We start from the raw sequence: 144,179 nt of genomic DNA on the forward strand, positions 1-144,179 counted from the left end.
GAGGGTCAGGCTGCAGGCTGGGGCGGTGGTGGCGTCGGATGCTGAGCTGCTGAAGTAGGTCACACGCCCCGCTGACTCCCCTCCGCAGCTCCTCTCAACTGCACCACACAGAAGAAAAAAAAAAAAAAAAAAAAAAAAAGATGGATGCAAACGTAAATGGATAATTATGTAGTTAAGTACACTGATGCAAAGATAAACAGACACAGATAAATAAGCACCACTTGTCGACCTGGGTACAGATTTTGTCGAGTGCGTTAGAATGATGCGTACTTATTTGACCGACTGTACTCGTAAGTGTACTTCGTTTGATAATAGGCAATCCCGACACTCAGAGACACAGCACTCCCACAGACCGAGGAAGCACTAGCTCTTCATTGTAAAGCATATTCACAGCATTTACTTGGCCGTATTCTGGTAGGTTTAAGAGTTTTTCTAGCTTATCTTGCCTAGTAGATCTTCCCGTATATGTTACCGTACCCTGTACTGTCTTGTAATACTTGGGGGAATTATATGAATACTCAGAGTATACTAAGGCCTAGCCTGTAAAATAAACAGCTAGAGGTGTTCGAGAGCCTCCCGAGGGGGAGAGAACATGGCCTCTTAATGTTGATGATATCTGCTGTTAATACTGAGACACAACATTCCCCCAGTCAGAGCGAACCCTTGTTCTTTGTCTTCCCACATTCTCCTCTTAACGCCTTCGCTACTTTATATATATATAATTTCGACTGAGGAGAGATTTTGAATTTTAGATATAGCCTTGATTAATCTCCTCCTTTACAAGATACCTTCCCAAAGCTGAATGAAATGATTTGACGGTGACTTTATTAAAAAAAAGATCTTACTCACACACGCAACACTCGCCCAGTCCCAGTGAACACTTTCCCTTGACGGTGCCAGCGAACTTGGTGGCGCAGGTGAAGATAGGGAGGCAGGCACCTGTCTGTCCGCCTGTAGCGTTGCACGACTTGGGGTTCACCACAATCATGACTGTGGAGAGACGCAAGGTCAGGCAGGAGGGTAAGGCAGGGATGAGGAAGCAGTGTGGAAGGGTGAGGCAGGAGGGTTAGTAGGGACGAGGAAGAGGGTGAGGCAAGAATATAAAAGAGTGTAAGGGAGGTAGGGATGAGGAGGCAGGGAGGCAGGAATGAGGAAGAGTGAGGCAGGATGGTTAGGTATGGATAAGGAAGCAGTGAAACAGGGATTAGGAAGAGGATAGGGTAGGGATTAGGAATAAGATGAGGCAGAGATGTCAGGCAGGAGGTAAGACAGAAAGGTTAGGTAGAAATCAGGAAACGCTGAGGCAAGGATGAGGAAGAGAATGAGGCAGGAAGTGTGAGAGAATGGGTAAGACAGGAGGGTTAGGTAAGGGGATTAAGCGAGAGTGAGGCAGGGAGGTGAGGTAGGGGTATGTGTGTGTGTGTGTGTGTGTGTGTGTGTGTGTGTGTGTGTGTGTGTGTGTGTGTGTGTGGTGAATGGAAGAAGAGGCAGGTTGAGATCCAGGTGCAAGCGTACGTGAGGTGGGTTGGAACTGGTTGTCTAACCAAGCCAAAGACAAAAAAAATATAAATTGACAAGGAGGTGACGGGAACGTAACGTAATTAATATGCATGTTAAAGAAAGATACATCAAAAAGTTTCCAAAAGCCGAATAAAATCGTCCGTACAGCATCAGATTTTAACAGAAGTCGATCATGACAACTTTTTCTTGTTACCGCGGGAATCGTAGCTAATTAGAAAATGCCTTCATTATAATCTTTTCACTCTGGCTTGGCCTGAAATTGCCATCTTTCCACTGTGACTGCAGAGCTGTAGCAACAGATTAACACTATAATACGATTGAAGTCTCGCAGAATTGTTGTGGGAAAGATGTAGAACCATATATATATATATATATATATATATATATATATATATATATATATATATATATATATATATTTGTCACTGAGGTTTGTGAAATAAGCTGCAAGAGAACGAAAATCAAGGCCAAGTTAAGGTGAAAAGATTATCATTAAGAATTGTTTGGAAGGGATGGGCACAGCATTTTTTTTTTTCCACTCACCTACATGAAATAAGATGTAAAAGGACAATTATCTGGGCCAAGTTAAGGTAAAAAAGGAATAGACAAGGGTTGGAAACAGTGCCCATTAATATTGTGATTATTATGTTGACCTCAGTTCCCTGGTGGTCGGCGGTGGCGACCTTCATCCACTCACTTTATATAGTGCTGCCTACTCCCTGCTTCACCTTTATTGTTCTTTGTCTGTCCCTACCCTCTCGTATTATTTCTCCCATCCTCCCTTTTACGTTTTATTACTCTTTCTCAGTTAACCCCAGTTCACAGTTACTTACATTTCCCCTCGCGCTCCATCCATTTGCTTCTAACTCTGGGATGACCTACCACCAGTCCCACCACCATTACTACCACCATCACCACAAGGTTCATGGTAAATCCGGCAGTTTATACAGATATTGGTAGCTGCCAAGGTGGTGGTGGTAACTGGTAGTGGTGGTGGTTTTTGTGGTGGACTTGAGGTGGAGTCAGCTTTGTTGTGGTGGCTGGGGTGGTGATCCGTGATGATAGTTCTTATGGTAGACTCTGATAGGTCAGGGCCGTGATGGTGATTTTTGTGGTAGATTCGGTGTACTTCTGGTAGCTGTGGTAGACGCAACGCAGGTAACAGTGGTAGTGGTGGTGGTAGATAGGACTGAGTGTGTATATATATGGGTAGGGTGGGCGCCTAGGGTCTCAGCATACAGGTGTAATGTTGACATCCAAAACAACTTTCTTTTTTTTTTACCCTCTACCCTCACTGTATTGCCCTCGGCATTATAGTTTCTCTTATTTCGGATTTCTTATTCTCTCTCTCTCTCTCTCTCTCTCCCACAGACACACACACACACTGCTCTATCAATCCTTGGCACTTGCACTGTACTGGATCTTTCCTTTGCCTCATCCCTTTCTCCTGCCGTCTTTGCTTCTCTCCGCTGTCCCTGGTTCATCCTCTCACACTGCTTTTTTCCGTGTCTCTGCCTTCCCTTGACACCCATCCCCACGTATCCCCTGTCAAGCTCCCTGTTGTCTCCTTGGTCCTTTTCTTCTCTGCCATCTTCCTGCCATCTTGGTGTTATTCCCTATCCCCTGCCATGTTGACATTTTCCCTTCCGTCTTCTTATAATCCCCCCTTCCCATGTTATCACTTTAATTCCTGCTGTGTTAATATCCCATGCTACGTGCGAGTTTCCCCGGACCTGTCCTAACCATACCGTGCCACCATCTTACTCGTCTGTTTGTCTGTCTATATTTGTCTAGCTTTATGTCTGTCTGTCTATCTATATCCATATCTCAGTGTATAATATCTTATCTGTATCTATCTATATCATTATATGTGTATCCATGTCAGTCTGTTCATCGCTATCTACGAATCTTTCCAAGCTTACTGTATCCTGTCCCTTGTCTCTCGTCCCTGCCAGTATGTCGTTTATTCGAGTATACTTACAGTAGATCTTAATGAATGTGTTAATGTGAAAAAGTAATGGCGTAATTATAAAGTGTTTGGCATAGAGATTGACGTACAAAAGAGGAGAACGAAAGTATGATGTTATGGTGTGCTCATGCTATACAGTGTCCATGATGCAAATGATTTTCTGTTATTCCCGTATTAATAAGCACTGACCGATGAGTCAAATACAGTGTCCATGATGCAAATGATTTTCTGTTATTCCCGTATTAATAAGCACTGACCGATGAGTCAATGTGTAAATTCAATGATTCGCAGTTTATGGCAAATTTGAGAGTAGAAAGGAGAATGCTTATGTTCCGCTTTTTGTTAAAACGTATCCGGCAGATTTATGTCTGTGAGTATTTTTATTTGGTTACATAGTGATTGAAGAATTGGCACGAAAAATTAAAGGTATACAGGATTTTAAAATGTGCTAGACAGTTAAAGAGAGAGAGAGAGAGAGAGAGAGAGAGAGAGAGAGGGGAGGTATGTTATGCGCTGCTTTTGCCGAAACGTATCCTGCAGCATTCGGCGTTGTGGCGGAAAGGCACGTGTCAGCGCGGGGTGAATTAACATAATAATGTTGCAATTACCTGATGCATCATCATTTGGGGATGGAAACTAAAAACGGCAATAGCAATAGATAAACAACGAGAGAGAAGGGGGGTGGGGAGAGAAAGGAAGAGAGCGTGAGGGTGGAGAGAGACGAAGCTGGTATAGGGCCTGTTTTCCTTCAGCGGGCAGGAAGGGGGGAATGGCCTATCTCTAAGACAGTACCGTATCTGGCGAGCTTCCTAATTAGCTGGCACAATTAACAAACATTTTCTCCAGCATCGCTCATTAGCACCCTTCTCTTTTACATATTTTATGCATCTCCAGCACATTTCCGTTTACACTGACGGCAATTTTGTAAACAGGGGAACATAAGGTATAGCGACAGTGTATGGCGGGGCAGGCAGACGCTCGTGACTTATTTCATCCGTGAAAAAGCAGTGAAATTCGCTCCCTTGAAAAGAAATTTACACCGTACTAGATAGGTGTGGAAAATATATTGGTCACTGTCTGCATCTGAATCCACTTAGCATCATCACCTGCATAGCGGAAAGCCCGAGAAGCGCGTTATCGCCTGGTAAATATGACACCGCGGGATGGCAACACAGCCCTCTACTCCCCCTAGACAGTCTTGGCCCGCGTACGGTTTTGTTGTTTTGATTGTCAGGGTACGAATTCCAACAGATTCCAGGCTTTTTCAAGGGCCGTATTGGAGGATTCGAGTGAGTTTTAGTGTTGACGTTATAGAATGGAGTTGGTATTGCGATATTCTCTCCCGTAGCGCTAAGATCGTGTGATATAACAGTACGTGGTGGGAGAGTCGCCATGACACCGAGGCCAGACACCGAACTCCCACCCTTATGACGTCCTGTTGAAAAAGCGCCCTGAAAAAGTCAGTGATGTGTATCGACTGTGGTTTTGACGTCACGGGTTCACTTACGCACAAGAGTTTTAGTTCTTACCGATCCTCCCCGACACTCGCCCTTACCGACCATAGCCGCCGCCACCCCGGGGTTCAGTAACCTTTGCCGCAAATCATGACGCCGTGAGCTGAGCTGGTACAGAGAGGGAGCGGCAGGCAGTAGTACGCGGTCACCCACCATATCTTTCATGCATCATCCTACCGATGTACAAGATTAGCGAACTCTGTTATCGTTACGCAAGCACGGTAGTGATTGATTCCGCCAGGGCTTGCGTGACTATTTCCCCCCTCCCCCCAAAAAAAAGAAGAAGTCGCGATTCCCTTCCTTCCAAATTTTCCAAAGCTCGAACTTCTAGATCCCCTTACATTATTCTAAGAGCTTCTGAGATCTGGTGAAGGTGATCATGTCACGCCAGGACAAGCAAAATCACTCTCCCCCCTTTCCCACTTTCCTTTGCCCTACCCATCCCGCCCTCCCTATCACCCTCACTCTCACTCACTCCCCTCTCCCTCCTCCCTGTCTCTCCCTGCGCACATACGCACACACGTGACGGGATGGAGGGGCTAGTGGGAGATGCACGCGGCCCGCAGCATCCGTGTGACATTTGACGTGAAGATGAGCTCTCCACTGTCTCTTAACTGCCCAATTCTGGACAGAGTTTCATAAAGACGTGTTGCTAGCCGGCGCATCTCGGGCCGTGCCGCCGTTCAGATCTCACCTGTAGCCTTCCCTCCTCCCTCTTTCCCCTCCTACACCCAACCACCACTTCCCTACTACCTCTCACCACCTCCCACTCCAAGACCCATCCACCACCCCCTGTACCCCACTACCCCCTCCTAACCTTCCCTCCCTCGCCACCCCTCTTGTGCCTCCCATCCACCACCCCCTGTACCCCTTCCTACCTACACCTAACCTCCCCTACCCTGTCACCCCACTTGTGCCTCCTTCCCCCGTTCCCGTCCTACACCCACCCACCAGCCCCCCGACACCCTTGTAGATCCTCCCCTCCGAGCTCACAGCCAGCTATCGACTTTTCCCCAACCTCTCCTTTGTTATTTCTTAGTATAAGACCTTTTCATAACGCCTGTTTGGTATTAGTGTACACCTGTAATGCAATTACTATCGAATATGTTGATTCTGGATGCATGACTGCTTATTGCACGGTGCTGGGTGAGGGTTGTAGCGAGAAGATTTTATCACAGTAGTCGGCAACTATAGTCAAATCCATGGCCAGCCTTGAGCGGGAGTTGCCAGTTATTGCGAGAAGTTGATATTAAATGTAAGGGTATAAATGTTACTGGATGCATAATTGCTTCTGATGTATTAGCTGATAGCAATATGTTAATGAGTACAGTATGTACGTATCTCATAAGCGGATGTAAGTATAGTGGTGTGGGCGATTACATGTGCACATAGCCACGCCTAGATTGTTGCCAGTACTTCCCTTTCAAATAACTTCCGTATTAACTATTATGGTTACATGCCCTGAGCGGATAATAACTGTTAATGTTTATTCCCTGTAATCATGACCAGTATTATTGAGCAAAACAGTGGATGAATGGGAGCAGGGTAATTGTGAGCTGTGTGAGGAAGGGCAGCGTAAAATCAAGTGACATTACTGCTTGCAAGTTTCAGTTAGCCGTGTGACTGCACAGGATTTCTCCAGTAAAAACGTCAGGAGATAGGGTCAACCATGTTAGGAGAAAAAAATATATCTAACTGTGTAGGGTTTCCCTGCTGAATGAAATCGTCTGATTCAGTGAGAAATGTAATGTTTTATTATACCGATAGTGGAAAAGTTAAAAAGCGTGAATTTTAGAACGCCACCGGAAACCAACTTCATGGTAAATTTGCGACACTCACTAAACACTTCAGATGGAAGGTGCATCCTACAGTATAGTCGAATAAATTTGCTAGGCGGTAGTCAAAATATAATACTGACGAGAGGTCATTTTTCTTTAAAGTTTCGAAGATCCTGAGTACGAGAGATCGTTAAACTGAACAGGCCCGTAGCCAAACTTTTCGAAAGGGGGGGGGGGACAGTCCTTTTCTGCTGAATCTGGACTTCAAAAGCATCCGGCTGGCCAAAGTTCTGCTGCAGGCCTGCATTGGGGGTGTGGGTGTAGGCTGTGCATAGCGACATTAAGTAGCACAAAACTTCTGAACAACGGAGAATGACTTTTTGCACTTTATATATATATATATATATATATATATATATATATATACAGTAGATAGATAGATAGATAGATATATTATATATTTGAGACCGTGAGAAAGTGAACCTTTAGGCAGGTGGGGGGTCTTCCGACCCTCTCGACCTCCCCCTGGCCATGGGCTTGCTGAATGCAGTTGTATGGCAGCCGGAATAAGGTAATTAATTCGTTATTAGTGGAGGACTCTAGAGATTATCTTTAACCTGCGTATTATGTGCGGTGTGTGTGTGTGTGTGTGTGTGTGTGTGTGTGTGTGTGTGTGTGTGCAGTACAATATACTGTAGGTTAGACGTTCGTTTCGAAGAGACTAAATAATAGCTCGAAGTAGGCTGAGAATCTAACACTGTGGTGGTTGAGGGTTTGTGTGTCAGTGTGTCTTTTGTGTTTACCCTGGCAATTTACGCCAACTCTTCGGACTACAACCCATCCCATTGACAAGTCCTTCGCCCCCTAGGACATCCCCGGGCCTCTCCCCCACCGCTGCGTCATGCGGGCTGGTGTAAGAAGGAAATTGCAATGGAGAAAGCTGTTGGAGAGGACTGTATATGACTGGAATTTCTCAGCCACTGTCGCTCCGTGAAAGCAGACGTATACATAAAGGGTCTTAACCAATATTTACGAGAAGCTAGTCTCCATTGCTGTTAATTTTCTTTACAGGCCATTTCGTGTGGTCATATTTGTCTCGTAGTCACTCTGGTTTGATTGTGAAGTGTCTGGTTGTTGTATGAATGAAGATGAAATGATATGCCGACGGTGCTCATGCCTTAAAAACTATAGTTAATCTATTTTTACTTGATCAGTAAGTACTTAGTGGGTGTTTGTGCCCCTTCTCATTAGAACACATTGAGATATAGTCTGCTTCTGCGTTCTTCAGTGGGGCTTATACTATTTCATAATAATAATAATAATAATAATAATAAGTACGGCCTCTGAAGTTTGGTTAACCCTTTCCCTCTGAGGTACGAGTTTGTGATGCTGGCTTACGTCCGATTATTTATACTCCTCAGCAGCAGGAATAATAGCGCTCTGAATCTGAAGGGCGTCCTTTTTAGTTTATTCTTGCAGTTGACGGACGATTTTGACTGAACTTGCGAAAGGACTAGTGAACTGAAGGGGTTTGTTAAGGCTACATCTAACCTCTCCAGTTCGAAAACTCTATCCTAAGGCGAATAAAATCGTCTGTAGATGGCAAGAATTGAATGAATACATCCCGAGAGCATATTTCCGTTCTGTATGGTACTATTTAGCATTACATACTGAATTTTATTTTCCCAGAATGATCGTTCATCCATGTTTTCTTCTGTGTGTGTGTGTGTGTGTGTGTGTGTGTGTGTGTGTGTGTGTGTGTGTGTGACTTAGCATAACTTATTCTAACCTTGCCTAACCTCACAGATTAACCTAACTAACAAACTAACCAAACCTGATGATAAAAATACAAACCTAGACTTTTCTGGATAAGAATAATTAACACTACAGTACTTTGAGTTATGCTTTGGTCGAGTCAACCCCTCCAGCATGGCGACTTTATATATATATATATATATATATATATATATATATATATATATATATATATATATATATAATATATATATATAATATAATATATATAATATATATATATATAATATATATATGATATATATGTATATTATATATATAATATATATATATTATATATATATTATATTATATGTATATATATTATATGTATATATTATTATATATATATATATATATATATATATATATATATATATATATATCCAACAAAAAACGGTTTTGTTTAGCTAATAAGGGGCAGATCTCTTGCTCTTCCAGTTCGAAACGTTTCTTCCAGACAGAATGCAATAGACTAATAGTTTGGTGAAAGCAAGAATGAAGTACATGAGACCGAGTATGAGATGGAAGGATGTGGTGAAGAGGTGCATGTGAGTTGGATATGAGTTAGAGAGAGGGCAGTCTGATGATGGAGGGCGGGGTGGCATGAGATGACCCTTTGTGGCCATTACTTGCTCAATTAAGGCGTCTGAATATATTCAGATATAGATAGATAGATAATCGAAGTGCACGGAATAAAAACTTTTATATCTTCTTATCCTTTAGTTAGGAAACAGGTTTGGGATGATGATGAATGGTATATTTTAATGGTTACTTTATGAAGATGGGTAATACTTTATTTTCGCAAGTGCAATCGTATTACACGATTTTGTAACAGGAATCTTGCTCACCTAATGGACTACGTACAGTATGTATACAAACGTCTCAGTCCAATAGCAGACTTGTGCATTTCACGTTTGTCAATGTTAAGTGTTCTTTGTTACCGTACGTCTCAGGTTAACCCCACCGATGCCATATCTTCATGAATTCTGTCGTAATTATCATCACCCGATTATTTACAGATTTGTATTAAAAAGGTAATCACACACACACACACACACACAGTGTTGACGTTCTCTTCATTATATTTTCGTTACCTCAGATCAGGAGAGTCCTCGAAGTGGAGGGGTTAGCAATAGCCTTCATGAACTAATTCATTGCTAGTTATCATTCTGTTATTCAGTAAATTCGTCTGGTGGTTGTGGGGAAAAAGTAGTGACCAGAAAAGATTCATTTAATAGGATGAGACTTTTGAGTATTTCCAGTATTTTTGAGTCAGTATGAACACGACTGCAAGTGCTGAGTCGTCATATATACGATTGTTTGGTGATTCAGCGTATGGTAGAATCTGATAGTATTTCATATAATCTACGTACCGTGGTAAGGCCTGTTTAAAAAAAAAAAAAAAAGTAACGAAGAGTAGAGGCGCGATACTCTAACAATAGATACCCTTATATAAAGCTCGTTTTCTCTGACGCACGAATCTGTATTTGGATACATTTCTTTGATACATCGCCAGATGTGAAACTCATCATTTCCCCACAGCCTCACGTGTAAGAACCTGCTCACAACACAGAGTAAAGAGCTACGAAACAGTGTAGATTCAAGAAGAGGCTGAAAATTTGAGTGTCTAAGCGTGATGAAAACGGTCTCCCCTATAACCACTTGGCCAACATCCCGTCTTATGCTGCCCTGTCGGAAGAGTCCTCGGGAACCCTTTGTTTAGCGCGTTTTTCGCCACGGGAGCTGAGAGCACGTTGGCCGCCCGCTGGCTGGAGTGTGTTTATGTGGTGCTGTCTCCCACCGCCCACCACACCCTCTCCCCCGCGCCACTTCTGCGCAGGTCACACACACACACACACACATCCATCCCCAAGTCGTATGCACACACCCAGTTACACCTACACAGGCACGTTGGCCTTCAGTGCGTCTCATATCATGCCTCTTCCATGTGCTTTCTCTCTCTCCTCACCTTACTCAGTCTTCCCGCTTATGTATTAACCTTTCAGAAGATAGATTACACGGTGGCCCTCCCATTTCATGCCATGTGCATCTTATCACCCTATCGGTATATATATATATATATATATATATATATATACAGGTGTATATACAGTATAATGCAATAGAGGTGGTTAGTGGAAAGAGAAGGTTGGTCAAGGAAACTAAGTGGAACACTTCCTCTTGTTGCTGTTTGCACTTGTGTCACTGTATTTGCTGAAGGTTTGTGGCAAGAACCCCCGCCTCCTTTTGTTGTATATGTACTCTGTAATTTGTATTCCATTATTTGTCATTCCAGTGTTCTCTCCAGTTTGCACTACACCAACTGATTGTTATCCCCCATATCTGTGCATCTCAGCCCTTTCATTTTGTTACCTTACTGTATCCATCACCTCATTTTCCCTCCCACCGCCTCGCGTGGGCGTAGGAGGAGGCTTCTTTAGCATTTTGGTCTCCTCGTCCTTGTCAGTTCTGTCGCCATTAGTGATTTTTTTTCCCATTGATCTCTGTGCAGTTCTGAGTTCATTATCCACAGCCTCCTCCAGTTTCCAGTTTTCCGATCCATTTGTGAGTACTCTGGTGAAGAAGACGATGTATAGCTTAACAGACACCCAATACAGCTAAAGACATTCTTCCACACAATAGCAACCCCCCCCCTCTCTCTCTCTCTCTCTCATTACTGTGTTCTTTAAGAATTTTAAAATGTATTCAGCTTCTTAGCTGTCGCTCAGGCCTTCTTAGTATGTTTGAGAGCAAATATTAGTAGGGCCTACTGGTATGGGTATGAATTTTTACCTTCGGTACCCATTAAATCGTTTTCTGTGTCAGCTGGAGAGAAAATGAAGACGCTGTATGGATAACCTTAGAATAGTATAGTATGGCTAACCTTGGAATAGGATAGTTAATTTCAGCCTCTTGGTTAATTTATCCCCCTTGAGCCTAAAGACGTCATTTGTTTGTCGAGGGAAGAAAGCGCCCATTTCAGAGGATAAAAATACCAATTAGCTGGTACAAGTGGTACCTCATACAGTATGTTCTGCTCATGCGTTTTCTACTAATGCCACCCAGACAACATTAGGTCTATTGTGTATTGCATGTAATTTAGAATAGGTCAAATCCAGATAGGATATCAATAAACTCATTAGCTACAAGATGGATGTATATTCCTGATTCGGCTTGGGGCAATGGAGGTCTGCCATGTCAAGCACCACAAAAGCTGAAAGGCTGCTGTGAAGTGTTGATGAATGCAACAAGCACTGTATAGAGTACTATTTAGTAGTTCAGTAATCTCGTGAAAGATATCTAGGCAATGGAGAGTGCAACACATGGCTACTAAGCTGTTACCTGGGATGAGAGAAATACTGTATGAAGAGAGGCTGAGAATATTGAATCTACTATCATTGACTTACAGAAGATAATGTGGGGATATGAATCAAACATACAAAATCTTAAGTGAAAAGTATGGTATGGACTACTGCAAAGGGATGTTCTAGTTAAAGGTGGAAATTCAACGAGGCATCTCAAGAAAATCTATAAGACAAGATCAAGATTGAATGTAAGTAAATATTCATTCCCATGTAGAGTCACGGACATGTGAACAGTGGGGGAATTTGTGGGAAGGGTTTATAAATTTTGGGCAAATCAGGAACAAAAATTCAATATAGAGCACACAACGTCTACCACCAAGAAACATGCTGGGACACCGAGCTGGAGTCACAGGCTCAGTACAGAGCCTCCTCCAGTAACATGACTAGGAAACTGTAACAGTAGTAGTGTAATCTTGCTTTGTCTGACTGAGCAGACCCATCAACTGCAGACAAGCAATTGCTTTTTGCAGGGCCATTCTGTGCAGTGAACTGATGTTTCCTTGCAGTGGACAGCACCTTGCCACAATGTGGCATGGGGAAGAGTGTGAAGTTTAGTTCTGGGAAGGACGCCACATTTGCATCTCTCCACCCAGTTAACAGGGGCACCATAGTAAGCTCCAGATCACCCTGTTGTTTGGTTATATGGTTACCACCCAGCATTGTAAATGGTTTCCTGGATTACATCATTAGGCTTGTCACTCAGTGTAGAGACCACCTTAAGTAGTAGGCATTACGGTATAACTTTAGAAGTAACCAACGTAACCAATTTTCATTATATTACGTCCCTGGACTATTCTAAGACTTACCTTTTAAGCCTAGTTTGAGTTGGGGGAGCAAATTTTGTAGGGGTAGTCATATAGTGGCTTAGGTTAAGCTATCACTCAGTAGCAGATGAATGTCGCGCTAATGGCTGGTGCAGGCGTGTGCACTCGGTCTATGTCAGGCCTTAGGTTAGGTTAGGTTAGGTTAAGTTAGTTTAATGCAAAATAGTGTTTTTAATTACTTTTGATCTTGATTTTGGGGGATAAACCCTCTTTTGGAAATCACTCAAGATTTCAAAAGGGGGATTTTCCCCCCAAAATGAAGGTCAAAACTAATTAAAACACAGTATTTTGCACTGGAAAACATAAAAATAATATTAAAAGAAAACGTTGGTTACTTCTAAAAATTTACCGGCATTACCACAACAGATGAGTGGATGATGGTCATCATCTACCACATTCTAAAAAGTAAATGATACTAGCAAACTTTCCATCCTCTTTGCTTTTCTGGGATAGTAATATTTTCCCTGTCAACTCTGAAGGGCTGAAACTGATGCAGGTTTCAAGATCTTGCCTCAAGCGCTGACGGACATGATGGACTAAGTATTCTTGCGAGGAAGGTGTGAATAAAGAGTAACCAACAGTAATAAAGGATATTCATACACATATTTTATTCCATAACTTACAGGCTTTACAAGTACTCTAGTCATGTTTTGAAACTGCCATCTTCAAGTAAAAAAAAAATGAAGCTGTAATATTTCTCAAGTGACACTGACTGTCTAGCTTAAATTATGAGTGTACGGAACAGCCCTGCTTGCGCACTACACGACATGGATGTGATCGTCCCATTGCATGGAGAAATTCTGATGTAATGAACAGCACAGGAATAACCTCTGCCAATAACATTCTAAGCATTCTTATTATAGTACAGTAAACAGAATCAGTAATTACCTTACTGGACTGGAAAAAGCTCACAACTGCCACATTTTCTTGTAAATATGTATTATAAAGGTATCAAATATAAGCCTACTTATTCCACTTGGCTGTGTTCACGATTACCTCGTCATAAATACTGGTATGACATAGAACTGTAGAGTACAGCTGGAAGAAAATGGTGTTATCATTCACTATTAGAATGTTTAATTTTGTCTCATGATGTAGTGCAGTACTGTGCAGTACAGTCTGACCTATAATGAGTCTATGAATTTTACCCCATAGCTAAAGGAAACCTTGATGTAAGTGTTGCATGACCTGTGGTTGTCTGGACTCACCGGACTAAATGCTGCTTCTACCAAAACAGATCAATACCATCCCTGAAATTGTGTAATCATGAAATTGCAATCTAGCAATGAATAACAATCACTCAGAATGAAATGGAACTTCAGTACAATATTGTACAGTAATGTCACTTTGGTTGCAGGAGGGCTGGGTTATTGTACAGTGAATGTCAAATGAATTACGTAAGCAATTAATGATGAGGTTTGGGGATATCAATATAGATTTTGAAGCTGCCTTTTTATGAGTTTTCTTACAGCAAATACAAGTGAACTTTTAAAGCATGATATTGTTTGTGAAAAGAATCCTATGACTAATGGGTAAAGGATAAAAATGTGACTTAAGTATGCAAATAACTCTTGGATGTATAAAATATCAGTTCAAAGACAAAGACTACTAAATTAGTCAACTTTAAATCAAGCATGCATAGTTTCTACTGACATCTACTCCAAAACCAAACTCAGTAAGACAATAACACTGTAATGTACCTGTTACCTGTTGGTCCTATGGGGCGGGGGGGAGGTCCTTCTGAATAAATGAAAATGAATTCACCATCATACAGTAGTCTATTATTCTCAGGAGAAAACTACAAGTTAAATTAATTAGAATATTAAGTACAGTGTGGCAGTACATGGTAAGATAAACTCACTTACCACTCAACAGTCAGAATTTACCTAAATGTAAAAAATATATATTTTGTTGGGGAAATCTTGCTGACCTTGGGCACCAATAACGTCAGGTAACTCGTCAGAGTACCAATTACTTATCTGTTTAGGAACTCTGACTTTATAATCATGTTTAGTATTTCCGATGGAGATATGGCTTATGTATAGACTCTCAGTAACCAGTGCTTTGTCAACAAGAATGTGGGATAACACAAAACATAACCGTACAGTATATTCTAAATTTGCGGAGAAAAAAAAAAAAAAAAAAAATTGTCACAATGACAAGGTACCATACTGCTTTAATCCACTTGTACTGTATAACCTGGCATAGATGCTCCCACCATTCTTCCCTGGCTCGGGTCAGGGGCAGCAACTGGTAGCCTTGGGGCATACCATCATAAAAGCTGCATGGACCAGCTCTGGAGCTACAATTGGCATAGTATTTTTTTGCCTGCTGATTCATCAGCCTAGCAAGGTACTACATTTGGGTTTAGGCCACAGGACCAACAGGCAGGAGGAACAACCCATAAACTGCATGCCCTGTACCCTCCAGCACTGAAGGAGCATTCAGGCCAGTTGATCGCTATGGCCCCTCAATGAAACTCATTCTGCACACCATGCACTGCCAACAATATCTGAGATGGCAGTTACAAGGCCCCAAGCCATTAAAGATGCCCCAGGTTGTAAGGTCAAACACACAGACTTAGTACAGCAAACGATTTCTTGGACTATATGCAACCATTTGGCTTGTTAATCAATGCAGTCATCTGACAGAAGTACTATAGCAAGTAAGTAGATGGTGGGTACCCCTATCTACCCACCCCAAGTACTGTGTATATGAGTAATGGCACCTAGCCTAATATTGTACCAACTATCAGTTATATTTTCCTAACTACAATAATAACAGTGATGGTCAGTGACTTGTCTTGGGGGAAGCTGAATTCATGTTTTTAACAGTCAGTTCTAAAATATCTGTGCACCATGTATAAACATATCAAAGTTATTTTACCTATGCAATAACTGCCACCAGTATTACAGTAGATCTAACAATAATCAAAACATGCACAACAAAACTGATATTTCCTCATGGTGAAAATGTAGAAAGCTAGGAATCACAACAGCAACTGAAGTTACACAAATGATGGTTTTAGTACTGGAGCTTCTTTACATCTCTCTATAGTTCAGTTTGCACTATAACTGGTATAAGTCCTGAAACTAATGGTACTGTCAAAGAAATATATTAGATATGCATTTGTGAACCAGTCATCCTTACATTCAATAATTTCAGTTGTCATGGATGCAACAGACAATGTTATATTTCCACTACTGTACAGGACTATTTTAATAAAGCTCTAGGCAAAGTGTGCTGAATTCTGTCAGTTGTAATTCTGTGTCTCAAATATGTTACAACAGAATTAACAATATGAGTTTAAAAGATTTTTGCACTGAGCTTCATGTATTCCCTTTACTGTATTTTTACGAGAAGATTAAAGCTCCAAACTTCACTAAAATGACAGCCCAGAGTGGGACTCCTTTATATTCTTAAAATTATCAAACTGTCATGGAGTAGACCTTCAAAGGTTGATCCTCTGAGGCAATGATCTTAAACCCTTTCTTTGCAGTTGATGCACTTGGATATTTTTTTTCAAATTACAACAGAGGAAGTTGTTTATCTGAGCAAAATCCTACCTCTCAGAAACTTAAAAACTATCTCAAGCAAACCTTTTCCTTCTGTTGGTCTACTGGGGAATATATTAAGATCAACAATAGACTTTGTTCAACTCAGAGTAATCCTAACAGGAAGAAACTTAAATACTCTATGTCAAGTAACCTTTTCTCGTTATCTGTATACCAAGGAAGTTTAATGAGCAAACATGATATGATTCTGTTCAACTGAAAGAATCCTTGCTGTCAGAAACTATTTCAAGTTACCCTTTTTTCTGCTACTGGAAACCCTGGGAATTTGCTTTAGATTAACACTAGATAATTCTGTTAAGTCAAGAGGGATTGTGGGAAGCAAAGAACTAAAACAGATGAGACGATCACCCATACGTGTGGTGCGACCGGCTGTGACTAGAGGCGTGAGAGGGAAGACATGTGGCAACCATTATGACAACTGGTCTAGGCAGACTCTCCAACAAAAATAAACAGACATATTATCCTAAAGGGGACATCACACTGAACAAAGCTTCCATCAACCCTGGTACCAGGACACACGAACACTGCCATGTTATCTGATGGAATTTTAGATATTCTGTATTACCATACTAATCACCAGTATTCTCATCAACTCACTCTTTTTTCCACTCAATGATGGAGTGAGGTATGGCCCATGGAGCAAGATATGAGAAAAACATAGTCATAACTCTAATTTACAATCCAACACCAACGACAGTATACTTTCTAATTAGAGATGTTCACAAAACCTGTCCTACTCAAAGAGTATTCACCAAAACAGGCACTGTTCTAAGAAGGTTGTGACAAGTTCCAAGGTCAGGGAGAACTCGGGTCAATGTGATGCTGCCTTTGCCAAGATAAACTACAGAGACATGCAAAACTCTTCTGGAGGGCATCAATATGTACATCAACTTGACCAGGTGAGGAAGATGTCAGTTATACAAACATACATTGGTCATCACTTTACCCACACTGACACAAACTATGGCCAGGAACTCATCATTGCTACTACAGTGAAGGTCTGAGGTAAGTGCAACTGACCTAAAGGTAGTACAAGTCAATTCACTAATAACAAGACCTAGGGTGGGATTCTTTAACATATTTATGATCGACTCTGTTGTAACTTGAATCTGTTTTTGCAGAAAGAGCTAGAGGTATGGGAAGATTTTGCATTTTCATTATTTCTTCCTTCCTGGAAAGCAAAAGAACTCAAGATGTTTTTTCTCTCATAACTAATAGCTGACATTATCTCAGGACTCAAAGCTAAACCAAGTGCCAAAACTTGGCAATTATTTCCCAGCAGCTGCTGAAAACTGAAGAGAATAAAAGGAATTCTTAAGATGTGTAATAAGTTTGTAACAATGTAAGTCTCAGCTTGGATTTGACCATATTTACCCAGTACCTGTCAGTGAGTTTCTTTCCTAAGAGATGTGACTAATTACCAAGCTTGTAGATATTTTTCAGTCTTATGGTAGTCGCACTTCTCAGGGTCAATGATGGTGAACCACTGCAAAAACAAATTACAGTTATGGCACAGAATGGATCATAAGTCTGCTAGTGAATCTGGGCCCTGAAGTTGAAAGTACAGCACAGGTTGTCAGCTGACCGAATACTGTATGTGACACCAGCTGGCAAACGTAGTCTATTGACCAAATCAGATTATAATTATCTCATACACCAAACTGCAAGGAAACACAAGTGTCATTTTGGTATCAAACACATTAGGAACACATACTCAGCAGGTTAGAACACTGTCAAGATTTAGATTGATATAAGAAATGCTGACATGTGTCATGAAATACAATTCTTATTTACCCTAACTACTGGAAGCTTTTGTCCTGAGTTAAAACAATACATTTCTAAAAGTTGCTACCAACTCTTACCAACATAGGATGGTCTCTCCAGCTACTTAATCCATCACCATACAGAGTGCTCTGAACTTGTTACAGTACAGTACTTTGCCTTGAGGAAAATCAAGCACAGAGTACATACTTGTATTAAAATGATGAAAAAAAAGGGACCAAAACTGATGCTGTCCTTATTATACTGTATATGAATTTTACAAACTATGTACATGTACAATTTTTAATTTTCATAAAAATGGAAGTGGCTTATATTAATTAGAGAGTAAATGGATTGTTTGATATGCAGCTTTCTGTTTATTTTCTTGACAATCAATTATATACCCGGTACTATTCTCTGTGACGTGTGACAGAGCTGATATGCCTGGAGTGTACCTAATATATTCACCTTCTGATACCGTGCAGGTGCTATCAAGCATGAAACTATGGTAAAGGTTTTGCTTTACTCAATGAATAAGTTGGTACTGTACTGAGTGAGTTCTAGTTCATTTTTCTATATTTTGAAGGAACCATTTCTAACCACATACTTCCTTAACCTAAACACTGGCAGGTCTCAAGAATATAAACAACTCTGCATGCAAGATACTCGCTGAGTTGAGGTCACCACACTGAAGAAGCAAAGTATACCGGGCTGGCATTGCTGGTCACTCGACACAGTCCTGGGCTGGGCAGCTCGATCATGGCATTACCTTCCTCACCTTTGTCAGCCACCTCATCACTGCACTACCAGCCAGCATGTCTCTTCCACCCAGTTTCAGGACCTTCATTATTACCAGGTGAGTCCACAAAGCAGCATACATGAGCACATCTTTCCACATCACTCCAGAGTTTTGATGATTCACTGACCTGACAACACTGGCCACACACTGTTGGCTGGAGATGTGGTGGGGAGAGCAAGGAAGTAGGAGAGGAGACACTCGCACTTTACACAAGTCTCAGTGGATTGAAGACTGTAGAAACTTCTGTACACTATTTACATAATTGGGTGACACAGTTCACAATGGCCAGGGCCACCCAGGCTGGCGTATCATGTTCTTGTGACCTCACTTGTGCACTCACTACATGAGATCCATGCGACCATTTGTACCTAAAGCACTCCACTGATGTCTCTGTAAATGCACATATAAGTGACGCACTGCACAACTGTTTCTATGACCTCATTTATACACAGCATACATATATTTCTATGACCTCATTTTATTGTCGTGCCTCAGTGTTTATAGTGTTCATTCTTCAGGGAGATCAACGGTGTAGTTGGCTTGCCCCCCTTGCTAAGAGTTAGTGAGACACCTGTATTTACTGGGCAGCTCAGGCTCCATGGTGAAGGCAGAGGCAGGACTAGTGGCGATTGAAGACTTCTTCATAACCCTACAATAAAAAGTCAGCAGATATAATCCTATATTCAGAAAAAGATTTTAACTGGACTTTAAACACAAATCAGTAGTAGCAAGCCATAACAGCACCAATTGTAAAAGATTAGTGGTAATGTACCCAGCATTGGTGCATTACAACAGTACTGACCAATGCAAAAAACAGTAACTACCAGACAGTGATTATGGTCAACTAAAGAAAGCTAAATGCTACAGGTGAGAGAAAGCTGAAGACTTAAACAGTGGGCAAAGGGCCACAGACTCAACTCACAGGAAGCATAAGTGAGGGATAGAATTAGTAATGTTAGTGTTTCTATCTTATTTCTTGGTGTCATCCTCCGAATCCTCCTCATAGTCCTCCTCATACTCCAGGGGGCTGGTGGGAGGGCCTGGTGGAGGCTCAGGGGGTGGAAACGCATCCTTAGACCCTCCTCCTACAAGCCCTGGCCCCACACCCAGGGGCCGAATGATGTTCTTGCCCTGGGGTGGTGAGTCAGTGAGTTAGTAGATCATCCACAGTAAACATGCAGCGATTATTAGTGTCTATGAAACTGACATGGAAACCACAGCTCCATCTACCACTACTGTAAAAGAAGCATCCTTGTTCCATCTACCAGTGCACCTTCATGTATCAAAAGTATCTCGGCTAAATTTGTTCCCTCCTTTATCGTTCAAACTGCAAGGTTGCTTGCACTGCTGGAGCTGCCATAGCAAAATGCCAAGCACTGCCAGGAGACAGATGATAAGAATGCTGTTGATGATGATGATGATGATGATGATGATAATGATGATATTAATAACATATATGAAGAAAATGACAATGATATCATGACCATGATGATGACAATGACACTGACAATGTTAATATGTCAGATGATAGGTGTACTGTACAAATGTGCAGGTACTGGTGCAATCCACAATACACCACTACAGTAACTCACAGCTACAGGTGAAGAAGGCATCTTACACTAAGTTAGCAGTATGCAAGTACAATAAAAGTCCTTAAATCCGACTATCAATAATCTGAATAACCCATACTCCGAATGTTTCGAGGTGGTGCCAAAATCCCAATAGCGGCAGGGAGTGACAACAAGTGGGGAGGATGGCCATTTTCAATTTATACCTGTGCCCAGTCTGACTCTCTTCCGATAATTTCACTCGATTTTCGGACCAATAAGTGACTGCAACAAAGTAGCAATGGCTCCCACACCTACTTGTTGTGGTGGAAAGAAAACCGATAAACGAAAGCATGGGACACAATACGTGATAAATTCAAGGTCTGACCCCCCTCCAGCCAGCAGAACCCTCCTGCTTTCCCCCCCCTCCCCATTCTCCCTCCCTCCTACCCTACCGCACGAGTATTTTCCTTTCTGATCATTTTTTCACTGCAAAATATTTGGATTGGCAGATTTGTTTTTATACTGTTAGAAAGCTGAGGCTTTGTTGAATAAGATGAAAGCAAAACGAATGTGACATTGCATAAAGTAAAATGGTTGTGACAAGCACAATTTGAATGAGTGCATAAAAATGTTTATCCTATTTTTTTTTCTATGTGTTTTTTGGTCGTTTTCAAATTTTCACATGAAAGAAAATAATATCACCCAACTAGAAAGTGTTAATGATCATGTACATATTTCTAATGTTTTCCTGAGGTCCTTTCCAATAGTCCGAAAAAACTAATAGTTTGAAAGACCCTCAGTCTCCTGCCATTTGAATTACAGGACTTTTACTTTACCGTAGTACAGGCAGACCCTAAGATACAATACCCTTAGACGTGATACCCCGGCATAGAAATGGGAGTAGAAATACCACCCTGCCCTGCCAAACACTGACCAAACTCCAGCAATGATTTTTTTTTTTTTTTTTTTTTTAATGATTTTGAGGATAAATTTTGTTTAGGGTGATTTATAAACTGTTTTTAGACTTAGATTAATGTGTTTTAGTTATAGGTGGGATGAACATTGTCATTTTAGGGTACAGTTTACTAAGTTTTATTTTTCCAGATTTATTTTTGATGATTTTCAGATTTTACTTTTGGGTTTAGGTGAGCTATAAACTGCATTTAGGCTTAGTTTAACTTGTTTTAAGGCTATTTGGGGATTTAGGTCAGCTAGAAACTTGTTTTTGGAATCATTTGGATGGGTTTAGGACTTGGTTAGGAGAGAAACCCAAGGCTCAAAAACACATCCCTATACTTTACATGTACAGTATCTACCCCAAGATATGAGACCCCGCCTAGCGATGGGTTTTTACTTAACCAATTGCATCATTAAACTGAGGTATGCCTGTAAGTACAGTGTGTTGCATTAAAAGGGGAACAGTTAGTTGACTTACCAATTATAATCAGCGGGTGAGTGGCATAAGCTAGTGAGTTGCAAAGTTTAACTTGCTGTCAAACTAAGGTGCAGAATATGAAAGTGAAACGATGAAATTATGACACTCAATTGCAGAGTACCTTTTTTTTAACATAAAATGACAGAACCAAATGGTGGGAGCCTTCGAAAACTCTTCTATGCAAAGGAAGCTGAAATAATATGAAAATCCAAAGTCAAGATTAATTTTGAAAGTCTTGCTTACACTAATTTGTAAAGATACTGGAGGTCAGAGGCAAAAGAAAAATGTTCTGGAAAATTGTTCTTCACTTGACTAACTGTGTACACGATGGGCTGTGGATGCTTAAAGCTGAATAGAAAAGGATGAGAGTATATGAGGTGTTCCGAGCCAGAGGGGCGACTGTGCATTTTGCTTATTTGCTTTGACATCTAATTACCAAACTGTAATATATTTTAAACACGTCATGTTTACCACCATTTTAATAGTCTTGGCTAGCACTTTCAAGCTAAACAATAAAATGCATATAAGTATAATTTTACCACTGTATAATTAGCCATGTCAAAGTTTAACAACTAATTACCGAAAATAAGCAAAATGCACGGTCGCCCCTCTGCCTCGGAGTGCCTCATATAACCTGACAGGTGCTGTGTGCTTATTACCACAGGGAATGAATGGATGCACAGAGTTCAGAAGAGTAATAGCCAATGTAACAACTACAGCAGTGTGATTGTGCCAGGGAGTGAGACACTGAAAGGAGACAGTGGGAAAAAGTTTTTGTTTTAGTTGTTGTTTTTCAATCCCAGACTGTTTGGCTGAGCACACCCATCAACCACAAGCAACACCTGCCCCTGCAGGGCCATTCCATGCAGTGAACTTATATTCTCTTAGGGGTGACAGCACCTTGTTGTGAAGAGGTGCAGGGAAAAGTGTGGAGATTTGGTTATTGGGTGGATGCTACATTTGTGTCTTTCCCCCTGTTAACAAGGGCACCATAGTAAGCTCCATTTCACTCCATGATCTGGTTATATGATTACCACCCAGTGTTGCAAATGGTTTTGTGGGTTACAGGAAACCATCAGACTTGTCACTCAGAACAGAGCCACCTGAAGTGTAAAGAGTGATAAACAGTGACAGGAAGAAATGTGAGAAGCAGAAAGAGAGGAGGGAAGACACAGAAATAGGATGATAAAAGCAACATCAAGTGACTGAATGATGGTCACCACCACCTACCACCTGCAGGAAAAAGTGAACAGATGAAACATTTACAATTCCAACCTGTTAAGAAATTATATATATATGGTGAATCTCTTCACTAAGGAGAGCTGTACTCCTCAACAGGAAAATAAGGTCCCTGTACAGTCAGCACCTGTACAAGATTACCAACAAGACGGAGCTGTTTCAACACAAAAACATATGAAATGCTGAATTCACAAAAAGAGAGACAGAGGACTCAGGGAGATGACTGACTAAGCTGAGTACTATATTGTTGAATGTGAGGAGGAAGTCATGAGGCAGATAATGGTGAAAAGAAATATTGATGAACTGAGGGTCTGAGAGATTAAAAAGCAAGGTCTGTTTTGCTTCTAACACACTGATAAATCAGAAGTTTTGTACATGCCACTGTTTCACCTCATAACTGTTATAGTGACTGCTGGGAGAAGCAGGTGGAAAGTGAACAGTCATAGCTCTAGGAAGGTCTACAGTAGATGGGAGATGAGTGGTTTGACAAGACAAAGTGCACGGTCATGGGAATACACAAATGTGCTGCTCAGGAAAATGATGTGGTTGAGAAAGGAAGACTTGTAGAAGCTGGGTTCAGCTCAGATAACACACAATACCATGCATGTAAAAAAAAAAAAAAAAAATATTTAAATAAATAAATAATGCTAAGTATCCCAGGAACTGAATTCAGGCCAACCCAGCAACAAGTCAGGTTGGTTACAGGTTGGTAAAAGGCGGTTAAATGATGAGGCCAGGTTCAATTCCTGGGAGGGACAACAGATAAAACAGGGATAGTGATAACAGAGGTAAGGCAGAGTACAACAAAACAAGTCCAAAGCAAACAAAATAAATGTTGTACAGGCTCTGCAGGCTAAATTACACTCGATAAGAAAAACATGATCATGAGGTGACAAATAAAGGATCAGGACAGGTGACTGACCTGTGCAGGCCGCCACCCACAGCCAGGTAAAGGCAGACCATCAGCTCCGGTGGGGCAGGGAGCGTCCAGGCCGGGCACTCCCATCTCGCCCTTGGGCCCAGATTTACCCCGTCGCCCTCGTCGACCCTGGCACACCAGTACTCCGTATTAAATTCTCTGCATTATTATGGACAGCTTGACTGGTGTTTATAAACATAACATATATCTCAAGTGAATTACAGTACTCAGGAATACAAAGAAAAGCAAACAGCAAGACCAAATGGTCCTTTCAAGCCTGTCTGCTGTAATGAGGATTATGACTATGCCATCTACATATTCTGCAAGTTGAAGATTGGGATTGTAAAGTAGTATTTGTAAGACTGCATGGAAACACTTCTGGTACTACTACTCTCTGGACGATATTTCTGAGAAAACTTGTACAGTCACACCAAAAAGTATCCCGCAGGTAAGGCACAATGATATCTGAAATGATCATTTATAGCTCATGAATTCTCGGTATGATTTATTTGTAACCACATTGCTATACATATAATAACATTACGGACTAGAAAATATAAGAAACAAGCCTATTGCATCCTTGAGAGAGCAAGTTTATCAGTATGGGGAAAAAAAATCAATGTTCAGTTCCCAGTAGCCATTGTCCGTGTCTCAAATTGCTTTGCGTCGTGTGCACCGATACTTGTTGGTGTGAGTGTACATTATTACTATCAAACTACAGTATACAGTATATATACAAACATACATACATATATATATATATATATATATATATACACACATAATCCCTCCACTATCCAACGTAATAGAGCCAAAGGCACGTCCGGAAAGTGGTCCTGTCCGGATAGTGGGCACCAGCCTCCTGGACTGGTACTTATAGACCCTAACCCAGCCTAACTTTGAAAGCCACCTAAGTAACTCCCTACCGGACATGCATAGCACCTATTTAAACCTATTTAAGACCGACCCTATTCACACCAATAATGGACATAATGCATGAAATAAATGAAAAGGAACCAAAAAATTAGGAATTAGAAGTGACTGTACCTCAGCCAGGGTATTTACATCACATTTGTGGCTGTCTTTCTAAGGTTTTGGCAGTGGTGAAAATGCTCGATGCACGTACAGTAATCCAGTGTTGTGGTGCACTTAATTCTTTGCACTGTGAGTTATAATTGTTTAACACTGCACATTGTTCTTAACTGCATATACATATGGTATAAAACACCACTGACGAGGTGCTCTAAGTACCCTCATATGAAATATTGATCCCAGATCCAGTAATTATGTAACAGTTAAAGCTTACTGATTAAAAGAGTAACTTCACTGCAGTACATACACAGATACACATGAATGTTGCTCATACACAAAATAAGCATCCCCATGACCGTAAAAAATAAGTACTCACCCGCTCACCCTTCATTCCCTTCTCTCCTTTAGGACCCTGATGGAAGAAAGTGTAGACACACATTAGTCACTTCGGATATAACTCCTGTACAGAAGTCTCCAGATGCATGATATAACTTCATGTATGTTTGCCCAATTATCAGTGTAAAAAAAAAAAATAAATTAAAAAAAAAAATAAAAAAGAGGAGGAGACTGTTAATGAAAAACTGTACACTCCCTCCATATGAAGGTTACAGAGACATTTAACGGAAATTGTGGTGAAGCCACAAATCATCATGCTTCAGTGGGCAAGACAAAATGCCACCATGTTAGGTACTGGCAGAATCAAGAGGACTGGAACTATAAAGCACCATAATTGTTCAGTGAAAATAATCTTGGTAGTTTGTAAGAATATCTATAAGGTACAAAAGGATGCATCCTAAATGACAAACTATGGCTTCCATTGACCATAGCATAATCAAACTGATATACACAAATTCATTCTGTAAGTTCACCTGCAAAGTTAGCAGGTGCAAGGATGACTGTGGTCTGGAGATGAGTGAGGTGATTTAACTTGTTTTATCATTCCTAGTGGCTGAGGTGGCACAGTTACCAGTCAGTTCGCCCACAAGTCAATTTGCCCACAAGTCAATTTGCCCACAAGTCAATCTGACCATAGGAGTTGGCTCATCCACAACGAAGTCAGGTAATCCACAAGTTTTATGTTTGTTTATTCATGTACTAGATATATACACAATTTAAGTAAAGTTAACTACTAATAAACCCTATAAATTCATATAATACACAAAGTAGCTTGTTCTAGATATATACACAAAAGTTAAATAACTGTTGAGTGAATGACTGAAATGTTTATTGTTGTAATGGGATACAGAGTACATAATGAATACAACAAAAGGAGGTGGTGGGTCTTGCCACATATCCCTGTCAGGAAACACTATTATAAACAGTCTGTGGTGCAAGCTTTCAAAATCTGTTAAGATGACCTTTCGCCTCTCATGTAGCCTACTTGTCCCAAAGAGTGAATATTTGGGACCACAGTCCCCCCCTCCACCTTTTTACTGGATCCTTTGGAGCAGGGATACTCGTGACTAATAATAGCGTTATACTGTCAGTGGATGGAAATACCAGATCTCACAGCTGCCCAGTAATCAGCTCAAGATACACCAGTATCACCTTTCCTGTGCTGTCATCTCCCACACTTGTCTCTCTTACTTTGTTCATACTTCCTTTTAATTTATAAATACAATGACAAGGTAATACTGTATGTTATTGAGATATAAACAGGGTAACACACATACCCACTGAACCTACATAAAGCATACAGCTACATCTGTCTTTACAACATATGATGTCACAACTCACTCGCCCGCCAACACGTGTTGCTTCAGATTTGAGAATCCCGAGTTTGGGAACAGTATTTCACTTATTCTCTAGTCATGTGAGCAACTGGACGATCTGACACTTCAGACCCTGCCATTCAGGACTCACCACCATCTCATTACTTATCTTTACTTCAATAACCTAGAACGGAGTTGCCCCTGTACCCGATTTTCCTCTTGTATGACTTGTGGGTGAAGTGCAAAATGACTCCATTGTGTAGGCAAAATGACATGTGGGCAAAATGTCCAGACACCAATGGCACTTGACAGAAACCTGGCATGGTTAGATGAAGAAAGGTATCCCATACCTGTGTTCCTGTATGAAGGGTGTGCTGGGTGCTTCCTATTACTATTGGCAGAGAGCACTCTGTGATGTGTTGAATGTCAACGGTTCCTTTTTCCTCATTAAGAGAGAGATCCTATTGCACTTCCCTCTGCCCTTCCTACCTAACTACCCTTCCTATCTCTACCTTGGCAGTATGGTAATGGAACACACACACAAATTGTAGCCAATTTGTACATGCCACCCAGATCAAACACATGGGAAAGAGACAAATATGAGGACCTGGCAGAGAGTACAATTCAGAGTTTAAGATCATTACTACATAAAATGGAAGAGAAATCGGAAAGAATTATACTAACCGGAGATTTTAATACAAATATAAATTGGAATACTCTAGATATAACTAGCCAAGAAAGCTGTTGGGACCAAAAGCTCCTAGATCTCGTGCAAGAGTTTTTCCTAACGCAACATGTGAGGGAAACCACCAGAAAAAGACGACTCGATGTACCTTCAATGCTAGATCTAATATTTACTAGGCAAGAAAATGATATTGACAGTTTAATATATCACCCTCCACTCAGCAAAAGCGATCATGCAGTCCTAAATTACAACTTCAGGATAGCATATGACACAGTTACCAGCAATGAAAGTTACAAGAAGAGCCTAAAGGACAAGATTTAAATGCTGTATATAAAAAATTCTGTGAATTTTATGAAATAGGAGTCCAGAAGTACCGGTACATCCCACAGCAAAAGCAGCAGATAAGAAAATACAGAAATGGTTCAATACAGAATGTAAAAAATCAGAAGAAAGAAGAGATTTGTTGTGGAATAGATACAGAAGACACAATAGTGAAAGGGCGTATAATAATTACAAACAGGCAAGAAACGATTATACAAGAATAAGGAGGGAAGCCCAAAAACAGTTTGAGGAGGATATAATAAATAAAAGTAGTGATCAACCAAAGCTATTTTACAGCTACATCAGAAGCAAAACCAAAGTAAAATATATAATACAATCCATTATGGACGAGGGAATCACCTATACACAAGAGAAAGATATTTGTGAAGCGCTAAATAAGAATTTCCAATTAGTTTTTACAGAAGAAAAAAATTTTGAGAGGGACTATGTGGAACATGCATGTCCACACATACTACCAGACATACAAATATCAGAAAAAGTAATACAGGAGGAGTTAAGTAAATTAGACAGAGGAAAAGCAAGTGGTCCTGATGAAATTTCATGTTGAGTACTACGAGAATGTGCAAAGGAGTTAAGTAAACCACTATTTTTAATTTTCAAGAAATCCTTGAGTCAAGGCTGATATTTGGAAGAATGCAAATATTGTCCCCTTATTCAAGAAAGGAAATAGACAAAATCCACTCAACTACCGACCAGTATCACTGACCGGTGTTGTAAGCAAGGTATTAGAAAAGCTTATATGAAAAGCTTGGGTAAGTCATCTAGAAGAACACAGTATGATAACAGAAAGACAGTTTGGTTTCAGAAAAGGAAAATCATGTGTTACTAATCTGTTGAGCTACTATAACAGAGTAACAAACACAATACAGGAAAGAGAAGGATGGGTGGTCAGTATCTATTTAGATTTCAAGAAAGCATTTGACACAGTACCACACCAAAGACTTTTATGGAAACTGTACCATCAAGGAGGAATTCAAGGCAAACTGTTTTGTTGGATGCAAGATTTTCTCATAAAAAGAGAAATGAGAACAGTACTATGGGGAAACTACTCATCATGGAAAGAAGTGACTAGTGGAGTACCACATGGTTCGGTGCTGGCACCAATCGTTTTTAGTGTATATAAATATAAGCAGTAAGACTGGAAATGAAAGCTATCTGAATATGTTTGCAGATGATGCAAAAATACAAAGGCGAATTACTAACACAGACTCTTGTAAAGAGCTACAAGAAGAATTAAATAAACTTCATGAATGGAGTAATACATGGCAAATGGAATTCAATGTGGACAAGTGTCATGTAATCAAGTTTGGTAAAAGTGGAAAAAGACCTGATTGGGATTATATGTTAGGAAATAAAACCCTATACACATCAGAAAGAGAGAAGGACCTAGGTGTGATTATCAATAACAGACTATCTCCGGCTGACCACATCAGTGAGAAGGTACGGAACATGTATACACTGCTTGCAAATATGAGAATAGCATTGACATACATAAATGAAGACATGCTAAGAAGGATAATAACATCATTCATTAGACCAACCCTGGAGTATGCATCAGTAGTCTGGAGTCCTCATCTCAAAAAACACAGACAAGATTGAAAAAGTTCAAAGGGCCACTACAAGATGGATACCAAACTTAAGGGACCTAAGCTACAAAGAAAGACTAGATAAACTGAATCTACCAACACTACAGGAGAGAAGGAAAAGAGGTGACATGATAATGCTATATAAATGCATATCAGGGAAGGAGAAAATAGACATAAATGATTACTTAACATATGGGGAAGCATCAGCAAGAGGACACTGCAAAAAACTGCATAAGAAAAGAGGTGATAAAGACGTAAGGAAATTCACTTTCCCAAACAGAGCAATTGATCAATGGAATGCACTACCGAATGAAATAGTGTGTGCCAAAACAATTCACAAATTTAAGGATATGTACGATAAATATGGTTAAAACACGGGACAGTACGAGCTTGACTCATTCCTGTAAAGATACAATTAGGTAAGAACAATTAGGTACGAACACACACAGAGGTCGCTAACAGAGACAGAGCTCTTCCTGGATCATGGGGAAATAATCGCTGAATCAGCAACGAAAAGAAGAACAGTCTATTTGTGATTGTGGAAGTGAAAAAGTTACTACATGACAGTATTGTGATACCAACTCTAACGTACTGAAGTGAAGCTTGGACATTGTTGGAAGGACACAAGTCAAGAGTGAGAGCAGTGGAAATGAGTTATTTAAGAGGAGCCTGTGGAGTCACATGGAGAGACAGGCTGACGAATGAGGATATAAAGGAGCGTTGTGGTGTGGATGTGGATGTGATAGGAAGCGTTATGAGGAACACACTGAGGTGGTTTGGCCATGTGGAGAGGATGGAGGGTGAAAGACTGACGAAAAGAGTGTATGTGAGTGAGGTGGAGGGGGGAAGAGGGAGGGGGAGGCCGAGGATGAGATGGAGGGATGGGGTGGAGAGGTATATGAGAGAAGGGGGTGTGAGTTGGGAGCAGGACAGTGAAATGGCAGGGGACAGGGCAACTTGGAGGCGATTTGTTTGTGGCCACCCCAAACGGGATTGAGGCGTCTGGCAATAGATAGATAGTTAATGAGTGCGTAGTGGTGGTCCCGTCGGACAGTAGTTAAAAAAAAAAAAAAAAAAAAAAAAACGCGGTTTCGGTCATTAAAAAAAAAAGATACAGTGAAAATAGAAAATCTCCATGTGGTTGATTCATGGCGGAAAAGGACAGTGCATTGTTTACAATCGGCGAGAGAGAGTTTGAGGGTTTTTCTGAAAAGGATGTGGCAAATGGAAGTATTAAGTTGAACCAAACAAGAATAGCAAGTGTAAAGAAAACAGCAGAGAGGAATGTCCAGGAGATAAAAAAGGTATGGGCAGTAATTAAAGACTTACAGGAACGGACTAAACAGCAGGAAAACGAGGTCAAAAGTCTACGAAATAAACTGGAAAAAATTTGTACACGTAGTGACGAACAAGAAAGCGAAGTTACTGAATTAAAAGTGAGCACTGAATCAGCCTCAAATGAAATAAAACAGCTTAAGAGAGAGAATAAGAGGCTGCAAGAAGAAAGAGACAGAATGAAAAGGAAACTAGATGAGTATGAATCCAAATAAAAAATACAGGACGAGCACAGTAAAGAAATCAAGGAGCAACATAAGGGGTGGAAGAAAATTCAGGAAGAGGGAAATGCAAATTTGAAAGAGATTATAGAACAACAAAGCAAGGAAAAGGTGGAGAGGGAAGTGGTTAGGGTGCTGAGACGTAGAGAATCTTTAGTTAGGGATGTAGCAGATAAGAAAAAATTTTATATTTTCATCACTTCACACCACTTAACAATGTTCTTAATGTTTCACACTGAGAGTTATATAAAATGAATAATATGAAGCAACGATATATTGGAAGTTAACTTTGTAAGATATGTTTTCTAAACTTTAATGTGGAGTGTCTTACTCCTCATGCAGTAGACCTCAGAATCCCATTTTCCTAAAGTACTAACACTAGTTGGGCTGTTTGGAAGGCCAGATGAGGAAATATAGTTGATTTTCAAATGCTGTGGACATAATATAGAAATATTAAAGATGTCAAAACAATTGTAATTCTATTAGTATGGATATAACAGCTTACAAGAGGCAGCAGCTATAAATGTTTGCCTTTTATTCTTCTCTTCTCCTCAGTTACAATATTCATATTTATTGATTCCTTGTTACCTGCAGATGAAAAAGTATATTTAGTTTTAAGGGGATATGAAATTTTACCCTTTTCTTTAATACTAGGCAATAACAAAGGCCTAGATATGAGTTTACAAATCCTTACAAAGGAGAAGTATTTTTTTTTTTTTTCTCTCAAAAATTTTTTTTTTTTTTTTTATAAACTGTATGACTTCTTATTGCTTTTCTTTCCTTTACAGGTGGCTTTACATTGAGTGACAAGCCAAATGGTTTCCTGTAAGCCAAGAAACCATTTACAACGCTGGGTGGTAACCATATAACCAAACCATACGTGCTCCCTAGGTGTCAACAAGTGGATTGGTGGAGGGTTAGTGCCCCTCCCTGTAAAACAACTAACTCAAAGTCAAATGGCCACCCCTTACGGGATTATGGCGTCTGGCAGTAGATAGATAGTAGATAGTAGTAGTATGTCCTGCTATAATAAAAATGCTGATTAGGAAAATTTGAACTCAGTGATTTGTATATAAAACAGTCTTATATTACTGTTACCAATCATTTAAGCAATGAGTATACTTAGCCATGATAAGCTTAGCACTCTCCATGAACCTCCATCCCCTGGCAAATTTTCGAGGTTCTCTTTATGACTAATGTGTAGCTGTCTAACTTAGACCAAGTCTAGGATATACCTTACTGAAAAACTGACTACATGTAGTGTAATAACTGTTTGTCACTGAATAACAGTTGTCTCCATGCTTGCTGATGAACATTTAAAATGGCTGGCTAATGCTACCTTTCTGGCTTAAGCTGTTTTCCATGGAGAAAGCAGAAATGGAAATGTATGGCCTACTTGTTAGTGTTTTAACAGAAGTGGCGCTCTTAACAACAATGCCAGATATGAATTATTTATTTATGCCAATTTTTTTTCAGTCTTACATTGCTAAAGAATTGTTGTTACCACACTAGATTTAGACTCTGGAAATTATTTCCGATTGTCCCTGAACGATAGTTCTGAAATTTCAAGTACTGGTCGGTCCGTTTGGGGATTTCCTAATATCATAATTAACTCATTTCTACAGACATAATTGAAATGCTGAAGTATTTTGACATTAATGACTGTCTTCTACAGCATTAAATTTTCATATTCATTTCATAAAGATATAATGAAGTATTATACATTATCACTGGCCAAAAACTTCTGGAAACTCTGCTATCACTTCTTTGGGCAACTGTACATGAAACTGAAAGTAGCCTCTTCATTTAATTTTTGATGCTGTAAACTACAGAAGTCCAAGAAACAGAGTGGTCAAGTAACATTTGCAAATACATCTTCATACTGCATTAAATGTTGCTTTGCAGAAAAAATGTAAATTATATCGAAACCTCTAATGTCCAGAGCTTGTTTGTTTATTTGTTTGTTTGTGTGTGTGTGTGTGTGTAGTGAGGGGGGGAGGGGGAAGGATGCCCCTCAACTCTTGCTGGTGCCTTAAGCAGCTACCTATACTACCTATGTCTAGGACTGCGACTGACCAGAACTCATTGTGTGCCCAATGTGAGATGATATGAACACAAAAAATTTTGCAGTTACACATAAATTAAAATGAATATTAATGGATTTTCAATGCTGTGAAGAGTACATATGAGGGTGCTAAGGCTACAGTATGAAACATGGATGTGTTATATCTCCATGGTTGTTCAATCTGTATATGGATCGGGTTATAAAAGAGATACCAGGTAGGGCAGTGGATGTTGGAGTGGCCCTAATGAGAGAGGGCAGTGTTCAGAAACTCCTTGTACTGTTGTTTGCTGGTGATACTGTGTTGTTAAATGAAACAAAGGGGAGCTGCAAGGCTTGGTGGGTGAGTTTGGGAGAGTAAGAAACAGAATCTAAAGGTGAATGTAGGGAAGAGAAAAGTTATGATCTTCGACAGAAGTGAAGTCAGCGAATGTACAGTAAGGTTGGATGAGAAGGAAATGGAAAACGTGAATGCATTTAAGTACTTGGGTAGTGTGATGAGTAAGGATGGAAGTTTAGAGGGTGAAGTGCTTGACAGGGTACAACAAGGAAGAAAGGTTGCTGGTTCCTTGAAAGCAGTGATAAGAAATGGGAAGTTAGCATGGAAGTGAAAAAGTTACTGCATGACAGTATTGTGATACCAACTCTACTGTATGGAAGTGAAGCTTGGACCTTGTTGGAGGGACATGAGTCAAGAGTGAGGGCAGTGGAGTCACATGGAGAGACAGACTGACAAATGAGGAAGTGAAGTGTTGTGATGTGGATGTGATAGGAAGCATTAAGAGAAACACACTGAGGTGGTATGGCCATGTGGAGAGGATAGAGAGTGAGAGATTGATGAGGAGAGTGTATGTGTGTGAGGTGGAGGGGGGGATAGAGAGGGGAAGGCCATGGATGAGATGGAGGGATGGAGTGGAGAGGTATATGAGAGGGGGGGTGTGAGCTGGGAGCGGGGGAATGAAATGGTGAGGGACAGGACGACATAGAGGCGATTTGTTTGTGGCCACCCCTTACAGGATTAAGGCATCTGGCAATAGATACATAGATTAATGGGTGTCTGGGAAGGACACTCAATATGTGAAGAGAGGAGAAACATGTAACAGTATCCCACCAATAAATAGACCACACTGAAGATCCTGAAAGATTGAGATTCTTAACCATGAAGAGAAAATCAGAATGAAATAGAATCTTGGAAGCATCCCAATTGCACCACTGTGCACAGGCAATCAAATGTGTGGCATGAAGCCAAGAACACTCAACATATGTGAAGTGCCTCCAGAGAATGAAGAGTATCACAGTAACGTACTGAATTCATATATGGTTCTGTCAATTCCTACTCTTTTATCACCCTAGAATTCTCACAAACTACTGAGGCAATGAATTTTCCATGACTTAGCATAACAAAGTAGGAACACCTTTAATTTTGATTCTACTAGTAATTTGGATGATCTTCTCAGCTCATGGATGACACGATGGGTTATGTCATAACTATAACTCTATCAGAAGTTGCTGCATGGCTTAAAAAATCTGATTTGATGAAATGGTTACAAGGATCTAGTCTGGTGTAAAGGCTAAGTGGCATGAGACTGATCAAGACTAAACTTCTCATGTAGTGTATCTGAACTGTCATGCATTTTACTTAAACACTAGACTAAAGTTTAGTAAAGCTTAGTGAAATGGAGAAAATATTACACAGGCTTATACTTAAGTAAATTTCAGTACAATAGTTGTTTTTACCTGATACAGCATTAAATCATTTTGCTTAAATAAAATGAAAACTAAATATGAATTAACCCAGGCTTTGTATGAATTTAGAAGTACTTCATAATGAAAGCAAAAAAGATAATGTATAATTACCAACTGATAAATTTGTGTACATCAGACAAGTTATAATGAATTATTTATTTATTTTTTCTTTTAAAGACTGAGTGGATCAGTAATGACCTTCAGTAGATTTAACTGGCAATGCCTGCAATGTGTTGCTCAATGAGCTAAGGAAATAAAGAAGCTAATTCTAACTACAGTATTAAAGACAATACAGTAAATGATAATGGCTGACAAGCCTATGTCTAGGTGACAACTACATTTAGGTACATCTGTGTTTGTGGGTGCAACTTAATGTACAGTATATAGATTCTTACCTCATACTTCCTAATCCTTTTTCAACTGCTTTGTATACAAATACTGTGGAGTGCACTGTACAGCACAGTATATAATGCAACAGTTTGTCTTCTTTACAATTACACCCAAGTAAACTATTTGATGAGCCATACTTCTAGTTGACACTGGAGATTTTGAAATGTCTCTTCCTCAGTGGTTTATTCTTTCATCACACCTTAATAAGCCTCATGTATGTTACTGATGCGCACTGCATCAATCTTAACATATATGAAAAGCATACAAAAGAATGTAAGATGGACTATAAACTGCTAAGGAAGAGGCACTATGAAGTCTCTTATGCCAACAAGAACACAGCCATTAATCTAACCAGTTCCATTTAACGCCCAGCACCCACAGACACAGACTGTCCCCTCGATGAGTACTAATTGGTATGCAGTGAGTGGATAAGACTGTGGCGAAAGGCTGCGATGGCAGCACCACCCACCCACCTCCACCCCTGGGATCCCGTCGGTCCCCTAGAACACAAGACACACTCGGGTTAGGCTGCAGGAGGGGGACAGCAGTACAATAAGGACTTGCAGATGTAGGCATGGCTGAGTTAGGTGGGGGGGAGAGGGAGCTGGCACGTTTAACCCGTGGGTTGTGGCAAGGAGTTGTGCAGGCATCCCTAGTGGTGCGGCAAAAGGCAATTTTGGTCACTCTTACAAATTTCCATAAAATGTACATCTTTGGCTAGGAAATTGCATCGCGCAGCCACCCACAGATTTTCTTGTATTGAAATTGTCATAGTTTTGGACAAATAACTGTCACAAATTGCATATCTGGCAGCAACATGAAAACTATGATGAGAGAGAGAGAGAGTAATGTGTACTGGAACAGAAGAGACAGGCTCTAAACTTGCTTTTGCCACTCTCTCCACTCAGCAAGTAGGTTGCCAGCTTGCTCCACATGCTGCAATACGAGCTAAGGGCGCTACTTTTACATGCACTACTTACCACTCTACTTTTGTTCCATTACCTCCTATTAACCTTACATTTGATTTTATGTTTTTCTAAACAGTTTTGACCCACAACTGCCTTCCTTGGGTGATAATGTTGCAGAAAATGTATTAAGAAGTGCATACTCTTGGGTCACTGTTGCTAGTGCAACTTAGCAACTGGGCTCAAGGTAGGGGGTGGGAATGAGAGCTACCAGTTAACCTAATACCCTTCTAGAACCTTTCTGGTGCTTTGTTGAAAATCTCGCTCATAAGAGGTACGTCGCAGCTGTACGAGATACTCCCACATGAGGTATGTCGCAATCCATGGGTTAAACTGTGCCAATTTAGGATGTTGGGACAGGAGATCAGAGAGGCGAGGGAGGTGATGGTTGGAGAAGAGAAAGCAGAGGCTGAGAATGAAAAAAATGGAGTATGGGAGAGGTTGGTGATCAGTTGCTTGGGAGGGTGCTGGAGGTGCTGGAGCTGAGAAAATTTTTGTTGGTATGATTTTTACTTTATCATCATGTTACTTGGCAAAGCAGTAACATTCCAAGTCCCAAACAATCATTGACAAGTGAAAGACATACACAATGCATAATGATTGCTATATGATCATGTCCAGTCACTATTTCTGAAGATTACCATAGCCTTGGATTTAGCAGGGTTAAAGGGAAAATCTGTCTGTGCCCTTAGGGACAGGCAATGTATTTGAAATAATCATGTATACTGAAAAATTCTTCTTTTGCAAGGAAAGATTCTTCATCTGAACACTTTCTTTCCAGCACACTGCATTACAAAGAAGAGCTTTCACGTGTAGGATGGGACATTACACTATTAACCCCAATAATGCATTAATCTACCTTTACCTAAATAATTTCAAACTTGCTGCTGTTGGTGTGGTGTAGGTATATGACTAGAGTGTCACAATGGTATTTGTTAGTTGGTGTGTGCACACTGTCCTCCTGGTTTCCCACCCCAATCACGTCCACACCATTATGCACCCATTTTTGTTTATTTTTGTTGACATTTGGAATGTGTTGGGAAGTATTTTATGTTCCTATGATTATTTTGCTAATTCTGGTGTAATTCTAGTTGAAAAATGATCTCAGGAACCTTAGTGGTTCATTCTGGAGGTCACAGCAGTGCCAAATCCAGAGGATCCTAGGGCATATGTTCTCATAAAAAGGTGAAAAACATACAGCTCTGTGGGAAAATCATGCCATTTTGGATGAGTTTTCGGTACTTTAATTCATCAGAAATTATCACAGCTTAACACTTTCGCGGTCCAACCCCCTTGCAGCCAGCAGAACCCTCTCACTTTCCTCCCCTCCTGCTCTCCCTCCCTCCTTCCCTGCTGTGCACTTGAGTTTTTCCTTTTCCGATCATTTTTTTCACTCCAAAATATTTGGATTAATGGATTTGTCTTTATACCACTAGAAAGCTGAGACTTTGCAGAATAAGATGAAGGTAAAAAGAATACAATATTGCACAAGAACAAGTTGAAAGAGCGCAAAAAAATGTTTATACCAAATCCACATGCTGTAGTGTTTTCTATTCTGATAATTTTTTCACGCCAAAATATTTGAATTAGCGGATTTGTTCTTATACCATTAGAAAGCTGAGACTTTGTAGAATAAGATGAAAGAAAGTGATATTTCATAGAGTAAAATAGTTATGATGAGTATAATTTGAATGAATGCATAAGGATGTTTATACTACTGTACTTTTTTTCTAAGCAATGTTTTGTCACATTTTCGAATTTTCCCGTGAATGAAAATACAGTAGTATCATTACACTGGAAATTCAATCAGGCTAATATCAGACCAAATTTCAGGATGCTAGACACAATTACTCATTTATGGTGAATAATTCTTTGTTTGGATGCTGATCCACATCCAAAGAGAGGATTGAACATTTTCAGGTTGGACGCGGATCCACATCCAAAGACCGCGAAATTGTTAAATAAGTTGTTTTGATATTCTGCAGAAGGTGTCTGAACCTGGAAGGCACTTACTGAGCAAAGCAAGAACAAGCCCTCACCATAAGGTACAGAGGCTACCCAAACCTGTTTGTATTGTATCAGACTGAGTATAGATAAGTATCATTCCAGTTTGTATGCTTTTGTTCACACTCTCATAATGTTAAGCATCTAGGATGGAAGGATGCATCAGAGTGACATTTCATTGTACTCCAGCAACACTGCATCCCTGGTTGGATGAGGATGGAAGGGCTGGATAGGGTGAGGGAGAGGTTGGTGGTGCTAGTGAGGGTAGGTTTGAGAATTAGCGGGTGGAAACAATGATTGTATTATAATAAAGTGGGACAGATGATGGGAAGTCAGTCTGAACACATGATAAGATGGTGCATACATGTTACAGTTCGTTACTGTGATAAATTATACAAAAAACAACTGACATCGTCATGGTACGGATTATATACAGTACAGCCATCTCGCGTAAAGTGCGTGAATATGGGCAACACAGCCCATCACACGCATAAATTTGCACTTTGTGAAGCATAGGATCCAATGTCAGAATGGCTTTATGGGCAACACATCCTGAACAAAACAGACCAGAGACGAGTACAGACACGACAATGGCCTTGGGGAGGCGAGGGGAAGCTGCGCAGACATTGCCAACGTCACAGTGCACCATGATGTCAGCCCCTCCCTCGCCATGACGTTACAGCACTGGCACCTCCCTTGCCACCACTCACTCACACACCAGGCACACCCCACCACACATACTCACCAGCCCCACCCTTACCCATTGCACGCTACAAATTATGCTCGTGAGTTGCAAGAGAATACCACATTTGCCTCAATTTTTCATGCCCCCCGCACACTGCAAGTAGAAAACTATCTATTCTATCTATCTATTGCCAGACGCCTCAATCCCGTTTGGGGTGGCCACAAACAAATCGCCTCCAAGTCGCCCTGTCCCCCGCCATTTCACTCCCCTTCTCCCAACTCACACCCCCCTCTCTCATATACCTCTCCACCCCATCTCTCCATCTCATCCTCGGCCTCCCCCTCCCTCTTTCCCCCCTCCACCTCACTCACGTACACTCTCTTCGTCAGTCTTTCACCCTCCATCCTCTCCACATGGCCAAACCACCTCAGTGTGTTCCTCATAACGCTTCCTATCACATCCACATCAACACCACAACGCTCCTATATATCGTCATTCGTCAACCTGTCTCCCCATGTGACTCCACAGGCTCCTCTTAAATAACTCATTTCCACGGCTCTCATTCTTGATTTGTGTCCTTCCAACAACGTCCAAGCTTCACTTCCGTACGTTAGAGTTGGTATCACAATACTGTCATGTAGTAACTTTTTCACTTCCATGCTCACTTCCCTGTTTCTTATCACTGCTTTCAAAGAACCAGCAACCTTTCTACCCTGCTGTACCCTTTCAAGCACTTCACCCTCCAAACCTCCATCCTTACTCATCACACTACCCAAGTACTTAAACGTACTCACATTTTCCAATTCCTCACTATCCAACCTCGCTGTACATTCACTGACTTCACATCTCTCAAAGACCATCACTTTACTCTTCCCTACATTCACCTTTAGATTCCGTTTCTTACACACTCTCTCAAACTCATCCACCAAGCCTTGCAGCTCCCCTTCGTCTTCACTCAACAACACAGTATCATCTGCAAACAACAGTACAGGGAGTTTCCAAACACTATCCTCTCTCACCAGGGCCACTCCAACATCCACTACCCTACCTTGTACCTCTTTTATTACCCCATCCATGTACAGATTGAACAACCATGGAGACATGACACATCCCTGTTTCAACCCAACTTTCAAAGAGAAAAATTCACTTAGTTCACCATCCACACGCACTGCAGCCTTCGCACCATCGTACATACTCTTCACAGCATTCAACAACTTCCCATCTACTCCATATATTCTTAACACTTTCCACAATCCTAGTCTATCCACCCTGTCATATGCTTTCTCCAAATCCATGAAAGCCGCATACAACTTCTTTCCCTTCTCTAGAAACTTTTCCACTAAAGATCTGAGAATGAATATCTGATCTACACAACCTCTTCCCTTCCTAAAGCCTCCCTGTTCTTCTCCAACTAATTTCTCTGAACTTTCTCTAACTCTGTCAATAAGTATCCTACCATACACTTTTCCTATTAAACTAAGAAGACAAATGCCCCTATGATTACCACACACTTCTTTTTCCCCTTTTCCTTTGTACAAGGGAATAATTATACCTGACTTCCAATCCTCTGGGACTCTACCTTCCTCCCAGGCCAATCTGCACATCTTCCACATCCATTCTACTCTAAATAATTAATTGTTGTCAAACCCCCATCGCACATTAGGAAGGTGCATTTTAGGCAAGATGACTGTACATTAGATATTTCAAAGCTACTCATACTCAGAAAGATTCAGACTAACTCCATCATCTTTTACAGGACACACAATGTGCTGAACTAAAACATGGCATAAGTACTACTTTAAAATAAGCTCTACCTAAAAGTGAATATTATTGCAATACTTGATGAATTAAGGAAAAATAATATAAGTACATGAGCTAGCATTAACTACACTATTCAAAATGTTACAAAGCAATAAAATAAAGGCACAATACATTAACTAAAATTTAATGCATGCAACAATTTACTATACCGATTTTACGCTACTAAGGCCTACAAGCCTCGCCCACTCTCTGTGAAAACTGACGATTGGTTGATATCAAATGTTCGAGTGGCTACCCATGTATTCATACTAAAGCGTTCTCAATTTGTAATCAGGCCTGCACTTCTCTTCAGTAATGTTAATAATCATGAAAATAAACATAAAAATAATATGAAGGAATTAGCATTTCACAAAGGATGCTAAAAAAGTTAAATATGTACCATAAACTGTCGAAGTCAAGGATACAGTTTGTTTTCGAATGAAGCCTATTCACTATTTCTTTGTTTTGTATCAAACATAAATTTACTAAAAACAAATGACACCAAACATAGAGTAAAATAATCTGTGAAGTACAGTGTGTATAGTCTAGTTATATCCCAAATCATTATATAACCGATGAAAGTCAATATCATTATAGCCATCCCTGGGGAGGTAAAATGCTCAGGGGGACAATCACTCGGCAAAAAAATAAATGTACCACCAGCCAGCTGATGTCATCTTGCAGCTGTCAAGTGTCAAAACCTGATAAATTTCCTTAAATTCTTTTATTACCCAGTTACATACTGTATACTGCAGTACCAGTAAGCCTATATTGTAATTCAAAATGCATGGTAGCTTATAATTATGAAAGCCATAAAATTAATGGTTACATAAATGACAGGGTATGGAAGTACCAGCAGTGAGCATGTATGTACAGTACCGGGCTGCAGTGATACACCCCTGCTCATCATGGAGAGAGAGAGAGACAGACAGACTTGGGAGAGCAGCAGGGTGGTGAGTAGGGAGGGTAAGTTGCCTGTTTAATTTTGCGATACATTACTTACAAAGATACTTATAATATGAGCAGCAGAAAAATCTCCATTTGAAAACTGTCATCACTTTGGCTGTTCCTTCTACCTCCCCAAGGACTCCCTAATATATATATATGATTTTTATGAGGTCTACAATGATTAGGATATTGTCATACAAACTGTAGTTCACTGAATATTGTACCTTATGTTTTGCGTCATTTGTTTCTACCTACATTATGTTTGCTATAATTAATGGAATAGTGAACAGGCTTCATTCGAAAGTGAGCATGAATCCTTGACTTCGACCATTTGTGGCACCTATTTTACATTTTTAATATCCTCTCTAATGTGATAATACCTTAAAATAATTTGCATTGTTTTAATCCTAATAAATAACATTACTGTAGAGAAAATCTGGTCTGTTTTCTGTCAACTCATTTAATACAAATAAATGGGCAGCTGCACAAACATTCTATATGAACCAATCAGCTATTTTCAGACACAGAAAGTGGGCATGGCTTCTAGGTCTTAGTAGCATAAAGTCAGTATAACACATTAGATATACTGTATCTGCAATGCAATAATATGTGAAGTTACTGATGATTATATATGGATGTGTAGGTGAGATGTCTGTGAGCACATATGTGTGTGTTCGCTCATGCAAGTCCAGAACCTGAAAACTCTGTTTCATGCATGTCCTAACTTATCAGTATATTTATATGTGTACATGTACTAGTTCTAATGTTTACAGCAATTTATAAGTATATTTACTGTGCATTCATATATACAATGTATAAAGTTTAATATGTCAAATTCACATACTGTAATTTAAAATTCTAATTGGTTATAATAAATAGCACATTGCCATGGTAAAAAACTCCATCAGCATGTACTACAGTGTTGCATTCATTCATTCATCATCTAATCCTGTGTTGCCTCATGAGAAGCATAGGCACCCCAGTCTAGGCAAGTTGGTCCTGACATTTAAGATGAGTGACCAGCCTCACTCATCCCTGAGTGGCATTATATGAGCAATAAACATCAACCACCTCTTGGATATACTCATAAACCTGCACCAGTTCAATCTGATTGGAGCACCTTAATTACCACTAAACCACCAGGTACCATAATTTGGTTATATGGTTACCACCCAGTGTAGTAAATTATTTCCTGGTGAATGGTCCTAAAATAAACTTCAAAAGTGCATTAGTATTTGCTTCTTTCTACTTTACAAACAACAACACTCGGCTTTAATGACAAGAAAAGTACACATACCCACAGGCATGGACAAATGACTGAAAATTTTCAGATATACAAAAGTACTTTTTCAATAGATGAAATTTTCTCAACATCACTTCATAAACACCACAATGTTTCACAACACACACACACACAAAAGGTCTTATGCATCAATCAGATGAATAAAATACATCATACTCCCCAGCTTAACCAAATGATGTATGGGAACTGAACTTACAGGCAGGCCCGGGTCTCCCCTCTCGCCTTTCCTGCCGATCTCGCCTCGAGCTCCCTGTCAGGTGAAGTTAAAATAATGTTATGCACACAGTATATTACAGAATTCGATTGCCCAAATGTAATCTGTATGGCATGCACTGGCTGTGTGTAGGTTTTAAATGTGAAAGCATGTACCACTAGTATGTTAAAAAATTACAGTATGATACATGTATACTGTATATTATTCACATTAGTACACCAGTCAATTCAAAATACCATAATAAAGGACAAAAATATAAATTACTGGTTAGAGAAGGTTTCCCATATGAAAGGAGAGACTAAATTTTCATCCTTCTATGAGGCTCCAGTTCAACACAAAGGCTCCTGCTTAGTGGCATGACATGAGCTAAATATATATACAGCATTACTGAGTCCTCAAACTTGATAATATAACAGATCAAACACTCACCTTCATACCATCCAGACCCGGTGCTCCCTGGGGAAAAAAAAAATAACAAGCAACTTAATGGCTTTAATTCAGAAAGCTGCTATATATAACTGAGAGGAGTCAATGCCAAAGACTAGAAAATTCCAAAGCCTGAGTTTCACCAGTGGATTCCTTGGATTTTGCTGGTGTTTGCCATCCACACCACTCAATTACATATAAAAGTACAAAACAGAAAGTCAGATTCAAGGCTTCATGGAGTGTTGGACTAAAAAAAAAAAAATATATATAAAAAATGGGCATCTGAATGTTTCCTTTCAATGGTTAACCCATTTAATCCAAAGACATACTTCATATGGTACTCTTGCTACTATTCACATGTTTTTAGTCAACTTAGGAGAAGCTTTCTGAAGCAGAGGAATTAGAGATAGTCTTCCTTAGCCCCTACTATGTAAGAGATCCAAGCTGATTAAAATCATCATGTGGTGGCAAGAATAAAAAAATACCATTGGATTGAAGAAGCAAACAATCCAAGTCTATGTCTATATGCAAAATCAGGGAGGGATGGGGTGGAGAGGTATATGAGAGAGGGGGGTGTGAGTTGGGATCAGGGCAGTGAAATGGCGGGGGACAGGGCGACGTGGAGGCGATTTGTTTGTGGCCACCCCGAACGGGATTGAGGAGTCTGGGAATAGATAGACAGATAGATGATACAGATGTAATACAATATGAGCCTATGTTTCCAGAATGACTTGATGTCATTCATAACAATAGACTGGTACACAAGTTCACTCTATGCATCTTTATAGTAACAGCCAATCCCATTTTACCCCCTTTGAGGTGTGGGGATCCAAGACTAGACTTCCACTGTCCAGTACAATTAAGGAAAGGTGACTAGTCTACTCTCCCTGGTTGCATTACATGATCACAAAACCTGCAGTCACCTCTTGGAGTTCAAACCTATGCAAGGCCATCACTCTGACTGGAATGTTTTAACCACCAAACTGGCAGGCACTTATCACAGTGGATAAAAATGAAACCAGCTCGTCATACATCATATTAACAAGATCTGTAGCACTCCATTATCACACTATGCTTGCTCTTTTTGTGCTCCTTGTTACCTGCAATTCTCATGCAATTTATTTCATCATGCAACTGCAGGCAATGGAAGGAATCAGTATGGTACAGTATTCAGAGGGTACTGATATGCACTTTATACTGAAAGTTCATGAATGCAGACATTCTGCTGGCATGGTGTAAAACAGAAAGGTGTAATACAGTGACAAGCTAGAACATTTATATGTACTCAGGCTGATGGATACTCACTGTTCCTTCGTCTAGATGTCTTCCATCAAACTGTCTATGGCTAAAATTTATAATAACTCATACTAACAGTTAATGTACAATTCCAGAAACTGAATGACATTTAATATTCATACTGGTAATTGAAAATAACTTGCAGAAAAATGAAATACAGTAATTGATTAGCATTAAAGTACAGCGAGCCCTTATGTTTCCCACAATTTGGGTTCGCAAATTTACCTTTTGCAGAAAAGCCCAAAATTTCCAAAAACTTATGTCTCACGATCAAGAATTCACCTTTCGCATCAATATATGGGGTTCCAGTGGGCAAGGAGATCGTTAGCTGTTGTCTGCCATGTTGTTTTCATAGTTCCCGCCAGCTGTGAGACTGTGTGTATTGTGCTCTGGGAGGGATCACAGCCACGGTCCCTTATTTTGCCTCTCCCTTTGTTCAGCTATTGTTCTAATGTAGTCTACCTGTACTGTATTATAGCTTCCTCTTCATTCATTTGAGGACTAGGTAATAGTGGTGATGGTGAAATACTGGGAAGTTCAAAGGATGGAGGCAAAAAGAGAAAGAGCATCGTGAGTGTCGAGTTGATGCGAAGAAGAAAAAATATTCAGTAGAGGATAAGACGAAGAGATTTGTGGCTGGTGATCCATTTATTTAATGTTTCTTTAACATTTTCATCATATTCATATAGCTGTCAGTTATTCTGCTATCCTGCTTGATGAGAATTATATCTCAAAAGTGAGAAAAAGAGTGACTTTGGGGGGGGGCTCTAGAACCAATTAGATTTTTTACCACTGAATTAATACTTTTTGGTTCGCAAAATTCTTGTTTCATGCCAACCTCATGGTACCAATTAGATGCGAAACTTAAGGGCTCACTGTAAAGAAGTACTTGTAAAACTACATGTTAGTTCCATGTGCTGAGGCACCCTGGTGCAATCACTTAAATGTATATGTTGATAATTAGTTTTTTATCTAACTTTACACAGGCTGCTTTCAGCTCTCAAACTTAAGGGTTTATTGACAGCAGAGGAAAATTTTAAAAGTTAAAAGTTACAAAAGGAATAGAAAGAAATGAGATTGTCTTTAACTTTAGTAAATGCACGGATAAGACATATTTTTCTCATTTTTATTTATCTGTACTGTGCTAAAGTACAAAAATATACAATTAATCAAACCGTGATAACTATATGGAATCAGCTCACAAGTAACTTAACCTCTTCACTATGATGCTACTTAAATTTTTGCAACTGACAGATGATTTATATTCATCATCATCTTTATAGTTTATTCCTGCCACTGCCAGACACAATCGGCCAATTTAAATGATGTCATGCTTCCTCTTGAGGAATCCCTATACTGAGACTAGCCGGGGTCCAGCTTATGTTTTACTTAGACAAGGAGATAAATCAATTGTGAGACACTGTCACTGCATTTATATCAAGAGAAAGCTTATAGAATAAAGGAGTTGGAAACATTAACAACTAACCTATTCTGTGAAATGGCATGTTTATTCTTACTACTGCCACACAATTTCACTCGGCTCATAGTGATGAGGTTATGGTCTGAGACTATTAGCTCCTATGGTGTGAATGGCACAAAAAAATATAAACATAAGAATGACTTTACCGCTGGTCCCGGCTTGCCCATGTCCCCACCTCGCCCAGGCTCTCCTCGTAGCCCCATCGGCCCTGGGAGACCCATAGGTCCAGGGTCACCTTTGTCACCCTTGGCACCCTGTGAAGGGCCACAATGAGTCATTTATGTACATTACTGTACTTACAATGTATGGACTAGTATTTTAAAATACAACATATTATTCTCTCCACTTCATCTTGGTCTAAAATTGTCATCTCTTCACCTTGAATGCTGAGTGTAACAAGGGACCAACCCCAGAATATGATGCTAGTTGTGAAGAAATGCAGTGGAAGAACAATTCCATAGTATTGTCTTATTCTGTCACTAAGCCATGTGGAATAAGCTGCAGAAGGACAAAAATCTCTGCAAGTGGATGAACTATAGTTTCTACACTCAGAGGATCTTTTTAAGTCAAGATACATACTGTACTGTACTAATGATCACATAAATGGCTGTAGTGTATTATGTTTCACTAGACTTAATTGTTTGTATCATAATAATTTCAAGTGAAAAATAATAAACCATAGCAGAGGACTTTAGAGGACCAAAATCTGCCAAATACCACAGGATCTTCCTGATGGGCAACAGAGGACTGAATGGATGAATGGATGGCGTATGGTTAGGGTGTGTTATTATATGAACTACTCACTGCATCTCCCTTGGTACCATCCTGTCCCTGTGCACCCTTGATGCCTGGTGGTCCCTGCAGGCCTGGTGCACCTGGTGGTCCAGGTGGACCCGGTGGACCCATGATCTGATAATGACATTTCAACTGTTATTCTGAACTGAAGATTATAAAATGAAGGACCAAAACACTGGTAAGATTTTTTTTCACACAGAACACAAAATTGTACTACATTCCTGATCAATAATTATGGGTTACTGATAAGCCACTACTGTATATACTGTAGTACACATACATTACCAGGTACTACTGGAATACAGCCGATTTGTATTTATAATTTACAGTACTTGGCACACAAACTGGTAATCTAAATATATTCCATATCCTTACTCCACTGAGTCAATCACAATACTTCCTGAAACAAGCTTTACTGTGCCCAGTATCTATTTTCTGCCACAGTTTAACTGTGCTCTATATCTATACCCATTCACTTTACACTTACCACTTCTCCAGGCACTTCCTTCCATATCCTACTGGAGTCACCCTGGAAGAAAGACCCACATAGTCAGTTCAGCACAATACACTGGAGATAAAGAAAATATGTTGAGAATCATAACATGACTAAGGTACATATTTTGAAGAAATTTCCAATGATACAATATACCACAGTTAAAAGTTGCAGCTACAAACAGAATTTTATTACATTCTTGGCTGTGAAAGCTAGTAAAGGTATATAATAAAGGATAAATGGTGATCATAACAAAACTCTGATGATACGTTCTGCAATCTAGACCTAGCACCAAAATGATCAATATTTTCACACATCTAATGCCAGAGCTCACCAAGGGTGGTAAAAGCAAGAATGCCTCCAAGATTCTCTGTCACTGCTCATCACTCTCTCCAGTCAATCTAAACTGCCTTCCCTCATGTACAATACTCAGTTCATTTTGCTCTTCCACCTCATGCTTGGTCATCCTCTCCAGTGTGCTTATTTTGTATGAGTACAAGCAAGTCCCAGTTAATGGACAATCGCTTAACGAGAATTTGTTAATACGAGGTCTTGAAATTTGCACCACCGCCTGTTTAAAGAGCAGGTAAAATCCCACCAAATCCTAACTTACGAGAATCAAGACGAGGGTCGCGCCACAGCTGTCCATTTTCTAATGCTGTTTTTTTTATTTCATGTGTATTAACCTTTTATTCCTGCTTAAAATTGTCTGTCATAGGTGCTGGTGGTCAGTGGAGGTTACTTGGCTGGTTGTTTACCCCATCCATATTTTACCCATAATTTATGTTATTCTGCTTAATTAGTGTAATGCTGTTTTTATATTTCAGGTGGATTACCCTCTTGTATTAAACCCCTTATTCCAGCTTAAAATGATCAGAAAATCAGTTTTGGTGGTCTGGGGCAAGGTTGCTCGGAGGCCTTGCTCCCTAACCCTATTTCTCCCATAAGTTCTTCACTTCATTTAACAAGAATTTGGCTAACGAGCAAAATCCTTGCTTCCAATTAGCTTGTAAGATCGGGACCCACCTGTACTACCTCAGTTTAACCATGCCTAAAGGTTGCTGTTGTAGAACCTCAAGCTCTGGTCTGAGTGAAGGACCTACAGCAGGCAGCTGACTGATTTCATCAAGACAGACCACAGATTCATCACTAGAGATATTTTGTTGTAGTTGCATAAATGCAAGGCTGAGTGACATTATGTGCTCTATGGTGTGAGGTACAGCTGTACAAGGTGTACAATACTACTGGCTTTTGAAGTCTTGTTTTCTCCTCTCCTTCTCTCTCCACAGACTTTGAAAATTAGTCTCATGAATCCTCAGTAACCAACACATATGCAAATTATCTACGGCCTGATAAAATCACCAGTATCAGTTGTTGCAGATTCATCAGAAAGATTCTTAAGTAACACTGAAAAATAAGCAGGACAGGCAATGGGATTTTTCATTTGTTCCAATCCTGTCACCTTGTCTGTGTTTTTACGAGTGTAGATGAGTGGTGTCCACTGCATACTCAAGGCAAGATCTGTCCTGTCTCACCTTTTAGACTGTGTTTCTCAGCAATCAACGTGTGGGGGTTCTGCTCTAAGTAGGAAATTAGGGCCAAGGTTTAACTAGGATCGCAAATCATTGGATTCCAACCTATATTTGTTAATCCACCACACTAATTCCAGGTACAGACATACCTCAACTTACGAGTATTCAAGATCTGAGCATATCAAAGATGCGAGCACTAAAAAAATAATGAACATTTCACAGGTACGAACGTAACCCCGAAAAACTAATTTAGCTTGTAGTGGCCCGTTGTGAATGCTTTTGAATGTGTTAGGTGTCAGTAACCGCGAAGCGGGTCGCTATGCAGTAGTGGGGGTGCTAGGGGGCTAACCCGCCATGTTTTGTTTTTGCTTTGTTCATCTGGAGGAGAGAGGATCGCTGCTCATTATGCCTTTAGTACTTTCAATCCATTTAATATGGCTGATAAATGGCAGAGTCTGTGCTGCTGTGCACGATTCCCTCAATTGCTATCGTCTCATTCTTGACGATAAAAAGAAGAAAGCTTTCCAGTCGTCAATCATGAGGTTTTCTCCAGGGTGGAAACGAAATTAGACGAACCACAGCCTTCAACCTCCTATGCTGAGCCTTCAACCTCCTATGCTGAGCCTTCAGCCTCCTGTACTGAGCCTTCAACCTCCTTTGCTGAGTCTTCAGCCACATCCGTTCAGCCTGCTTCTCCTGAAAATCCCAACTCACCCACTGCTCTCTCCTCACCCACATCTTCCAACTAACTCCACTCCTCCATCTGCCTCCTCTCACTTCCTGCAAGTCCTGCTATGTCTGCCCTCGGGTGAACTACAGGAATGTTTATAATATAACTCTGTTATCGCTTATGTCCGATGCATATTTACAACTAACAAAACAAAATGAAATGCTTGCCACATCCACATCTTCGCAGGTGGCAAACATTCCATTATCTTTCGTCAGTTGTAAATAGGCATCAGACAATAGCAGGAACAGAGTTGTGTCTTATACTGTATGTTTTACTTGTGTATTTCTTTCGTTAATTTATGCATTTATTCTTCATAATACAATATAAACTGCTTAAGAACATTTAAAACCCTACCAACAAATCAGTGAAAAGTACAGCATTTTTTATGTTGTACGGGTAGTACTGTAAGGGATTTTCATTTTGAGAACAAAATCAAATTGCAAATGGCCTCTTGGAACCAATTATGTTCGTAAGTTGAGGTATGCCTGTACTATACTGCCCAAATGCACCTCTTTTAAGGTCCTATGATCAAAATAAAGACACCAGACCTTGTGTGAATACATGTACGAGAAGCCAGACTCACCTGTCGTCTCCTCAGCTTCTTCAACTTCTGTCGTGTGGTGCAAGTCCATGGGTTGGTTGCAGAGGTGAATGAACAGAGGGATGGAGTGGTAAACAGCAGTTAGGCAAGAGGAAAGGGGAAAAAAACTTATAACACTAGAGATAATGCCAACTCATGGCTATACTGCAACACAAATGTCATGTAAAAAGATCCATAAATTCATAATGCTCACTAAGTATGGCTACCAATAATTCTATATGGCTATTAGAATATCAGTGACAAAATTCTGAGTTCTGAACATGGAATACATGTACTTATCTTCAGACTTATAACAGGAGAATATAAGATTTATACACTGTATTGGAGGATCAATATTATGAATAACAAAAAAGCATCATCCTGGAAATTTTTGACAAGATCTACCATGGCCAATATCATGTTTCAGACTACATCTGGCTGCACCGCTGTAGGTGTCATTATCAGAAGGTAGTAAGGTTATTCTGACTGATGATAACAATAATGAAATCTGGAATAACAAATGGTTGTATTCCACAGAGGCACATTTAATAATTCAATGTAATGGAAAAAGTATATAGCACGTGGCAACATCTGCATTAATGTATTATATATATGCATGTACAACACCAATTTTCTGACACCCTTGGCTCCAGAGCCTTGCTGGATGAACCAATTTGCCAGAACACCCCAGGCCACATATGTTCATCATCATCATCATCTGGACCTCCTTTCCTACCCAAGGGCAGGGTGAGGAGTAGCAATGTCCAGACAGTACAAACTTGCCCAATCCAAATAGGCCACACTTCCATTCACTCATCATTCAAGCCCCCGGAATCCTGGCTCTACCGGATATGCCAAAAAACATTCACCATATTCTGCAGCTTCACACAAACGTATCCGATTGAGTCAATCCGGACGCTGCCATGCTCACAAGGGGTGCCAAAATCCCTGATAATCCATTTCTTCTCACATCAGTCATCCAGCCAGCTCAATCTCTTGTCAGCTCCCTAGCCTCACCGACTTCCAAACCTCTCTTCCTCAAACACTCATCCACCATAACTCTCCACCTTCTCCTTGGCCTACCTCGCCTCCTCCCTCCTTTAAATTCACTCAGGTATACATTTTTCACCACTCTGTTGTTATCCATTCTTTTCACATGACCATACCATCTTAGGACACTCTCTTCGATTCTGGTGTCAATCAACTTCCTCACTCCACACCTTTCATGAATCACACTATTTTGTATCCTATCCACCCTCTGTACTACACATATGTTACACATAATAATTCAACAGGGACTAACAGAGGCCATGTATAACAATTTAGCAATACACCTCTGACCCACTATCCTTCAATGCACTCACACTCATGTTCTAATTTAAGTTCTTTGTGGAACAACAGAGCATGGTTTGTTATCACACTACCTGACAAGTACAAGAGTACACTTCATCATTCCGACACTGTCGAAACCATTCCATCATCACTCAATCAACCTCAGTGATTTTACCAATGTTCATAATTTTTCTATGTTCATTTGGATTTTCGAATTACTGTCTGCATAGAATTTCAGCATTTTTTTTCCTTTGCTTCTTTATATATTAACCAGTCTATGAATCAATACTATATGTGTCACAAAACCTCCACTTGGGAACACCAAGGTTCAGTTTTTCAACAGTTCTACCTTATCTTGCTTTATCATTTTTTTTTTTACTGCATAATAAAAAGTCTCACTGCATTAAATTCCCCCAGTCAGCTGTTAACCCCTAGGGTACACGATTCTCCAGCTTCGACTATCCCCCAGGACGCAAACACAGACCTATTTTTCGACTTTCTCAAAGGTTAGAAGTTTTATGCCTGATTTATTGAGCTTGAATTCACACACCTGAAAACGCAAACCCCACCCTCCTAGACCCAATAGTTACCGAGCTATGGCCTGTCAAAGATGATAGTAGTTACTTGTCACAGCTCTGGCGATAAAGAAAATACGCTGCTTGCACCCGTTTTCTTTACAAAAATACGTACAAAAATCACCAAAACAATTTTTTGGGGGTGTATTGATGTTATAAACCATTGTAATGTGCACAGAAAAAAGGAAAATGGTGACAAAGCCCCCAATAAATATGATAAATAGTAAAAATTATCCTCCCCTCCCCATACCTCCAATCCCCTCCCTCCTCTTCCCTTCCCTTTCCTCCCTTCCTCTCCCCTCACCTAACCTTCCCTCCCCCTTTCCCCTCCCCCCTCCCCTCCCTGCCGAGCTGTCAAATCTAGCTAGGGAAAATGGTCATAAAAATATGATAAATAGTAAAAATTATCCTCCCCTCCCTCCCCTTCCCTTCCCTCCCCTCCTTTCTCCTCCCCTTCCATCCCCTCCCCCTTTTCCCCTCCCCCCTCCCCTTCCCTGCCCTCCGAGCTGTGAAATCTAGCTAGAGATAAACTTCTCTTTCGAGTGGGTTTCGAATAAAGACGGCTACACTAATTGTGGTGTTCATATCTGTATGCAAAGACACGATTAAATTAAAAATAATGATTCAAAAGCATGCGCCATAAAGCGTAAAAAATACGCAAAATATTCGAGGCAGGGGAGGTCAAGATACTGTGTGCTAGGGGGTGGGAGGTGGTAAGGCCAGGAGTGGGTGTATGGGGATGGAAGGATGGGAGGAGACCACCACCAGACACAAAGGAAGGGGACATGCAGGGAGGGTAGGGGGGAAATACCCTCTCACCAGATGACTGGGTGGGGGGGGGGACATGGGACTTATCCACATTGGAGGGGGGGGGGATGCATGAGGAGGGTGTGGGAGGGGTGGTGGTGGTGGTGGTTAGAATGGTGGGAGGTAGGGTAGTAACAAGGTAATGAGGTAAAGGGACGTGGCGAGAGGGAGGTGGGGGGTACACCCCCCACTGCCTGGGTACAGGCCTGGGTCCCCCCTCCGATGTGTCCAACACTTAGTTCTGGTTGGTTAGAAGCCACCTATGTCACAGCTGGGATGGAGCCAGCTGCCACCAGTTTTCTGTGGATGTTACACAATCAGCGTTGCTCGTCCTTTTAAGAAATTGCACAAAAAGCTCGATCAATGAGCTTAGTACTTTAGGGGTTAATACACCACTGTGACGTGACAGGCGAGTTAAAATATAGTAAGATATGGGCAGTCAGTGTGGTAGGTAACTGCACAGCTACACATCAGTTACAATGGTAATGGCATGCCTTGTGGCGACTGGCTTCCATACTCAAACAACTCTGAAACGTAATGGCGATTTATGCACTCCACACCCACTTATAAACTTCTCAGCAGATACCAATGATGGAAATAAACCTTTGATTTGACTGTGGTAGTAATTAAGAATGAACTGAAGTGGTGATATAGTATAAACTGGTAAACTAACCTAAAAGAATGAGAAATTGGATGAGAAGTGTCATATTCAAAAGAAATGAAACTGATGGTTAGGAATGGTTTTCTGTGAGAATTCCGTACTCACAAACAAAATACATCGATAAATGCTGGCTCACAAGTTAGTTACGAGAAACATGAGAGAAATGGGTCATCTGCTTCTGCTCACAACTGAGAGTAGCAGAATGGTGTAAACAATGCTGATCCAGTCCCTGCAATCTTTTTTGGGATTATTATTCATTCATTCATTCATTCATTGCCAGATGCCATGTATCCCACACGGGGTGGCCAAGGGCTTTGAGTTAATTGTTTTACAGGGAGGGGCACTAATCCTCCACCAACCCCACTTGACACGTAGGGATGCCAACAGAATCTGGTGTTCCCAGGCGGTCACCCATCCAAGTACTAACCAGACCCAACGTTGCTTAATGCATTAGCCAAAAAAGTTGAGTGTAAACTTGTGGGCCCTGAACCAATGGACAATCACTCTCATTTATTGCTTTAACTGGTTGTTGAGGGGTTTCATCAATGTGGTAGTTTGGCGTATCAATTAACCACGATCAACGAGGTTCAATATTGTTTACACTTGACAGCATCACTGACTCTTGCATCTTTCATAGATGTCATAGTTAGGGTTAAATGTAAGTAAAATGAGTTCAGAATCAGACAAAATGCAGTGATCATCACTGAGATGCAGTGTAGGTAATCCCAGTGGTCACGTGCTACACTCAGAACTATCCGTGGCTGCCTGGTAAAATAGTCTGGCAGGCGCTGGAATTTCATGTCTTGAAATTTTGTCTGGATTAAACGAGATGCCAGACCATCTGATGTCAGAAAACTGGTGTTGTATCTGTATGCCAAAACAAGTCCAGCCACTGCTTCTGACTGATGGTATTTTTGTAACACACAACATTGCCACTTACAGAGTCTCCTTTATCACCCTTGTCTCCCTTCAAGCCCGGCAGGCCCTGTAACAAAATAATAGCACATAAAGCACATACAACAGTACGGTATTACCCCGCTACATGGATATAATGCATTAAACAACCTATCCCAAGCGTACACAAATCTATCTATCTATCTATCTATTGCCAGACGCCTTAATCCATTATACGAGATGACCACAAACAAATCGCCTCCACGTCACCCTGTCCCCTGCCATTTCACTGCCCTGCTCCCAGTTCACACCCAGCTCTTTCATATACCTCTCCACTCCATCCTTCCATCTCATCCGTGGCCTTCCCCTCCCTCTCTCCCCCTCCACCTCACTCACATACACCCTCCTCATCTGTCTCTCACTCTCCATCCTCTCCACATGGCCAAACCACCTCAGTGTGTTTCTCCTAATGCTTCCTATCACATCCACATCCACACCACAACACTCCTTCACATCCTCATTTGTCAGTCTGTCTCTCCATGTGACTCCACAGGCTCCTCTCAAATAACTCATTTCCACTGCTCTCACTCTTGACTTGCATCCCTCCAACAACGTCCAAGCTTCACTTCCAAACGTCAGAGTTGGTATCACAACAATGTCATGTAATAACTTTTTCACCTCCATGCTCACTTCCCTGTTTCTTATCACTGCCTTTAAGGAACCAGCAACTTTTCTTCCTTGTTGTAACCTATCAAGCACTTCACTCCCCAAACTTCCATCCATACTCATCACACTACCCAAGTACTTAAACGTACTCACATTTTCCATATCCTTAAAATCCAACCTCACTGTACATTCACTGACTTCACCTCTCTTGAAGACCATAACTTTTCTCTTCCTTACATTCACATTTAGATTCTGCTTCTTGCACACTCTCCCAAACTCATCCACCAAGCCTTGCAGCTTCCCTTCATCTTCACTTAAAACACAGTATCATCTGCAAACAACAGTACTGTACAGGAAGTTTCCAAACATTGCCCTCTCTCATTAGGGCCACTACAACATCCACTGCCCTACCTTGTATCTCTTTTATAACCCCATCCATATACAGACTGAACAACCATGGAGACATGACATCCTTGTTTCAACCCAACCTTCAAATAGAAAAACTCACTCAGTTCACTATCCACATGCACTGCAGCCTTAGCACCCTCATACATACTCTTCACAGCATTCAACAACTTCCCATCTACTCCATATATTCTTAATACTTTCCACAATCCTCGTCTATCCACCCTGTCATATGCTTACTCCAAATCCATGAAAGCCGCATACAACTTCTTTCCCTTCTCTAGACACTTTTCCACTAAAGATCTAAGAATGAATATCTGACCTACACAACCTCTTCCCTTCCTAAAGCCTCCCTGTTCTTCTCAACTAATTCCTCTGTTATTTCCCTAACTCTATCAATAAGTATCCTGCTGTATACTATTTCTATTACACTAAGAGGAAAAATGCCCCTATGATTACCACACACTTCTTTTTCCCCTTTCCCTTTGTACAAGGGAATAATTATACCTGACTTCCAATCATCCGGGACTTTACTTTCCTCCCAGGCCAATCAACACACCTTCCACATCCATTCTACTACTCTCTCTCCCCCATGCTTCAGCATTTCACCACACACTCCATCAATTCCTAGGGCTTTCCCCATTTTGACTTCCTTCAATGCTTCCACAACTTCCATCCTACTGATTCCTTCCTGTCTTCTCACCTCCCTCCTTCTCCCAGCCATTCCCCAGCCACTTATACTTGCCTTACTTTCATTCTCTATGTTCAACAATTCCTTAAAGTGTTCTTTCCATCTGCTCACTTTTTCTTCCTATTCAACTGGTTATCTACCATTTTTATCTTTCACTTCCCTACTAACTTCATTGCCACACTATCTGACTCTCTCTACCTCTTTCCAGAACATTTTCTTACAGTCCCTCCACCTGTCACTCAAATTCCTTCCAAGTTCCTCATCCACTCTCTTCTTACTCTCTCTTACTAATCTTTTCACCTCTCTCTTCCTTTCTACATATTACTCTCTCTTCCGTCTCTCAACTTCTTCCATGCCCCTATTTCTCATCCATCCATTATATGCTTTCTTCTTTTCTGCCACAGCCTGTCTCACCCCTTCATTCCACCATGCTGTTCCTTGCACCCCCTTTTGTCTTCTCTTGACCCCACACACCACCTCACATGCTGAACATATTTACTTTGTGAATATCTTGCTCACACCTTCCACGTCCTCCATCTGCTCCAGTTCATATTTACCCAATCGTTCCTACACTTCTCTCTTATGTTCTGCCTTTTTCTCATCCTCTTGTAACCTTTCCACTCTCCTTACATCTACTCCTTCCTCCAGTCCTTCCCTTCTTCTATTTCTCCATTTATTTGGACCTTGATTCTGATGCTCTTGCATCCATTACACAACTTCGCATCCTTTCATCCACACACACAATCAATCACTGCCTTCCTTTCATTCAGTTCACCATCCACCCTTCTCATTACTCGCCATGTATACCTGTGGATCATTTTGTGCCTGAAGAGGGTATTGGTTATCACCAACCCCCTCCTGGCACAAATGTCCAATAAAGCACTGCCATTCTCATCTATCTCAGAAGGCACACCCCACTCACCAACTACTCCATCCCCCTTCACATTCCCTACTTTACCATTCATATCACCAATCAAAAACACTCCCTCATTTCTTTCAAACTTTTCCATGCACACTTCCACATTTGTCCAGAACTCTTCTCTCACTCTGCCTGCACGATCTTGCGTTGGCGCATATATGCACACAATCGCCCACATTTGTAGTCCAACTTTCAGTCTTACCCATACAATCCTTGAACCAACTAATCTATACTCTCTTATATTCTCCTTCCATCTGTTACTCACAACAATACACACTCTTTCTTTTGCCCTCTCATTCTCACCTACTCCTGCACATATCCCCCATCCATATTCCCATTCACTCACACTCTCACCACTCCATTTAGTTTCAGTTAATCCACATACATCCACTTTTGCACCCTCAAGCACCTGGACAATCTCTCTTTCACCTCAACATTTGCATCCCTTACATTCCAGGTCGCCATCCATATCATGTCCTTTGTACGGTCCTTAGTTGTCATCTTTTGGTCAGTCCTGGTCCGAGGCTTCTTGTTCGTATTTTTAGTTAGTTGTTTTCCGGGGAGGGGCACTAACCCTCCGCCGACCCACCTGCTATCACGTAGGGAACACGTGTACACAAATGCTGTATACATTATAGTACTACAGTAAAGCAGAACTGTACTAATCTGGTTACTAGAACAACAAATGTAGGCTTCACCAAAAAGCTGTTTTCCTTCACTGACTGAGCATACCAAAAGACACATGATAAGAAATTGGTGGTGAGGATTCCTTCATTGACAGAGCATACCAAAAGACACATGATAAAGAAATTGGTGGTGAGGATTCCTTCACTGACAGATCATACCAAAAGACACATGATAAAGAAACTGGTGGTGGGGAACCATGTCAACCGATAGTGACATCAAGGCAACAACTGACACACGTCACAATGCCCTACAAAATGAAATTCTTCCAGAATTTCAAGTGAAATTTAACTGGCCCTTCAAAATGAGTAAAACAATACAATACAAACAATACTGCATATACATTTTCTGCATAAGCAACTACAGAGGAAGGATTCAGGAAGTATGTGGTACCCCAAATGACCACCAAATGCCTACCATCTGTGCTGCAAGCAGTTTCAAAGCTCCAATGACACAACATTAACTGAGACTTCCTTCATCTATACTTCATGTCCTGAAAGAGATGAAACATCCATGGTTGGGAAATCCCAACCTATGTATATACATGGCAAACTAGGTATGATAATCAGTTAAATGTACGAAAAAACTGTGTAAAGGCTGTGAACCTGCCTCAAATGGTACAGAACAGACAGACAGTAGGTTGGTGACACTATCCATTTCATGTGCCAATCAGCTTTTACTGAAATACAGAATGCTTACTAATTATGACTAGCACAATATGTCAGGCAGGCAAGTAAGGCAGTCAGACTTAAATGTTCCTTTATACTGTATAATCTGATGCTGTGTCAATGCCTGATAAGAATCTCACTCAACTGTCCAACAATAATCAAGTGGTCTGGAAACTTACTTCAGTAATCTGGAATCCCAAGAACAGAAAGGATATGTAAACCATGACTCAACACAATGAAGGGGATTACAAACATGATAACAGTGTAAAGTGTTACTGCCCAAAGCTTGGCTAGTATAGAGGAGACCAGAATATTTCAAGTTATAAGTGACTAGCATCTGCCACTTACGACATTAACTGATCAAAAAACCTCCTGCCACTTCTAATACATTCAAACCAAAGCAATAGAACTGTAAAAATGGAGCAACTAAGGGGTGGCTGAGCACATTCAGGCAGTGGCCCAAGGAAGTCAGGGGATATTCCCTTGGAATGTGGAGCAGCCCTAGGGTAGTCAGGCATATTTCAGTGGTGACCAGTGCTACCCCAGTCACCCCTCTGGATATGCCACTACCCAACTAAGATGTCTGACCATCACATTTTCAGACACAAATACATCAGTCCTCGTTATCTTTATCCTAAGCCTACTTCAAACAAAAAAGATTTGTCAGACCTATTAACAGGAAAAGTAAAAGATTAAAAACTAATGACAAAATAGCCATCGAACTAGTGGATTAAGAACTACTGACAGAATCGCCATGGAAGTAAACTACACGTTCAATCACTCACCACTGAAGCCTTTCATTCTCAGATCCACCTCACAGGCAAAAACCACCCATACAATTTTTTTATCACAGCCCTTACTGGTGGTCCTGGGAGTCCTGGGGGCCCCATAAGTCCTGGGGGTCCGATGTCTCCGTACTCGCCCTTCTCCCCTTTAGGTCCCAACGCACCAGGCAGGCCAGGGGGACCCTGTGGTCCGGACTCCCCATGGATCCCATCAGTGCCTGGTGGACCACGTGGACCAATCTCACCTTTGGGACCCTGGATGCCCATGGTTCCCTTCTCTCCTGAAAAATAAATATATGAATAAATAAGAATAAAAATAAGCAATATGACTGTGAGCTCTAACTTAATGTGTTAATTATTACAGGTGACCCCCACTTTACAAACGATCATGCAATATAAATTCACTTTAACGAAGATCGCGTTTTGCTACCCTTTGCTCGCCTAATGAACACCAAAATTCACTTAAACAAATTTTTTTCTGTGGGCAATTTTCAACAAAGCCTGCTCTCTGTCAGCTGATTCCACCACAGCGCCACTAACGAAGAAAATGCACACCATTCACTCCTGCCCTAATATCTAAAACAGTACAGTATCGTACCTCGTCGCCAAACATATAACATTTATTTCATAATCATGCTACCCAAATGCCTGGCTACAAGTGCCAGCAAATAAGTTGCCAAGTCCACCAGGAAGAGCCTTACTCTTGAGATAAAATTACATAATAAGGAGGCATGACAGCGGTAAGAAGACAAACAACATACTGTAGTCCGACATCATGGCCTGGCACCATTGACAGTCTCTACAGTTTTTAACTGGTGGAGGCTATCAAGAAAGCAGGGGAATGTACACTGTCTCTGCAGGCTAAATGGATCACCTGAGCTTGTGACCCTGCACTGGAGTCATAAAATACACAAATATTGATTCAGACTGAGCAAAAAAGGGGTTAATACGGGTGGAAAGGGGACAATCGGGGTCCAGGAACCAAAGGTGACATGTGGAGGTGTAGGAGGACTACTGGGCCTTGGGATAGGCTACTGCCCCCAAGATATAGGCCCTGAAGCCTTTGCCCAGAGTCGGACACATTAAAAAAAAAAAAAAAAAAAAAAAAAAAAAAAAAAAAACTCCACTTAACCCACGTTATAGTGGGTTCGCACAACAAAATATAGCTTAATGAACGGTTTTTCAGGAACATAACCCATTCATAAAGTGGAGGCCTCCTGTAATTTTAAATTAACAACTAATGTTGGAGAGGGATACCTTCACACAGTGGCACCAATACTGTACAGTACAACTGATCGGCAGAACTGCTCAGTTATGCAAACATTCCTCAATTCCCACCCTATCCTTCAAAAGGAGAATGGTGGACTAGGTAGAGGACAACTTCAGCCTGTGGTCAACTAGATTCACATAAAGAGCAACATGAGGCCACAACAACAAGAACAGCAACTCACCCTTTTCACCTGATGGTCCAATATTGCCTGGTTCTCCCTTGGGTCCTGGTCTACCCGGTAAGCCTTGAGCTGCCGCCCGGCCAGACTCTCCCCTCCGACCCTGCCAACCATGACATACATAAGCACCACTCACCTCACTGTTGGCACCACCACCATCACAACAACCACACCACCTGCCATCACACTCAAAAAACATCCTCCCTTCATACATGTACAGTAATGCTGCCGAGTTGTTTTTCAAGCTACTCAGATGTAGCTTCATGATCTGGTTATATTACATGTATTAAACAAATTCATAAATAGAAAGCAATTTAAAAACTACATTAACATATGCATATGACTGCAGCTGAGTATTGTGGCTACCATGGATATATAACACAGCAGTATTACCATAGCTACTTAAGAGTTATTTAAACAGCCTTTGGCTCCTTAGTTAACTAATAAGCCTCCAGGATATACATTCAGTAGTGAGAAGCTTTTGCTATATTAGTTTTTCAGCTCAAGTTTAATGGAAATATGAAGCTTTTGCTCAAAATTAAAGTTAATGGGAGACAATGTACTAATCACTTAGAGAGTAATAATGAAGTTACATATTAACAAACACCATAACCTTTGTACTGACTCATGTTAGTGTATTTAACTCATTCAGTGCTATGGATGTAATTAGGTATTTTATTTTGGTCAACACCACAAAACTCTACTACTGGTCACAGAAAATCCATAGCACTCAAAGGGTTAAATACTGTACTTTAAGACTGTTAATACTGTTAGTAGTAACTAAGCTACACATGACTGACTATTCACTCCACACAAATACTCCATACAATCAATTCTACACAGCTGACAGGATACTTACAGTGGGCCTGGACAGACAGACAGACAGACGATAGGGAGTATGAGGTGCAGCACCCTCGCTGACACACACCCGGCCACCTCTCCACGCCAACATCACAAACAACTTACCCCAAAGCTGAACCATCACAAGTACAGTAAATCCTCGGACATAAACACAGCATAAATGAAGGACTGTTCAGTATTTTAAAATCTTCAACTGAATGATATATTTTGCAATTTTACTCTTGCTATTTTCAACAATTTTACTCAAGACAACCCTCTAGTAGTGAAGGGGCTTATGAATGCTATATACTACCCTTCAGTCTGAAAAGTCTCTCCTAAGCTGAACACAACTGTATGAACATGGCCAGAATAAAATGAAACAAGCATCATCAAACTGATGGGTTGTGTTGGGGATAAACATGCTGCAGGTCTTACACTGTACAGTAGAGTATCCCAAATCTAACCATCACTCCACCTCGCAGACACTAGTGAAGGACTAATGTATTGCATAACTGTGACACTTATTAAGCAAAAAACTTTCATGTAATGTATTTGAGGTATGAATTTATTTGCAGATGTGTACATCTCATACTGACATTATCTAAAAGTAGCTAGATGCACAATATATAATATCACATACTTTAATATAAACCTCTTAAGCCTAAGGACATTTTTTTAATATAATTTTTGTTCTGCATGTTAACTTTAATCAGTTTAGGAAGAAATTTTCAAAGTGAAAATTTAACAGATACAGTCTCTAATCCCCCTGTGGATTATTTCTATTACTGTCACTGCAAGAACTACAGTACTTTCAAAGGTGAAATAAAACTGCATGACAGTAGTTTTTTAAAAAATGTCACATACCCAGGTACTGCAGAGGTTATATCAAGCAGGATGCTTTTGACTCCGTTAATATCCATCATCCAAACACTCACTGCCTGGTTGACATTTCGATTTGGGAGACTCGACTGTACACTATATTCCACACGTTCTTTACTTTGGAGCTCGTCCCCTTGTACTCGAGGACATCTTTTCCATCTTATTCTTACCACCAATTTTATTCAGTTTGTAAAGGATGCTTGGTAGCTATGGGAGTTACAGATAAACAATTAACCCTTAGCTTCAAGAGGTCTAACTTTTGGTGAATAAAACCAGCTGGGGGTAGCAAGAGTAAAATGAAAAAGGTGTCATTATTCTGATATAGTTTAGTTAATATTCACCTGTCCATACCTGCTACTGGATTCCCACTACAGTTTGCCCACTTTAACGTGGCAAAAATTTTTGTAATTCAGCACTGCCATTATAATCTGTCCACCTTAACTTGGAAGAGGTTTCTGTAATTTTGGGCTGCCAGTATAATTGTCTACTTTAGCCTGGGAGAGATTTAATTAATTTTGTAGCTTATTTGCCTTTGCTGCCTCGTGGTGAACCCATGGAGAGGCTTGGCATGGGCTCTGCCAGTGCAGTTTTGGGACTGGGATGAGACGGGACTCAGATCTGTGCCAGAGAGTACAGGGCATTGAGGTTCCAAGGCTGTCACTTCTACCCAACAGAAACGACCTCAACCTGAGAGTAGTGCCCATGGAGGCTGTCCTATCAGCGAGAGGTAGTGGTGGGGCAGTTACAGTGCCAAGGTGGACTTGGAGGGTGTCCCTGTAGCTGTCCTGGCAGAGTGCCCTGAGGCCAGTGCCACAGCCACTGACCACAGGAGAAATGGATAGAATGTGTTCCATCGTAAAAGTAAGATAGTCGGAAGAATTTTTCGCAGTAGAATTAGGAAGATAGGTAAACAGCGCAGATATATTTAGTCAGAGAATGACAAGACAGCCAAAGCCAGTGAGTAGAAAATTCAGAAGAATCAAGTTCAGGAACATGAGAGCAAGATATCTCGTTGCATACATATACACAACACCCACCTTTGGCTTTGAAATGAGTATAGAGAAAGTAGGAGGAAACAGAAAAGGGTTTGCTGTCAGTTGCCTCAAACAGCTGAGTCTCTGTCAGGAAGAGAAGGTGAGGTTTTGAGGAGGAGAGGTGATGTTCGAGAGAGAAAGTTAGAGGAAAGGCCACGAATGTTGCAGAAATGAAGAAGTGAGTCAGACAGTGGTTCCAGGCATCTCTCCGAGTCATCACCGGGAGAGGGGCAGATGGTGGGGGGAATTTATGGCCCCCCTCCCCTCCTACGGGCTCCGAGGCCTGATTTAAAAAATGCCATTTTTCTTTTTTTATTTTCAAAAGGAAGTGTAGAGTGCGCTGTGCATGTAGTTTGGTGTTGACAGTTTAAGAAACTTGTAATGCAAAGCATGCTGGCCTACTCTCTGTGTTAATGAAACACTGAAAAACTTCAGCAAAGGGAGATGGTCAGGAACTAGTCCCGAGGACTGATGAAACAGGAGCTCCAGCTCTCCCTGTCATCAGCGTTCCATCCACCTTGGGAATACTGCCCTGCTCAACTGGTGACTGGAGAGAGCATTATAACCAGCTGCTGCATAAGGAGTCTGATTGGAACAGGGAAAGTTTGGAGTCAGCAGATCCAGATTTGGCCCTTGGTCCTTTGATGTTGTGAGCAGAAGAACAGGCAGGATGCAGCTGAGCAAGGTGGTGGGTGTGTTTGGGTTGACTGCTAAAATGTTGAAGGCCTCACAAGATATAAGAGAGGGTTTAGTTACCGATCTGACAAATTCAATTATATATGAGGGTACTGTCCTGGATGACTGGCTGAAAAGTGTGACTGTAAATGTGTCTAAGCGGAAGGGTGATGCCCTGGAAGGGGAAAATCACAGAGGCACAAAACTTTTGGATCAGATGATGAGGGTAATGAAGAGAGTTCTAAGCTGCGCTTTCGTGGGCCGCTTTGGACCGGTTTAGACCAGTCTGGACTCATAAGTGGTTGCAAGAACAGGCTATGTCGGTTCGATCCTGTCCAACCCCCTTATGGCTGCAAGAGTGATTAGGAGTGGCCTAGAAGAATGTCATTATGGTAAGAAATAAAAGATTCCTGCCGAATTCCCCAAAAATTTGGCCTGAAACCTGCCTTAAAGGTTCACAGACTACATTTAAAGTTGAAGATGACCGAGTCTGTATTCTATCTATCTATTGCCAGACGCCTCAATCCCGTTTGGGGTGGCCACAAACAAATCGCCTCCAAGTCGCCCTGTCCCCCGCCATTTCACTGCCCTGCTCCCAATTCACACCCCCCTCTCTCATATACCTCTCCACCCCATCCCTCCATCTCATCCTCGGCCTCCCCCTCCCTCTTCCCCCCTCCACCTCACTCACATACACTCTCTTCGTCAGTCTTTCACCCTCCATCCTCTCCACATGGCCAAACCACCTCAGTGTGTTCTGTATTCTTTCGACAAATTTTGAGCTATCCTTCTGCTTCCCTTGAATTTTATTTCGGCCATTAATGCTTTAATAAGCTTATTTCATATGATCTAAAGTAAAACAAAGCCTCTACTTCATGGTGAGATTTATTTGGTTCCCTTCTTGGATGATCTTGGACTTCTACTAGCATTAAAAATCTAATTTAAAACAAACCTTATTCCCAAGTCTGATATTGTTGACCATCGATGTTTACACCCTGCCAAGGAGGCTCCTGGCCTTCTTCTTGGCTTTTGTTGATGCGCACACGTTTGTGCACAGACCGGTCTGGCCTAGGCTAGCTTCTGGGGCAGGACTGCTTTCGACCAGTCTGTACTGGTCTAACTGTCTCGCCAGAACAGCAATAAGACCGGTCTAAACCAGTCGATACCGGTCTAAAAGCCTCTTGAAAATGCGGCACTAGAAGGTATGACATGGGAAAGAGTGAATATTAATAAGATGCAGTTTGGGTTTATGCTAGGCAAAGGGACCACTGAAGCCATATTCATTGTCGGACAGCTTCAGCAAAAATATGTAGGAAAGAAAAGGGAGCTGTACTTTGTTTTTGTTGATTTGGAAACCGCCTTTGACACTGTCCCTCAGGAGGTGGTGAAGTTATGTTTCGTTTTGTTTCAGTTTTGAAAGCTCCAACATGCTTGCATGCATCGGCCTTAGTCACCTTATGGCGGCTATCCATGCTGCTCGATCTCTGGCAGCCTCCTTGTTCAGTCCCATAACCCTGAGATCTCACTTAATGACCTCATCCCAGGTCTTTTTTTGGTCTACACCTCACAGCCCCACCCCTAGTATTAACACTTCTCACTTTACGCACTCTCCACATACCCAGACCACCTCAATCTATCTCTCCTCATCACAACACCAATACACTCCAGTCCCATCCTTCCTCTCAACTCTTCCATTGTAAACCTAACTCCCCCAGGTCTTGCACTCAGAGACGCACTGCACACCCACCCAATCATTGTTATTTCAGTATGTTTGAGCCAGCGAATATCCTCTTCCTTTACTGTCCAGGTCTCACTACCATACAGCATTACACTCCTAACACATGCTGCATACAAAGATCCCATAGCATGTAGGGACAGCCCTCTCAATACCAAGAGAGGCAACAGCTCCCAGAACTTCTTCCAACCACTCCTCACCCTAGCCACAAAGTTAGCTCCAGCCCCACCTCCAGCACATAGCATATCTCCCAAATAATAATAATAATAATAATAATCTGGTCTTTTGTTTCTCAAAAGCACCAGTTCTTCCACTGGGAATTCAATAGCGCTCAACACACATACAGTATACATAAGTTTTACAATTACAAGAATTTTGACATCTCTCATATACAATAAAAACATTACCAATAAAAAAAAATAAATAAATAATAAAGTCGCAATAATTAAACCCTATAATCATCCATCATAGTACCAGGTACTAAACCTCTTTCCAGGTCATAGCATTTTGAAAAAAGAAAGGTTTTCAGCTGTCTCAAAGGATTCGACAGAAGAGATTTGTCTCATGGGCAATGGCAATCTATTATATAATCTAGAGGCTCTATACACAAAAGAACGATCAGAGAAAGATGACTGGTGAATGGTTGCTGGCTCATCAAGACGCAAGGAACCACATTCACTATGTAACATCACACCTAGACATGCCGATGGGAGTTTTAACAATTTAGCAAGATACTTTGGTTCACCAAACTTAAGAACCTTGAATGTAATAAGACACAGTTTCAATTCAATTCTAGCCTTTACTGGTAACCAATGCAACTCAATTAGGAATGGTTTAGTCAAGGTTCTTGGAGGGAGACCAAAGCCATGCTGCCCTGTTCAACACAGACTGAACTTTTGTTAGGATATTATTTGGAAGACCAATCCATAGCGAATTACAATAATTAACACGAGATAAGACCACTGCATGGCCCAATGTTAAGAGGCAATGTCTATTCAGGAATTTTCTCACAGAGTACAGCTTTTTGATATGCAAGTTTCACCCTCTGACAACTTGATTAATATGTTCTTTGTAATTTGACTCTGAATTAAAATGAACACCCAGATTTTGAACAGAAATAACTGGATGAAGCTGTGACACGCTAATGTTCAAAGCCACGGCATTATCAGTGTCATCGCCCCTTCTGTTTCCTCTGATGATGATGCTCTCAGTTTTACCCTCATTCAGCTTAAGTTTCCTCCAAGCCATCCAAATCTTTATATCAAACAATAGAGATTCAAGCTTAGTCTTAGTATCACTGATATCTGACATCTTAACGTAGAGCTGGGTGTTGCCAGCATAAAAATGATAGGACACGTCGTGAGCATCACGTAAAGACAATAAACTACTCAAGCAGATAGTAAATAGAATTGGACCCAAAACTGATCCTTGAGGGACTCCAAATAACAAACTCTTTGACACACTCAAGAGACTCACCAGCAAGTTCAATCCTTTCACTCCTGAAAATCTCCACCAGCTCTCCCAGCACACTGCACACATAAAATCAACATTATCTCACAGTCTACCTCTGATACCACTACATCTCTTAGGCACCCACTTATCACAAACACTGTACAAGATGGAATTACTTCCTACACCCTTGAGGCAAATTGCTCATGGCCACTCTCCCTCTTCTTTGACAGTATCACCACCAACCCTAGATATCATCACTTTTGTTTTATCTGCATTTACTTCTAAGCCCTTGTGCCCCATACCATCTCTCCACTTCCTAAATTTTTCCTCCGCCTCCCTTTCATTCTCTGCAATCAACACCAAATCATTGGCATACAACATCTCCCACAGGAGTCCATTTCTAAAGTTACACGAGATGGCCTCAAGTACTTTGATAAACCAACATGCACACCAACATTCATGGAAAACTTATCATTCAAATCTCCATTCACCCTTACCTGGGTGCAAGCACCCACACACATGGCCATAGCCACCCTACCCAGCCACTCCTCAATCCCAAGCTTTCTTATTGTCCACTTCACCACCTCTCTAGGGACTGTCAAAGGCCTTCTCCAAATCAACAAAAACAAAGTACAGTTCCCTTTTCTTTCCAATATATTTTTCCTGAAGCTGTCGAACAATGAATATGGCATCAGTGGTCCCCCTGCCTGGCATAAGCCCAAACTGCATCTCATCAATATTCAATCTTTTTCTAATCATACCTTCTAGAAATCTCTCCATTACCTTCATTATCTGATCTAAAAGCTTTATACCTCTATAATTTCCTTTTTCCATGGCATCACCCTTCCCCTTGCACTGTAAACATTTACAATTACACTCTTCAGCCAAATATCTGGGACAATGCACTCATACATTATCATATATATCAAGTCGGTCACTAACCTCACTCATATATCTCCTGAGGCCTTCAGCATTTCAGCAGTCGACTCAGACACACCTGCTGCCTTCCCCACCTGCATCCTGCGTATTGCCTCATTCACAGTAGCAGCGTCAATCAAATGCCAAGGGCAATGACAAAGCATGGGATTGAGGAGTCGCTGATCAGACTGGTTATGGCTATGTGTGTGGGTGCTCACACCCAAGTGAGAGTGATCGGAGACTTGAGTGATGAGCTTTCCATGAATGATGATGAGCATCAGGGTCAGTCTTGAGCCCCTTATTGTTTGTCATGATAACTGAAGCTATCTCACATGACTTCAGAAAGGGACTCCCATAGTAGACATATGTTGAAGACTTGGTGTTGACTGCAGAGAATGAAGGTGAGGTGGAGGAAAGATTTAGGAAAGGGAGAGACAGACTAGAGCACATGGGTTTGAGAGTGACAGTGGCTATAACAAAAGTGATGATATCTAGGACTTGTAGTGGTACTGTCAAAGCAAAGGGAGTGTGGCCATGTGCTGTTTGCCACAAGGTTGTGGGAAGTAACCCTATCTTGTGAAGTGTCTGTAATAAGTGAATGCATAAGAGATGATATGTAGTGGTGTTAGAGGCAAACTGCAAAATAATAATGATTTTGTGCATGTGGTGTGTCAAGGAGATCACATAGAGACTGTCAGGCGTGAAAGGACTGATCTTGCTGGAGTGTCCTTTCAGTGTGTGGAGAAGTTTTATTTGGGGGACATGTTATGTGCTGGAGGAGGAGTTGGAGCTAGCTTTTTGGCTAGGGTAAGGAGTGGCTGGGGGAAGTTCAGGGAGCTGTTGCCTCTCCTAACACTGACAGGGCTCTCCCTCCATGCTAGGGGATTTTTGTATACTTCATGCATTAAGAGTGTAATGGTGTACAGTAGTGAAACATGGGTAGTAAAGGAAGAGGATATTTGTTGGCTCAAAGGTACAGAAATGACAATGATTAGATGAAAGTACAGTGAGTCCTTGAATGTGAGGCCTGGAAGGGCTAGGACTGGAACTGAAGAGTTGCAAGAAAGGATGGGACTTGAATGTAAAGTACTTATGTTGAGATGAGGAGAGGTAGACTGAAATGGTTTGGGCATGTTGAGAGGATGGAGGATGGCAACTGGGTGTGGGGGGGTGAGAAGTGTGAAGACTGGGGGTAGGGTTGTACGAGGCATACCAAACCTCAGGACTACGGGACTGAATAGGGAGGCTGCACGAGATCGAGAAGTGTGGAGAGCCACCATTAGGTGACCAGGCCGACACATGCAAGCAGGTTGGAGCCTTTATATATGAATGATATGATAATTATTACCGTTCTGTGGCTGAATACGAAAATACCAGGGATCTACATCATTTTTACATTTTCTTAGAACCAGCACCATATTCTGGTGCTAATCATGTTACAGCTGAGTGGAAGAATAAGACAATACTAAAGCTATACTGCACATTCATTCTGTAACAAATCTGAATGTCTGGCACCATATTCTAGAACTGACCTCTTGTTCCAGCTCATCATTCAGAACTTACAGATGGCAGCCTTAGACAGTTTTAAAGTGGATAGTTATAACATCCCAAAGCCCATGTGGTGCTGGGTGTTCGATCATGCAACACCCCTGCCTCACTGCACTTGCTGGATTCCATCAACCCATGCCATCAGTGACAAACTGCCACACAAAAAACTGAAGAAGTGCTGAAGTGTCTTTGGTACAGTATTATATTATGAAGTACTACCAACATAAATTACTGGTGTGTGTGTGTGTGTGTGTGTGTGTGTGTGTGTGTGTGTGTATGTGTGTGTGTGTGTGTGTTAAAAATATCTATAACAAGAGGATATACTGTACTTGTCAGCATAAATACCACATACATGAACAGACCTTTCATTAACACCGTCAAAGCAAAACTGGGGTGAGCTAAGATGAAGTTCACAATCAATGCAGCCAATACTTAGCTTTGTGCATGTATGGTGATGAATCTAATGCTGATGAGGACTGCAAAAGTTGCATGATGCAAACAGACAGCCTCCTGCATGCAATCCAAGTAAAGCAATGTTACATGCAAGCAGATGCATGACATGCAACATATATTTTTTTACTTACACAAAACTTAAAACTGGGTTTTACACACACACACACACACACACACACACACACACACACACACACACACCTGTACACATTTTCACAAATACACAATCTGCTACACACCATTCAGAACATACTAATACTATCCATAATAGTATATCTACCATAAACAGATGGCCTTCTTTTAACAGTGAACTGATCTATCAACAAAACATCCTGTCAACCTTCAGGGACCTTAAATACACATACACACACACACACACATTTATCTGCATCTACTGACACACCTTCTAAGTGTAACAGACACATACACAGATCAAACACACACAATCTAAGATTTCACTGTTCACAGACAAATTATGTACACACACACACACACACACAATTAACATAGTACAATTTCCATTATCACAGGTTGTGGACCCTGCAAAAATGATGAAAACAAAATACTGGTAGTACAAATATTGAACTTGGTCAGTCCATATATTACTTTACTATCATATTACATTCTTAAATCTGAACGAGGGCAAACAAAAGGAAAGACAGAAGTTTAAATCAGATACCAGGAATACAAGAATGGTGTATGGCGACAGAATTACTACGTCTGACTAATGTACCACACTCTGTATGGCACTATTATAAATTATCAGAAACTAAATGGCACTCCAAAGAAAGTGTACAGTATATGAGTGTAAAGCTGTATCCAGTACTATATGTGCTTGGTATAAATACAGTGGAAGCCCAATTTAACAGACTAATTCAGTCAACCCCCCCTTCCATTACCTTGAATTTTCCGGAAAATTGGGTTCCATATCTCTCAGTATGAGGGAACTTTCCGGTATTTTGAGGTACTTTCCACTAAATCCTTGAAGGCAACGGTCATGCCGTGCTCCTGACAACGCACACCCAAACCTAGCAAACTATGCTAACTCTCATTGCTACACACGGCAGTTTGAACCCATAATTAATACCCCCACTTAAATGTATTATTGTGTACATGTTAACAGCAATACATGTACAGAAACAGTAATAAAATATGCACACATAAAGAATAAGGTGAGGATAGTAGTGAACCAAATAGTATAGTAAATGGGGATAGTAAACTACAGTAAGACTTACCTCCAAAAGTAGGGGTTCTGCACTTGTTGCAGAAATATGCCTGATACAAGTAGCCATACTGCCCCCCCCCCCCAAAACCTATGTCAGGCCTGGGGGTGGTTTAGTCACTGTCAGTCACCCTCCATCAGCACTCGAGCTGGTACAGGGGTGCCAGAGGGGCTGGGAAGGATCAGGGACGGCATTCCATCTTCTAAATTATTTCCAATTTCTGGGTAAGAGAAAGCCTCACCCTCTCCTTCTTTTCCTGAACCTTAGGCATGGTTCACAAAAGCTTTGGTTTATTGGGGAAAAAAAAAAAAAAAAATCTATCTACAGTAAAAGTCCAATTCTTCGGCATCCAATTCCCCGGCAAATCTGACATTTCGGCAGTTTTGAGAAATAGTCCCATTTACGAAAATCTCTGATTGTTCGGCAGATTTTCCGATTTTTTTCGTCAGTCTTGAAATTCTCCATGAGGACCCTCTACTGCTGGGGACTTCTTCCAGCAGTAGCAGAGTCCAATCAACCCCTTCTATTGTACATATGTAAATAAGGAACCTACTATAAGTTTAGGTAAGTGCATGTGAACTTGTAGGCCCACTGTACCATTACATTTATATACAGTATGTTCACTAATTTCTTTATTTTTCATATTCATGTATAGTACTGTATTCATTACAGTATTGTACAGTATCAAACAGTATACAGTACTCTCTCCAAGCACATTTGTAATGATATGAGTAATGATGATAGTGTTCACCGAAACATATAAGGTATTGAGAGGGTAGGGTTTTTGATAAATCGGCAATTTTGATTTTTCGGCACTAGCCTGGTCCCATAGATGCCGAAAAATAGGACTTCTACTGTATCTATCTACTGCCAGACGCCTCAATCCCGTTCGAGGTGGCCACAAACAAATCGCCTCCACGTCGCCCTGTCCCCCGCCATTCCACTGCCCCCCTCCCAACTCACACCCCCCTCTCTTATATACCTCTCCACCCCATCCCTCCAGCTCATCCTCGGCCTCCCCCTCCCTCTTCCCCCCTCCACCTCACTCACATACACTCTCTTCGACAGTCTTTCACCCTCCATCCTCTCCACATGGCCAAACCACCTCACTGTATTCCTCCTAACACTTCCTATCACATCCACACCACAACGCTCCTTTATATCCTCATTTGTCAGCCTGTCTCTCCATGTGACTCCACAGGCTCCTCTTAAATAACTCATTTCCACTGCTCTCGCTCTTGACTTGTGTCCTTCCAGCAACGTCCAAGCTTCACTTCCATATGTTAGAGTTGGTATCACAATACTGTCATGTACTGTAGTAACTTTTTCACTTCCATGCTCACTTCCCTGCTTCTTATCACTGCTTTCAAGGAACCAGCAACCTTTCTTCCCTGCTGTACCCTTTCAAGCACTTCACCCTCCAAACCTCCATCCTTACTCATCACACTACCCAAGTACTTAAACGTACTCACATTTTCCAATTCCTCACCATCCAACCTCGCTGTACATTCACTGACTTCACCTCTCTCAAAGACCATCACTTTACTCTTCCCTACATTCAACTTTAGATTCCATTTCTTACACACTCTCCCAAACTCATCCACCAAGCCTTGCAGCTCCCCTTTGTTTTCACTCAACAACACAGTATCATCTGCAAACAACAGTACAGGGAGTTTCCAAACACTACCCTCTCTCACCAGGGCCACTCCAACATCCACTACCTTACCTTGAACCTCTTTTATTACCCCATCTATGTACAGACTGAACAACCATGGAGACATGACACATCCCTGTTTCAACCCAACCTTCAGAGAGAAAAATTCATTCAGTTCCCCATCCACACGCACTGCAGCCTTAGCACCATCATACATACTCTTCACAGCATTCAACAACTTCCCATCTACTCCATATATTCTTAATCTATCTATCTATCTATTGCCAGACGCCTCAATCCCGTTTGGGGTGGCCACAAACAAATCGCCTCCAAGTCGCCCTGTCCCCCGCCATTTCACTACCCTGCTCCCAACTCACACCCCCCTCTCTCATATACCTCTCCACCCCATCCCTCCATCTCATCCTCGGTCTCCCCCTCCCTCTTCCACCCTCCACCTCACTCACATACACTCTCTTCGTCAGTCTTTCACCCTCCATCCTCTCCACATGGCCAAACCACCTCAGTGTGTTCCTCACAACGCTTCCTATCACATCCACATCAACACCACAACGCTCCTTTATATACTTTCCACAATCCTTGTCTATCCACCCTGTCATATGCTTTCTCCAAATCCATGAAAGCCACATACAACTTCTTTCCCTTCTCTAGAAACTTTTCCGCTAAAGATCTAAGAATGAATATCTGATCTACACAACCTCTTCCCTTCCTAAAGCCTCCCTGCTATTCTCCAACTAATTCCTCTGTTCTTTCTCTAACTCTGTCAATAAGTATCCTACCATACACTTTTCCTATTATACTAAGAAGAAAAATGCCCCTATGATAACCACACACTTCTTTTTCCCTTTTCTTTTTTACAAGGGAATAATTATACCCGACTTCCAATCCTCCGGAACTCTACCTTCCTCCCAGGCCAATCTGCACATCTTCCACATCCATTCTACTACTATCTCTCCCCCATGCTTCAGCATTTCACCACACACTCAATCAATTCCAGGGGCTTTCCCCAATTTAACTTTCTTCATTGCTTCCACAACTTCTATCCTATTGATTTCTTCCTGTCTTCTCACCTCCCTCCTTCTTCCAGCCATTCCCCAGCCACTTATACTCGCATTACTTCCATCCTCTATGTTCAACAATTCCTTAAAGTGTTCTCTCCATCTGCTCACTTTTTCTTCCTTCTCCACTAGTAATCTACCATTATCTTTCACTCCCCTGCTAACTTCACTTCCACCCTGTCTTACTCTTTTCAACACAAATAAGGCCGTAATACCAAGGCAAAGCTGCACATGCACAGAGTAGATGTTTACAGTTGGGGGATCACTCAAAGACTGCATAAGCAGAGCAATGTCGCCGAGTCTCTGCCACTACCCAGGCAGCTTGGCGGGGATGTGTGGCAACACCACACACCGCCAGTCAGGGAAGTGTTTCCAGTATAGGCTTGATGAAAAGCTCAATTTACGGGACTTTTTCCGGCAATTCAGTGGATTTTGGAACGGATTTCCTTAATGAAATTATACTCATTTAAATGGATATTTCCTTAAAACTGGGCAAAAAAAACACCAGAAAAATATGATTTCGTTATCTCGGGCTTCCACTAAATCGATGTTTGTTAAATCGAGCTTCTACTGTACAGGTATTGTATTAATGCTACGGAAATGTAGGCACCATGGTTTGTGTATGTGAACGATGAACGAAAAAGTACATTGTATTATGTGTATGTGAGTGCTGAACAAAAATGTACATTGTATTTTGTGTATGTGAGTGTTAAACAAATACATATAGCGAGTTTTATGTAAGTCTGTGTGTGGGTACGTACCCTCTTGCCCCGCTTGCCCCGCCTGCCCCGTGGTCCTCTGGCTCCCTCCTCCCCATCTAGGCCTGGGGGACCCATGGGACCCTCAGGCCCTGATTCCCCTGGCTGCCCTGGGGGCCCGGGGGGACCTGTGTAGTGCACATGATTACCGCACCCACTCAATTCTCAACCTCGGCCACGTTTTTACTGTACTTCAATGTTTGTTAAGCCTGTACAACTTAGTACACTACAAGTTCTGCCTGTTAGTATGACTGTCATTACACTAAGTCATCCTTTCACATGGGTATCCTCAAACCTAACTGCCAACAGTTTCCACAGCAGGTACATTTAAATATACAATACCTTTCTGCATCATGAATTTATGCTGCCACTACCCACCTGCATGCCAGTCTCTCTCACCTGCTGACATATATCGTGTCTAAGGAAGTTTCAGGAAAGTCACAATGAAGGCAGGAATATCAAGCAACTATCTAAGCCTACAGATGAAAAAGGTATCATTATATTCATCTGGTGTGTCAAAAACAACAGTCCACTGACAGCAAAGTATTGTAACAATGTATGCAATACACCTGCCTTGCACTAAAGAATATAATCAGTGTTAAATTATACAGTACAGTATCAAATAATACTATAATATTGTATCAAACTGGGATATAGAACAAAAACATAACAATAAAAATAGGCACTACATCCTGCATGACAGTTATAACTACTCCGTGACTTGGTCCTGAGAACTACCAACATCCTCTGCCTATTGGTGAGTACGCCAATTGTCTGGATTCTTACCAACATACTCTCCTAGGTATACAAACACTCATTTCTAACTTCAAAACTCTTGTTTTTGTCTCTATAGCTCTCCTACAACCTCCATCTACATCTGCCTATATCTTACCTACAGGATGGACACAAGGTTCTTTAACACAGCAATCACATTATGCCTGTACGTTGTCGTCTGTGTTTTCTTGGCATTGTTGAAATCTTTTTCAGAGTTCTTTGGGGCATTTAAGGCATTTAGTCAAATAACAACAAATGTGCCAAATATCTAAAATTGAGATTTAGGTTGCAACACATTCACCCACCATTTTTCTATCCTATGGAAATGTTTTCATGGCATCTTCATCTTTACAACAAGGTCGAAAGTCCTATATAAAAAGGTAGATTCTGGCCTAGCAAGGTCTAGACCTTGCTAGAGGAGAACAAGTCAAGAATGAGAGCAGTGGAAATGAGTTACCTGAGAGGGGCATGTGGAGTGACATGGAGGGACAGGTTGATGAGTGAAGAAGTGAAAGAACATTGTGGGGTGGATATGGATGTGACTGAGAAAATTAGGAGAAATACACTGGGGTAGTTTGGACATGTGGAGAGAATGGAGAATGAAAGTCTGACTAACAGGGTGTATGTAGATGAAGTGGAGGGAGGGAAAGGGAGGGGGAGACCGAGGATGGGGTGGAGGGCTGGAGATGAGAGGTATATGAGGGAGGGAGGAGTGAGTTGGGGAGAGGGCAGTCAAATGGTGGGTGACAGAGTGACTTTTTTTAATGTGGCTGACTCTGGGCACAGGCTTCACAGCCTGCTACCAAGGCCCAGTAGTCCTCCTACATATCATACACCTCTACATGTCACCACTTCGGCACTAACACCCACCGTCCATATTGAATACATGCTAGGTAAGTCTCATACAGGACTGGTGTATTGGTATTAGGGGGGGTATTTTGATGACATGCTGGAGGGTCTTCTAGTAGATCAGTGAAGTCTGATTATAATGAAATTCAAATCCTTAAACTGTTCCCTGTCCCAGCAGGGATCTGAACCTGGGTCCAGTAGGACTGCAGGCCATCTCTCTACCGACTGAGCCACCTTTCGAGGGATTAGGACATCGGGCTATAGATAGATAGATAGATAGATTTTTGTCCCAACACACCCCAAGTTGGTACGTGTGGCCCGTGTCTCTCCCAAGGAAAGTTGTAGTGGAAGAAAGACGAACATGCCAGCAAGCACTCCTTCAGGCTGCCAATGCATGGTGGGTCTCATGATGATATCACATTCACAGCCAATCACCAGCTGTGTTTTGTGGGTGTGTTGGCTGGTGGGTGTGGCCAGATCCTGCCCTTCCCAGTTCTGTTTACAATGTAAGCCACACAGACGTGCTTTTGGTTTATCACATTATCTTCACCTCAGATTTACAGTGATTTACATTGCAACATAAGTGACTTACATAGTGATGATGACCAGGAGGTCCCTGTGTATACAAGAAGCAAAACTGTGATCCATCTTCTTGGAAACATGCAGTTGCCAGACAAAAATGAAATGCTGGGGAAGCGTACATGAGTTATGGCGCAAAAAGGGAAGTGCCAGCTAGGAAAATCGGTCCTCCTTGTAAGTGCAGCTGAATCAACGACTTGCACAATGGTAAAGTAAGTGATCTATTTATAGCCTTGGGGGCAACGAATGATTACAACAGAACAGTTGCATTGCCAGTCACGTGAAAAGTGTTGCTACGAAGCGGGCTCGTGTCAAGGGCCATAAATCACGCAAATCACGTACGATTAGTAATTGTGTTGGGTATGCCAATGTGACTTATAATGTTTGTAGATCATCATTCCTCAGCATTCATGGTTTAGGTGAGCATAGAGTTCGTTATGCACTCGACAAAGTGACTGTAATTGGATCAGTGGAAACTGACAAGCAAGGCACTGGTCCTAATATGAAACAAGTTAGTGATGAACGGCAGCACTAGACCAATGATATACTAGACTACTGTTACTCCTCACCCCCCCACAGCACTTAAATACATGCAACATTACTGTACATAGGTTAGTGATTGCCCTTCTCATTTTTGTGGTTATTTTCAAATTATGTATTTTTTTCTCATAGAGGTACCATACAGTACTATGGTATGGGGTTAATAACTGAACAGCATTATAACCTGATATATCACATATTTTGTATTTTATTCTTATATGTCTTAAATTATTATAATAGCTCTATTTTTTGAGACTGTTTGTGGAAATTGGGCTACTGGTCAATGAGTTACAATGAAACAAATTTTTAACAATGTTTATCTCAAAATACTGATTTGGCACATTCGTCGTTATTTGACCAAACGCCTCATATTATACATTCTAAGCTGAATTTCATAGAACCAGTCTCTGGCAGCTGTTATCAACTCACCATTTGTTATGTACACCCATGAAATATTGTCCATAGTGATGCTTCACGGTGCATTACTGCATGTTGTCAGATTTAAGCAGTGAGGTGGACAAGCCATATCAGATCCTCATCTAACCAATCTTTTCACTGATGTGTTGCCGAGATAAAATATTCTCAGTGGTGAACAGTATGTCCCAGCAAGTCATCCAAGAGCAGAGTGTATGTTGCATGAAGATCCTTCTACACAGCTGAGGGCTGATCCAGTTAAAAGTTGTAAAAAAATAAATACAATAAATAAATAATTAAATTATGATGAACTGAAAACAGCCACCATTGGCTTTGTCTAAGGAATCTGGCCTTGCGTGTCTAAAGATGACATCCAAAGGACTAAAAGAAAAAAAATCAAACAAGCACAGACAACCATGAACAACATACAGACATGATGTGACTGGTATATTACAAGACTTTGTGACTGTCCTGTACCTACACCTACACCCACCCACTCACCAGGCTGACCTGGGGGTCCTTCGAGTATGCCGGCGGGCACTTCCTTGCCGTTGACGGTAGTGATGCCGCGCTCACCCTTGTCCCCCCGCTCTCCCTGGGGGCGAGTGGGGGGTCAGCAGGGGAGGAAACAGGGGGTAGCCAGGGGGTATAAAATGAAAGGGAGGGGGAGCCTGAGGAGATAAACAATAAGAGGGCAGGAAGATAGAGAAGACTGAAAAAAGGCATGGTGGAAAGCAACAGGAAGTAAAAATAGAAGGCAGGAAGCCAGTGGAGATAAAAATGGAAGGGGAGATGGAGAAGGCCAAAAAGGGAAGGAGGGGAGCCAAAGCAGATAAAAATGAAAGCCAGCAGAGAGTGAGAATATGTAAGCAAGGCATTCCAGAGGAGAAACAGCCTATGGGGAGAAGAATGTGGCATGAGCAGAAAGTATGGTGGCAGTCAGTCTGGATGCAAATGGGCAGTGATGAAAAGGGTGAGACATGGAGGGGAAAGTGTGAGCCGGGTGACGGGTAAGAAACTATCCCTATTTCTGACGTGTGTTCTAAAGGTGAGTAACCTGCTTGCATTCAGGCAAAATGAAGTTCTAAGTTTGCATTCAGATACCCAAGGGTTGAGCTAAGTAGTCTTTAACACTCAGAAAAGTTTTATGCTTTAAGCTGTGGCAAAACAGCTGTACTGAAACATGTCAGGAACCGGGAAAAAATTTTTTGGGGAAAGATATACTGTATAAAAGATATACTGTATAAAAAGATATGCTGTATAAAAAGATATGCTGTATAAAAAGATATGCTGTATAAAAAGAAAGCAGAAAAGCAAAAACGTGGCAGAAAGGAGGGAAAAATTACGGCAAGGAAAAATGACAGGAAGATACAAAGCAACTTCTGTGAGAGCATCAATGGAAAGAGATTCAGCATTTAATCACAAATTCAAGAGACATAATGCAACACAAGAAATAGGACACTGGGAAAGAAAAAAGGTTACATTAGAGGAAGAAAATATTGGATCATGCATTTTTTAAAAATGGGCAAACAATAACAAAAGAAAAAACTAAAACTGAGAAAAGGTTATGCAGTTTACAAATAAATTAACAAGATAAAAATACTAAACACAAACACTATATTACAAGTACACAGACAACAGAAAGTGGGCTACAAATAGCATTTTAAAAAATCTTTGAAAATATAAAAAATAAATTATCAATAACTCAGGATGATATACCTTGAACTGGCTTAAGTGTATGTGGACTGGGAGGGTAATAAGTAACTCTACATACCTCTGAAACTCTGCTTCTTGCATTTCCTTTGCTTGGAGAGAGAGCAGACCTATTTCATGTGCATTACACACTGTCTTTTACTCATTTCAACACTTACAAAGTTTTATTGGTATTGCTATACGTGTCAATTACCCTCAAATCCTCAAAAATGTCACAGCAGGAAGTGGCTACTGAGCATTAGTCACAGGAAAATGAGTGGAATAAACATTTTCCCAATGGTTAAAAGTTAACATACTGCAATAAATATGCACTTAGAATGATGTAGTTTTATTTTACAAATTAATATAATCAAGCTAAAACTAACCATACTAAATGTGTCACTACAGTACTGCAGTTACAAATTTACAATTTAAAACACTGGATATCCCTAACAAATACTGAATTTAAAACACTGAATATCCCTACTGGTGTGCACAACTGATATAGGCAACTCCTGGGAACATGACTTTTGTGCACAGTCAACTCTCTTCTTACTTGTACACACATCTTCATTGTGACACAATTTCCACTATTATACATGGAAGACTGGCATTCAGAAAAAGGAAAAACAAAGAAGCAAGAAAACTATCCTTTGAGTGTTCATCGAAAAACAATCATACCTCAATTTACTTATCATTCTCAGCCACGAAACTGCAGCTTAACATAAGGAAGTTAACAATATGGCATAAACCATTTCATTAACAGAAGGCAATCTCTCAACACACACACACACACACACACACACACACAAACTTTCACATGCTTTTCAATACACACAGCTTTGGGAGTTTACAAAAGGCTTAAATAATTAAAAAAAAAAGATGCTGCACATTTTTGTAGCAAAATCTGTACCATGTACTATTCTCAGGCACCTTTACTGATGTGGTGCAATTTTCTTTCTTTATTTATTTATTTATTTATTTTTTTCATGACGAACGAGGACCATGAAAGATTCTGAAAACAGCTATCCTTCTCTTTCCTGCTACAGCATACCTTAGTATAATGTAAGCAAATTTGTTATTACAGGTGAAACAAGTAGCATGGAAAGATCCTACCCTCTTTGTACTGTTCTTCCTGTACATACAAATTCAAATTGCAAGAAGTATCCAACTGTATGTTTGCAAATAAATGTCTTAAACTGCACCCTGCTAAAAACTTCCCTTGTGGTACAGGTTTTACGAGTGGTAGGACATAAGGTGATACAATGAGTAGCACTGGTGTATGGGAGTGTGGGAGTGGAGGGGGCTGGAGTGGAGGAGAGTGCCATCCCCCTCCCCTGCCATCACTTCAGAGGGGAGAAGGAGGGTTGGTGATGAATAGGGTCAGCACTGTACACTAGTCATGCATGGTACTGTAATACCTGGACTGGGCCTGTATACTGTACTCACTCTCTCGCCAGGCGGTCCTAGAGGTCCGGGTGGTCCCTGTGGCCCTGCTGGACCTACCGGCCCTAGTGGTCCTGGCTCACCAGGGGGCCCTGGCTCCCCTGGGTACCCATCACGGCCATCCATGCCTGGCAAGCCATCCTTTCCACCGGGCCCAGGTGGTCCTGGGGGCCCAGGGCTACCTGGATCACCCTGCAACACAATGTTCTCAGCACCATACAACATAATTTACAACTCTTATAACTTCAACCTTCTGGTTTCTGATTTACAAAGAGGAACTCGGAAAATGTCAAATTACATAACTTTCTTTAACCCTCTAATGGTAGTGACAACTGTTTTTATTCAGTTCTAGCTAACATTCAATCATTTTACTCAGCTCTGATTGAGTCTTATGATATCGAAAATATTAATTAGCAAATAAAGTATAAAGCTTTCATCATATAAAAATTATATAAGGTTGCCACTTATTGACACTTTATATTCAATAAGTTACATAATACTGACACAGTCTGCTTCAGCCAAGTGACTTAAATACAGTATCTAGTTTATGCCGAGATAAGTTAGTTTGCCATCTGGGATACTCCACTACCTACTGCAATCTCTCACCTCCTTCAAAAATTACTTTAAAATGAAACAACATGCAGGGAGTTTAAGAGGTGAGGTCTGTTTAACTGCATGACACAGAGAGAAGCTACCATACATCATGCAAAAGCAGCACATCTTAAAAAAAAAAATGAAAGGGAAAAAAAGCAGTGGACTTACTTTAATAGCATATATTTTACCAGAGTCGGGGTGATAGGCCCCCACCTCGCCTCCCTGCAACAAGGGCGTAACACAAGAGTGAGGCGGAACAACACAAATGACCCTCACCAATTTATACTCTTCCACCACTTCAATGGTTGGTTTGTTCCATCTTTGCTATGCCATTTCTCGCTTGCATATTCACACTTGGTTTATGCCTGGTGTAGCTACCTGTCATATCTGGTGTTACATACTTCATTAAAGCAGGAGATGGTGTGCCCGTCAACAGTGATGGAGACAAGAGAAAGGGATGGTTGTTAAGTCTCCCATGTACATTTCCAAAATACCAAAATGCATTACTAATGTTCAGCAAACAAAGCAACTGGAGAAGGATGCCTTCCTGTGGTGGCACCAGTTCCTCAACTCCTTCCCTATCCCCCAAAAGGAGGACAGTGGACTGCAGAAGGGCAATTTTGGCATACGGTGTAGATGAATGTGGGGTCACAATAACAACAATAACAGGGACAACAGCAACAACCAATTATTGCACTCTTTGACTGGAATTTATGACAAGGCTAACCTACCTACCGTATGCTTAGCTCTTAGGTCTTGCTTTACTGACACCACCCATACAACAGTTCACTTTACTGTGGACTGTACTGTATTTTAGAAAGGTGTATTATAATCCCCAAATCCGTCATGAATCATGTGTCCTCCTCACTGTTGTCCCTAAGTTACTTGAAAACATTCTACCACTGCCACTGCCTGCACTCTCCATCCACCTCACATGCCCAATCCACCTCAGTATACTCCTATAACAGTACATGCTTCCTAGACCCTTAACCTCAGTACCAATGTTGATGGATAAGATGGTGTCATTGTAACTTGGTACTAGTTCATGAAAAAATATTACACATACAGGTATACTTCACATACATAAATACATATACAGTACATACACTTTCGGCACATGGTAATTTCTAATTTAAAAGAATTCACACACACACACACACACACACCAGAACAACATTCATATGTACTGCATACCAATACTTTCAGCTTCTTGTTCCATCTGCACATAAAATTCTCTCTCTCTCTCTCAGCCAATACATATACACTGAATATTCAACCTTATTCCACTTGGGCCAATCCTTTCAAAGAGCCAGCTAGATCACCATGTATGTGTTAGATGTACATTTGCCATTGACAACTAATATCTAACGTGTCATTATCATCATCACCATCAACATCAGGTGATTATCATAATCATCATCATCATTTGCACCAACACCACCACCACCTACAACTTCATGATCATCACCACTACATGATCATTATTTTCATCTGCACCACCACCACCACCACTACCTGCACCATCATCATCATCCCAGTTCAATTTCCCGCGTCAATATGGGGAAGGTGATTTCCGCAGGGTTCTGGATAAGGAAGGTAGCTCCAGGCACATCTCCCTCCCTCACACGGGGTTGAAGGTACGAGGCAGTTTACAATGCACAAGATCCTACTGTACGTTGATACAAAAGACGGAGATTCACGCTTACAGTGACTTTTTTTTTTTTACTCTCCTGGCATACTGGGAACACATGGATACACTTCTTTTACTCACACTTGGCCAAAAACTGCCACTTCTGTCTCTCTGATGAAAAAGTACTGTACTAAAGAAAGAATGTATTGTTGACGCTGCTGTAATATTATCTTATTCTGCCAGTGAGGTACAGTACGTGAAATATGCAACATACAAAAATCTGGGCCAAGTTACGGTGAAAGAATATTATATCATCTTTCCCTCTATCCTCGTAACAACAGGTATTAATCTACCTTGTTTTGTGCATCAGTAGGTGTAAGATCCGCTCAGGAGCGCACATGTTCGCTGCGGGAAGGAGGAACGGGTAATCAAAATCCTCCCTTCCTCCTGACAGTGCACAAACCAAGAAGTGTTGTTGTGAAAACAGTGCACGTCAAAGTGGAAAGTTTGACCTGGTTTTTGTTCGTGCGAGTCTCCTGTGAATCGTCAACAGTGGCACAGGTAGCCGCGTTTTTGTCGTCCGAGCTGACGGATCGGATTCAAAGCCATCTTCGGTGAAACTAAGCTGCGCCGTTTTTGTCAGCAAGTGATACGAAACCGGCCCAAGCAATTCCCTTTGAAACCGTCTTCGTACCTCACCAGAGCGTAGTCGGGAGCAGTCTTCATGCAGCTTGGGGAAAGTGAGAATGGCCAGCAAGGTCACGTTAAAAATAAATATCTTGAAATTAGCATGATGTACATAAAATTAGCGTGCAGGTGGCTAATATTAACGACATACTGTACAGTATAGAACCAGTTCAGCACAAATAACGGCTACGTGTAAATTGCATATTAATCTGATGATCTTCGGCGAAGCCCTCTGTTTCCATTGCGATTGGCAAGTGTAATTTTTCGGTTATGTGTATCCCGAACTGTTTTTGTGGACAGAAACCAAGTGCCCCAAGACGCGCTGCGAATCCCAGGCTCCAGCTTGAACGACAAAAACACGGCTTAAACTAGCAGCAGGGTGTGTCATGTGGTAGTATTTGGAAGGGCATCCACATGGCGGCAAACCTTAAGCTAACAGTTGGATGATGTTTGGTTAGATTTAACGGTGTGTGGACGTTATGTAAACAACGAATTTATTCCAGGGTTTCTGTAGACTTAAGGCAAACATTACGGTAACCGTTAGATAGTGGTTAGACCATGGTTTGGTTATATTTAAAGGTGTGCAGACGTTAAGTCACAGGTTTTATTTGTTTTTGTAAACGTTGGGGGCAAACATTAAGATATACGGCTGGACTGTGGATTTGTGGTTGCGGTGTACAGACGTTACGTAAAATTATACCAGAGTTTGTACTTGGGGGAAAAATTAAGGTAAGGCTGGGATTATTGTAATAAGCCTTATATAATATATAAGCAAATATTTGCATGTTCTGTTGGTTATATGGTTCATATTTTATGTCCGTTGCTCCTGACAATGAAGGGCAGTTTTCAGTAAGAATCTATCAGCCCATCAGAGTAAAGTGCTAACTTAATAATAGCTCATTGAAGTCACTGAGCGAGTGAAAAGGAAATAATCTGAAATTCGCAACCTACAGAAAATATTAACGATAGGTTACTGACGTCATTACCTTACTGGAAGCACCACCAGCTAACTATATTGTAATATTCGTTTGTAAGGTGCTCGCCAGTCGCTGACGGGCGCAGTTTTGGCCTATCACTCAGTTAACGGGCCCACACACGATCAGTAATATTGACATCAATAAACTGTAAAAACTCGGCGGCCACAAACGGTTCAATAATATTAATCAATATTCAGTTGTGGAGCTGTCGTAAAGCTGCCAGCATCAGACCATGGATGCGGACTGTCATGGTGCTATTGTGCTTGCGCTAGCATTGGCAGTAGAAAGGAAGAACAGAAAACGCCGAGGGAGATGTTCGATGAAGAGAGGGTTGTTGAACCGAAAATATACGTGTGAGAAAAGCAAACGAGTCTCAGGACTACAAAAACACATCTAACAGGGCCAAGGAAACAAGAAACCAGTACAGAGTACTTTTGCAATGAAGGAGCATTTCCATGGCAAACACAAAGATGTTCATATGGACAGGGTGAATGATGAAAATCAAGATAAGGCTGTCTTCATTAAACAATATTATTGAAACTACTACACATGATCAATAACACTGACATCATGCCAATATTATTGACAGAAAATCAGACTCATTTTGATGTCGATATATTGATCAGTCCTTCAATATAACTCATACACGGTCAATAATATTGATCAATACCCCCAAATTGATCAATATATTATTGATCGTGTGTGGGACCCTTTACGGGAATGTGCAATTTTACCTAATTCATCTAAAAACGTGATTGCTTGCGTAATTTGATCGGACAACAGAGAGGGAGAAGTGCCATAGTTTGAGTCTGCCTTTTTTTTTCTTTTCTTCTGTAGACGCTACCAGGGGCAACCTAATATCTAAAGGGGGCAAAGTTTGATTTGGCAGTTCGAGCATATTGAAACTTGTTTTGCCAGCAAGCCTGTCGCATGCTGCATTCCTGTCGGTATTTAACGGTTCGTTCAACGGTGCACTTTTTCTTAAATAAAAATCCTTAACGTTTTTACGTTCACTAAAACCACTCACTCGATGCAGTGCTGCTCTCGGGTGTCTGCCCTTTCCTCTCCATCCTTCTTTCCTTCCATTCTCTTCTGTCTTTCTTTCCTTCATTCTTTCCCTGTCCTTCTGCCTACGGGTGACTCTACACTGAGTGACAAGCCAAATGGTTTCCTGTACACCAGGAAAGCATTTACTACGCTGGGTGGTAACCATATAACCAGATTTTGGCGCCTGGTAGTTTTAGTGGGTAATTATTGCACTCCAATTGGATTGAGCTGGTGAAGGTTTATATCCAAGGAGTGGTTGGGGTTGATTGCTCATGCAATACCACTCAGGGATGAGTGAGGCTGGTCACTCTCATCTTAAATGTCGGGACCAACTGCCTAGCCCCGGGCTCCTACGCTCCTCATGGGGCAATGTAGGATTGGATGATGGATGGATGGATAAACACCATATACCAACGTTAGCCCTAGTTTAGTGGCAACATTAAGCCAACATTAATTAATTTATTTTTTATTTTTTTATTTATTTTTTTTTTTGGGGGGGGACGCATACTACCTGTAGACACTTAAATGTTTCGAACCCGGACAACCAAGTACCCATATCTTGGCGCATGCGGTAACACTGAGCCTTCATGGTTCAAATTACCAAATAACGCTACACAGTGCGGCGTGAAGTGGCACAGCTGAATGTGGTGAAAGCTATAAATTGGTAGAGGCCTGGCCAGCACCTAACACGACTCTCATACCTCATACACAGTACAACACCCGCCCTCACAGTGTTCATAACACTGCACAATTAAAAAAAAAAAAAAAATAAATAAATAAATAAATAAATAAAAAAAAGCACAACAGTATGAGCTACAGAAAATACTTCTGAAACAAAAATATGAAAAGCTGAGGCATACATGAAAAATAACCATATTATTTGATTTGCTGATTAAAATAAGTTTGAACCTAATTACTGACTAATACGTCTATAGAAATGTGTTCTGCTCGCGCAGTATAATGTATACAGACTACGTTACCAGAAGTTCATGGTCCTAAAGTCTTAAACATTTGATCATTTGCACGATAACTACAAATCAAAATAATTACAGTAAAAATAATTTTTTTTAATCCGACCTGAAATCATAAGTATTTTGCTAATTACAAAATATCAAAATTGTCACTAACAATGCAAAAAATATAAAAATGGTGTAACTACAAGAACAATAATCTAATGATGCTATTAAAAAGCGATGGTTATTGATAGGCAGACAGATACCTGGCAGAGACTTACAGTGTACAACTGGGGCTGATTCTGTCATTGTGGTGCTGTCACCCTCTGAGTTCTGGTAATCACCAGACTCGTGTGAACTATAGGGATGATTTAAATACAGTAACGTCTTGTCTTTTTATTTTAGTCTACCACACATGTATATTAAAGTTCTGGTCAGAGCTGCGGTAGTGAAATATTTAGTGACAATTTAGTTTCTTCAGGGTAGTGGCACACCTCCGCAGTCACTTATGATGCTGATGCAGATTAGCAATTCTTAACAGCATCTCGACAAGTCACATGCACCACAATGGCCGTCCCCCAGTCTCAGTTCACTATATGGTCTCTAACTTATGGGTTAGACGTTCAGCAGACAGAACAACACCCACGCTGTTATGCTGTTATTAATGACCCATGAGGCATTCTGTGAGGTGCTGGTGTGGTCACACAGTTGTTGGTAACTCTGGTGAGACTCATGACCAGTTCAAATATGGCGGCCAAAGATGGCAAGGTAAATAGAAGAGCGTGAGAAGCGAAGTAAGGGAAGAAGGCGAAACAAAGATTTGTCTAACATTACAACACATAAAATATATCCTCTCTATAAACGACCTCTGAATACCGGAAGAGCGTGTTAACGGAGCTGAGAACTGCCGCTACTGAATATACCATAACGGCCAAAATTCCGTTACGTCTGTCAACTTTCCGAGGTGCTTTTGTAATGAGACGGTTCAAATTAGAATCAAACAGTAAATGACTGAATACAAGAATATACTTGAAAGTAGCTGAAAAAAAAAAAAAAAAAAAAAAAAAAAAAAAACTACCCGTCATCTCAGTCAAGTAGACTGTAAGGATCCTGTAAATGAAAATTTGACTATTATACATCCATCCTGGATGACTCCCAATCCTAGCTGAGTGACGCGTAAAGTTGTGACTCTAAACAACTTTTATGAACAACTTTTCTTTCTATAATCGTTACTTTCTGAGAATCGAGTTTTCGACACAGACGCACACATTCGTACAAAAATAACGACCATCGACTTAGGATTACTGGCTTAATTCAAAAAGACGTCTGCTACAGAGAGGATACAAGAGTCCATTCCTCGATCACAGCAATGTCATGTAGGCGGGGGGAAATCATTAGCCCTGCACTCCCGCTAATGACGTGAGTGTTAAATGTGTTACCACGGCACTTTACTTGATGCCCGTTGCCATAGTTACTCGACCATTACCTAAATTACTCTGCTGTTACCCAAATCACCAACAACTGTGCTGGATGGGAAGCATGGGCATATTAGTATTTACATACATAAACACAAAAACAATCCAGCAACACAAAAACAACAGCAATGATCTAAGAAAATAAGGAAAACCAACAACGGCAGCAACTCTTACACTACTGATAGTAAATTTAGATTATTACAGGGCCATATGGTTGTCGGCACCTCTCTCAGCGATTTATTTTGCCTATTACGCCCTATTATTCTCTCGTACGTGATTTATGTCTTCCTCAGGTCGACAGTGTGGGCTAATGACTTACACGATGACATCACTTTGAAATATGCAGAATAAACCACAGAAAAGGTGCTACGAATCTTCTTAAGGGAACAAGAATAGGGCCTATTGTTGGTAAGTTTAAAGTTAGGATTTTGTGTAATCAATTAAGACTACTGGCCGCATTCACGACGACAATCGGACATGTTACGGAAGAAAGTAGGACAGTTATATACGAGAATGATGAGCTATGACGTACATGGGGGAGGACAGAGGGAAGGAATAAGTGTTCCTTCTCCCCTCCCCTTGCCCTTCCCCCCCTCATCACACCCGTCTTCATATATACACATACATACATATACCTATATCTATATCTATCTTATATATATATATATATATATATATATATATATATATATATATATATATATATCACACACACACTTCGTCAGTCTCTGTATTTTCTGATTCTTCAAAACTGACTAAAACAATAGTAGCCCAGCAACTTTGGGTTAGTTACCATACTTTGGTCAACTGCCTGAAAAACGTTAACTGTTACAACAACTGTCATGAAGTCATAAAAAAAAAAAAAAAAAAAAAAAAAAATAAAAATAAAAAACTTCAGGTCAGTCTTAGCATTTCTTGATACCGCAAAACCGGCCATATACACCACTTGTGTTTCTGACGGTTAGATCACTTTCACCGAGCATTTACAAAACCTAGCCGTCACAAACTCTTTTAATTTAACCATTGCACATGGCTTAACACATTTGGACAGCCTAATTATTATTATTATTATTTACGTGTCCGACTCTGGGCAAAGGCTCAGGGCCTATTTCTTGAGGGCAGTGGCCTATCCCAAGGCCCAGTAGTCCTCCTACACTTCCACATGTCACCACTTTGGCATTAACACCCATCGTCCATACTGAATACATGCTAGGGCTGTCTCATACAGGACTGGTGTATTGGTATTAGCGGGGGTATTTTTACGACATGTCGGCGTGTCATCTGGTAGATCAGGAAAGTCTGCTTTTATGAAATTCAAATCCTTAAACTGTTCCCTGCCCCAGCCGGGATTCGATCCTGGGTCCATTAGGACTGCAAGCCGCCTCTCTACCGATTCAGCCACCGCCTCCCTCACACTTTACATCTAGCCTTCTTCCAAAATACCAACGAATTCCGCATACTGTTGTTACAATAGTTTAGTCGGGCATCCCACTCACCTAACTGCCACAATCTTCCTCGTTAGTCACTAACATATATATATATATATATATATATATATATATATATATATATATATATATATATATATATATATATATATATATATATATATATATATATATATAAGATAATCTTAAACAAGAGTACTATAGGTAGCTTTCTTAAGCATTCATCTTGTCTTCATACTAACCTCCGGTCCAATGTGGTTTATTTATTTTCATGTTCTACTGTAGCTGTCCTGCTAGATACGTGGGGTCGACCTCACGTTGGCTGCTCCACCGAATTCTTGAGCACCAAGGTAAATCCACTAGGACTGGAAGGTTCCTCTCTAAACCCTCTTATTCTTCTATCATAGAACACTCTCACCTTGCTGATCACCCTTTCTCTTCTGCAGATTTTCGGATACTAACTTAATGTCAGTCTTACTCTGACCTCATTACTGCCGAATCCATCCTGATTCATAGAATGCGACCCAGTCTCAATAACTCGACTAGCGCTACCCAACTATTCACGCAGTAACAACTTTTAACAGGTCAACTCCTACTCCTTTTATTTCATTTTTTAATATATATGTTTAGCATAGTTAGCCTTTGTCCTAATCTTCAGATTTTGCAAGGATTAAACATGGTACTTTTATGCTTTACCCCATTTTTATATTGCTTCCCTCTTTTTTTCTTTTTTATGCAAGTCTATGTTTTGTACACAGGTTTTTTATTTCTCCTGACATTGATCGATGATTGTTGTCTTTTAAACTTTTAGATCCACTGATGATGGAGATTGTCTCCGAAACGTTTGGATTAATAATAAAGATGCTGTACATCACAACGTTGGTACTACTTTTCCTGACAAGACTAAGGTTCCCAAGAGGAAGATCTTTTGGGGATATTATAGGCCTATATATATATATATATATATATATATATATATATATATATATATATATATATGTGTGTGTGTGTGTGTGTGTGTGTGTGTGTAATCAGTTTAAGCCTCTTGATTTTTCAGAATCCCCCTCCCTTTCTTTGTGTTGCTCTTAAAACTGGCCAAATATAAACGAGCAACTTCCTATCCTGTTAGTTATAGTCACATTAATTTGCCATACACACCAAATTAAATTACTCGTATACTTCTCACCAGCCAACCTGTCCGGTGAGCAGCACCTCCTCAGCCACCATCCGAGATACATGGAAGGTCAGTGTGAAATTTACGAGTATATGAGAACAGAACAACACTTTACGAAAACGAAGAAAACTGCCTTAGCCAGTTAGAGGCGAATATTAGGAAAAAATGTGAGTCGACAGGCGAACTGGCTGGCACGAGCATTACAGCTAAAACCAACCCTCTCATTTACCATCATGCTAAATTTTACATGTTTCAGCTTTTCCTGGTACTTTAAACTACAATCACCCTTCATTTATACATCGGACTACATTTCAGGCCAGCTTAAGTTTCAGTTTAATACTTTAAAAGTAGCCAATAGTACACCAAGAGCTTCGGTCGGTTACACTCCTTTAGCCGAGCATCGCAGCTAAACTGTCACAACTACCCTCTCGATTCTTTACCGTTAACATCAAGCTGTATTTTCGGTCGGTTGTTAGTGTTCTACAATTGGCCAAATATTACCCCAAAAACTTTCTCGTCGTTACAGCCCCGTTAGCCGAGCATACCAGCCGAATTAACTGCCACAACCAACCCTCACATTTTCCCGCCAAAAACAACAATCAGGCCGTCAGACGTCATTATCCCGTGCCGAGAAATAAACTTTTATATTTCCAAGGTTTAAAAACGGAAATGTCACAGCAATAATGAAATCCGAGCCGAGTAAAATGTCAAGCCAGGAGAAGTCCAGAAGTGCGGATGAAATATTTACCGTGCGACCAAACGGACGGAAGCCGGAATTGTAGGGCTTATTCTCGGTTCTTAAATTTCGTAACACCTTTCTTTCAGCGATTTATTTTGCCCATTACATATTCATATTTATTAATAATATATTTAAGGTGGCAATTACGTAATATTCAAATGATGGGGACGTATTCTTGGTTTCCATTTTTCTTAACGTCTCTTACGGCGGTTTACTTCGAACACTACTCATAATTCTCATGGCTGCGACAACTCTTCTACTCCAGCTAAAGCCAGATGTTTTAATCCAGCTGAGAGTTTAATACCGACACCATTAACTCTTATGGTTTGGACAATTTTAGGTTTGTAATCCTCTTACAAACAACTGTATTCAGCCGAGTAAGTCATCAGGGGCTGTTATGTTCTCCAGTTTGTTTAATCTTGTCTGACAAAGTTCCCTAACCTCTTTCAGCTCAGTTAATGGCCAAGTGCAGTCAGAGTGGAGGATAAATCTGAGTAGTAACCAAGGAGAGTCTTTCCTGCCTCATAAGACATCAAATTTTATGCCACCATGATCAAGTATTTAAGTTGTAGGAGTGGTCTGGTTCCCTAAGATGAAAAGAAACCGACAAAAGATAGCATTATATTCTATTTGGCTTCTGGAAGATTTCGTATCGCATCTCCCTCAGCAACTTATTCTGCACGTTACCTCTGATGTTACTAGTACGAACTACAGGGATATTTGAGACAAATTTAAGATAATATCGGTGTGAAATAAGCAAGTAAATCGCTAAAAAGGTTCTACATAGTCCGCTGTGCTAACGGGAATACGGCTTATAGGGTTGTCTCATGCGCCAGTCCTCCTCCATTCAGCTTTATTACAGAGCCGTTCACGCACCTTTGCTAATTCATTTGGCCAAATTACATGCCTCTCCACGCATATATATCCCTCCACCTGGCGATATTACAGAGCTCTTTACGCATCAGTACTGCTACGCATCGCACCATTGCAGAGCCTTTCACACATTAGTACTCTTCCATTCTGTGTTATTACAAAGGCCTTCACACATGGCTCTCCTCTTCTGTTATATACTTCGCTACGGGAGGCACAAGGCTTAGATTTATGCCCATCGATTGGATGCGGGTCATGAAGGCACACAGTCTATTGGTCATGGTTTGTACAACATTACATGGTGAACTGAAGAACTCTGAAACAAATAAGCTCGCCTCCCGCCACTTCACGTGACGTAGACCAGAATTAATATTAATACATACATACATACAGAGACACTTTCATTTTAATATAATGCCATGAAAAAGTTTCGTTTCCCAACAATATCACACGGGCTCTCAATAACGTGGATGAACAAAATATCGTTTCCCGGGATAGCTAAATAATCGTGGAGGAATAAATTAACTCGCTTCCCGCTAATTTTAGGGAGATTTACTGCAAAACTGTGGGAGATTCCCCCCCCCCCTTTTAGTGCCAGTCTATACGACTCCTTGGCAAAGTTCCCAGTAACTGAAAAACTTCACTGCTTGAATGTCGATCACTGTTAACCCTTTGTAGCCCTTTTTTTCTTTTTCTCCTCCTCCTCCTCCTCCTCTATACTGTAGACCCACCTGGATCTACGCTTTTCGATAAATAATTCAGATAAAACCAGACGATCGTGTGAATGGCAAAATCATTGTAGTTTGTGTTGAAAAATGACTCTCATTATCATTATTGTTAGTATGGGGCATTTAGGTGCTTGTTCACGCCAGATAACCAATTCTGTGCAGCTACAGGGATTCATGGCATTGTGTTCTGAAAATTTCAGTATTAAAGACGCTACCGATATGAACGCATTATTCCGGTTACATCTGGACGATTCTGCCGCGGTCATTTATTCTGGTCAGGACCGGACGATTTTACTAGTCCATGGAGAATCAAGAGGTTATAGAGAAAAACATATTCTGCGTGTTAAGGCAAGCAATTAGTCTTATACGTGGTTATGAAAGTGAACATTTTTTCTACGTGTTTCTGAATGCAGTGCATTTTTTTTTTCTTTTTTTACCGTTGTGTTTAGAGGGCATTCAATTATAGTTATTTTCAATAAGTGTATATACATGGTTATGAAAGAAATTTTTATACGCGTTTATGAATGCAATTTGGTCTGCGTGTTGCTGAAAGCATACAATATTCTGTCCGTTTATGAGAAAGTATAAATTTTGTAGGTGTTTAGGGAGGTACAACGGACGTTCTATTTGGTTAACAGACGTGAACGTGAGGACAAATCTATGCGTTAATAAGAGAATAACAATCTTTCACCGTACGTGTTAATAAAAGCAAACTGCATTCTTATGCCGTATTCAAGGAAAACCGACTTTCTTTAAGCACTAATGAAAGCAAACTACACATTATTCTTCAGCTTGGTTATGGAAGTAATTTATCTTTATGCACGCGTTTATGGATGCCAGCTACATTCTTTGCCGGGTTTATGGAAATAATTAATTATATCCGCTTTAATCCAAAACTCCCATACACTATTTATATATTTTACTTTATCGTCAGACGATTTTACTCGCCAATTGTAATCCTTTTGAGGTGTACGGTTAACAAAAGTTTGTTATTCTTCGAGTGTAAGAATTTAATGCACTAATTTTTACTAGGTTAATGACTAACTACATTTGCTACAGCTAATTCCAACACATTTTTTACGAGCTTTTGGCGTCAAATGGATTTTTTTACACACTAATCTTTCTTAGTGGTTATCAGTGCACATCTATATGCAACCTGCATTTTCTACTGTTTACGAAAGCAAAATGTCTACATTATATATGAAAGCAAGCCACAGACTTTTTGTTATGCGTTAATGAAAGCAATCTGCATTTTCTACGTATGTATGAATGCAACTACGATGTTTAAAAAGCAAACTAAATTCTACAAATGTCAAAAGAAAGCAAACAATCATTTTTCCACCAAAATAAAAGCAAAACTACGTTGTTCTACATGTTTAAGGACGCGCACTAAATTCTACAAGATTTAAGAACTGTGAGGAAGAAAAAATCCCAGAGTTGAATGCTTGGTGGATGCGTTGCTGGTGGTACAATCTCACCTTGATGGCGATGATTTCAGCATAGCCTAAAGTGCCGCCCTCCAAGCTGGTTATAGACCTTTTAATGCCCTGAAACACAAAATGGGGGGCTACAAGTTAATTTACGAGCTGAGAGAGAGAGAGAGAGAGAGAGAGAGAGAGAGAGAGAGAGAGAGAGAGAGAGCAGCTTATTGGTCATTATAAAGACGTTTGCAATAGGGTTACCACACATGTAACTTCTCTGTAAGTGCAAGGCAAGGACTGAAAAAGCAGGATGGAGAGTAAAGGAGAGCAGATAAAGCATAAGGCTGCGAAAGAAAAGTAACAAATCCTCAGAAAGTTCTATATACCTGTCAGTGCCCACGCCTGCCTTAACTACCAACACACTTTATGACACAATATTTTACACCTTAGGGTACGATAACTTGGGTGGAGGCGCGGGCAGCACTTGTTAACAGAGACGGGCGGGCCTGCCAGACGCGCGATTCCGACTCTCACCTTGGGCCGGGAGTGAATATCATAAACGGCACCGGCTTCTCCCTTCTGTCCCGGTTCACCTGGCGCTCCCGGTGCTCCTGGTTCACCCTGAAAACACAAACACACGTAAACATCATCATCATCTAAAATTAGCTGCCCACTACTACAAAGTGCTTCATAAAACTAGGAGCGTTTTCTTCCACATGGAATTGGTCATCATCATCATATTTCCCTGTATTTTAATGGTTCACTCTCAGGGCATGCAAATAAACATTATCTCATCATTTAACAACGATTTCATACCATTTGAACGAAGTACGTGAAACCTGGAACTGGAAAAAGTGGGTACGCCGTGCGACCACTCATTAGTCGAGAGAGAATCGAAAAATGTATAGTCTACGGTCAGACCCACCCACATTTCACATACACTGCAGAACAATACGGTACGTGTTTCATCGGTTACCCGAAAATTTCGTTAATTGCTCATTTTAAATAAGTATTCCAAAGTTATGTTTTTAATGTGTTTCAAGCCTTTATTTTTAATAAATATGTAAACACTTGCCACCATTAATCAGGAAGGCAAAAACAGGGTCGCGGATAAGAATTTTACACTGCATTCGTACTTGAAAGCATTTTATCTTTACCACGGGATATGCCATTAATGAAGAAGAGGACGTGAAAGAAAGAACAAATGGAAAATAATTATATGATAAGTTAATGAAACAATGTTTATAAGGTGATGCAAAAAATATGCCAGTATTCTAAGTGGCATAGAAGACTTCGCAACACCACTTCCATAACGAATTATTTTGTATATTACATACTGACATTCTCTGGTACGTCACAGTTATCATTTAAAAAATATATATATATATATATATATATATATATATATATATATATATATATATATATATATATATATATATATATATATACAGTCGTTGTAATATCGACAAAATTTGCGTCAATACCATACTATAGGATAATGAGATGTGTGAAGAATATTTTTCTGGCCTATCGACCATTGAGGCCAAAGCCCCTGGTCATTGTTTTTTTTTTTTTTTTTTAATCGACCATTGAGGCCGAAGCCCCTGGTCATTAAGGCAAGAATATATATATGTATATACATTGACATATATACATATATATATATATATATACACATCCATGCATTTGAACATACAGTACACACTTTCATATATAATAATAATAATAATAATAATAATAATAATAATAATAATTTTTATTCCACTTGAAATACATCACCAAAGCTGAGGACTCACCGGTTCTCCCTTCGGCCCGTCTAGCCCGATGGGACCCTGCAAGAACGACATTACATTAGTGTTGCTCAGAGGACAACAAACAACGCTCACCATACTCGTACACACAAATAAAACTAAGGTGGGGTGGACAAAATTTACCACAGAGACAAAACTCACATAAAGGATGAAACTAACTGGGCTTCTCCTCGGTCATATTAATTTTGGCCGATAAAGCAAAAGATCAAATGAAAACATGCTAAGCTTTATTAGTTCACTGATGTATTAATATTCTACTTGACTTAATAATCATCATTAATGTTTTAAGTTTCTATAATTAGATGGGAATTACTTGAAAGTTATTGTGAATGTCCTAGTCTAAAACAGCACCATTCTAAGGTGAACTACACTGCAAAAGCCAAACAGAAAAGGAGGAAGTCTTGAATACATGCTTCAATTAGTAGCTTCCTAAATCAGTGACGTCAGAGCAGCCTGTGACATCATTGAGGACCATGACGTCACAGCAGCCATCATGAATGCAAGTATTCCCGCCAGACGGTAAATATCCACTATCTGTATGGCTAGTTTTATTTTATGGTGACTTCATGCCAACTGGCGTTAATGCCGGACATGCTTAGATTTAGTGGAAGTATTTGGTAGTTTAAATGTCAACAACTACTTCAAATTCTTAACGGGAATCGAACACGCAAAAGAGAATAGAGAACTTGTGGAAATCGTCTGCCACCAGATGTCTCACTGTTTAACAGCTTCGCCCCAAGTACGTGTTCAAGTACCGTGATTTTTCTTTGCTGATGTGAGAACATCTGTGCCAAAATACCATCATACACTATTGACGTACTGATAAGGCTTCGTAACAAAATATAAGAGGAGAAAAAATTAATACATCATTATTAAATTTTCGCCAAAAGAGGGACTGGCACAAACAAAACAAGTGCTTGGTTAAAACACAGTACAAATCGTACATTTCAGGAGGCAAGAATTAGCTCAGCTTTGTAGCAGCTTCGTTAAAAACGACAAAGGAAATATAAAAGAGCAGGGTTTTCAAAATTCAAGCATCGTTTTCAGGGAAATAAAACAACAAGAGCAATGTATTCTTCCCTGTTAGACTTTTGTTACGAAGCTTTTTCAATACTTAAATAATGTACGGAGGTATTATGCCACACAGGTTCTCACAATGACAGAGAAAAATCATGGTAATTTAACACGTATTCGGCGCGGAGATCTAGCGGTAGGCGGCTTCACGAGTCCCCCATTCTCTGAAGCGGATTATTTGAATACCAAAGGTTCAGTGTTAAAAAAATGCATTACCACAGCCAACCAGTGTATCATTATGATTCTTCCAAATGCTGCCAACATTTCCAACTGAATACTAAAGCGCCATTCAGGTCGTAATTAAGGTGGAGGACACGTTGAAACTATGAGCATTCGGGCGTTCTGTGAAGATATTGTTAGTGCCATGCTTCGTACCGTCAGTGCTATCATGCAGGTGTTAAACTATTATGTAATACGCAGAAATGACAAAGCAAGGACGGAAAGCATGAAATATGAAAAATAAGGATATGCTGCCACCATGCAAAATAAACAAAGGCCATCTCGCACGACACCGCTGATTTATCTTTTAATGAGCCAGTCTACACAAAAGAAAAGCGTGAGAATTACAACAAATAACAACATGAAACTGAAAAACACCAGAAACTGCGATAAATTTCATACACACATCAGCATAAGCACAACCACTAGTCAGGATTCCCAGAAATGTCTCGGAGAAAATGTAAACAATAGCTGGAGCCGACACGATTTAGCTGTTAGAGGGATAATAGACTTCTGAGGAACCCTGAAAATGAAAGTAGGGAAAAACACGACGACAAATGGAGAAGCAGAAATGGAATTATAAAGAAGAGAATTTTTGTCGCTTCACCACGAGGGCGTCCAGTTTTCCATTTTGTACTTCCTAACACATGATGCTTTTACTCAGTTCTGTGGCGAGGTTTCATACTGAGGAAATAATTAATGGAGAGTTTGTAGCCCACTCACAGCGAATGGTTTCTTCAAAGTTAAATAAAAATCGTCCAGAGATGAAAACAAAAGAGAAAAGATGTTAGAATTTTGAAGGATTCACCCATTTACAGAACCTAAATAAGAAAGTCAACCAAAAAAAAAAAATACGATCTAATAAATACAAAACAGGGAAGAAGGAAGGACATGTGCGAGAAGAAAGTGAAAGGAACTCTCATCGAACACAAAGTTGTGAATCGGAAACTATGTCGTAGCACTGGTGACGACACGGAATGGCAAATAAACATTGATTTTTCCTAATGGACTTCCGGGAACTTGTACAGAATACGAGTGAGAGGCGAGGAGGGTGCAGGGAACACGAAGCGTGAATGGGGACACTGTATGCATATGTGGGGAAGAATGGGAATGAAAATTATAACTCGAAAATTTATGCGTCGAAATATCCAACCTGGCTACTCATGATGCTATAATGTCCGTGCGTTGACATAAAAAGACGATGCTAGGACAGTAAAACATCTAAAAGATATGCATTAGGCGTAAGTATGCAGCCTAAGAATACGAGAAATACGACCCCCTAATATACGTGTTGATATCAAACATGGCTGAAAGCCAGAATTGTCAATAATGCATTTGAGTCCGCGCGACAAGATACGTAAACCACAGAGCGTCAATACAGAATATCCCAAAATCTGTGTTAAGCGTAAATGCGTCGCCTAAGCAGCCAAGTTTACAACTGATCAGTGGGTAAAGTTGCACCAAAAGCAGCATTATAACAGCGGCAGCCCGGGAGCCACGCTGATAGATTAAAAATGCATGACGGCCGAGCAAAGTTTGAAAATGTTTATCAGCCCCCGCGACTTTACTGCCACAAACACAGTTCACGGAGCGTTGCCAAACTTTTGCCACGTCAGTTAGAGACTCAGTTTTATTCATTAGGAACCAAAACCTTGCACAATCAGGCAGTGATTTTTTCGCTTAAAGTTAGAGGCATCTGATAAAGGAATGGGAAGAGGCTCGCTTGAAAGGTGTCGGATCTACGAATGTTATATGTTACGAAAATGTAAATAAGCTATATAAATGTTAGAACTGAGTTACATTACTGTTAGGTCTACGACAAATTTTTTAGCTAATGTTATGACTACGTTAACCCTTCCAACCTGACATCCTTTGCATTTCATTTTGCTGCTACAAGATCTTATTCAGCATAGGAGAGACTTTTCAAAATGGGAGGGTTAATATCTATCCCCATTAACCCTTTCACTTCCGGGTGGCTGTCCTAAACTGAGTATAATCGCCAAGTAACAGCAAGAATACACTACAAAAGACCTCGTACTGAAGGGAGAGTTAAGAGGTGGGTTAATGGTGAAAAACAGTGCGTGATGTGAGAGAGTGCTGGGTTAAGAGTGAGAGAATGCGGTGTTAGTGTAGCACAAGAGAGCCTGCCACCGACCGGGAACCCTGGGTAGCCTCTCCGCCCTTGTGGCCCCTGCAACAGAGACACGGCGTTAACCCTCTCATCTACTCTACAACTCTACTATTCTATTCTGTCTATCGCCCGACTACTTTCTGAGCTGAACTGCTATACTGCCAATACTGATATTACCACGTGAACCAAACAGACATAACCAACCCGACGCACTACCAAAAGCCGAAACCACAAATATAGCAGTTAAACGCACCTCACCTGAACACAATGATCTGTTGTTAATTTCAATAAAATGCTCACAGGAATCCAGACAGTAACAAGGAGCTAGATAATTCGCAAAGAAGTAACAAAACATCTTATAAGGTACAAATATACCGAAAAATGTCAAAAGTCCCAGCATGTCAAGAACATGCAATATGCAGAGACCATAATTATCCTCCAACTTCAACCGAGTCAACAGCAGTAGTTGCAAAACTGTCACAAAATAACCCCCTTCCCCCAAAAACATGTAGTGTCACGATATCCAAAAACCACAAGCATCCACATGTTTCGAAATATCTTTTAAAAGGCCAGACATAATCCATAATATCTGTAAATCTCAAAAACACATCACCCGACCGAAATCATCGTGCCGAACACACTCATTTGCCGATCAGAATAACATACTTTATTCTTTCCCTCTCTCTCTAGCCGGCTTGTTTCACCAGACGGAACTAGACCATTCCCACAGCATGTATACTAAGTCGTGGTTGCATGAAATTCCATGAGCCTTAGTTGTGAAGCAGGAACGAATCTCCTTGGTTACCAGTCACATCAACCCTCCACTCAATACACCTGGCCATCAACTGAACTAAAAAATGTAAGAGTTGTGTCACGAGAAAACAGACCGACTCAAGTTACGCGGCTACCCCACCGCCAGAATACACAAACACAAGGGAATAACCAGCTGACCAATGAAACCCTGATACATTTTAATCTTGCTACTGCCAAGCGGTTACAGTAAAGCTGAGGATTTGCCTCTAGTAAGATAAGAATTAGAGAGAGAGAAAAAAAAAGACAAATAAGCCTAACAAAAACAAAACCATCGTAAAATTATTGAAGAAAACTAAATACAAGTACTGAGTTAAGAAAGTCTGAAGAATGCTTACGCTACAAATTAAAAAAATAGTAATGAGACTAAAAGGAAAAGTCACAAGAAAAACAAATTCACTTAACAACACAAACTTAACAGTCCAAGTAAACATAAACCTTAGGTCATATCCTCGTGGGCTTAAGGGGCTTACTAGTAACTTTATCATCAACATCTTCAAATTACACCGTGTATGTAATTTATGTCTTTAATGTTAACAATATCAACATTCCTTAGGCAGAATTACCTGCAATGGAAGAGGTAGTAGTTGATATATTAAAGAAATATAGACACAAAATCAAAACGGTAAGAATAACAAAATGAACAGAATCAAAGCAATCCACATGAAAAGTCGGAACAGATGATTATTAATGTAAAGAATACATACAAAGTCACGGCTCTAGTTCTATAATAATAATAATAATAATAATAATAATAATAATAATAACAATAATAATAATAATAATGATTATAATAACCGCTACACGTCTAGCAAATAACGTCACTAAGCTCCAGACATTACACACTCCCTCCGCATTGCATAATCATAACTAACAAGGGTGCTACACAGACGCAACAAACGGCTACACCATGCACGTGGGGGCTACGGCATGCAACAGGAGACATCAATAACGTCAACAGCAAGAACACGGAGGCAAAAATAACACCAAAAACAAGAACAATGAGGCGAAAATTTGAAAGTACCGGGAATCCATTTTTGCCTGGCGGTCCGCTGGGTCCCTGTGTGTGGAGAGACGGTTACTGCCATTCAAAATACAGCAGCGGTTTTAGTCTGTATTTAAACTGAGTAAAACGCCCACATTAAACTGCCATTCTTGTCAGACGTAACAGTTATAGTGCATATATAATAATGAGGCAAAACGCTTGACTTAAAATGATGAGCAGACTGGGTAATTCTAGAAGGGCCACAGGCAAAAAAAAAAGTTGACAAGATTTATGGTTTAACTTCACTGTTGCGATCATCAACATACTGAGAATCATATACATACATATATATCCATTTATCTGTCTTTTATGTATTTACCTACCTATTTATCTATTTGATTACTTCTACCATTAAAATATACTTAAAGGAAGCAGTGATAGCGAGTGTAGCATCATGTAACATTATTCCTGTAACGACTCGTCAATTAACCAGCACCAACACTCAAGTGGCCTACAAACGACCACTTCAGATCTAATAATAGCCAGCCCACTGTTGCTTTGACGCAGTGATCGCTTCCCATAACGTACCACTTCTGTTTGTCGTAACTTTTCGTCCAGTCTTAGTTCCCTATTTGTCTCTCGCTCAATCTGCACTTCGACTGAGTGGCTTCTCATCACGCCTTACATCACACTACCACTGAACACTCCTGTTACCTCCTGGGGGATTGCCTGATGATGGAGTAAGGTCATGTCCGAAACGGTGATGTATGTGTGTGTGTGTGTGTGTGTGTGTGTGTGTGTGTGTGTGTGTGTGTGTGTGTGTAATAATAATACTAATAATAATAATAATAAACAATAATAATACTAATAATAATAAAAAATAATAATAAAATAATAATAATAATAAGACTATACTGCATGAATTCTGGAACAAATATATATGCCGGTATTATTATATGTAACACATTACGATAATCATTCCCGTCTTCCTTATTTTGCTATACTTCTACCGTCGCTCCACAGGCAATCCCCAAACTGCTCAAGTAGCTTTCATCACAAGCCGTATGTGAGGCATGGATCTTGGAAGCATCAACCTACACACAAATGCGTTAGGATTTTACAAACGTAGACTTAGACCTGCGTAACATTATCCTCTAGTAACTAAATTATTCCCGCCATTAACTACAGGCTGGGTTACCCTGCACCATCACCACGCAAATTTCGAAAAAAGGGGCCTCCCAAGTTATATTTATGACCACAATTTACCGCTAATTTCTCATCTTAGGAATTCTTTGGACTAATCTCGACGCGACCCATCACAATAATTTGAAAGAATATTGATCGCATAAATCTCAAACATATATGTATATATCACTTCTTGTTTTAGTAATTCTCTGGCCCATATCGCCGTGGTACTTGTAACTAATTTCGGTTTATGTGTTATTTATTTATTTATTTATTTATTTATTTTTTTGCGGAACTTAACACCAATTTAGCCGAAAACAAAATGAACCTGCTCCAAAGTTTTTCAGTAACAACATCTTCCTACGCATTCCTTCAGTTACGAATATGGTAACATTTTCGGAGACAACTACTATTTCCCACATATTCTTTTCAATGATGCATCAGTTATATATATATCTATTTGAACATGATCAGGCAAAATTGTAAAAGGCAGCTCTCCAAATCTGCATAACTTGTGTCTGTATATAAAAAAAAATAAACAAATCCTGTATATTCTAAAAACAAATCCTGCATATTCTCTTTCCACATGAATTTGTTTTGTAAAGCCCGCATCGACGCCTTGCCTTCCAGCCCACACTTACCACCGGGCCGGGCTCCCCATCCTTGCCCTTCTTCCCCCGCCGCCCTCTCGGTCCGGCCTCTCCCTTCGGTCCTGCAAAAGAAAAAGAAATAAAGAGAATTAACTACGCGAAGAAAATAGCAGAGATCAAAGAAGGGTACAGGGGAAGGGTAAATAAAGAACATTAACCCTTTCATGGTCGGGATAACTTTACTACTTGTTTTATTCTAGTTGACGCCCCACATTTAATCATGGGCCGTATTCTCGTCGGTTAAGGTAGCTCCCTAACACGTCCTCCTAAGCGATTTATTTTGTTTATTATTCCTTAGTTTTGTCTTCTCCTCCATTTAAATAATCCAAATATCACAATCTTCAGCATGAATAACATACAACCTGATATGAACCGGCCTTATCCAAAAATAAATCGCTAAGAAAGAGGTGCTAGGGTGCTTCCTTAACCGAGGAGAATATGCCTTTTTATCAACCGTGTCACGACTGGGACAACTCTATAGTTCACTCACTTAAACTTGGCCCAAATTTTCATTTTTTTGCAGCATATTTCACGTAGCTCAGTGGCAGAAAACAATACTATGGCTCTACTTACTGTCTAGCACTTCTTCGTGACTGGCATCATGTTCTAATGTTAATGAACTGTTACAACTCAGCTTGCAAGATGGAGAGATGGTAATTTTTGGCCAAGGTAAAGTGAACAGAGTATTGTATTCGTTCTAAGTAACAGGCAGATGCCTTCAATTAACTGGGTGAGTCATTGAAATGTGTTGAGAGAGAGAGAGAGAGAGAGAGAGAGAGAGAGAGAGAGAGAGCTAACATACCTTTAATTCCTGCTATTTTGGGGTGATTTTATACGGCTCCTCAGAGACCACTTGTAGATGCGGTTCGACATGTTCTGTGTTCTGTTCACGTTTGTACAAGTGCCTATCTTGGGAGAATGTCAGAGCGGACACACACACACACACACAATCTATTTCTCCCCCCTCCCCCCCTGCTCTCACTCCGTTCCATAATATCTCCCGTTTTCTATATCGGCCACGGACACCGATAAGAGAGACTGTGATAAAAATGACAACGTGTAGAGATACGGGTTGTGGAGAGAGAGAGAGAGAGAGAGAGAGAGAGAGAGGGGGGGGGCAAGAATACAGAAATACAGACTGACAGACGGGCAGAAAGATATAAATAGTTAGATCAACACACACACACACACACACACACCACAGAGAGAGAGAGAGAGAGAGAGAGAGAGAGAGAGAGAGAGAGAGAGAGAGAGAGAGAGAGAGCACTCCTTTTCTCGAGGCAGATATTGGAGGTCTGAGAAGCAATCGAGTGTGTCTGTGTTTGTTAGTGACAGTCTCTCTCTCTCTCTCTCTTATAGGTCACACACACACACACACACACACACACACACACAAACTAACTCTACAGTTAGTTAATAAAAAAAAAGGAAACATCAATACTGAGAGTTGTGGTATGAAAGCAGAGGCTAAATTAAAGTTGAGAGAGAGAGAGAGAGAGAGAGAGAGAGAGAGAGAGAGAGAGAGAGAGAGAGAGAGAGAGAGAGAGGGAGAGAGAGAGTGAGAGAGAGAGAGAGAGGGGTACTGTCGGCTACCATGATTGGATTATCCGGGAGGAGATTAACCAAACCTCTGATAGATCCAATCTGTCGACCTCTCTCTCTCTCTCTCTTTGTTCCGGTTTCCTCAGTATCTACTCTCCCTCCCTCTCTTTCTCTCCTTCCTTCCCTCTCATCTTTCATCACTCTCTTTCTCCTTCCCTTACATCTTTCCCTTCCTTTGTCCTTGCTCCCATTGTTTCTCTCTCCCAATTCTCTTCTCTCCCTCCGTTTCTGTCCCTCCCTCCCATTCTCTTTCCCTCCTTTCCAGACTCACCTTTCATCGCTCTCCTTCTCTCCTTCCTTCCCTCCCTTCCCTCTTTCCTCTCCTCCTACTCTCCCTTTGTTCTGTCTCTACCCTCATCTCTCCCTCTCTCCCCAACTCACCCTCCTTCCTCTCCACCATCCAGTTAACAGCTCGTCCAAGATATATATTTCCCCCCCCCCCTGCCTCTCTCTCTCTCTCTCTCTCTCTCTCTCTCTCTCTCTCTCTCTCTCTCTCTCTTTCTGTGTTCGTCTTTATTTTTCATCCTACTATTTTTAATCCAATTAGGCCTAAAATTGTCGTCTCCATCCTTAATGCTGATTTGTATTTGTAACGACGGACTAACACTGGAATATGGTGCTAGTCACGAAGAAGCGCTACGGAGAGGATGTGCGGCCGCAGTATTGTCTCTTCCTGCCAATGAGCGACGGGAAATAGGCTGCCAGAGAACGAAAATCTGGGCCAAGTAAAGGTGAAAGGAGTATAGACGCTTTTTTCAACTTTAAATTTGGCAGCGGGAAAAAAAACTAGCATAGAGATAATCGAGGCTGTGGAACTTAAGCCAGCAGTCCACCGGGTTCACATTCAGTTGAGCCTGGGATTGTTGCTCCTACTATTTCTATCTACCACGTCCTCTCCTATCTATCAACTCTTCCGTGAATTGAATAAAAGTCTGAATATAACACGAATAAAAAAACTATACAGTACTAAAGTGATTATTCTCTCTCTCTCTCTCTCTTTCTCTCTCTCTCTCTCTCTTCCCGCCTGAATAAGGGCTCTGAGAGTGATAGTAATGAAGTCGTTAGAGTTAATACCGGCTGACTCCCTCGCTGGTGGGAAGGCAGGGACACCCAGAGGAGGCAGGGTGAGGCAGGGGAGGTGAAGGGGGAGGAAGGGTTGGCAGGGAGCGGCAGGGGAGGGTATGGCAGGATGAGAATGGGTAGTTAGGATTAAGTTAGCCTAGGTGTGGTGGGGTGTGCAGGGAGAGACAGGGGATGAGGGGTCGGAGGTAGGGTGAGAAGTTCTATGTACGATGAGGCAGGTGAGAGGATTGGACAGGCAGGGTGAGGAACGTAGGATGGATGAGACTTGGGGAGGTAAGATCAGGGAAGAAGAGGTAGTGAGGGGAGAGGCAAGAATTTAGGGAGACGCAAGGTAAGATAGGATGAGACTGGATGAGCTGAGGAGAGATAAGGTAGGGTCAAGGGAAAGAGTGAGAAAAGTGAAGGGAACAGAAGTGACAAAGAAAAGGGAAGGAGAGAAGGGTGAGAGGCCAGGGCGAGGAGGTAAGGGAAGGAGAGGGAGAATGGAGAGAGAAGGTGAGAGGAGAGGGAGAGGGAGGAAGATGATGAAATGTGACTCTAACAGTTACAGAAGTTCGGTCCTACAATATCCATCAATACACACACACACACACACACACACACACACACACACACTTCCACACAAACCCACTTCCATCCACTCACTTCACATTTCCACTCTCAGCATCACGACCTTCCACATCAGCTGCCACCCTCGACACTTCCACATGACACCGCTTCCCTGGCCGGTGTTGTTACGGTGTTACGAGAAGCGATGTGACGGTGACGGTGCTGTATATCCTCTGTTACACGTCGCTCCCCAGAAGGTGTCGGGGGAAGGCGGGTGTAAATGGGGAATGGAGGATTTAAAAGGAGGATGGAGATTTAACGGAGGGATGGGGGATTTAAAAGGAGGATGGGAATTTAAAGGCGGATGGAGATTTAAATGGGTCTGGAATTTATAAGGGGACAGTGGATTTAAAAGGATATGGTGGACTTAACAGGATGGTGGATTTAAAGGGATAATTTAAAGGAGGGTGGGGATTTAAAGGGGGATTATAGATTTAAACGGGGATGGTGAAATTAATAAGGACGGTGGATTTAAAGAGAATGAGGATTTAAAGGGGATGGGGATTTAAAGGAAATGGCGATTTAAAGGGGGACTGTGGATTTGATGGAGGATTGAGATATAAAGAAGGTGGAGATAAAGGGTAATCGGGATTTAAAGGGGAAAGGGATTTAAAAGACGATGGAGATTAAATGGGGGATGAGGGATTTCAAGAGGTGACAGCAGATTCAGAAAAGGAACTATAATTTAAGGGGGAGACTGATGAGAATCCCCCCCCCCCCATTGCTCATATTGTTCAAAATCAATAAAATGGACGTCTATGTTTCCACAATGACGCACTTTTCGTTTTACTCTTCCTTTCTCCAAAAAAAATGCTTATCACTCAAGACGAAATTTTCCAGACATGAGTGGGTGTCGACTCTCCATCAACCCCTTCAGTACGAGCATCTCTGATAAGCGGGAAAAAATCGTCCAGAAGTAACGTGAATATTACTTAACCATTCACTCTGATGTTTTATATTTTATTGTGGTGTGGTGTGGTGTGGCGTGGCGTTGTATGGTATGGTATGGTGTGGTGTGGTGTGGTATGCAAGGTCGTGCATGGTGTGGCCTTGCATCAACCACCACACCATCTCATTATACTACTTGACATCCTTGGCACCACCACAGGAATCTGATCGCCCCATCACTGTGTGTGTGTGTGTGTGTGTGTGTGTGTCCATAATACACACACACACACACACACCATTATTATACATTAATGGCGTCTACCTTACAATGTCCACAAGTTCGCACCTTCCTCTGTCTGTCTGTCTCTGTCTGTCTCTCTCTCTCTCACCAAGGCCCCACCCGCCTGCATGCACCGGTAAGGAAACTTGATACAGTGGTGGCGGGAGGAAGTGAGGGTCTCTGAAAGTCATGTTGTTGTTGTTGTTGATGTTGTTGGTACCTTCTCGTCCGCATCACTGAATTAACGATCTGCTTGCATCTATAATGGTCTCTCTCTCTCTCTCTCTCTACTAAAGACTGACCCTCTTGTTAGACACTACGAGAAAGGGGAGGAGAAAAAGGAAGAGCGATGGAGGGAAAGAGGGAGGGAGAAGGGGAAGGAAACAAAGGATAATGGAGTCTCTCTCTCTCTCATTTTGGAACAAGAGATAGACAACAGGGAAACATTAAATACAAAAGAGACAAGTATAAAAAAATTGCAACGCTAAGTACCAGTAATGGAATTTGGAAGTGTAAAAAAAAAAAAATAGTATGGCATGACAGGACGCAAACTGAAGTCGCAAAAAATGTAAAATATATACTGGAATGAATTTCAAAAGAAGTTCAAGTTGTCTGAGAAATGTAATGATGTTGTCTAGAAAGCAAAAGTAAATATATAAATAAAATAAGAATAAAAATAAAACCACAAGCATCATTATCCTACTCTACACTCTCCCTGTGAAAGTGTATATGGAATGCAAAGTTCAGTTGGCCTCCTCAGCTACGCAAGGACATACTGTAACTAAATTCCCTTCGCAAGAAACTCTAAGCTGAACACCAACAATCACTGAACCATTTCTCTCCGTCACAGGTTTGGCTCAGAGGGTAAATCGATGAATGTTCCAGAATCGTAGAGTGCATTAAAATTTTGGATACTACCTGCTTAGTTTACCTTTGTGACGGCCCTGTGTAGACGCGAGAATAGTTCCAGGTCACGGGGTTAGTCTAATGTCACACGTATATCCCCACCAACGACGTGACTGGTGACAGGAGCGGGCTTTTAATCAGAAGAGAGGGAGCTGAACCACAAGCATCTTCAAAAGCAGACTAAGGCACGTTTTCTCGCTGGTTAAGGAAGCTCCCCCACACCTCTTCCTACGCAGTTTATTTTTCTTAGTACACCTTACCGTCCCATTCTGAGTTATACGAATCTTTCACACATCGCCATACTCTGCATAAATAAAGCACGTAAGTATATTAATCAGCCATATCCAAAGGTAAATCGTCAAGGATGAGGTGTTATAGAGCCTCCTTACCTGACGAAAATACGGACCTAAATGACTACGTGTTAGCACCTGAGATATCATTACCATCCCAGCAGCGAATGTAAGACACAGACTACGAATATCATTACCAAGGAGATCCTAGAGATTTATAGCAGTGAAAATGAGCTTGGGACAATTAGGACTCTTGTGTACATGTAATGATCCATATATTTCTACTGAGGAACTATACAGGATTATGATTAATGGAACCACTTTTGAGTCTAATCCTCTGCCCTGATTACATATAGACATTACAATGCTATTTTTAAGATTTATAACCAACACACACACACACACTAAAACAATAAACAACTACCATTTCTTTTACAAACTTCAGATTTCAGTTTCATTACCAACACACCGTACCGTACTTCCTACTAATCCATACTGGTTTTCCTTAAGCATGTCAGGCCTGGAAGGTGTTGGTCTGGAGTTACTTGCCTGGATTTCTGCCTTGCTACCCAGCTTTCTAACTTCTACACAGAGAAGATATTTTCTTAACATTAAAAATTGGACATATCTAAGAGGACCGTGAATTCTGTGTAGTCCATGTAGCTGTTTAACAATGTAACTCTCTCTCTCTCTCTCTCTCCCCGCCACCTTCACTTACCCCACTAACAAACTCTCACACACTCGATTGCGTCTCTGACCTCCAATATCTGTTGGGAGGAAACTCTTTCTCTCTCTCTCTCTCTCTCCATAAAAAATAATATCAGACAACAGGAGACAGAAAAAGTGAGAAAGAAAGAAAGAAACACTGTAACAAATCAGAAAGACAAAGGGAGAGAGAGAGAGAGAGAGAGAGAGAGAGAGAGAGAGAGAGAGAGAGAGAGAATATTTAAATTTTGGGGTCAAGGTCAAGGAAAAATAAGAAAAATAAATACGTATTAAGGCTATTTATATTTTGACTCAGACAATATTTATAATGTTTGTTCTCCCAGACTCAAAAATAAGTATCTGTATAATCTTATATCTCCTAATTTATCAAGCATTTTTTTTTATCTATCTATCCATCTATCTAGTATTCGTCCATCTACCCAACTACCTTCTTCCCTGCGTACCTACCTACCAACACTACAGCCTACCAAGCTACCTACCATCGCATCTACCAACGTACTTACCTACTCACCTACTTCTCTGTTTATATCGGTAATCTGTCAACCTATCTATCGACCTACCAACTCACCTACCCAACTGTCTATCTACCTACTCTACCTGGCCAAGCCTGTACTTACCTCCCTACCTACTTACCTGTCTGTCTACCTACCTACCTACGTTACCTCTCAGTCTATCTGTGTATCAGTCAACAAAAGCATAATCCCAGACTCCATCCAGGGTGACAGTGATCAAAGCAACTCCATCACAGACTCTCTTCCCCATCACTCCTTTCTTTCCTTCCTTCCTTCCTCCCTCGTGTACCCTTCCACTCCCCGTTCCTTTCCTTTCTCCCTCCCTCATGTACCCTTCCACTCTCTCCCTCCCTCCTTCCCTTCCATCCATCCTTCATTCATTCATTCATTCACTCATTTCACATGCATCCCTTCACTCTCTCCTCCCTTCCTTTCTCCCTCCCTCCTTCCCCTTTCCTTCCTTCCTTCATCTATTCCACAAGTATCCCTCCACTTCCCCCTCCCTTCCTTTGTTCCTCCTTCATATGCTCCTTCACTCCCTCCCTTCCTACCTCCTCTCCTTCCATCCTTCCTTCCTTCCTCCATGCCGCCCTCCTTCATGTACTCTTCCATCAAACGACCAGAAGGAAATTGGCTGTGTGTGTGTGTGTGTGTGTGTGTGTGTGTGTGTGTGTGTGTGTGTGTGTGTGTGTGTGTGTGTGTGTGTGTTACCAGCCAGACGCCAGCAATCTGTCTTAGTTACACCTCCCCCTCCCCCCGTCTCTCTCTCTCTCTCTCTTATTTTACGTTTCTCCCTCTCCCTTATTTCATTATTTTCCCCGCCTATCTCCTTCCTTCTCTCCCCTTTCTGCCTCTCTCTCCTTCCTTCTTTCTCTCAATTCCCTTCTTTCCTTCCTTCCTCCCTCCCTCCCTCCCTTCACCTCTCTGCTTCTCTCCATCCTCTTTTCCCTTCACCTCTCTGCCTCTCCTCTCCCTTCTTTCCTTTATTTCTCCAGTCTTCTCTTTTCTCTCCTCTCCCCTCCTCTCCTCCCCATCGCACCTTCTTCCTTGTTTCCTATCTCTCTCCTTCCTTACTCCCCCTCCTCTTCCTCCCATCCCATCCCTCTTCCTACGCCGTATTCTCCCCCTCTCTCTCGCTCTTCTTTTCCTCCCCTCTCTCTATCTCTAATAATGTCTTTATCAGTGGACCCTCCTTCCCCCCTCTTCTCCCCCTTCCCTCTCTCTCTCTCTCTCTCTCTCCTAAGGTGGGGCAGGGTGAGGAAGTCATGCAGGACGAGGAAGGTTACGGCAGGGTAACGAAGGGTGAGGCAGGGTGAAACAGAGTAAGGAAGGGTGAGGTAGGGTGAGGCAGGGCGTGGCAGGGTATGACAAGGTGGAGCAGAGTGAAGCATGGTGAGGCAGTGGTGAGGCAGGATGATGCAGGGCGAGGCAGTGATGAGGCAGGACGAGGCAATGATGAGACAGGGTGAGGCAGTGGTGCGGCAGGATAATGCAGGGTGAGGCAGTGATGAGGCAGGGTGAGGCAGTGGTGGGGCAGGGTGAGGTAGGATAATGCGGGGTGAGGCAGGATGAAGCAGGGTGAGACAGGATGAAGCAGGGTGAGGAAGGATGAAGCAGGGTGAGGCAGGATGAAACAGAGTGGGGTAGAGTTAGGCACGTTGTGGGAATACGTTTTAGAGGGAAAGATGGTTCGATTTAGGGTGAGTCTGACTGACATGGAATCAGGGTGACTGAGAGCGTGGGCCCGAGAGACAGGGTGAGTGTGCTGGGGACGGCTGGGAATATGAATCAGAGTGAGGTAGAGTGTGACAGTGAGAGTCGAGAGTGAAAGAGTGTGGTAGAGCGAGGCAGTGAGAGTTAAATGTGTGGTAGAGCGAGGCAGTGAGAGTTAAATGTGAGGCAGTGAGAGTTAGAGTGAAATGGTTAGGCAGGGGAAGACAGTGAGAGTTAGAGTGACAGGGTGAGACAGTGGTGAGAGCTGAAAAGGAAAGTTGGGTAGGGTGAAACGGTGAATGTCAGGATGAGAGAGTGAGGTAGGGTGCGACAGTGAGAGTTAAAGTGAATGTGTGAGGCAGGGTGAGGCAGTGAGAGTTAAAGTGAATGTGTGAGGCAGGGTGAGGCAGTGAGTGGTACAGTGAGCTAGAGTGAGGCAGGGTGAGGCAGTGAGTGGTACAGTGAGCTAGAGTGAGGTAGGGTAAGGCAGGAGCACAACTCGTCACAATCACCCTAAGTGCCGTTTTGGCCACGTGCCACGGAACAGGGGGTTATGGGGTGGGGGTGTCGGCAGGGGAGATCGTTGTTAGGGCCTCTTCACACACTCTATTCACCTCGCCATCCATCCATCCATCTCCTTCATCTAGCCTCTTCCATCCCTCACACCATTTTTCGTCCCTCGCTTTCCTCACCAAATAACTCCACTGCCAAAAGCCCTCCTGCCACTTCTAACTTATTTTATACTAGAAATATTATACCTGTCTCGGCGTGGGTTAGTTATTTCCTGTACGTCCCTGGGGTGGGATACTAGAACATATTTACCATCGAATCCCTCTCGTAACTTAGCTTTGTTTATGCAGGAGGAACTAGATATTTGGGGATATTATGTACTCTCCCTTCCTTATGCTTCCTGCACAATACACACATAACCTAAGATAATTTTTCACTCGTAACTGATATTTGTTTTTTGTAGGAGGAACACGAGACCCGGGAAGACTTGGCCCTGTCCTTTCCCCGTCTCTCCTGCAAGAATAAATCCAAGTTATGAGAGAGAATCGATCATAAATATGTTCCTGTATCCCACCCCAGGCATAAGTGATCGATCATATCCTGTAGATAAGAATATGTATGAAGAAAAAAAAAACACGAAACTCTTACTTACCACACAAACCACCATCCTTCCGACAACGTTGATAAAAAGGAGTAAAAGGGAAAGCAGACACCGACAGACGCAATGTTTTTTTTTGAGGGTACTTGTGACTAAATCTATGGCATCTATGGTATCTAATTCTACGAGATAAAGACAAGGATAAAAAGCAGGAAGGCTCCCCTACCTACGCTGGCGCAATACATCAACTTCTATCTATAGCCCGACGCCCTAATCCCGCAAAGGGTGGCCGCAGACAAAACGCCTCCAAGTCACTCTGTCACCCACCATTTGACTACCCTCCCCCCAACTCACCCCCCTCTCCCTCATATACCTCTCAACTCCATCCCTCCACCTCATCCTCGGTCTACCCCTCCCTCTCCCTCCCTCCACCTCACCTACATACACCCTCTTAGTCAGTCTTTCATTCTCCATCCTCTCCACATGTCCAAACCACCTCAGTGTATTTCTCCTAATCTTTTCAACCACATCCACATCTACCCCACAACGTTCCTTCACTTCTTCATTCGTCAACCTGTCCCTCCATGTCACTCCACATGCTACTCTCAAGTAACTCATTTCCACTGCTCTCACTCTTGACTTGTTCCCCTCTTGCAAGGTCCACGCCTCGCTTCCATACGTCAGGGTAGGGATCACAATACCATCATGCAGTGACTTCTTAACTTCCATACTCACCTCCCTATTTCTCATCACTGCTTTCAGTGTGCCAACAACCTTCCTTCCCTGCTGTACCCTTTCACGTACTTCATCCCCCAAAGTTCCATCCTTACTCATCAACTTGCTTCTTCAAATTAATCAGTGCCTGTGCGAATGGATATGCACCACCAGAATGCAAAACTCACCAGCAAAAGTGTCGTCTGTGTCAATTTTGGTGTCAACTGGTCCATATTCAGGAGGCAGTTAAATACATGTACTGAACGGGTGTGCAGTAAAGAGAATATTTCAGCAACATACAGTAGTGTCCATGATTCTGACACCAGAGAAAAGTGTGTGAGAAGTTGAAGGCCTCTAACTTGTTCCGTCTTCATCACACACACACACACACACACACACACACACACACACACACACACACACACACACACACACCTTCAGTACGCTTATGCATTTTCCATCACATTTTCAAGATCCCCAGACGATTTTCTTCAGCTGATTCATTTCACTTCCAAGACGATTTCTTTAATTTGGTAGGCGACTTACTCAACAAGGAAGATTATTTTTATTACCTTTGATACTGAACGGGGTTAAATACAAAATGGTCTCCGGTACAGCTAAAAAAAACCGTCTGTTCCTGGCGAGAATAGACTACAGATCACGTCAGAGGATTGAAAGGGGGGTTTAAGTCGACTCAATCCGGTCCTTATTCATTTGCTCCTTTCCGCGTCCCGAACTATTCCTTCGTCCTTTTATCACCACAATTTCTCTCTGTCACCCTCTTTTCATCAATCCATTCTTCATCATCATCAATTTCTTCTTCTTTTCTTCTTCTTCTTCTGTATTTCCTCTTCCTCCTCCTCCCCTTCCTCTTTCACTCCGTATGCCTCTTCATCCCTCATTTCTCTCCACCTTCCCTTTCTCCATCTTCCTCTTTCCTCCCCTTCTCTTTCTCTTTTTTGTTTCAGTCACGACCTTATTGTTACATTATTACACAACTCAGCCCCAGCCTACTTTAGTCATCATTATCATCATCATCATCACAATCTTTCATGCCCCTCCTACTTTTCTTTCTACCCTCACTCCTCCTCCTTCTCCTCCTCCTCCTCCCCTACACCATTAGAAGGATCACCCTCTTCTCGGAGTCTCGACCGAGGAGGGAGGGAGGGAGAAGGAAAGAGGTCGGGGGAAGGAAGAAGAAAAGGAAACAAAGGAAAGCTGGATCTCTCTCTCTCTCTCTCTCCCTCTCTCGTCTGAATAATCAAACTAGTCTTTTTATCGGTATTAAGGTCTGACTACATCCTGCAAAGGTCGGGGGGGGGGGAGAGAGAGAGAGAGAGAGAGAGAGAGAGAGAGAGAGAGAGAGAGAGCTATAAAGTGAAGTATTACAATTAGTTGGGGCGAGATCAATGGAGAAGATAGAGACAGGAAGGGAAGGGAGAGCGAGAGATATAAGAGGTAGGGAGAGAGGGAGTGAGAAAAGAGGCAGGAACAGAGAGAGAGAGAGAGAGAGAGAGAGAGAGAGAGGAGGGGGAGGGGGGGAGGATACGGAGGGGAGGAGAGAGGGAAGGAAAAAAAGGAAAGATGGGAGAGAGAACTGAGAAAGAATAAATGGGTTAAAAGAGAGCGTGACAGAAAAGAAAGAGGGAAAACAACAAGAAAGAAGGAGGTAAGGAGAAAGAGGGAAGAAAAAGGAAAGAGGAAAAAATAGGAAAAAGATAATGGGGAGAAAAGACGGGGAGGAAAACAGGCAAAAGGGAGACAAAAGAGTGATTCCCAAAAATACCGCGAGAAAGGGAGAGAGAAGTAACAAACAGGGAGAGGGAAAGAGAAGAAGACAATGTGGAGGAGAGAAAAATAAGGGAGATAGGGAGAGATTTGACCAAGGAAGATAAAAAATGCGTGAAGGAAGACGCAAAGAGGAAAGGGAGAGAAAGGAAAAGTGAAAGAAAAAGAAATGGAGCGATGGAGGGAAAGACGAAGAGAGAACGACTAAAGAAAAAGAAAGAGATGAAAGAAAGAGACAGTAAAAGTATGAGAGAGAGAGAGAGAGAGAGAGAGAGAGAGAGAGAGAGAGAGAGAGAGAGAGAGAGATACTACGTGTCAATACCGGGTGAGGAAGAGAATGACCCATGGCACTCTCACTCTCTTTACCTCCGCCTCCCCCCCCCCTCTCTCTCTCTCTGCCTTTTCTTCCCTCGCCTCACACCTACTGTCTTTCCTTCTTTCTTCATCTTCTTTATTTATCACAGCTTCATACGTGCCCGTTTGTCTTTCTCACTTCCATCCATCCTACTCTCTCTCGATAGATAGATAGATAGATAGATAGACAGACAGAGAGATAGGCAGATAGACTGACAGATAACTTTTTCCACTGCCTTTTCTTTCCTCTTTTTCATTCTTCCTTTCTTCTTCATTCCGTCTCTCTCTCTCTCTCTCTCTCTCTCTTTCTCTGTCTTCTCAGAGCTATCTTCATTTCGTGTCTCCCTTTCTCACTCCCTCTGAATTATTTTCTTTACTACTCCTTCCACGACATTTCTTACTGCTCTCTCTCCCTCTCTCTCTCTCTCTCTCACACACACACACACATGACATTCCTTACTGATGGAGACGCTTATTTCTTACTGCTCTTTCTCTCTTCTTGCCTCCCACACTCTCCTGTTTGCCTGCCCCTCTCTCTCTCTCTCTCTCTCTCTCACACACACACACACACACCATTCCCCTACACCCACTCATCTCACACATTCTTCTACACACACATAAGCTACACACCTAACCTTTCCGCACCACACAAACAACAACACTGCAAAGGCCACACACACGCAAAAGTATTAGTATAAAGTGTGTTGTAGTTTAAGTGTAAGGCTGCACGCAAATTTAAGTGAAAAGCCTAACGCAAGTATAAATAATTATTATAACAGCGGCAACAAAAACACCAATAATAATAATAATAATAATAATAATAATAATAATATAATAATAATAATAATAATAAATATAATAATAATAATAAATAATAATAGTAATAATAATAATAATAACAGAAGCATTTAACCATCCGTAAATCTAATGCAATGAAGACACCGACATCACTTTCGGCCAAGAGTAAGACTCCCTGAGAACACTTTGCATGCACCTTCCCGGCACAACACTACATCATGCAACACCAATCAACTCACCATCGCATAACACCGTGCTTCAGATTCCTCACCTATACCTCACTGGACCTGCATCTGTTTTTGCTCCTTCCCACCCCAGCATGGATTCTATATTATGTTGTAACTAACAGCATATATATATATATATATATATATATATTAGGTGTCCGACTCTGGGCATAGGCTTCACAGCCTGCTCTCAAGGTCCAGTAGTCCTCCTGCATACTATACACCTCTGCATGTCACCACTTCGGCACTAGCACCCACCGTCCATATTGAATACATGCTAGGGCTGACTCATACAGGACTGGTGTATTGGTATTAGCGGGGTATTTTTACGACATGTCGGCGGGTCTTCTGGTAGATCAGTAAAGTCTGTTTTTGTGAGATTCAAATCCTTAAACTGTTCCCTGCCCCAGCGGAGATTTGAACCTGAGTCCGGTAGGACTGCAGGCCACCTCTACCGATTGAGACACAAGCGAGATCAAGGGTGAAAATATCTTGTAATTCTTTCAAGCTGAATTTACAGCTACACAAGTTTTAGGATTCTGACCTGCCACTAATACGTAGATACTTACAATACCACAAAGGTTTTCATCAGCGATCGGGAAAGCGCTTGATTCACAGTACAGTCGGACATGCGTGAGGGATGATGCTCGGGTTCAGTGTGACAGGTATAACGGAGACAACAGCATTGAGGTAGGCATGTGCTACATATCAAGCAAAAATTACGTAAATCCATCACTGACTCTCGGATAATCATTATGAAGAGCCAGTAGGACAGAGTAAATAGTTTTGTCAATACCACCTCTGTGCTACGGGGAAATGAGGTGTTGTACAGCGAGGGAGATACTGCACTTACTATTCTACTGCTTTTGGAGGGCAGGACCGGCAATTCCCTCCCAGGTGTATTACAGAAAATCATGTATGGGCAGATAAAGCAATCCTGCTCCATCTCAGGAATATTAGCCACCAGAGGAAAGGGCGAGGCAGGAGACGTGAAGTATTAGGCAAACTTATATCCCACACTACCTCGCCTCTGGACATCAGCTAAAAATAAAACACAGTACACCTAAAACAAAACACAACAGAAAGCACAAAAAACCACAACTGCAAGTCACACTCACAAGGCAACAAAAATACTCCGAATCAAGAACAACATCAAGAGTATAGGGACCCACAATTCATCATCATCTGTCTGTCTCTCTCTCTCTTTCTCTCTCTCTCAAGATCAATCCAGTCCTTGCAAGATCAGTCCCGTTTTCTGAGTGGCATATAGGTGGCTTCGCAGCACCTCTTCCTTAACGATTTATTCTACAAGTTACACCTTATCACTCTCTTGCATTCAATTTATATCGTTTTCATATCGACAGAGTTTGCATCAATAATATTCAGGAGGATAGCGTGGTGTAATGAGCAAAATAAATCGCTATGGAAGGGGTGTTACAAACTCTCCAGTGCCACTTACATAATAATAATAATGATGAGAGGGAGAGAGAGAGAGAGAGAGAGAGAGAGAGAGAGAGAGAGAGAGAGAGAGAGAGATTTGAGCAGCAAAGGAGGAGAATGTTCGTAGTCTCAAACGTTGTGGGATGAGAACGGTTAGATAGATGTGTAGTGCGTTCCTGTATGTGAGGCCTGGAGAGGGGGGAGGTAGTTTTGGGAATGAAGAGCTGAGAGAAAGGAAGGGATTTGAATGTATTGGTGTTGTGGTGAAAAGGGGTGGAACGAGATGGTTTGGGCATGCTGAGAGGGTGGAGGATGACAGCTGGGTACGGAAGGTGAGAGGCGTGAACGCTGAGGGCAGAACTGTGAGATGTAGGCCGTAAAAGACTTTGGACGAGGTCACAGAGTATGACCTCAGAGTTAAGGAACTGAATAAAAAGGCTGCTAGAGATCGAGCTCAGTGGAAAGCCGCCATAAAGTGACCAAGGCCGTTGCATGCAAGTATGCAGAAGCCTTAAAAAAACGAAGCAAAGCAAACAAAGCGAACAAGAACAATAATGAACGATTCTTTGCATTACACAGAAATAATAACAACAGTAATATAATAATAATAATAATAATAATAATAATAAAAATAAAACAATTCTGTGCACTACACAGAATGCCTTGATAACATTTCACCATCACCACTCACCACCACATTACACAAACACAAACAGGCACAAGCACAAACACAAACACATGGCCACAACAGCTATCTAAAACCTTCCAACGTTACCCTGCATGATCCTCCTCCAATAATTCACCCCACACACAATGCCCTTCCCTGAAAAGACACGAGTACACCTAGTCAGACTAACATGTGGCCTACTACTGGGGGAACAACACAAAATATAACAACTACAAACAAACACAAAATATAACAACTACAAACACAAAATACAACAACTACAAACAGGTAAGTAGCCCACTCATAACACACTCATCTCTTCAACCTCACTCTCACACATACTCTACCGTCACACTAATGTCATCCTTCGCACTAGTAACACACACTCATCTCACGCACCTCACTCTCACAACACACTCTGCCCTCATTGTAATGCTATCCTTCACCCTACAAACACAGACTCATCTCTTCAGCCTCACTCTCACAACACACTCTGCCCTCACTGTCATGTCATCCTTCACACTAGTAAAACACACTCATCTCAAACACCTCACTTTCACAACACACTCTTCCCTCACTGTACTGCCATCTTTCACACTATTAACACACTCAACTCACGCACCCCGCTCTCACAACACACTCTGCTCTCACTGATACTTAGCCTCTCACACCTCAACACACTGCCTTGTCCCATTCTTCGCAATACACTTCTCAAACATAATCATCTCTGGGTGCGCCCTGTTGAAGTGGCCTGTATTCAGCAGTCCATTAGATTTACAGGTACATACACACAACAATAATAACAACAGCAAAAGACAACATTTACTGCAACAATAACAAAGCAACAACAATAACAACAACAACAGCATAAACAACCTTCCTTTACTCTCTTGTTTATTTCTTCAATTACCTCCACTTCCGTTCATTCATTCTCTTCTCTCCTCCTCCCCCTTTTCTCTCTCTCTCACCCTCCCTCCTCCGTCTCTCCACAACCGCTTCCCCTCTCTCCTTCCCTCCTCACCCAATCCCCCTCTTTCCCCCGACCCCTTTCCTTTCCCCTCCCTGATCTCTCCCCCACCCACCACCCTCCTCTTCCCTACCTCTTTCCCCCCTTCTTCTTCCGGTCTCTCCATCCCCCCCCTCCCTCCCTCCACTCCCTCATCCTCTCTTTATTACCCTTTCTTCTCCCTTCCCTTCCCTACTCATCCTCTCTCCCTCCCCCCTCTTCCCACCTCCCTCCATCACCCCCCCCCCTCGTCCGTCTCTCAGGGGGCGTATCCGGACCCACCAAACCCATGTTATTCCGGAGTGGAGAAAGGAGGGAGAGGGGTTAAGGGGTGGATAGGGAAGATATGGACGTGTTAGGTGTGTGTGTGTGTGTGTGTGTGTGTGTGTGTGTGTGTGTGTGTGTGTGTGTGTGTGTGAGTGTGTGTGTGTGAGAGAGAGAGAGAGAGAGAGAGAGAGAGAGAGAGAGAGAGAGAGAGATAATGAGGGGAGGAGAGACAGAATTAGAGAGTGAGGGAGAGAGGAGGGAGGGACAACGGGAGAGAGAATAACGGGGAAAGAAAGGAGAGCTCTGGAGAAAGAGAGGATAAGGGAGGCAGGGAGGGAAAGGGGACGAAAACAGAGACAGGAGGAAAAGGGGAGGGGGGAGAACAAGGGAGAGAGGGGAAAAGGAAGGAGGAATGGAAGAAGGAAGACAAGAAGGGAAGGAAAGAGAAACAGAAGAAGGGAGAAAAGAACGGAGGGAAGGAGGAAGGCTGATGAAAACAAAGGAAGGAAGGAAGACGAAAAGGATGGAAGGAAGGCTGAAGGAAACAAGGAAGGGAAAAGGATGGAAGGAAGGCTGAAGGAAACAAAGAAGGCAGAAGGATGGAGGGAAGGCTGAAGGAAACAAAGGAAAGGAAGGAAGAAGGATGGAGGGAAGGCTGAAGGAAACAAAGGAAAGGAAGGAAGAAAAGGATGGAGGGAAGGCTGAAGGAAACAAGGAAGGAAGTGAATATTTAAACTGCTATCACATGCACCGAGCCGGTATAACCTTACACAACTCTTAAACTGTTATATTAGTATTTTTCCTGGTCGAGACGAGTTTGCTCAGTTGGAAATAACCTTGAAGTCTGCAGTCAGAGAACACGTCAGAATAACCTAAAAATAGTCTGTGGTCAACGCCTAAGTAATAATAATAATAATAATAAATAGCATCATCATTATCGCCCATATCTCTTTTCCCAGGTAAGGATGAGGTGAAGACAGCAAAATGAACAACAACAATACTAATATAAAAAGATCTAATTCTGCAGTGATATGGGTCAATACAGGTCACATCAATTATATCAGGAAAACACCCCAAGTTAAGTGCCACAGCGAAATGTGTTAAGGCAAGATTTTATTCAGGTCAGGAAAATCCCAAATGATCAGTGAAAATAGACGGTTATTTTAATTCGAGGGTCCAAAGAGGTCAGACGATTTTACTCACCTAAAAATAATTATATATATTACTAATGGCTTTGAACATTTCGCAGCACCTCCTCCTAAGCTATTTATTCTTAACATTATACTACAATATCGTCTTGTATGTTAGTGACGCAAATTATGTACCAATTAATATGATAAAAATGACATACAATACAATGTTCATGAGTAATACGGAGAATAAATCGCTAAGGAAGAAGTGTTACGCAGCCTCTTAAGGCACTCTAACACGGCCGCTAGCAGCACAAAAACGACAAACTCATTTATATAGCTCTAGCAAACCACTGAGGCCCGTATTCTCAGCTAAGAAGGAAAAGAAATCCATAACGCCTTCTCCTAAGCGATTTATTCTGTTCATTTCACTTTACTGTCCTCTTCTGTGTTACATAAGCCCTTCCGATATCGCCATACTCTGTATAAATAAAGTACAAAAGTATATTAACATCCATATCCAAAATAAATCGCTAAAGAAGTGGTGTTCGGGGGCTTCCTTCCGCAACAAGAATAGGAGTCTAAGTTAAGAGTAACGCTAAGGTGAGGCGATTACAATTCACCTGAAGAAACACAGCGACACTCACAGTGGTTAGGGTGGGTGAAGGCAGGTGAGGTTAGGCTGGCACTGGTGAGGTTAGGATGTGTTAGGTTAGATCAGGCTGGGTTAGACTGGATAGGATTAGGATTGGTTAGGTCAGGCTGGATAAGATTAGGACTGGTTAGGTTAGGATACGAAGAATAGGGTACGACAGGACAAGAGAGGAGAGGAGAGGAGAGGACAGAAGTGGTTAGGCTAAGGCAGGTTAGGTTAGGTTAGGTTTGAACAGGATAGGATAACATAGGATAAGGTAGGACGTCACAGGAAAGGAAAGGAAAGAAAAAAAATATAAGGTAAGGTAAGGCAAGGAAACGAAAGGAAAGAAAAAAAAGGGAAAGGAAAGGAGAGGAGAGGAAAGGTAAGGTTAGGAAAGGAAGCAAAAAGGAAAGGAAAGGTAAGGTAACGTAAGAAAAGGTAAAGGTCAGTACGTTAAGGTAAGTTTAGAAGTAACAAAGGGCAAGAGGATTATATTTCACCTTCAGGAAACCCCCGACACCCTAGATGGCTTATCCAAAATGGGGTGAGATTAAAAAAAAAAAAAAAAAAAAAACTTGCCACATATCAGAGGGGGAGGCGGCAGGTAGGCAAAGGTGAGGCAGGGACATGGAGGCGCGGAGGGTGTGTGACCTTGTGGGCCAGAATAGGCTGTGTCGGTCCATTTGAGGAAAGAGAGAGATGGTGGGAGGGATGGGAGAGGGAGGGAGGCATAGGAGAGGGGAGAGGAAGGGGGGGGGGAAGAATAGGAAAGTGGAGAGGAGAGGGAGGGAAGAACAGGAGACAGGAGAGAAGAGGGAGGGAAGAATGGGAGAGGAGAGGAGTGGGAGGGAAGAATAGGAGAGAGGAGAGGAGAGGGAGGGAAGAACTGGAGAGGCGAGGAAGTAGAGCGAACATATTAAGAAGAAAAGTGAGAGGAAGAAGAGGAGGGATAGGGAGAATGAGAGGAGAGGGGGAGAGGAAATAGAGGAGGAGGGAAAAATGAATGAAAGCACAGAAGACAGGAAGGCAACCAAAAAAAAAGCTGTGAACAGGGCTACAGAAGAGTTAGATCTCACTCAGAAAAATGACGTCTTTTTAGATGTAGTGGATGGGAGAGAGAGAGAGAATTAACGCAGTGAGAATACAAAAAATACAAATGGTGCAAAAGCTACATACTTACAGATACACAGACCACACAGACCTTGCAATCCCAAAAAGGTGGTGTCGCGAAAATATTAACAGGCAAACTTATCTTTTTCGCTAAAGTAAAATGTGAGAATTGCAATGTGAGAGAGAGGCTTGGAAGGAAATGAGGGGCGAGGGAGGAGTGGGTGGGGGAGGTGGGTGAAGAGAGAGGAAGGGCAGGGTGGGAGGGAGGGGGAGGAGGAAGGAAGAAAGGGAAGGGGGTGAGCGGGGGAGGTGGATGAAGAGAGGGGAAGGGCAGGGTGGGAGGGAGGGGGAGAAGAAGAACGAAGGAAGAGAGGGGAGGGAGGGAGGAAGGGATGGTTCTAGGAGTAATGGAGGAGGTCAGGAAGAAATACGTAAGAGGCGGAAGAAGGAAAGAAGGAAGGAAAGTGAGGAGGAATGGGTAGAGGGAAGGAAAAGAGAAGGGCAGAGGAGATGAATGGGGAGTGAGAGGAGAGGTTGGAGGGAGAAGGGAAGGGGACAAGGAGAGATAAAGAAGGGTAGAGAAAGGGGGGAGGGAGGTGAAGAAAGGGGGGGTGCTAGGGGTAAAAGGGGAGGGGGGAGGGGAGTGGGGAGTGGGGGGTGGGGGCAGGGTGAAGTAACATATAAGGCGAGGCCTGAGTTATGGCAGCACAAGTTCTGGGAAGCAGGCCACCCACACCCTCACACCCACACCCTTACCCACACTCATTCATACCATTATCCCATCACCACTATTACCCTTATCCACACCTATCCACACCCAAGCTTTCCATTCTCATCCATATTCTTAGTCATACAAGCCTATCATCATCATCATCGTCATCACTGTCATCATCATCATCGTCAACACTATCATCATCATCACCATCATCATCGTCATCATCATCATCATCATCATCCACACCTGCTGTCCACACCTTCACCTACACACTGTCAACCTTATCCTTACACCACACCCACACCAGTGCCATCTCCAGCCACTCCCTCACCTTCATCCACACTCACATCTCTCATCCTCACACACCGCTCCACATCTAACTTTTCATCCAGCAAGAACAACAACAACAGCCATCACCATCAACACCACCACCATCCTCCTCCACATCATCATCATCATCACCACCATCATCATCACAAACACACCCCATCCTTCGCCGTGTGTATACCGTAATTAACATACCTAATTATCACGGCGCCCTAATCAGTAAAATCTACGGCATTAAATCGCCTTGTTTCCCAGCCTCTTTCCTGCCGTGATACCAACAAATAATTATAAAAACACTTAATAATTTATCAGAATATCGACCTTGAGTGTTTCATGTTGACTCCACACACAAAAAACTCTACGGAACATCGCTACCATATTTCACAGACCGACAAAATGAACAAGTCTATGAAAGTCTATCTATCTATCCCTCTATCTATCTATCTATTGTCAGAAGACCTCATCTCGAAAGGGGTGGCCACAATCTCTCAAATCATTATCTTCCCAAAACTTTTACGAAATCCTGAAGAGAGAGAGAGAGAGAGAGAGAGAGAGAGAGAGAGAGAGAGGCGAAAACAGAACATTCTATAATTTTAGTTGAAAAGCCATGTACAAAACGCACCAACTGTCACTGTAAGACGCCCTCCCCCATGTACTCTTCCACCTCTTTCTCGGTCTTCCTCTCCTCCCTCTATCGTCAGTTGGTTTCTCATTGTAAAGAACATACACAGAGAAAAAGCAAAGATTTAAACGTCATTTGGAGACTGTTGTCATACCAACTCTCTCTCTCTCTCTCACACACACACACAACTATTAACTGATTGTTATTATTATTATTATTTATTTTTTCATTTTTATTATTATTATTATTATTATTACTATTATTATTAATTTTTTCATTATTATTATTATTAATTATTTTTTCATTATTATTATTATTATTATTATCCATCCATCCATCATCCAATTCTATGCCGCCTCGTGAGAAGCGTAGAAGCCCAGGGCTAGGCAAATTGGTCCTGACATTTAAGATGAGAGTGACCAACCTCACTCATCCCTGAATGGCATTACGAGAGCACCAACCCCAACCACCCCTTGGATATAAACCTACACAGGCTCAATCAGACTGGAGCACCGTAAGTACTCACTAAACAACCAGGCGCCTAATTTGGTTATATATTACCACCCAGCGTAGTGAATGGTTTCCTGGTGTACAGGAAACCATTTGGCTTGTCACTCAGTGTAGAGTCACCCATAGGCAGAAGGATGAGGAAAGAATGAAGGAAAGACAGACGAGGGAGTGTAAAGTCACCTGCAGGCAGAGACGAGGAAAGAATGGAGGAAAGTTATTACGGGTATTATTATTATTATTATTATTATTATTATTACCGTATCATTATTACTATTATGTGGTTGTGGGGGCGATCACCATCCATTCACTCAATGTAGTGCTGCTCTCGAGTGCCTGCTCTTTCCTCTCTTCCATCCTTCTTTCCATCCTTCCTTTACTGTCTTTCTTTCCATTCTTTCCTCTTCTGTCTACGGGTGACTCTACACTGCGTGACAAGCCAAATGGTTTCCTGTACACCAGGAAACCATTTACTACGCTGGGTGGTAACTATATAACCAAATTATGGCGCCTGGTGGTTTAGTGGGTAATTAAGGTGCTCCAGTCGGATTGAGCCTGTGTAGGTTTATATCCAAGGGGTGGTTGGGGTTTACTGCTCACGTAATACCACTCAGGGATGAGTGAGGCTGGTCACTCTCCTCTTAAATGTCAGGACCAACTTGCCTAGCCCCGGGCTCCTACGCTCCTCATGGGGCAACACTGGATTAGATGATGAATGAATGAAAATGAATTATTATTATTATTATTATTATTATTATTATTATCATTATTATTATTATTATTATTATTATTACTGAGTATTATTATTATCATTATTACCCTCACAGACAATTACCACCCCCCACCCCTGCACACACACAGCCTCTTGCCTACCAGTCTCTTCAGCAGCGGACAAAAACGCTTACAACAACACGCCTCTACACACACCAACCCTGACCCAACCTTGACCCCGGACCGTGATAAAAGAGACCTATATAAAAACCAGGATGTGCTCCCAGTACTAGGGTGAAGAAAAAGAAAAAAAAAGAAAAAATAGACAGAAATAGAAGGAAAAGGAAGAGGCAAAACAGAGAACGATCCAAAAAACGAAGGAAAAAAAAATAAAAAGACAGGAACAAATACGATCACGGGAAAAAAAAGACGAAAATAACTGGAAAATGAAGAGAGTAAAAAGAGAGGACAATGTAAATAATAAAAATAAATAAATAATAATAAAATAAAAAATAAAGCCAAAAATAAACCAAGAAGAAAAACGGAGCAAATTCAGAAGAAAAATAAAGGGGGTGAAGAACCAGACTAAGCCATCAACTCCCCCTCTCCCTCCCCTTCCTCCTCCTCCATCCCCCAGCCCCCCCTTTCCTCCTCCTCTTCCCCTCTCCTCCCCCCTCCTCCTCCTCCCAGCCGACCCCCCAACTGAGAGTGTTACTTCTATCAGCATCAACTCTTAAAACATTCCACTGAGGGTTGAGAAGCAAAGAAAATAGAGGAGGAGGAGGAGGAGGAGGAGGAGAGAGAGAGAAACGATGTGAAGGAAGAGAGAGGCTGATGGTATGGTAAATATTAAGAGAAGTTAGTATCTTAAGCTGATTTGGTCATATGCAGCGAATTGAGACTGACAGACGGATTAGGATAGTGGATGATGGCGAGGTGGCTGGGAGAAAGAGGAGAGGTGGACTGGGGAGGAGGTGGAGGAACAAATGAGGGGGGGAGGGAGAAAGAAGAGGGATCGTCACTGAGTAGGGACATGGCCGGATCCAAGATATGTCTACAGGGGAGTTTTCGGCTAGTCAAATTATCTATCTTTACTGTGGTGGACATTGAAAGGAGGGTAGGGGGAAGGGGGAGACGGGGAGGGGAGAAGGGGAAGGGGAGGGGGGAGATGAGGGGGTCGGGTGAAGGAAATGTCTAGTTTTCATTTCTGTTTAACGCCAGACGATTTTATTCATCTGAGTCAAAGGATATTGGCTGTTAATACGGTCACCCATTAACCTTCTCGTCATTAACCATGACTCAATATCCGCCATTAGCATCTGATCTCTCTCTCTCTCTGTTCCCTTCTAAGTAACCCCGGACGATTTTATTCATATATAGGTTCCTCATGGGTGGCTGAGTGAGTCCCTTCAGTACGATGACGCCCCTCACGTCTACCCCAGCAGAGAGTAGGCGGCAGTAGATTATGCCAGGCGTTGTCATGCATTTAGGGATCATTTCGGTGAGGTAGCAAGAATTCACGTCTCTATGGCCAGCTTTTAGGAATGTTAGGGCAGGAAAGGAGGGGGTCTGGGGGGGTAGAAAGAGGAGGGGGACTTTTTTTGGGGGGGTGGAAAGAGGGGGGGGGGATTTTGGAGGGTGGAAAGAGGGGGGATTTTTTTTTTTTTTTTTCACATTGTATTTCAGCATTTATATACGCAAAGGGCTATATCTATCTGCAGGTCTTTATCTATCGTTAACAGCCCGCATCAGGGAGTGCAGATAACAGGAGGGACAAAGAAATATCATCAGTTAAAATTACAGGTGTTTATCTTAGCTTACAGGTGCTTGTTTTAGTTTTCTTACATGTGTTTACCTTAGTTATATTACAGGTGTTTGGCATTGTTATATTATAGGTGTTTATCTTAGTTATGTTACAGGTGTTTATGTTACCTATATTACAGGTGCCTATTTTTTTTACACGTGTATCTTAGTTATATTACACGTGTTTATTCTTTTCCAGGTATAGCCTAGTTGCATTACAGGCGTTTATCATTTTACCTGCGTTTATCTTAGTTACATCTGCCGGGAACTGAACCCACACCTCTCAGATAACAGGTCAGGTCGCTTCCATCCCACCACAAGGCTTGGAATAACTCTAGGGACCTTGGTCTACCTGGATACCTTATACTGACAGGTAAACAGCTCACGTCAAGGTAGGTGCTCTTGTGTAATGATTGATACCTGCCTAACAGATCCTTTTATTTCACTATGCTGTTTGTGATGAGCGTTGCCTTTATTACTTTGTCTCTGTTTCTGTCTGCTGTCAGTCTGCCTGTTTCTCTCTCTCTCTCTCTATGTAAGATAATCTCTGATCAATGATTTCAGCAAGAGGGAGAGATTACACACACACACACACACACACACACAATGTACGCATATATTGTACATATATATATATTGATAGATAAACAGATAGATATATATAGAGATAGATACAGAAATAGATAGATAAGATATAAGACCAGGAGAGAAAAGAGAGAGGCAGCAGGGAGTGTATCAGTAGTGGTGGCGGCTAATCAGGTAAGGTATATTTCCCTCCCGCTCCGATATTGAAATACTCTTACTGCCCCAGTAATTAACCACGCGTCAATACCCCGTCATTAGCCACTGACAGGTAGCTCCCCTCTCTCTCTCTCTCTCTCTTTTTTTTGTTTCCTCCCAGTAGCTACTTTGATTATAATATTTTTTTTCTTCCCCTCATCCTCCCTCTCATTATTTTCCCTCTCTCACCAACCTTGATGAGAGAGAGAGAGAGAGAGAGAGAGAGAGAGAGACAGTGTGTGTGTGTGTGTGTGTGTGTGTGTGTGTGTGTACGTGCGTGCGTGCGTGTGTACCAAGGAAAACCACACACCACGCAACAAACTAATCCTTCCCGTATATTACAGACCAACATAGAGCACTGTGTTATAGAGTATTATAGGGCAGTAGATTATAACGCTGCCCAATGCTTCTCTAACAAGGGGTAATTGCTCTCACGTGGGCAGTTGGGCAATTTTCCCTGGGCAATGGGGTAATGGAGGGGCTGGGCAAAGGGTACTGTTTTATATAAATGGTTTGTGTTGCACCGGGTTTGTTTGTGTGGGTGATTTTTCCATACGCTCCCATTACACACTGACCCCATCTCAAACACTCTTACTCCGCAGTCAGGGTGTTTGTGTGTGTGTGTGTGTGTGTGTGTGTGTGTGTGTGTGTGTGTGTGTGTGTGTGTGTGTGTGTGTGTGTGTGTAAAAGAGTTATCCATCTTTACTTTTCACCAGGATCTGAGGCACACCATCATCATCATCACCATCACTGTCTCTCTTATCATAGCTGAAGTGATTTTTGGTATTTTCATATTCATCATCATCTTTGTTCCTAATAAAAATAAGTTTGGTATCAATATAAAGAAAGAGAGGAAGAAAATGAGGTGGGGTTGCATTGTGTATTCATATATTTGTGCTGTGACTCGAGTTTATTTATTCATTTAATTATTTTACTCTGCCTCTTCCAGTATCAACAGAGAACAGGGGATAAGGTGGGAGGGAGGAAAGAGAGATGACGGATGGCTGGGAGGAAGGAAGTGTGCAGAGACGGAGAAAAGGAAAGGAAGACAGGAAATAGTGAACGAGGAAGGGCGGAAGGGAAATGATAAAGACAGAATCAAAAGAAGAAACGAAGGCATAAGAAGGGAAGAGGAGGGTTAATGAAGCAAGGAAGGGAAGGAATATGGGAGGAGAGGAGGTAGGAGGGAAGGCGTAATTAAGAGGAGGAGGAAAAGGACGGGAGGGAGAGAACAGGAGGGAAAGGGCGGAAGGGAGAGAAGGAGGGAGCGAGGGGAAAGGATAGAAGAGGAGGAGCGAGAGAGAGAGAGAGAGAAAGGGAAAGGAAGAGAAGAGAAGGAGGGAGAGAAGGGAAGGGAGAGGTGTAACAGAGGGAGAGAGGGGAAGGGAGAGAAGAGACGGAGGGAGAGAGGGGAAGGGAGAGAAGAGACGGAGGGAGAGAGGGGAAGGGAGAGAAGAGGAGGGAGAGAGAGAGGGGAAGAGACAGAAGAGAAGGTGGGAAAAGGGGGAAGGGAGAGAAGAAAAGGAGGGAGAGAGAGGAAGGGAGAGAAGTGAGGGGAGGGAAGTAGGGAGGGTCAACTAATTACAAGGGTGTGCTCCTTCACTCGAGATGACATGGTGTTTAGAAGAGCCTACCCTCCATCCAGCCCTCTTCCCATTTTTTGTCTCACGTTTTCTTTGTACCTATTTATTTTTGACTGCATCTGCTTCTTCGTTTACTTTGTCTCTTCCTTCCTTCCTTCCTCCCTTTCTTCCTTATTTTTCCTTTCTTCCTCTTTCGTAGCCTTCCTTTTTTTTCTTTCATCATCTATATCATCAATCTCCCTCCCTCCCTCCCTCCTCCTCTCTCTCTCTCTCTCTCTCTCTTTCTCTCGTCGGCCTGCCTGTACCACCAAAGCGGCCTATCTATCCCTCTATCTATCGCCCCAAGACACGCCGCAAAAACTGGACCGAGGGAGGGAGGGAGGAAGGGAGGGCGAGGAGGAAGGAAGGAAGGAAGAAAGGAAGGAAGGAAGGAAGGGAGAGATCAAAAGAAGCAGAATGAAGGATACGAAAGAAAGTAAAAAGGAAAACAAGGAGAAAGATGAAAGACGAGGATGAGAGATGAATGGACGATGAGAGGAGGGATGGAGAGGAGGGAAAGAAGGAGAGAGGAAGAGGAGGAGGAGGAGGAGGAGGAGGAGGAGGAGGAAGAGGATACGAGCGATAGGCAAATAAAGAGGGAGGGAGATGGGTGAGGACAGGGGAAGGGGGGAGGGGAAAGAAAGGGTTAGAGAGAGGGAAGGGGGGGAAGGAGAAGAGAATACAGAGGAAGGCAAACAGAGGGAGGAGTGAGGATACGACGAGGGGAGGGGAAAGGGAGGAGGAGGAGGGGAGAGACAGGCATACAAGAGGGGAAGAGAGTACGAGAGGAGAGGGGGAGGGGGAGAGGGGTTCAGAAAATGAGGGGTGGGGAAAGAGAGCAGGAAGAGGGTGGGGGAGGAAAGGAATAAAGAGAAGGGAGAGAGGATGGAGAGAGTAAGAAGAGGGAAGATGAATAAGAAGAGAGGGGTGAATAGGGGAAGGGAAGAGAGGAAAATTATGGGGGAGGAGAGAGATACGAGGAGAGGAGAGGAGGGATTGTGAGGGAGAGGGAGTGGTGGAGGGGAAGGGAGGTAGATGGACAAGGGTGGGGGAGGCAGCGTGAGTGGTAAACTGGTCTTAATTCCGTGTCGCTTTATGGAGGTCCCACGCCTTATCTGGAGAGAAGGGAGGGGGAGGGGGAGGGGAGGGGTGAGGGAAGGAAGGAAGGGTTAGATGGAGGGTAGATGAAAGGGGAGGGGGTTGGAGAGGAGAGAAAAAGGTACAAAGAGGAGGGGGTGGAAGGGATGGTTGAGTTACACCGAGGGAGAAAGGGGAGATGGGGAGGAAAGTGTTAGATGGAGCGGGAAACGGGAGGGCGAAGGAAGGAAGGAAGGGTAGAAGGGATGGAAAAAGGGGAGAAGGAAAAAAGGGTCAGGCAAGGGAGGTATAATAAGATTCAGAACAAAAATGACAACCATTAGATGGATGTGTAGTGCGCCCCTGAATGCGAGGCCTTGGCGGGGGAGGGAGGGTAGGATTACGATTGAAGAGTTGAGAGGAAGGATGGGACTTGAATGTATTGGTGTTGTGATGATGAGGGGTTGACTGAGATGGTCTGGGCATGTTGAAAGGTTGGGATGACAACTGGGTGCGGAAAGTGAGAAGTGTGAACGTCAAGGGTAAGGTTGAGTGAGGCAGACCGAATAAGACTTGGGACGAGGTCATGGAGTGTGACTTCGGGGAAAAGAGGCTGAATCGAGACGCTGCCAGAGATCGAGCAGCGTGGAGAGCCGCCATTAGCTGACCAAGTCCGTGGCAAATAAGCATGTTGGGGTCTTTATAAACGATACGACGATGATACGAGGAAGGAGATGTGAGGGAAGGGAGGAAGGGAGGGAAGCAAAGGTTAGGTGAAAGGATAGGTAAGCAATGACGGAAAAGGGTTAGGTGATGGCACGAGGGGGTTAGGTGGGCAGAGAGAGAGAGAGAGAGAGAGAAGGGTTGGGTGGAGGGTGGGTGGAAGAAAGGAACGGGAGGGAAGGATGGGAGAGATGGAGGTACAACACGAAAGGGAGATGAAGGAGAGGAGAGAATGGAAGGGGAGCGGAAGGAGGGAAGGAAGGAAGGAAGGGAGGAAAGGTTAGAAGACAGGGAGGGAGGGAGGAAATAAATGGGTCGCATAAATGAAAGAACTGATAAATGAAGGGAGGGAAGGAGGGAGGAAAGGAGAAAACAGCTAAAGGGAGGATGGAAGGAAGGGTAAGGGAGAGATGGAGGAAAGGGAGGGTGAGATGAGAAGAGGAGGGAGAGAGAGAATGAGGCCTAACTACTTCATTTAGGCCTCATCTGACCAGCCAGCCTACCATCATGAGAGAGAGAGAGAGAGAGAGAGAGAGAGAGAGAGAGAGAGAGAGAGAGAGAGAGAGAGAAATAAACAATACAAACAACAATGCTCCCAGGTATCCCCAAACAACACTTAATTTTCTTACATTAATTTTTTAGGACAATTAGGTGTCTAAATATTATTCCTTCCGCATAGACGAGATTTTATTCCACTCAAAAAATAAACAAACAAACGAGAGTCAAAGTTCACGATCAACCTCAACTAATTTCCTCCAGTACCATTCAAATCTTCCTCCGCTATACTTCTCTCACTCCAACTTGGCCTAGAATTACCACCTCTCCATCTTGAATACCGAGTCCTCCCAAATCCACTAACTCAAGAATACGATGCTAGTCACGAAGAAGTGCTACGTGAAGAAGGTAGAGCCGTAGCGTTATCTCCTGCACTGAGCTACATGAAACGAAATGCGTAAGGACGAAAATCTGGGCCAAGATAGGGAGATCCTGATATTTAGCTGCCTTTTTTCTCTTCCTTCATCTACTTTCTCTTTCTCTCACCCACCCCAGTTTCTACCATTCTTAATATTATCTTCCTTTTTTGTTCTTCCTATCACTATTATCATCATCTCCCCTCCTCCTCCTCCTATTTCTCCATTTTTCACTCTCTCCTCTTCCTTATCCTTCACTCTCTACCCTCCTCTCCGCTCCTCGTCTCCTCCCCTTCCCTTCCCTCCCTTCCCGTCCCCTTCTCTCCTCTTCTCTCTTCTCCTCTCCTCCTCTACTAACCTCGAACCAATAGGCGTCAAGGATGAGTGATGAAGGCTTCTGATTGGTCACCTGGCCTTACCTGGAGAGAGAGAGAGAGAGAGAACCAATTAGGGACGCACACAGTTACACAGACCACACAGACCTTACAAGTCCAAAGGGGTGGTCTAGATTAATATTATAAGATTAGTTTATTAAATGTGAGAGAGAGAGAGAGAGAGAGAGAGAGAGAGAGAGAGAATAATACACACACACACACACAAACACACACCCTTATTGTGTGTGTGTGTGTGTGTGTGTGTGTGTGTGTGTGATGGTTCTGTACACACACCACCATTCATCGTCACCCTTCCTCATACACTCACTCTCTTTCACCCCTTCATGTTGCAAGAGTGATGAAGCACGGATATTGCCTGTGTGTGTGTGTGTGTGTGTGTGTGTGTGTGTGTGTGTGTGTGTGTGTTTCTCTCTCTCTCTCTCTCTGTTTTCTTAGCAATCAATCAATCAATCAATCAATGAAGATCTCTGAAATTTTCTTTTGATTTCCTAACAGTAATACTAACGGCAATAAATAATACCCAACAATAAACAACAACAACAACAATACTACTACTACTACTAATAATAATAATAACAACAACAATAATAATAATAATAATAATAAAGATGCAATAGTGTGGGCCTAGACCGTGATGTGCTAAATGAATAATTATCGCCTTTCCTATTTTTATCATGTTAATGAGTTCGTCGCCATTTTGTGTTGGAGTTTTACCGAGAGAGAGAGAGAGAGAGAGAGAGAAAGGGGAAAAGGATGGGTCCAAGGAAGAAAGGGAGGAAAAGGAGAAGGAAATAGAGACGTAGGTAAGGAGGGAGAAAGAGCGGAAAGGAGAAATGGAGAGAAGGAGGAGGAAAAAGAAAGAATATAGAAGGGATAATAAGTATATGTAGGCGTAATTAAAATCATAACTATTAACCCCTTCACCACGGAGACCTGCCCTAGTCTGAATGGTGGTGATTGATGGTGTGGTAGTGGTGGAAGTGATGGTGATGATGATGATGATGATGATGACGGTGGTGGTGGTGGTGGTGGTGGTGGTCGTGCTGGTGGTGGTGGTTAAGATGATGATGATGATAATGGTGGTGGTGATGGTGGTGGTGGTGGAGGTTGTAATGATGATGATGATGATGTATTTTCCCAGCCACGTCTAGGGATGTTAAATCTTACCCCATCCGCTTGGAGCATCTTAACCCACTACACCACCAGGCCTCGTTACCAAAAAAACACAGCAAATGGTTTCCAGGGTTACAGGAAACCATGTGAAGGTAGCACAACATCGAGTGAGTGGATGGTGGGCGTCTCTCTACCACTAATAATGATAAGTATGATAATTACCGCCTTCACTACAACCACGAAAACCTGTATTAAAAATGTAATTCCCAGGGTAATGTAATTGTGCTAAAAATGTAACACCAGAGGGAAATGTAATTAGTGGGTGATTAAATATTCAAGCCGCGGTAATTGTGATGTACTGTACTGCCCTAATTACATTATGTACTCTAATATATTACAATTTTGTGCTTACTCTCTCGTATATTTTCATTTTCGTGTCGCTGGGAAGGAGGGAATGATTTGGTAGTTGTGGTGGGAACATCATCATCATCATCATCATCACCACCACCACCACGACTGCCAGCACCACCATCATCTACATAAAAATCTACAGTTTGTCTATTGCCCTGTACCTACCTACGTATGTATGTATGTATGTATGTATCCCCTAAACACCGCAAAATCGTCAACCCTGCCTACCCCAGGAACAGCAAAAAGGGTCCGAGTTTCAGCTGTATGTTTGCATGCATGCATGTATGTATGTATGTATGTACTGTATGCCTGTCTGTCTGTACGTATGTATCTATCTATTTAGTTATCTATCTGTCTACCTGTCTATCTATCTCTCCTCCAAACCCAATTATCCCTGTGCTCATACGGAGTGTGGAGCTCCGAGGTAAGGTTCTTTGATCTGTGCCGGAACATGAATCAGAGGAGAATAGAACGCCAAGGTATAATTTCCAGGTTGAATAAAATCGTATGTAGGTGGCAAGAATAACTGGCAAAAATAACTACAAAAGCCGTCATCGTTTTGAAGGGGACAATACTAAGTCACCGTCAAGCTAAAAATAAATAAATAAATAAATAAATAAATAAATAAAAGCGACAGAAAAAAAAAAAAAATCCTCACTGAAAGGTTGAACTACAGCGATGTGCAAAAAGTTCGCTGACACTTTTCTACCGGCTCAAGAACTTAATTTTTTATGATAGCAATATGAAGAACACAAGAAAAAAGGATAAGAAGATTTGATACTCCCTGTCGTTTGGGGAGGCAGGAGAAATATGGAAGGCAGAGAATAATTTGTCAGCGAACTTTTGCTCATCACTGTGCCTTGTTATAAATAATGTACCGCCGCGAAACCTGTAATTAAGGTAAATATGCATAAACGATACGGGTTACGTAATGGGAGAGTACATGAGGCAGGGAGACGTGGAGGAAGGGAGGGTGTGTTGTACTGTACCGGAGGGAGGGAGGAAGACAGGAAGGAAGGAAGGGAGAAGGGAAAGAAGGAAGGACGATAAAAGTGACATAAATGAAGAAGGGAAAAAATGAAGGAAGGAAGGAATGGATGAATAAATGAAGGGAAAAAGAAAAAAAATAAGGAACGAATGAAGAAAAGAAAGTAGGAAGGAGGCATGGAGAAGACTGAAGAAACGGAAGGAAGGAAGGAAGGAAGGAGTGAAGGAGGTGGTGTGGGTGATGGTGTGTGAAGATAATGGAGTCTTGATGGAGTGGAGCAAGGAAGGAGGGCAGGACAGAGGAAAGGAAGGAAGGAAGGAAGGAGGAATGAAAGAAGGAAGAGAAGAAACAGAAGAGGGGAGAGAATGTAAAGGAAGGAGAGAGTGAAAGTGATGGAAGCAAGGAAAAAAAAGGAGGAAGGAAGCAAGGAAAAAAGAAGGAAGGCAGGAAGGAAGGAACGAAGGATAACGAAGGAGGGGCGTGACTATGTGCTACGATAGTACTGATGAAAAGAATGAATGAATGAGTACGGAATGAAGGAAGAAAGAAGGAAGGTGAAGGAATGAAGGAAGGATGGGTTAAGGGTGATGGTGTGTGAAGATAATGGAGAGTATTGATGGAAGTGGGGCAATGGGAGGGAAAAGATGGATGGAAGGGGAAGGGAAGGAGCGATGGAGGGAGGGAGGGAGGGAGGGAGAAGCTTGCTATAGTACCCTCCTACTCCCCTCCTATCATCATCATCATCATCTATCAGCACTCATCCTCTATTCCCATATTCTTCCGTGTCATCTTTCGAAATATAGGACGTTCAAGAAGGCTGCATCTAACCCCTCCAGTTCTATAAGTCTCTCCTTTGCTGAATAAAACCGTCTGGAAGGAGCGAGAATTAAACAGGACAAAATCGCACTGAAGGGATACACAAAGACACAGTCCAATCCCTGTCGTAACTCAGGCTTTGATATGCAGGAGGGACAAGGAGATAATCTTCCTCTTGGTCCTGTTCTAACTTCATCAATAAATCTTTGGCTACGACACGAAAATTACAGCAGGTTAGAACTGTTTTCTGCAGGGAGATCAAGCGAGAGGGGGCTGAATCCTCCCTTGTTTAGTTCTTCCTGCAATAACATACCTGAGCTACGACGGGGAAGCGATCGTATATCTGAGTATACCACTCCAGGTTAATTACTTTCCTTTCACACCTACGTCAGTCTCACATCTCCTTGTATGTCCCACCTGACTGTCAACTGGGTGGGTACTGCAGGGATGTGCTTCTAGGCTGCAGGGTCCATATATATTTTTCGGTTACATTCTGCATCCATAAATGTCCCCCTGAATCATTTTTATTATCCCTGATGCTTGCTGTCCTAAAAACTGACGGAGACTTTTTCAAATGTATATACCTGTGTGTTTTTGTCTCATATATATATACGACGAATACTGATGCACACTTTAATTTGAAAAAAATATATTTCATTCTTATTTCAGATGCAAAGTTTTCTGAAGCATGAAATTGTGTTTATGGACACGTATACACATATACTATTCTTCTAATAAGTATCTTAAAATATAGAGTCCATGTCTTGCACGATATCTTGCTTAAGGCAAAATGGCCTCCTCTGTGTTTCAAAGTTGTTGAACAATCATAATAACGGTGTAATTTTTCTAAAGGAAGGATTCAGTATAGAAACTGTTTGAATTAGAGTGGCAAGGGAGTGAGAAGACCAGTAGTTATAGTTTACTGAAAAGGGCTCTGAGCTGAGGCAACTTGTGATGATGATGATAATAATATTAGTAGCTGAAGTAGAAGTAACAGAAGTAGCAGTAGTAGTAGTGGTGGTGGTAGTAGTAGTAGTAGTAGTAGTAGCAGTAGTAGCTGTAGTAATAATAATAATAATAATAATAATAATAACACCTCCCTTTTTTACTACAAAGAAGAGCACTGTCCTCTGCCATCACTGTGCCATTATGTGGGTCATCATCACTATCATCACCCTGGCATCACCCACGCCATCATCCCTGTCTCAAGCTGCCATCACTCTCACCTCACCAACACCACCACCACCCTGCCGCTCCCTTCCACCCACCCCTGCCATCTGACCCCTTCCTTCACCCACTGACCACACCCCCTGCTACACCTCCACAATTATACAGTGTGTGTGTGTGTGTGTGTGTGTGTGTGTGTGTGTGTGTGTGTGTGTGTGTGTGTGTGTGTGTGTGTGTGTGTGTGTGTGTGTGTGTGTGTGGGTTAAATCCACCCTACACTCAATTATTTATCTTTTTAACACACGGAACTGGACCTTCCTCACAACTTAAATACCCAGTCGCATCTGCAGCAACTTCAGTGTCACTTATGGGGTAGGGATGAGTCTCCTTGGTTACTAATAAAGTCGACTACATCTGGCCATCTACAGACCAGAGAAGAAAGGGGCTCTTCATGAGGTTGGTATAAATCCTCTACAGCCAACCATTATTTTGCACTCTCTATCTTCCTCATCTATCTATCTGTCTGTCTGTCTATCTATTCCCCCTCTCCTCTCTGTTCCTATATTATCCCTCCTCCCATGCTCTCCCCTCCCTCCCCTCCCTCCCGCCAACACATTCTGCAGTGATTCCAGCTACATTATGCATTATTCATGGCGTGAAGGGAGGGGAGGGGAGAGGAGGGAGTGGTGTTTCAAGTATAAGGAAATGTACTGGGGAGGTAGAAGGGATGTGTGTGTGTGTGCGTGTGTGTGAGTGTGTCAGAGAGAGAGAGAGAGAGAGAGAGAGAGAGAGATTAGTGTTATAAGTGGGCGGGTGTGTGTGAGTGTGGGTGTCTGTGATGTGGGTGGGGGTGGGGGGGGCCTGCTCTCCTAGATTAAATAAAAGGAATGTGAGGAATGTGTAGTGAGGGAGGGAGGGGGGAGGTGAGAAAAGAGGGGGGAGGGGACTGGAAGGGAGAAAGAGAGTGAGAGAAAAGCAGAGAAAGGAAGAAGGAAAGTGGGAGCGAGAAAAAGTGAGGAAAAGAAGTAAGTGAAAGAGAAAGAAAGTGAGTTAGAGAAAGGGGAGTGAGAGAAAGGAAGACAGGGAAAGGAAGTGAGAAATGAAGAAAGAGTGAGAGTAAACGACAGGGGGTGAGATGAAGGGGTGTGTGGGTGAGGAGAAATGGAATAAGAGAAAGCGAAGCAAAGAAAGTATATGAGTAAGAGAGAGAGAGAGGATACACTCTATTTCCCCTCCTCCCTCCCCCCCCACGCTGGATCTGCCCCCTGGATCCTGTATAATGTAATAAGGCAATATCAACCCCCCCACCCACATCCTTACCCCCACCCCCATCCCCCCCCACCCCTCAGGACTCAAAGCATCCCTCACACCAGCTCTGCCTCTCTCTCTCTCTCTCTCTCTCTCTCTCCTTCAGTTCCTCTTAGGGCACTTTACTTTCTTCCTTTCTCTCCCTCACTTCCTCCACCCTGTTTTCACGTCTCTCTTTACTTTCCAGGGAGACAGAGAGACAGACAGTCGTGAGGCAGAGACAGGCAGACACAAAGACAGACAGACTAACATACTGGCTGACAAAGACAGATATAGAAATACTGTAGACGGCTAGGCAGACTGACTGAAAGTAAGGCAGACGGACGAGCAGGCGCGGGGACAAACAGACGAAGATACATCAGGAAGCAGACCAAGGCAGGCAGACACACAGACAGAGAAAATTACAACAGATAAACAGATAAAGATAAACGGATACGCAGACAGAGAGACAGACGAACAGATAGATAGACGGATAGACACAAGCAATATTAATAACTACACCGAATCATGACCTCATTACTAACACCACCAGAGTCGCAGTAATAAATCCATAAATCACAGCTTTTTATAATTACATCACGTTAATTGCCCGCCTCATTAGCCACACCACGCTGCTTAATGAGCTTACTAACACACACAGATCAGTAATTACCAAGAGGATGATGACGATGATGATGATGATGATGATGATGATGATGATGATGAGGAGGAGGAGGAGGAGTGTGATGATGATGATGATGATGATGATGATGATGAGGAGGAGGAGGAGGAGGAGGAGGAGTGTGATGATGATGATGATGATGATGATATGACCAGCTGTTCCTAATCAACCACCCTGTGTTAACGAGATTATTAACCCAGTTAGATCAATAATGACCATCTGACCCTCATTAGTAACCAGCTGTGTACTTAATTCCTGTCTTCCGGTGACTTAATGACGTCAGTAGCACCAAGCCCAATTCATTTTCTTCTACAGGATGGTTTATAAATAGCGCTACACCTGGAACTCATCAAGCGGTGTGTTGCGGGAACGGCTGAGTATGCTGGTGTGGGCGTGAGTGTGGCAGTGGGAGGAGAAAATGTACAGACGATGAACAGTTTGAAAATGCTGGGTGAGCCGCCTCCGCAACACAAGAAGTCCCCGCAACACACGATAAATCACCCAGCATAGCGGAAGAGGAGCGCTATAAATGGACCACGCTACATAGCACCCCATATATTTTTTTTCTTCCTACCACCAAGGTCACTCTAGGGCATTTGCTCCAACCTACATTAAAGCCGTGTTTTCGTCGTCCAAGTTGGAGCTTGGGATTCGAAGCGCGTCTTGGGGCGCTTGGTTTCTGTCCGCAAAAACAGTCCAGGATACGTAGAACCGAAAAATTACGTGCCAATCGCAATGTAAACAGAGGGGTTTCCCTAAGAAGATCTGACGAATATGCAACTTACACGTAGCCGTTATTTGTGCTGAACTGGCTCTATATGTCGTTAATATTATCCACCTGCACCCTAATTTTATGTACATAATGCTAATTCCATGATATTTATCATTTATGTCTCCTTGCTGGCCAATCTTACTCTCCCCAAGCTACACCAAGACTGCTCCCGACCACGCTTGGGTGAGATGCGAAGACGGTTTTGGTTTCGATGACAAACGCTTGGGTCGGCTTCGTATCACTTTGGCCGACAAAAACGGGGCAGCTTGGTTTCACCGAAGATGGCTTCGAATCCGATCCGTCAGCTTGGATGACAAAAACACGGCTTAACATCCCAGGGCACAGGCAGGATTTTGATATGGGGGGGACCGGAATTTTAGCTGTAGTTCTTGAGCTTCACCTGCCAGGAAAGTAGTATAATACTAGTATAATACTAGATTTATGAAGCGTATCTACTGATGATGGTATATGAGGAAAGTGTGTGTGTCTTGGAGGGAGGGTAGCTCAATGGCAGAGGACAGAGCGACATGGAGTCGATTGGTTTGTGGCCACCCAATACAAGATTAAGGTCTCTGGCAATACATAAAGAGAAAAAGATTGATAGATACATAGCTACACAGCTAGATGAACCATTACTAGCTTTGACCCAGCTAGATAGGCAGTCCGACTGCTACCAGCTTTGGCCCTACTATATCATAAGACGATATAATTACATGAAATATAAAAAGACCCGTTTATTTTTTTTCTCGAATTATTATTTACCATTCCGTACAAGCCCCAACACTCAGGGGGATGCTGTCAATAAAGGACAAGGAGGAAAGATACATGAGGATGATACAAGCAGGAAGGGATACAGTGGCACATATATGGGGCAAAAAAATAAATGATCATACGGAGTGCAGTTACAACCACAGGAAGGAAACACGACACTACAGAAACACAAGGTAAACAAATGCGGCAAAGTTTAGGGGTCAGTCTACGGTTTATAAAATTCTACGGATAATTCTCATATATTTTCAACACACCACAAACCCGACAAATTCATCACTACATTGTAATTCTCCTGTTTTTAGGCTTTTTGTTTCTGCTTCTGGATTGCTGCCTCCCTAAGTTTACTATGCAGGGAATCAGGATGGGGTGCTGGTGGTGGTGGTGGTGACGATGATAAAAATAATGATGACGTGATGATGATGGATACTACTACTACTACCAATAATAATAATAATAATAATAACGACGACGGCGACCATGATGATGAAAAAGACCTACTCTGAATCCTCTAAACATTTAACAATTTTCAAAAAATAATGCAGCCACCAAAAATATATTTATGAGTAAGAGAGGAAACTAAAAAAAAATGTTTGCCTGAAGAGCAGCAAAGCACGAGTCGCGTGACTGACATGGAAAAAGAAACCAAAAAATGTTGTGTGTGTGTGTGTGTGTGTGTGTGTGTGTGTGTGTGTGTGTGTTCCCATCTCTCTCTCTCTCTCTCTCTCTCTCTCTCTCTCTCTCTCTCTCTCTCTCTCCAGCAATGACATATATGCTAAAACTAGGGCAGACTTGGAGGGTTCGTGAGCAGTAAACCTTTAGTAATTAACAGGTATACATCTCGCCTGAGTGGAGGGCGACTGGGTGATTGAGGTGTGATCTGCAAGGGATAAAAAAAAAAGAACAATAACAAGAAATAAACAATAATAAATAATAAGGAAGCATGAACTACGGGGCTTGATGCAAAGATGGAAGGAAGGAGGGGAACGGAGGAAGACTTAGGGGATGAGGAAGTGGATTTCAAGAGGATATAACTGACCATCCACGCTCAGAATGGCGTAAAAGACAGGGCTAGCACCTAAATATTCCCCCAAACTACAACACCCAACCATTAATTTGCACATTCAGGTCCCCATTTTTTAGTTTTTAGTGAAAATTAAGTAGAGAAGAACCCCACATAAAGTTTTCGTGGTCGGCCCCAGAAGCGAACCCGGGTCCTCTCCAATATAATACAGAGGCGGTAGTGATATGCTGAGGCCAACATGACAGGCAGGGGGAGAGGTGGGACGACGGTGAGAGATAAGGGAAGCAAGGGTGGGAGGGCAAGGGAGGGAGGGAGGACACAACAGATAAGGAAGAGGGAGAAAGGGAAGGAGGGACGATGGAAGGGAAGGATGGAGAATGGAAGGAAGGAGGGACGAAGGAAGAAAGGAACTGACGTACAAGTGAAGGGGCAAGGATGAAAGGAGGAGCGAAGGAAAAAAGGGAGAAATTAAAGGGAGGAAGAGTGGGAAGTAAGAAGCGAAGGGGCGGAGAGGGAGATATGAGAGGAAGACAGAAGAATAAAAAGGAGAGGAAAGACACGAAGGACGGGAGGAAAACGCGAAGGGAAATAATTCAGTGAGAGAGAGAGAGAGAGAGAGAGAGAGAATGACTGGCATGGGGAAAAAGAAACTAAGTCGGGATACATGGATATGAAAAGCAAGAGAAAAGGAAAGAGGTAAGGAAAACAGAAGTATGAACGTAAGGAGAAAAATGAGTCACAAGGAAAAAGAAATGAAGGTCAGGATACACGTACAGTACATGAAAGAGCAAGAGTAAGAACCAATATAACCGCGGAAGATAAAAGTAAATAATGAACTAGGGATGAAAGATGTGGAAAAACAAAAGCCGGGATGAAAAGGAGATTGCCAAGGAGGAGGATGAGGAGGTGGCGGGGGAGGAGAGAAAGTAAGTAGGGAGATAAGGAACATAAACAGCGGTGTCGAAGGAAAAAGCATAAAAAAAAGAACTCCGCGCCCCTCGCATGCACGT

The 144,179-nt window shown here is 41.8% G+C and overlaps 2 protein-coding genes across 2 annotated transcripts in view; both read right to left on the reverse strand.

The window, feature by feature from the left end:
* The window catches only part of LOC145394029 (uncharacterized), a 6,837-nt gene extending 5,849 nt beyond the window's left edge, over window positions 1–988 (reverse strand). The window contains exons 1-2 of the mRNA XM_080267999.1: window positions 850–988; window positions 1–98 (exon numbers count right to left, since the gene is read on the reverse strand). The exon at window positions 1–98 is cut by the window's left edge and continues 24 nt beyond it. Coding sequence (XP_080124125.1) covers window positions 1–98; window positions 850–988 — 237 coding nt within the window. The remainder of the gene's footprint in view (window positions 99–849) is intronic.
* Window positions 989–17,659: 16,671 nt separating this feature from the next.
* Window positions 17,660–104,966, reverse strand: LOC145394030 (uncharacterized). Its single transcript, XM_080268000.1, has 22 exons — window positions 104,930–104,966; window positions 104,085–104,155; window positions 100,488–100,523; window positions 97,025–97,060; window positions 95,760–95,846; window positions 95,283–95,351; window positions 81,486–81,674; window positions 78,855–78,939; window positions 75,192–75,316; window positions 60,947–61,046; window positions 59,571–59,776; window positions 54,724–54,768; window positions 50,412–50,438; window positions 47,561–47,602; window positions 47,083–47,187; window positions 46,425–46,532; window positions 43,506–43,532; window positions 43,059–43,112; window positions 25,455–25,490; window positions 24,050–24,175; window positions 19,826–20,034; window positions 17,660–19,552 (listed from the first exon to the last, which is right to left on the reverse strand). The coding sequence occupies exons 1-21, from the start codon at window positions 104,964–104,966 to the stop codon at window positions 19,873–19,875; spliced, it is 1,773 nt and encodes a 590-aa protein (XP_080124126.1). The 3' UTR covers window positions 17,660–19,552; window positions 19,826–19,872.
* Window positions 104,967–144,179: the final 39,213 nt, after the last annotated feature.

The sequence above is a fragment of the Coenobita brevimanus genome, chromosome 26 (genome assembly GCF_032717465.1).
Source record: "Coenobita brevimanus isolate Jiangsu-jjx chromosome 26, ASM3271746v2, whole genome shotgun sequence".
Lineage (NCBI taxonomy): Eukaryota > Metazoa > Arthropoda > Malacostraca > Decapoda > Coenobitidae > Coenobita > Coenobita brevimanus.

Coding starts and splice junctions, on each gene's coding strand:
- LOC145394030 (XM_080268000.1), bottom strand. CDS start 104,966: ATGTCGAACCGCATCTACAAGTGGTCTCTGAGGAGCC. Junction 50,439..54,723: donor AGGGTGATAAAGGAGACTCT/GTAAGTGGCAAT, acceptor ACCACACGACAG/AAGTTGAAGAAGCTGAGGAG. Junction 47,188..47,560: donor AGGAAGTGCCTGGAGAAGTG/GTAAGTGTAAAG, acceptor TGTCATTATCAG/ATCATGGGTCCACCGGGTCC.